The following is a 144,179-nucleotide window of genomic DNA, read 5'->3' as shown; positions in this document are numbered from 1 at the left end:
TACAACGCGCTCACAGTCTAGAGGGGAGACAGACATTCATATAAATGACTAGATAAATAAATGTGTATAAATAAATTAGATATGTGATGTGGGGATGGGAGGGAGGATGACTGAAGGAACAACAGCGGCACAGAAGGGAGTGAGAGAAAAGGAGAGGAGGGTTCAGTCAGGGAAGGCTTCTTGGAGGAGAAGCATTTAGTATGGTGTTTAGTACAGAGCCTGGCACACAGTTAAGTGCTTAATAAATACCACAATTATTATTATTGCCCTGGCGTTTGGCACAGTGTTTGGCACAATACCACAATAATAATAACACGTATCAACGTCATTTGTGAGGATGTATTCGACAGGGTGGGACGGATGCAAAAAGCGTGGGAAAGAATGAGCGAAGCTTGACAGGGGCGTCGAGGCCACTGCTATCTCGCAAGAATGGTGTGGGAGGAGAGCGAGAGGGCGGGGTGACCCCGAAAAGCGCGGGAAAGCAGGGCTGCTGTTCTGAGGCAAGGCCCCTGCGGGCAAGACCAAGACCAGAACGCAGATTTCCTGCTTCGAAGAACCGTGCTCTTGACACTGGGTCAATAGTTCCTTACCATAACCCGTTAGAAGTTACTTGGAAAGTTTACAAAGTTCAGAAAGAAGAGGTAATAGTCATTAAACCCAGTCCATGTTCTGTAACTGTGATCCTGTTTCTTTAATAAGCCTTTTCTCTGTGAGATTTTTCATATTAAAGCTGGAAAGAGGAAAAAGTGAAACTATGAAGGAAGCAGAATAAACAGTCTACAGAAATGTGCTTTCAAGTACTAAAATGAAAACTATCTATTTACACTTTGTATTTTGTCTCATTTTTAGGTGGTTTTATCACTTCAGAATAGTGGGACCGACTTTGCAGATCGTTTGAAAATGTGCATGAAAGGTACAAGACAGAACACATTACTTTTACGTCTAGTAGCATTCATCTTTTTTCCAGGAAGAATTTGCTTTGGAGTTTGTTTTCCTAGGGTCTTGGGAGCAAGAAGTCCATAACGGGTTATGATGAGAAACTACTGGCCCAGTGTCAAGAGCACAGTTCTTCGAAGCAGGAAATCTGCATTCTGGTCTTGGTTTTGCCTGCAGGGGCCTTGCCACCCGTGGAGAGAGGCTTTCCTACCAAAGAACCACTTAGGATGTTCCATGATATGGACAGACCCAATATGAAAAATAGCTTGTTAATGGTAGGCAGCCACGACAGCCACGGCAACTCTAACGGTAATCAATTCCTTTGCCCAGGCTTTCGATCCAGAAGCCTCGGGAGTGAGGCTTCTCTGTCATTTCAGCAGTAGATCCGTTCAGTATCGTCACTTTCGGAGAGAAAGGACTAAAGAGGAGTCCCTTCCTTGGGTGATAGTGAAGATGAGGGCAACTGCACTGATGTGTCTCCCTAAGTAAGGTTAATGCTACGGATTAATGGCAGGCAGGGCCAGGAAGCAAGGGATATTTTTTTTACTCCCCTTTTATCTGTAGTCCTACACTGCAGAGTGTGGCTAAACTTGCAAATCTATGACTGAGTGATTATGAGTACGCTCTCACCATATTACAAAATTTAGTGTGGTGATTTTTGTGCTAATCACGGACTTAAAAATGGCCTATGAAAACATTCTAATGGATAGCTATGACTTTATGAGGATAAGAAAATATCCTTTATTAAGAAGAATTGCATATTATTCTGTAGGGTTGGTTACCCCTAAAATGAATCCCCTTGGATTACAATTTCAGTTGCTTTCTTACTACTGCTTTTTTTCCCCTCCGCTCTTCAAACCGCAAAAGTGGTGGAGATGCAAAGCCAATGTCCCAACTTTTCAAGAAAAGTGGTAGTCGAAAGACTTGAGCGTCAGCTCATTTTTTTTCCTTCAGAGTTAGGGCTAATTAAGAAAACTGGGAAGCAACAGAATATTAATCCACAATTTTAAAATATAAGTATTTGTGCCCGGCAGATTTAAGAACTAAAGTATGTACTTGGAAGAAATGGAAAAAAGTGCGTATTATTCTTTGGTGAGTAATAAAGCATTGACATATGGTAACTATTTTATTTTTTTATGCTGGGTCTCTTAGGAGCTCTCTGCAAACGGATGATGTTTAATCATGAGTTGCCTTCACGCAGAATAGTATAGCGAGATGGCGTTGGGGATGGTCAGCTGAAAAGTGTGGTTGATTCTGAAGTTCCCCAGCTGCTTAACACTGAGATAATTCAGTAGCTCTTGCAGGTAACTGAACATAAAGTTGTCTCTTTGTGCGTTTAAATCCAAATTATAGCAAGTCCAACATAACTCTTAGAGATACACATTGAGTATACTTTTTCCACTGCTATAGGTGCATACCATTCCAGGATTAGAAATTTCCAAAGAGCCTGCAACTATTTAAGAATGATGTGTCCAAGAAGCGTTTATATAGCTGTGCATTGAACTTTTTGGTAGGTGGAGTGAATAAGAGCAGCTGTGAACCACCTAGCATAACACCCCGAGTTCATATTTCTGTCAGAATTTCAGGGCAGGTCTGAGCCAAACTTTTTGGCTAGCTCTTTGGTGTATCTTAAATGCTCTGAACTGGGGATCTTAATGGGAAAATGTCAGATTGTCATTCCTTTTTGTTCTCTCATTTTATCCTCCTTTTCAAGTTCCAAAGTGTTCAGTGATTATGGTCAGAAAGAAGACCATTCCCAAATTCTTCCCAGAAAGGAATGAATCCATCATTGGGCACTATGGTGGACTCAGAGGCTACCCACCCTGAATAATAATAATAATAATTTTGGTATTTGTTAAGCACTTACTATGTGCAAAGCACTGTTCTAAGCGCTGGGGAGGTTACAAGGTCATCAGGTTGTTCCATGGGGGGCTCACAGTCTTCATCCCCATTTTACAGGTGAGGGAACTGGGGCCCAGAGAAGTGAAGTGAGTTGCCCAAAGTCACACAGCTGACTGTTGGCGGCACCAGGATTTGAACCCATGACCTCTGACTCCAAAGCCCATACTCTTTCCACTGAGCTACGCTGCTTCTCTAATGGCAATGCAATTGGATATTAAAATAAAATAACATTGCTTATGGAGAACTTTCTCTTCAGAGTTGACGTATTTTGTGGCCACGATTTCCTTTGAGTTGAGTTTACCCTTTTTCTGTAGGTATGATTTTTATTTGATCAGTTGGGCAGTCCAACAAGGCACTGTGGATCCCACATAAGCGCTTAGTACAGTGCCCTGCACACCATAAGTGCTCAGTAAATATAATTGAATGATGAATGAATATGATGACAAGAGACTGAAGCCAGATCATATGCAAAGATTTACCTATAAGGTGTGACATCTGTACTACACCTGGCTGGTGGATGAGAGTGTTTGATTTTTAAAAACGGGTCTTTAAAATTTCCACTTCAGCTTACACAATCATCTTAGTAGTGGGATGTCTCCACTTTAGCCCCTGCCGGGTCTCTTGGAAGGAGTGTTGCCTAATAGAGCAAACGGGCTGAGAGTCAGGAAGACCTGGGTTCTAATTCCGACTCTGCCGCTTATCTGCTGTGAGACCTTGGCCACATCACTTCAATTCTCTGTGCGTCAGTTACCACATCTGTAAAATGAGAATTAAGACTGAGAACCCAAAGGGAAACAGGGACTGCGCCCGACCCAATTACATTGCATCTACCCCAGTGCTTAGTACAGTGCTTGGAACATAGTAAGCACTTAACAAATAGCACGATTATTATTAGTTATTGGTGCTCTAAGAATGGATGCTGACCTGCACAATCCTATCCTGACCTTTCCGGCTGCCATCATAACCCCAACTGCTCTGGCCTCTTCCTGCTTTCCAGGTTCCTGGACCAGCTGGGACTTTTCCCAGGGTAGCTGCTCCACGAACTTCCAGGGAATAGCCTAAGTGGCAGAAGCAGAAGTGACAGCCATGATGGCAAAGGGAAAGCAACATCTGTGCTCTCCTCTCCTTTCTTTAATAATAATTGCAGCATTTGTCAAGCGCTTACTATGCGTCAGGCACTGTTCTAAGTGCTGGGGTAGATACAAGATCATCGGGTTGGACACAGTTCCCGTCCCACAGTCTTAATCCCCATTTTACAGATGAGGGATTTTAGGCCCAGAGAAGTTGTGACTTCTCCAAAGTCACACAGCAAACAAGTGGTGGAGCCCGGACTAGAACCAAGGTCCTTCTAACTTCCAGGCTCATGCTCTATCTGCTGCTTCTCTATTTATGTGTTGCCCAATTGTTTGTGTGTGTGTGTTTACAAGCGACTTACTCTTTGTCTTCATCTTGGTGTTCCTATTTTTCTCGCTCTACGTTTTTCAGATCTGCCTGTCTGCTTCTTGCTTTACCTCTCCACTTCTGCCTCTGTTTGGTCTTCCTTTCGAGACTCTTGGAATAAAGCTCCACCTTTGTATCTCCCATCAATGCCCTCACTTTGAGATCCAGAAAATGTTGTCACCTTAAAAAAAGTAGTGTGACTGTGTCTGGGACGTATGGAAACGACCTTTTTTCTCCACTTCCTCCCTTGTAACCTAGGCTTCTGAGGTCCAGTTAAAAACTGGTTTCTAAAATCATTGCCTCTTATCTTCTTCAGATTGTGCTACAGCAATATAATACAAGGTGTTGGGTTTATTTTTTTTCAGTGTATGATACAGCCCTCTGTTGGTTGAGTTTATTAGAGCCAAAGTGCTCTGCTATATGCACTTGCGGAAAAGATATATTCCTAGAGGAAAATTGTGCATGGAACTGGATGCTGGAAAAATTTAGAAATCATCATTTTGAATTGGGTGAGGGCAAGAATTAAAGATCGTCTCTTAATTGCTGACAGTGATACTTTTCAGGGCGTAATTAGAGTGCCAGCTCCGAGTCACTATGCCCACAAACCGACCTTTTTGGTATCACAGAGCATTGGTTCAGCCAAGCTAGCTCTCTTCCTCCCTTCAAGGCCCTGCTGAGAGCTCACCTCCTCCAGGAGGCCTTCCCAGACTGAGCCCCTTCCTTCCTCTCCCCCTCGTCCCCCTCTCCATCCCCATCTTACCTCCTTCCCTTCCCCACAGCGCCTGTATATATGTATATATGTTTGTGCATATTTATTACTCTACTTATTTATTTATTTTACTTGTACATATCTATTCTATTTATTTTATTTTGTTAGTATGTTTGGTTTTGTTTTTTTTTTCTCTGTCTCCCCCTTTTAGACTGCGAGCCCAATGTTGAGTAGGGACTGTCTCTATATGTTGCCAATTTGTACTTCCCAAGCACTTAGTACAGTGCTCTGCACATAGTAGGCGCTCAATAAATATGATTGATTGATTCATTCATTCATAGAGAACCAAGGTTGGAACTGTCTGATTCTCTCTTTTACCTGTGATGGAAAAGAGCATTCAAGACCTCAAAAAGAATAATACAATGGCATTTATTAAGCCCTTACTATGTGCAAAGCACTGTACTAAGCGCTGGGGAGGTTACAAGGTGATCAGGTTGTCGCTCACAGTCTTAATCCCCATTTCACAGATGCGGTAACTGAGGTCCAGAGAAGTGAAGTGACTTGCCCAAAGTCACACAGCTGACAATTGGTGGAGCCGGGATATGAACCCATGACCTCTGACTCCAAAGCCCGAGCTCTTGCCACTGCGCCACGCTGCTTCTCTTAATTTTAATAATTTTAAAATTATTAAAATTTATTTATTTAAAATAAAAGAATAATTTTCAGTTTTAGAATTGTGAAGAAATGTGTTGCCATTTCAAGGCTTCAAACAGGATCAACTTTTGTTTAGTTTTAGAAGTAAACCTGTAAGTCTGAAAAGTCTCAAACTAGTTTTTGGGTTAAAAGAGTGATGTGAATGGAGGAAATAAATTCTTAATTTTGGCCTTAGTATCAAAGTGTGTGCCTTTGTTTTCAGGAGATTCCTTAAAACATTTGTGATTAAAATTTTAAAATGAAGCCATGTTTATGTAAGTATTGCCTTTACCAAATAATGTTGTAAAATAATTTTGGATAATGGTTGGAATACTTTTTAAAGAATAAACATTTTATTGAAAAGCAGCGTGGCTCAGTGGCAAGAGCCCGGGCTTGGGAGTCAGAGGTCCTGGGTTCTAATCCTGCCTCCGCCACTTGTCAGCTGTGTGACCTTGGGCAAGTCACTTCACTTCTCTGTGCCTCAGTTATCTGTAAAATGGGGATTAAGACTGTGAGCCCCACGTGGGACAACCTGATGACCTTGTATCTCCCCAGAGCTTAGAACAGTGCTTGGCACATAGTAAGCGCTTAACAAATACCATCATCATCATTATTATTATTGGAAAGAAAAGTACCTGATTTGTTTCTTAAATTCTGAAATCACCTTAAGGTACAGTCCTCTATTTTGGGCAAAGACAAAATTGTATTTTGCCATTTTAATCATTTTCATCACACGACCCAAACAGAGCTCTGAGGGTCAGGGCCCCAGGTTCTGATCCAAGCTGTGCCCCTGGCCTGCTGGGTGACTGTGGGCAAGTCACTTCAATCAATCGTATTTACTGAGCACTTACTGTGTGCAGAACACTGTACTGAGCGCTTGGGATAGTACAATATAACAATAAAACCGAGTTGGTGACACGTTCCCGGCTCACAACGAATTTACAATCAAGAGGGAGTTTACAGTCTAGAGGGCACTTCTCCTTCACCGCTTTGTGTTCTGTTTAGTTCATCTGTAAAACGGAGTTAAAGATATACTTTGAGCCTCAGATGGCACAATAATATTACCATTACTCTCTAAAGCATCCACGGTGTTTTGCACATAATAGGCCCTTAATAAATATCGACGTTGAACATGGTTCGGTACCCATCTGTGCTTCCCCTTGACACTGGACCATTTTAACTCAGAACATCAGCTGTGGAGGTGATAAGAGGAGAAGATTTGTGTCCTGCTAAGATGTCTCTATATGTTGCCAACTTGTACTTCCCAAGCGCTTAGTACAGTGCTCTGCACACAGTAAAGCACTCAATAAATATGATTGATTGATTGATTGCAGTGGATCCCACTGACAATCCTCAGAGGGGTTCCTTTAAAGGGGAGGTAGGCCTAGCCACGCACTGCTCCTGTCCAAACCTTAATACCTTTTTCCCACATTGCTGATCAATAAATATCATTGATTTGTTGGTTATCATCATTATTACTAATAATAATTGTGTATTTGTTAAGCACTTAGGCTCTGAGACAGATACAAGGTCCCACATGGGGCTCACAATCAAAGTAGGAGGGAGAATAATAATAATAGTGATGGCATTTATTAAGCGCTTACTATGTGCAAAGCACTGTTCTAAGTGCTGGGGAGGTCACAAGGTGATATGTTTGTCCCACGGGAGGGCTCACAGTCTTGATCCCCATTTTACAGATGAGGTAACTGAGGCACAGAGAAGTGAAGTGACTTGCCCAAAGCCACACAGCTGACAATTGCTGGAGCCGGGATTTGAACCCATGACCTCTGACTCCAAAGCCCGGGCTCTTTCCACTGAGCCACGCTTGAACCCCCGTTTTGGAGATGAGGGAACTGGGGCACAGAAAAGTCAGATGACTTGCCCAAGGTCACACAGCAGACAAGTGGCAGAGCCAGAATTAGAACCCAGGTCCTCTCTTTCCCATGTAAATCCACCTTCCTCCCAAAGCTTTTCTTAATTGAACAGTAATAAGGTGATTTCCCTCACCCTCCATGTCAACTTAACTGACTATGAGACACGGCTCTTAATCCTCGCTTTCAGCTCACCCAAATTTGTGATATTTTTACATAGGATAAATATTTCATTTATCTGTATGATGGACTAGAGCTGGGTGGGTGCGCTGCCTAGCTGACTTCTCTGAAAGAGGGTACTATTTCTGTATATTCTTATCACACAGTCAATCACATGAAGAAACTTAAATACTTTATAATAAAGATGATTCTTAAACTGGAATGCATAAGCGGTGCGCTTAGTGGATAGAGCATGGGCGTGGGATTCTAATCCCGGCTCCATTCCTTGCCTGCCGGGTGACCTTCACTTCTCTGTGCCTCAGTTACCTCATCTGTAAAATGAGGATTAAGACTGTGAGCCCTGTGTGGGACATGGACTGTGACCAACCTGATTAATATGTCTCTACCCCAGTGCTTAGAACAGTGCCTGGCACACAGTAAACGCTTAACAGATACCATAAAAATATTTAGTAAACCTTTAGAACGACAATAAAATCTTGAGTATTGTAGATGCAGCCCTTTATTTTACTGATGACAGTGAGCCCACCTCTAAAGCGGAATAAAGTGGAATATTGAGGGAAAAATAAATAGCCTCTCCCAGAAGTCAATTCAATCAATCAATCAGTTGTATTTCTTGAGCACAGAGCACTGTACTAAGTGCTTGGAAAGTACAAGTCGGCAACATATAGAGATGGTCCCTACCCAACAATGGGCTCACAGTCTAGAAGGGGGAGACAGACAACAAAACACATCATTCATACAATAAATAAAATAATAAGAACATTAAGTTCAGTATACCTACTTGTCAACACTCAAAAGTTCATCAAAACCAACCCTTTGCTTTCAAGCAGACTGGACCCAAACTCCCTCTGACAATGGCCCTATTCATACTTAAAAATCTCCAAACATCTCACAATCTTCTGAGTGCTAGGAAGTTTTCCTAAGAGCTTAGGAACAAAAGAATTGCCAGTTCTGAATCAAAGTCAAATGCTATGTCTTAAGCAAGGAATTGACTTCAGATATATTGGTACTTAAATATTTCTACCCAATCCACCTTTGGATTGACTGGCCTTTACAGTCACGACTGAATATAAGTAGAGCACGAATACAACTCTGAGCGGTTTGAAAGGTTTTTCAGGACTCCGGGGTTCTTCCGGGGTTCCTTGAAGAGGAATTCCTTGCCTGGAATTCGAGCATCCCGAAAGGTTTCCCAACCATCTAGTTTGCCTTGTTGGGAATACCTTACTCTTTGGTAGGATTTGGTTTCAGCGTGGCGTAGCGGAAAGAGCACAGACCTGGGAATCAAAGGATTTGGATTCTCATCCGGTCTCCACCCGCTGGGTGACTTTGGACAAGTAACTTTGCCGTGCATCAGTTTCCTCAACTGTAAAAGTGGGGATAAAATAACTGTTCCCCTTCCCCCTTAGACGTGAGTCCCATGTGGGACAGGAACTGTGGCTGATCTGCTTGTATTGTAAGGCCTGGCATTCAGTGCTTGGCATATGTAGGCATTTTCTAAATACTGCAATTGTTATCAGTACTATTAGACCACGGCAATTGGGTTGATAACACTATAACGTACCACACTTAAATAATTATTTAGAACACAGCCTTTTAAAAGCGGTTTGCTTCTCTAAACTACCAAATAGGCACTTTTGATTATTGAATTATCTGAAAACAACGAGAGCTCTTGAGGCCCTTGGAGGTGAATACAGAGCATTTGTTCCTTAAAATTTTACCCCACAAGAGGGAACACAAGAACTGTGGTATGTGTAGTCGGATTTTTTTGAAGTGTCAGTACTGCATGACACTGAAATGTAATTGATATTCAAATCAGGAAGATCAATCGTGATCAACAGGTTTGAATAATCCCTAAATTAAGTATTTTCCCAGGATAGTAAAGAATGGTGCTACTGATGAGAAGAAGAAATGATATTCTTAGCCACTTGTCTCAGTATTAAGTATTTTCCCAGGATAGTAAAAAGTGGTGCTACCTGATGAGAAGAAATGAAACTCTTAGCCACTTGTCTCAGTGAATGTTTTTTTGCAAACAACCTTTTCCATTGAACATTTAATTAGCTTTTATCCAACTGTAAAATATTTCTGCTTGTTATTTTGTTATTTCTAGCAAAGTCCTAGTGAGAAGCAGGTTTAAAACAGATTTCCTGCATTGTAAAAATATTTTAATTTCTTGAGACTATTCACTGATAGCCATAGAGAGGAATCGTAACACTTTTATCCTTAGAATGGTAAAAAAGAGTTGAGTATCTCAATTGGATCATTCATATTTATTGAGCATTTACTGTGTGCCGACCCCTGAAAATAGAGCTTGGGAGAATATCTGTTAAAAAAAATTGTAAACGATTCTCATCAGCTTTCCTTTTTTATCCCCCCTTTAACACATTGATTCAAAGATCAGAATTTGTGCAAATTTGACTTAACACAGTCCCATGGAAGTGTGGTGAAGATTCTGAACAAAAAGCAATTTGTCCAGTTTACAAGCTCAATTAAGAAAATGAGATCATAATTAACGCCATTACAGCATCTGGCCAATGGGTCCATCCAGCCCGAGAAAGCAGCATTAAAGTTTTGAGGGGAAAGGAGGGAGAGAGAGAGAATTCACAATAGCTGCTGCTGGAAAACTCACTGCCTTCGGAAGTGGATGTCATGATAATTTTCCTAACAAGTGCCCGGTTTTCTAGGAGATGATGGTGAGGGTGGGGTCATTTGATGCCCTGTAGCATTCCCTTTTCTGTTCTTTGAGGAAAATTTGGGCGGATGCCTTAAGTATCCTGTCCCCTCCCTATTTGAATATTTCAGCCTGAGTACGGAGCTTCCTGGCTCTGAGTTAAATAGTGATTTCCTTAGGGGGGGAAAGGAAGTAATAATTAATAATAAAGATGTTATTTGTTAGATACAGGATAATCAGGTCAGATTCAGGGCTCACATTTACATAGGAGTGAGAAGTGGTAGTTAATCCCCAATTTAAGGAAATAATAATAATAATAATGGCATTTATTAAGCGCTTACTATGTGCAAAGCACTGTTCTAAGCGCTGGGGAGGTGACAAGGTGATCAGGTTGTCCCACGTGGGGCTCACAGTCTTGATCCCCATTTTACTGATGAGGTAACTGAGGCACAGAGAAGTTAAGTGACTTGCCCAAAGTCACCCAGCTGACAATTGGCAGAGCCAGGATTCGAACCCATGACCTCTGACTCCAAAGCCCGTGCTTTTTCCACTGAGCCACGCTGCTTCTCTGAAATGTAAAAAAGAAATTAAGTGTCTTGCCCAGAATCACAAAGCAGGCAAGTGGGGTGAGCCAGGAATAGAATCCAGGTCTTCCTCACTTCTAGGCCCAAGATCTTTCTACTAGGCCACAGTGTCTTTTTTGTGGCAACAGGGCAGATTCTCAGCGGTGTGTCATCTTCGGCTTCACCTGCCATGGGTGAAGGTTAGTATTAAGTGCTGCCTCTAAATTGTTGGGTGGAATCAAACTCACTTTTCAAACACACCAGGGAAAAAGCAATTGTCCTATCCATGATCATCCGCATATACGTAAGCCTTTGAAAGCGATCATTAACCCATCACCCTCATTTTTATTAAAGATCCAAGTATTCCTGATACTAGTCCTTTGTCCTCGATATTTTTGGTTGTTTTTACGGTATAGGTGAAGTGTTTACTATGCACCAGGCACTGTGTTAAGCACTGGGGTAGATACAAACTAATCAGATTGGACACAGTCCATGGCCCACATGGAGCTCACGCTCTTCATCCCCATTTTGCAGATGAGGTAACTGAAGCCTAGAAAAGTGAAGTGACTTGACCAAGGTCCCACAGCAGACAAGTGGCAGAGCCCGGATTAGAACCCAGGTCCTTCTGCCTCTATACACTAGGCTATGCGGTTTTTCGATTAAAGTTTGATCCAAGCCTCCACACTTTAGCCCCCCGACCAGAAAACCTGTGTGCCCTTTGTGTTGTGCTGCAGCCCTGCCCACCTCTGCATGCTAATGGGAACACAATGGGCATCAGCGTGAGAGTGGCATCTATAAAACAATCCCTACATGCGGGTTCTTAGAAAGTCTCAGGACTGAGGCTTGCCCACTGTTCTCATACAGAAACTCTAACCCACTGAAAAGAAGAAACCAAACCAGCCCAGAATTTCTCTTTTCCCCACGACCAGCCATGCTTCGTCTTTCTTATGTATCTTAAAACCCTAGTCCTGTCAAGAAATGAATTATAAAGCATCAATCTATCTAGTACCTATTTTTACCCTTGAAGCTTATGAAGGGAGTGTCTTAAGCAAGCAGTTAAATTTCTGCAGATGATGGCATTTTTAGAAAGAAATCTGTCTCGGAACAGATTACTTAATCACCAGACCTGTCAATTAGGTGGAATTTTGTTGTATTAGTAGCTTAGAATTCTCAGTTTAGCTGCCTTCTTCATGGCAGTATTGAATCATGCAGTGAAACCAGCAGGCAAGACCAGTAAAATTTAAAAAGAGAACATTTTCTGTTCAGATATGAAGAGTTTGGGGTAAGGAACTGGACGACAGTGCTGTTTGGGATAGCTTTCAACTCTTGTATTTATTTAGAAAATGAACCCTTCGAATTAAGTATGGATTTAACATTTATTTTTCAGTGAATTCAAAGCGCTCCGAAAGGTCGTATTTCATTTTTCCTTAGAACCCACCAGGTTGGCTTTTGGCTTCTGGTTCTCTGTCATGGTCCTCATGTCAGGTCATTTTTCCTGTAATTACGAATAAAATGCCTGCTTGATCTTGTCTGTCTGTCTGGCTTTCTTCATAAAGCCAGGAATAAAGTCACCGCCTCCAGAGAAAAGGCTGGCCATCTCAAAGGACCTAGCTCTAATACGGGTTCCTCCACTTGCCTGTTGGGTTGCCTTGGGCAAGTCACTTTACTTCTCTGGGCCCCAGTTTCCTCATCTATAAAATGGGGATTAACTCTTTCTCTCTTCAATTTAGACTGGAAGCCCTCTGTGGGACAGAGATTAAGTCTGATCTGATTAACTTGTATCTACCCCAGCTCTTAGAACAGGGCTTGGTGCATAATAAATGCTTAACAAATGTAATAACAATGATAATAGTAATAATTATATTTGTTAAGCACTTACTATGTGCCAAGCACTGTTCTAAGCAGTAGGGTAGCTACAAGGTAATCTGGTTGGATTACCAGGGGGCTCACACTCGTAATTCCCATTTTACAGATGAGGTAACTGCTGCCCAGAGAAGGGAAGTGACTTGCCCGAGGCCACATAGCAGACATGTGGCGGAGTCGGAATTAGAACCCAGGTCCTTCTGATGCCCAGGCCTGTGCTCTAACCACTGAACCACGCAGCTTCTGGTAGAAATCAGGATCCCTGCCTTCATGGATCTTATGAAGTAATGGGAGAGGCAGGCACTGACTAGTTCCAAAGCCAACAGTCAGATATTTGTGCCTCTGCCAGTTTTGTTTAAAATGGCACCGCGGCTGGACATGTCCGCACAGATCACCCTGGTAACAACAGAGTCGGGATGAACCACAAAGTGGCGGGCGAAACACCTTCATACTTGCATCGCTAGGGAAACATCAAGTTGGATGAATGCAGATGAAAGGGGGAAGGAAAACACAAAGGATGGGTGAGAACAAAGGAGTGAATCACTATTATTAAATAGCATTTAAGGGCTGGCATGCCCAGATGTTGTTAAAAATAAAAAAAAATATATCAAAAAATCCAAGCTAAATGTTCTTTTGTGGATGAGGAAGTCCTGCCACAATCTGAGGTGGATAAAAAAAAAAGTTTCAGAATCCCAAAGAGCAAAATATTAAGGGGAAGAGAGAAGTGTAAACATTTGGAGATTTTAGGGTTGTTTGGTTCAAAACTCGGTTACAGAATTCTTACGTATCTTTAGGGTGTTTTAAAAAATCAATCTATCAGTGGTATTTATTCAGCCCATACTATATGCAGAGCACTGTACTAAGCGCTTGGAAAACTACAATACAACCAAATTAGCAGATTCATTTCCTGCCCGTAACAAGCTTACAGTCTAGAGGGGGAGACAGGTATTACTATGAATAAATGAGTAATTTATAATATATCATTTAATTTGTTAATTATATAAGTGGAGCCATTACTAAATCAGACCAGTAGCTTCTCCAGCCCAAGATTTTGACTCCGAGGGTGGCAACAAGATACTGGGAGGAATAGCATGATGGTCACCGTTCTTGATTTCCAGCCTCACATCCTTAAATTTATCTCCAGCCAACTATCACAGACCTCTCCTCCATGAAATGCATCCAAACCCTCCTTGAACCTATGGGTGTTTCCAGCCTGCACAACTCCCTGAGATAAAGGACGGCAACATTTGTGGGTTCAAGAAGGATTTAGGTGCATTTCATGGAGGAAAGGTAAAGGAAATGGGAAGCAGCATGGCCTAGTGGATAGAACATGGGCCTGGGAGCTGGAAGGACCTGGGTTCTAATCCCGGCTCCGCCACTTTTCTGCTGTGAGACCTCGGGCAAGTCACTCCACTTCTCTGTGCCTCAGTTACCTCATCGGTAAAATGGGGATTAAGTCTGTGAGCCACATGTGGGCCATGGAGTCCGTCCAGCCTGATCGATTGTATCTACCCCAGCACTTAGTTCAGTGCCTGGCACATAATAATAATAATAATAGTAATAATAATAATAATAATTCTGGCATTTGTTAAGTGCTTACTGTGTGCTTAGTGAGCACATGGTAAGTGCTTCACAGATACAATTTAAAAAAGAAAAGAAATCAGGAGACCAGTCATGAGTCCCAGCTCTGCCACCTGCCAGCTGGGTGACTTTGGGCAAGTCATTTAGCCTGTCAGGGCCTCAATTTTCTAATATGTAGAATGGGCATACGATAGATGGTGAGTCCCGTGCAGAACGGAAACTGTGTTCTATCACATAGCCTTGCCTCCTCCTAGTGAGTGCGTAATAAATGCTGTAATTATAGCAGAGTCCATATGCTTAATCATCCACTGTTGAAGAAATTTTTCCCTTTGCGGCGAACCTAACACCTTCATGCCTCACTGGATCCCCTCTCAACCAGATGATGTGGGATTTGGTGAACAGCAATTCTGGGTTGATCCTATCCACACCCTTCATGATTCTGTGTGCTTCAATCCCACTCTGTCTTCCTATTTCCAGATCCCAAATCCCGAGAGAGAGAGAGAGAGAGAGAGAGAGAGAGAGAGAGAGAGAGAGAGTGTTTTTCGTGGATTTCTTCTTTTACTTTTGGGAATTAGTGTTTCTCCGGGGCAGGGACTACGTCATTTATTCCCTCTGTCACTTCCCACAAGATCACTGCTTCTCTTGACTGGCTGACCAGCAAGACTGTCTACATGTTTTGTTTTGTTGTCTGTCTCCCCCTTCTAGACTGTGAGCCTGTTGCTGGGTAGGGACCGTCTCTATATGTTGCCGACTTGTACTTCCCAAGCGCTTAGTGCAGTGCTCTGCACACAGTAAATGCTCAATAAATACGATTGAATGAATGAATGAATGGTCTTGGGTTGCAGATCCAAGCCTCTAAAGGGGAAAACTTTTGTAAGCAACTTTTGCAACCTCTGATCTCTATGACAGCCAGAAACAAATTGTCTCCAAACCTGAAGGCTGTCACTAAAATTTCCTCAGCTTTTGTCAACAAAACAAATAGTAGAGGGAATGGAAGCCTTGGGAAGAATTGCTTAATTCCTTCGGGAAAGAACATGGGAAGGAGTTAGGAGACCCAAGGTTCTAGTTTTGGTTCAGCCTCTGGCTTCTTCCAATGATAACAGTAATGATAGTGATATTTATTAAGCATTTATTATGGACGAAGTGCTAGGGTAGATACAAGATAAGTGGGCTCCCACATGGGGTACGCAGTCCGAGTAGGAGGAAGAAGAGGATTGCAGTCCCGTTTTGCAGATGAGGGAACCAAGGCACAGAGAAAATAAATGACTTGTCCAAGGTCACACAGCAGGTAAGTGGTGGAGTCAGGACTGGAACCCAGGTCCTCGGACTTCCAAGCCCACTCTCTTTCCGCTGGGCTCCGCTGCTTCTCGTCTGTGATCTTGGACAAGTCACTTCTAGTCCTAGCTCCTCACGTGGCTTTGAAATCTGCTGATGTGACAGATGGGAGGTAATAATAATGATAATAGTAATAATAATAGTGTTGGTGATAATTATAATAATGGTATTTTTAAAGCACTGATTATAAGCCAAGCACTATGCTAAGCACTGGAGTAGATACAATAAATGTAATGTAGACACAAGTCCTTGTATCCTAATCCCTAATCCTGACTCATGGCTCGGTGGAAAGAGCCTGGGTTTTGGAGTCAGCCGTCATGGTTTCAAATCTCGGCTCTGCCAATTGTCAGCTGTGTGACTTTGGGCAAGTCACTTCACTTCTCTGAGCCTCAGTTCCCTCATCTTTAAAATGGGGATTAAGACTGTGAGCCCCACGTGGACAACCTGATCACCTTGTATCCCCCCAGCGCTTAGAACGGTGCTTTGCACATAGTAAGAGCTTAACAAATACCATCATTATTATTATTATCTTGCTTGCTGTGTGACCTTGGGTAAGCCGCTTAATCAATCAATCGCATTTATTGAGTGCTTACTGTGTGCAGAGCACTGTACTAAGCACTTGGGAAGTACAAGTTGGCAACATATAGAGACAGTCCCTACCCAACAGTGGGCTCACAGTCTAGAACTTCTCTGTACCTCAGTTTCCTCATCCGTAGAATGGGGATGAAGGACTTGGAGCCTCTATTCTTCCTCCCCTTTAAATTATGAGTGATAGGTGGGACAGGGACAGTGTCCAACATGTCTATCTTGTATGTACCCCAGTGCTCACTGCAGTGTTTGGCATAGAGTAAGCACTTCACATATACCAAAATTATTATGATGTTCTTCCTACTGCATAACTTAAAAAACCTGCACACAGTACTGCTTTCTTCATAGTTTCTTTTGTGGAAGCATTCTCCCAGAACATAAGCGATGATACCCAACTTCTGGGGGTTTAGGCGCTTTAAAAAATAAGAAAATGATTTATTCCACCACAGTCTTTGCCTGGGGACTAGAGGATTGACAAAGCCCTCCAGAAGCTCATTCCAGACCTCTGGTTCTGCATGTCCATGTTTGGGGAGGCATCTGGGCTCATAGGTGCAAAGATGATTCAGGAAAAAAAAAAGAACACGTTCCACTCAACGTGACTCTGTGCATCTCAAACAATGAAGCTCTCAGAGAAAGGGAATTTCCCAGCTAACAGCTATGGAGAACTTGCGCTTTTCCGTGCCTGAAGAATAGTTGCCTTTGACAGGGCTGAGTTAGCCTTCATAGAGGAGGTAAGTGAATAGAGTTCTTCCAGCAATGCTACCAGCTCTGACAATCAATCAATCAATGGCATTTATTGAGCGCTTTGTGCTGAGCACTGTACTAAGTGCTTGGGCGATGGGGACACTATTCAGGCCAGGGCTCACTGGGTAGACAAGAGTTACATCCCTGGGGTCTAGCAAAATAAACAAGACGAATCAGGCTTTGCAGCCAACCCAGAGGAGCCAAATATCTGCTCCAGCTATGGGTTAGACGCCCCATTGGTTAGGGATATTATCAGGGTATTATCGGGGAGGGAGGACTGCTTTTGAAAATTCAATTACAGCAGAGGCAATTAAAGGGAGAAAGCAGCCTTTTCTCTTTAAAGGACTAAGAAGAGATTTTAGAATGCAACCGCAAACCTTCCCCACATCCACAGCCCCCATTTATGCAAACACACACACACATACAAAAAACAACAAAAAACAAAACTGGGGCGGAGTCTGCTTGCTGCTAACAGAAAGACTACACTTTTCCAAAAAGGAGAGTGTGGAGGGGAGGGTCTCACCTGCCAGGAGCCCCCCAGGAGTCAGGGTCAGGGAGGTGACATCCTAAGAGGGATTTTGCTGACCCCTCTATTAGGACCAGCAGGTCAGTCCTCTGGGTTATTTGCCTGGTGTAGGAAAGAGGGGAGAGCCACAGAGCACTGCTCACTCCACAACATCTCATTATGCTAGGAATCAAGAGTGACTTTGAAAAAACCCAAATCTCTCATAATGCACCAGGACATTAGATGGAGCATTTGAATGCTAATATAGTTGCAGTCTCCTACAGGAGAGATCAGTGCTATCATTAAAATCCAGAGCAGTGAATGTGAGAATAACAGCAGATAATAATGATAATTATTGATAATAGTGATTAGAGCTTTTTTTTTCCCAAGATAAAAGGGTGCTGGTATTCTCAGTCAATGGTATTTATTGAACTCCTACTCTGAGCAGAGCACTGTACTAAATGCTTGGAAGAATTCAGTAGAGTTAATTTGATGTGATCGCTCTTCTTAAAGAGTTTACAGTTTTGCGGGGGAGACAGATATTAGAATAAATTATAGAAAGGAGGAATAAACAGGGCGTCAAGATATCAGTGCAATGGGGATATGGGATTGTCCCAGGGCAATCTATCAATCAATGGTATTTATCGAACACTGTACTAAGAGTTCAATAAAGCAGAATTAGCGGACACTTTCCCTGCCCCTGACGAGCTGATGCGGAATTGCCGAAATGGCAGTTGGGAGAAAGGTGGGGAGTTTAATCAGGGAAGGTCTCCTGGGGGAGGTGTTATTTCAGATGATCCTTGAAGATGGAGGAGGCCAATGATATGATGGATGTGAAGCAGGAGGGAGTTCCAGGTAAAAGGGAGGATGTTAGCAAGGTGGTGGTGGCCGGAGAGGTGAGATGGAGGCCCACTGAGAGGAACAAAGAGTGCGAGCTGGGGTGTAGTGGGATAAGAGGATAGATAACAAGATCCTTGAAGATTTAGACTGTGAGCCCACAGTTGGGTAGGGACTGTCTCTATGTGTTGCCAACTTGTACTTTCCAAGCGCTTAGTACAGTGCTCTGCACACAATAAGCGCTCAATAAATACGATTAATTGATTGATTGATTGAAGATGGGGAGAGTAGTGGTTTGCTGTGTGAAGTGGGAAGGATTTCCTAAAGAACAGAGAGTGTGAGCATCAGAGAGGTGAGAATGAGGCACAGTGAGCAGACTGGCTTAGTGGATAGAGTACGGGCTTAGTGGACGGACTCCAGGGTTTTAGTCTCCACTTGGCCAGTGATCTGCCGGGTGACCTCCAAAGTCACCTAATTGCTCTGTGCCTTAGTTTCCTCACCTGTTAAATGAGGATAAGGTACCTGCTCTCCCTTCCTCTTAGCTCATGAGCCTCTTGGGGTTGGCTGAGATGAAGTTGTCAGGTAAATTTCTGAGCTCTGTATCAATATAATTCACTGTCATAAATCATTAAGATGGAATGGATAATAATAATAATAATAAGGCTGGAATTTGTTAAGAGCTTATTATGTGCCAAGCACCATTCTAAGCGCTGGGGTAGATGCAAGGTAATCAGGTTGTCACAGTCTTCATCCCCATTTTACAAATGAGGTAACAGGCACAGAGAAGTTAAGTGACTTGCCCAAGGTCACACAGCTGACAAGTGGCAGAGCTGGGATTAAAACCCATGACCTCTGACTCCCAAGCCCGGACTTTTTCCACTAAGCCATGCTGCTTCTCAACAGATAGATTGCTATCCCTTTCTCCGGATGGGAAGAACAAAGTCCAGAAAAGTTAAGTGAGTTTCCAAAAGCCACTCAGGAATGAAACTGGACTGACAAGAATGGGAATTGTTGAACCTAATTCCAATCTATCAGTGGTACTTATTGACTGCTCACTGTGCGCAGAGCACTGTACTAAGTGCTTGGGAGAGTACAACATAGTTGGTAGACATCATCCATGCCCTCAAGGAGTTTTAGGTCATTGTCTTCCCCTTAGGAGTGGATGAAATGGGGGCAGGGGAGTCCGGTATTCTCCCTGCAAATTTCTATGGTGTTTGTGGATTGTATAATGTGAGCTGGCACCATATATCGAACCATTAAGGGAAAACCTAGTGTGCTCATTAGAAAATGTTAAAATTCAGACTTTGAAAATGGCACAGCACAGGACTCTGAAATGTCGCTTGTGAAATAGGACAAAGTTGAGAATGCTGGAAGGTGGGACGACGAATGTATTTTCAGTAAAGATCAAATCCGCATTTGCTTGTCTCAGGGAAAATAACTTCTTTGAAAAGGAAGGCAAGAGGAGAACATGCCAGGTTTTTCAAAACCTTTTAGCAGATTGGCTCAAGATAGTAACATTCTAATAGATATAGTCACTCAAGAGAGGGAGAAGAAGGTGCAATGCGATTTTCTGAAGAGAGAATTCAATTTAAAAATAGAGGACTACTGTTGCTGTTCGAATGATTGCTATTTCAACATTTTGGCTCCATTGGGAGATGTTGGCAATTTGTCTCGAGCTCCGAGAAAGGAACGGTATTGCCCAGCTGAGTGTGCTAGCTTGTGTGTGTGTGTTGGGCTGGGGGAGGGAGGAATGGGGATAGAGACATCACAGAACTGAAAAATGCTCCAATTGCTCCTCGTTGGTTGATTGCAAAAAAAGAATCAGGGCACACAGCAGGAAATAGTGGAAAAAACTAACAGAAACCCAGAGAAGAGGGGAGAAATCAGGGCTCATACTGAAAATACTTCAGTTCTGGGGAAAACACTAGATTATCTTTTTGTCCTTGCTCTTGGATTTGCTCCCTTTATTCACCCCCTCCCTCAGCTCCGCAGCAATTGTGTACATATCGGTAATTTATTTACTTATTTATGTGAGTAACGTTTGTCTCCCTCTCTAGACTGTCAGTTTGTTGTGGGCAGGGAACGTGTCTACCAACTCTGATCTATTGCACTCTCCCAAACGCTTCATACAGTGCTCTGCGTGCAGTAAGCGCTCAGCAAACACGACTGCTTAACAAATTGTATATTGCATAACAAATACCACAAATTATATGAAGGTCATCAGTCTTAAATAGGTTGATGTCATCTCTCAGACATGGGGCATACATCTCTCCGATCCTTAAAGGGCTTCAGAGAGGGAGTTTTCAGATATCTCAGTTTCACCAGGACATTTCAGGGTGTTGAAGGAATTTCTCAGGAAAGCAATCTCATTTTCTAGGTCGAACTTCCTTTGATCTTTGACCTGGCCGCCGGCACTTATTTTAGAATCACAGCCCTTGTAGTGGCTAGCTATAATTCCGGATCAGCCCAATCCTTTCTTCCTCTAGACTGTAAGTTCGTTGTGGGCAGGGACTATGTCTGTTTATTGTTGTATTCTCCCAAGCTTTTAGTACAGTGCCCTGCAGACAGTAAGTGCTCAATGAATTGATTGATTGACTGACTGAATGACTCTTGGGCTTCATTTGGGCTGCGACTCGACTCCTAATCAATAACCTTTATTCATTCCTTCATGTTTACTGAGTGCTTATTATGTGCGGAGTACTGTACTAAGTGCTTGGGAGAGTACAATACAACAATGAACAGATACATTCCCTGCCCACAATGAGCGTACAATCTAGAGGGGGGACAGCCATTGATATAAATAGATAAATATTTATTTATTAAGGTATTTAATAATAATAATGGTATTTGTTAAGCACTTACTATATGCCAGGCGCTGCACTAAGCGCTGGGGTGATTACAAGCAAAACGGTTTGGACACAATCCCTGTCCCATGTGAAGCTCACAGTCTCAATCCCCAGTTTACACATGAGGTATCTGAGGCACAGAGAAGCACAGTGACTCGCCCAAGGTCACACAGCAGACAGTAGTTGGAGCTGGGATTTGAACCCATGATGTTCTGACTCCCAAGCCCGTGCTTCTAATAATAATAATAATAATAATTGGCATTTGTTAAGCGCTTACTACATGCAAAGCACTGTTCTAAGCACTGGGGAGGATACAGGGTGATCAGGTTGTCCCACGCGGGGCTCACAGTCTTAATCCCCATTTTACAGATGAGGTAACTGAGGCCCAGAGAAGTGAAGTGACTTGCCCAAGATCACACAGCAGCCATGTGGCGGAGTTGGGATTCGAACCCACGACCTCTGACTCCAAAGCCCGTGCTCTTTCCACTGAGCCACGCTGCTTCTAGACTGTGAGCCCACTGTTGGGTAGGGACCGTCTCTATACGTTGCCAACTTGGACTTCCCAAGCGCTTAGTACAGGGCTCTGCGCACAGTAAGCGCTCAATAAATACGAGTGATTGATTGATTGATTGATCCACTTTGCCACGCTGCTTCTCTTACCTACTGTGTGTGGATCACTGTACTAGGCTCCTTAGTGAGGCAGGATCCCTGTCCCTAAGTGGGGAAGACAATCCTCGTCCAGGAGGGTGTGGTCACGGAGAGGCCAGTTCTGGGATCTTTCTCGTGGGGACCCATTCGAGGGCCGGGTCACGTCCACATTCAGGACGAGCTGCGTGGGAAATAGAAGAGCTTCCTCTCCGCCAGCCTCCTTTTTCCTGGCTGCTGGCCAGCGTTTGGGCCCAGAGGTCTTCCCTCCTTGTTCACTCTGGCTCCTCTCCCAGGTCCAGCCTCGGCACCTCACGTCTCCCTCCCCTACGGCTGGTCAGTGCTGCCCCGGGAAGCGTGGAAGTCAAAGCCGGGGTACCAGCGAAGAAGAAAGACAGGAGGGAGAGACCGGATCCCTGCCCGGGATCGGGTAGGGACTGTCTCTATGTGTTGCCAATTTGTACTTCCCAAGCGCTTAGTACAGTGCTCTGCACATAGTAAGCGCTCAATAAATACGATTGATGATGATGATGATGATGCCCGGGGGAAAATGCTGGGACGGGGATCTAGTTGCGCTACGCTTCTGGGAGTCCTCCCACCTGGGGTGGAATTGGGGGGCTCCAGAGCCCAGCCTGACTGCAGGGCTAGGGAGGGCGAGTACTAGCATTAGTGAGTACGACTGCGAGCCCACTGTTGGGTAGGGACTGTCCCTATATGTTGCCAACTTGTACTTCCCAAGCGCTTAGTACAGTGCTGTGCACACAGCAAGCGCTCAATAAATACGATTGATTGATTGATGATTGACTGAAGACATACGCGCTTCTTCTGAAGAAAAGTAAGAGGCTCGGACTCCCAAACCCCCTCGTTTTCTTCCCTCGATTCTGTGAGATGGGCTTAACCATCACAATCCAGGATTCCTGGGCTTGATTCTATTTATTGAGCGCTTACTGTGTGCAGAGCACTGGACTAAGCGCTTGGGAAGTACAAGCCGGCAACATATAGAGACGGTCCCTACCCGACAACGGGCTCACAGTCTAGAAGGGGGAGACGGACAACAAAACATGTAGACAGGTGTCAAGACGTTAGAACAAATAGAATTAAAGCTAAATGCAGATCATTAACAAAATAAATAGAATAGTAAATATGTACAAGTAAAATAAATAGAATGTAGTCTGTGGCTCAGCTCAGACTTTGGCATCTCTCCGGTCCTTAGAGAAGAGAGGAGAGGAGCTCCCTCTTTTTCATTCATTCATTCAATCGTATTTATTGAGCGCTTACTGAGTGCAGAGCACTGTACTAAGCGCTTGGGAAGTACAAATTGACAACATATAGAGACGGTCCCTACCCAACAGCGGGCTCACAGCCTAGAAGGGGGAGAGGGAGAGAGAGTGAGTAAGCAAGAGGTCAGCAGCAGGAGACGTGAGATTGAGGTGCAAGGGAATATGTTGGCAATAATAATAAATGTAATTATTATTATTACTATTATTGTTATGATTACCTTGGTTAAAGCAAGACTTTAAGCTCTTCGAGGGTGGGGAATGTGTCTGTTATATTGTTGTAGTATGCTCTCCCAAGCGCTTAGTACAGTGCTCTGCACACAGTAAGCACTCGATAAATACGACTACTGACTGACTGAGAATCGAGCCCAGGAATCCTGGATTGTGGTGGTCAGGCCCATCTCAGAGTCAAGGGAAGAAAATGAGCGTTTTTTGGAGTCCGAGCATCTTACTTTTCTTCAGAAGAAGTGCACATGCTTTCCTCATCTGAAGTACTCACTAATGCCAGAAACAGAAGGAGACGGACATTTCGTATGAAGTAAAGCAGCTCACCCCCAACGAATTTGTGTTTCCCAAATGGACCTTCTTCCCCCCATCGTTATTCTCCATATATAAAAAATACTGTAAGGTGCCGGGTGGCCTCTATCAACACCTCCATCCCTCTGCCAATTCCCAGTGCCACAGCCCCAAAGAAGAGTCTAGGACAGGTCCAATTAAAATGGAGAGCCCGTGAAAAGACTCGGCGTTTCATCTTGTCAGCTCTTCTCTAGTGTGTCAGGCTGGTAACCTGAAGCGGTTTTTTGTTTTTTTCTTTTCCAAACTGAAATTTGGGTCAGAAACTGCATAATACGCAAGATCAACCGTTGTCCCTTCTCCCCCACCTATCCCCACTGCAGCGGAGCCTTTTAAACCCATCATCGGAACTTTTTTTCCGCCCTCATTGAGTCAGTGGGACCACAGGGAGCATCCCGATTCCGGTCGTGACGGATGGTCAGTCGTCTGTCTGCACAACTCGGGAGGAGAGAAAAGAGAGCTCAGAAAAGGGGAGGGAAAACTGGAATGAGTCCAGGCCCCCCAACCTGTGGGCCGAACAAAACGAGAAGCAGCGTGACTTAGTGGAAAGAACAAGCCTGGGAGTCAAAGGTCCTGGGTTCTGCCAATTGTCTGCTGTGTGACCTTGGGCAAGTCACTTATCTTCTCTGGGCCTCATTACCTCATCCTTAAAATGGGGATTAAGACTGTGCGCCCTATGTGGGACACGGACTGTGTCCAACCTGATTAGCTTGTATCTACCCCAGCACTTAGTACAGTGCCTGGCATATATCACTGAAAAAAGATTTTGCCTTTTGTGGGGATTCCTGCGCCGTAGTCCCTAGTTATATTTGCTCTCTGGATCTCCTGGCCTCCTCCACTTTTCTGTTTTGTACTTCTCAAGCACTTAGTACAGTCCACGGCACCGTGTGGGTGCTCAATAAATACTTCTACTAGTACTACTCCTATTGTTACAACTAGCTCCTCTCCTTCTGTCAGCCATACGATTTGCAGGATGAGGGCAACGAGCAGTTGAGTCTGGCCCTGTAATTGTGATTTATTTCCTTTCTGAGGCTGCACTGAATCCGGTGGGTTTGGAAGTTGCAAAATCAATACAGTACTGATCTGCCTGGAGACCAACCTTATTTGTTTGTGAACGTTTCCCCAGTCCACCAGTTGATCTCTCCAGGACTAGTTTAAGTCCCTGATGGGGAAAAAGTTTCCTCCTCTCCTTCTGCACCCATCCCGGCGCCCAGTGTCGAAGCAAGTGTGAGAATGGAGGTAGGGGAGACTAGGTTCCCTCAAATACTCATGGGATTTCTTGCCCACATAGAGGATGGCCACTACATGCCAGCCTGGGCATGTAGCCTTGTTCCTCAGCAAAGCTGAGGGTCTCCCAAGAGGTCGTGGCTCAGCGGAAAGGGCCCGGCCTTGGGAGTCAGAGGTCATGGGTTCGAATGTCGACTCCGCCACATGTCTGCTGGGTGACCTTGGGCAAGTCACTTCACTTCTCTGAGCCTCAGTTCCCTCATCTGTAAAGTGGGGATTAAGACTGTGAGCCCCAAGTGGGACAACCTGATCACCTTGTATCCCCCAAGTGCTTAGAACAGTGCTTTGCACATAGTAAGCGCTTAACAAATACCACCATTATTATTATTATTATTATCCCCCCCAGTGCTTAGAATGGTGCTTTCAACATAGTAACTGCTTAACAAATGTCATCATTATTATTATTATGACCCCTCCCTGCCCCAAGGAATGCCAGTGTGCCCCCTCCACTGCTTCCACCCGCCTCAGATAGAGTGTGTTACCTGCTTGATTTGCCCCCTTTCATTCATTTAATCATTCATTCAATCGTATTTATTGAGCGCTTACTACTACTACTAATAATAATAATGGTACTTGTTAAGCATTTACTGTGTGCCAGGCACTGTACTAAATGTGGAGCACTGTACTAAGTGCTTGGGAGAGGAGAATGATTGTCCCTCCATGTCCAAGCCCAGAGAAAAATGGACTGAAGAGCCTAAGACCGGGGACTAATGGGTAGATGGATAAAATGATTCAGCAAACTCCAGGAGCTTCCAGGCCCTGAGTCCTGCTCTGTTCAGAAAGCTTCTTCCATATATCCTCCCGGACTCTGAGGGATATATCCTTGCTAACTTGCTCGAGTTAATGTTGGCACTGCTACAGTCAGCCAGGCGTATTTATTGAGTGCTTGTTTGTGCGGAGCACAACCCCAGGACTTGACCCAAAATCAGAGAACTGAGGTCATTTCTGAATCATACAAACACATAATCCGTTTTCACCTCATTATCTTGTCTCTACTCCCCACCAATCAATCAATTAATCAATCGTATTTGTTGCGTACTTACCGTATATGCAAAGCGCTGTATTTAAGTGCTTGGAAGTTACAGTATAACAGAGTTGGGAGGCACGTCTCCTGCCCACAGTGAGTTTACAGGCTACTGGGGGAAACAGGTGTTAATATTAAATAAATTATGGATAGATACGTAACTGCTGTGGGGTGGAGGAAGGTGAATAAAGGGTGGAAATCTTAGTGCAAAGGCGACGCAAAAGGGAGTGGGAGAAGTACAATGCAACAGAGTTAGTAGACATGTTCCCTGCCCACAAGGAGCTTACAGTCTAGCGTGGGAGACTGACAACTAAATAAATTACGGATATGGACGTTGGTGGTTGTGGGGTGTTGCCTGCAATGACTGGATACCTGGTTCAAACGTTATTTCCACCTGGGCCATCCCAGACCTCATCATCATCAATCATCATCAATCGTATTTATTGAGCGCTTACTGTGTGCAGAGCACTGTACTAAGCGCTTGGGAAGTACAAGTTGGCAACATATAGAGACAGTCCCTACCCAACAGTGGGCTCACAGTCTAAAAGGGGGACTCAGGACCTCAGGAAGAGGGGGAAGCCACCTGCCTGTTCCTCTAGAAACACGGCCGCGGGGATATAAAAAGAGCGGAGGTGTGTGCCACGCAGCCAATGCCAGGATGGCACCCAGCTTCCCAGCAGCCCACGTTGAGGTCTGCTCTAAATAGGTTCTTGCTCAGCTCTCCACAAATAACATTAAGGTGGGTGTGACGCTCCGGGCCTTATGCTGTCAGAGTTAGCCCTTCCCACTTCCCCCCCAAGCCCCCACACCTCCTCCACCATCTTAGAGTGTTTTCTCTCTCAGCCATCGTTTCCCTTCCCTAAGACTTTAGAGGAGGCAGAGGAGGCTGCAGAAGCCCGCACTCCACTCCCAGAAAGACGGAACGAGACTCTGAGGAATCTCCCAGGAACCAGGACACCTCCAGCCCAAGGCTGAGGCCTGGAGAATTCCCACAGCCGAAAACAGCCTGGAAAATAGTTGTGTTTGTCGAGTACTTCCCGGGTGCCGAGCACTCTACTAAGCGCTTGGGAGAGTACAGAATAACAATACAACAGACCCAGCAGCTTGAGAACCTGCTGTCTTGCTCTGGGTGGTTTTGCTCTTCCTGCTGAAAGAGACTTAGAGGGGTGCACCGGGAAGTTTTTTCGCGGGGGAGATGGTGGAGATAGGAATTGAAACATTGCAAGCTAGAGTTTTGTCAACAGGAATACTTTGAGCTTTCATTAAAAAAAAAAAAGACACAGGATTAAAGATTGCTTCTTTAAGGACAGTTAGATGCCCTAAAGGAGCAGTTGGCCAAATAGCATCAGGGCGTCTTTAAATAGTGGCTGCTTTAGAAAGTCCCTTGCCAAGTACCCAGCAAATTGCTAGGTGATAGCCTGGCATACTTAGATGTTCCATCCAACATGAAGAGAAAAAAACCATTTAAGGAGGTTTCCGGAGAACCCATCTTACCTGCCTGGATGGTTTCACTTTCTGCTGTCAGGGGAATGGGACGGATGATAGAAGTCCAATGGCCTCTGCTAGTCAATCAGTAGATCAGTGGTATTCACCGAGTGCTCACTATGTGCACAGCACTTGGGAGAGTACAATACAGCAAAATTAGCAGACACGTTCTCTGCTCATAATGAGCTTGAGGGTACCTTTTCAGTGGTTTTTGGCTTCTCTTCAAGTTTGCAAAGAAAGAATGTATGCCCAGCCCTGTCTTTGATGACAGAATTGGCCCTAGCTGAGCTCTGTATCATGGTGGAGAGTTGCTACATGCCTTGGGCGGATCAGGAGGGAGCACTGTAGGAATCTCCTTTTTTTTCAGGAATAACCTCCTACCCACGCTACTTTCCTGATGGGATTACTGAGAGCCCAAGGCCCGGAGAGCTCACCTCCTCCAGGAGGCCTTCCCAGATTGAGCCCCCTCCTTCCTCTCCCCCTCACCCCCCCAACCCCCCCGTCTTACCTCCTTCCCTTCCCCACAGCACCTGTATATATGTATATATGTTTGTACATTTGTTACTCTATTTATTTATTTATTTTACTTGTACATATCTATTCTATTTATTTTATTTTGTTAATATGTTTGGTTTTGTTCTCTGTCTCCCCCTTCTAGACTGTGAGCCCACTGTTGGCTAGGGACTGTCTCTATATGTTGCCAACTTGTACTTCCCAAGCACTTAGTACAGTGCTCTGCACACAGTAAGCGCTCAATAAATACGATTGATTGATTGATTGATTGATTGATTTTCCCTGCTCGAATGCCTCTCTCCACTCACTTAACTTCTCAGTTACCTCATCTGTAAAATGGGAGCAGCATGGTCTAGTGGATAGAGCATGGGCCTGGGAACCAGAGGACTTGCATTCTAAACTTGGCCCCCCAACTCGCCTGCTGTGTGACCTTGGGCCAGTCATTTTGCTTCAACTGCAAACTGGGGATTCAGTACCTGTTTTTCTAATTGGACTGTGTGCCCCATGTGGGACAGGGACCGTGTCTGACTGATTAATTTGAATCTACTCCAGCGTTTAGCACTTAACAAATACCATTTAAAAAAAAGGGTCAAATTCATTTAGGCCCGTTAAACTTGTGGATTCTGCTCACTTGGGGCAGCCTGATGCTAATCTTGCCTCAGTCAAATTGGCAAGGGTCTCGGTTTGTCAGGCTGCAACGTGGGCTGGGCGAGGAGAGGAAGGAGATGGTGGGTAGTGGAGGAAATGCATATCGGACTCTCCGGGGCCCAGTGAGCACGAATCTGTTTATCGCCCATAAAAGTGCTTGGAAATGCCAAGTACAAAATATAATGTGCCAAAAAGAAAACAGAACTGTGCCCTGAAGGATTAATAATCCAAAGATATGAGTAAGAACACACCTAGAATGTTTGGTAAATGGGACAGATTGAAGACAGAGAAGAGAAGAGAGAGAGAGAGACAGAGAGAGAGAGAGAGAGAGAGAGAGAGAGTGTATGTGTTTTTCTGGGGCTTTTCTGCTCTTACGGCAGAGATGGGGAACCAATTTTTGGTAACTGAACCTGCCCTTCTTCCTCTGAAAAGATGTTATCAGTAACCGATACCTCGGTTTCTGAAGCCATGCCCAGCCACAGGGGTGTGGGAGGAGATGAGGGGAAAGGGACTTTTTGGCGGGAGAAAACCACCAGGAAATGGAAGGTAGAGATTTAGGGGACGAGGGTAGGCAAACGAATTTTGGATTGGACCGGTGGGGAATACAAATCCATTTCCATACCTAAAGGTTAACTCTGATTTCCATGCCAACATGCCAGGAGGAGATGGAGTCTGATGGTGCCCACAAGCTCATGGACAGGGCAAGTTGACCCCAAGGGAACCCAAGAGGTGTTAGAAGCTATGACTGTCAGATCAGCTAGTCTTGTTGCCTGCACGCAAAGAAAACTGGGCTGTAAGGAACCTCACCCACCCCCTGGCTGCTGGGTCCCAGGGCGTGCAAGCTTTTCCAAGCCCTTAGCCCAGCTCTGGGTCTTCCATTTCGGGAGGTCACCAGGCTCAGCGTCAGGACTCACACTGAAATTCAGCTTGTTGCAATTTAAAGACCGTTTTCCATCTTGTTCTTCAGTGGAGATGACCTCCTGGGCATCCTCCTCTGGCCAATAACCTAACCAATGGCTCAAGTCAGACCGGCCCCAAGGAACACCGGAAGAATTCCACGTGTCCGGGGAAGGGAGGCCACACTTCCCAGCTCCACTCTCCGCCACCCCCACCCCACCATCTATAATCCCAGCCCCTTTGACATGACACGGAACATCCCCGACTCCAAATATCCTGTGCCTGAAAAGTCCCATTCCCAGAAGTCTTGCCCTGGTATGATAGGAATTAGAGCTAATCTGACCCTGAACTTCACTTGAAAAATAAACTTAGGATATTGTTCTGGCTCTTAACTCTTAAACACCCACAACAGCCTAAAACACCCTCCATTTTCTTTGCCAGCAACTGTGGTTGCATTTGCAAGGATATTCAGAGAAAACCTCGGATAAGTCACTTAACTTCTTTGTGGCTCAGTTTCCTCATAGGAAAAATGGGAATTGAGCACCTATTCTCCCTCCTACTTACACTGTGGTCCCAATATATCTTGAAATCTACTCTAGTGCTTGGCACGTTTTAAGTACTTAAACAACATTATTATCATTCTTGAATAAGACTGACTGAGAATGGACGCTAGCTTTAATATGGAGACCCACCTGTAGTATGTTCTCTAGCGCAGAGAGTAAACTCAGTTTTCTCCTTCTATTAAAGTTCACATCTTTTCTTGTTTCTGTTCATTCGTTCATTCATGCATTCATTTATTCAGTCGTATTTATTGAGCGCTTACTGTGTGCACAGCAATGTACTAAGCACTTGGAAGAGTACAGTAGAACAATAAACAGGCACATTCCCAGTCTTCAGTCTCTATGACTGCTAAATGCCATTCAAACTTTGCCTGAATTCTCTCCAGTTTTTGGCAAGATTGTCTGCCGATGGAGGCTCAATCCACAGTTACTGTTTTCCTTTTCTCTACTCGGCGCTCTTCTCTATAGGATGGCATTTCCTCATGCAGTAGAAATAGTAATAGCCATTTATTGAGCCAGTCATTTGGTGCAGTACATTATAGTAGAACTTGGGAAATACAGAATAAAAAAGTGATGTGTTCCCTGCCCACAAAGAGCTTAGGATCTCCAGAAGGAGACCACATAAAAATATTTACAACCACTTTGAATGCTTTCCACGTTCTTTGGCCCCACATAATGATCTTTGGATTCTGTAATGGTAGCCCATTCTGCATAAAAATACACACTAATGTTATCATAGAGACCTCCATGAAGTCGGCTACAGGACACCCCATCACTGGAAGTCAGACAGAGCCTCGAGCAGTTCTTGGGTGAAACCATTACCATCCAACTCTTCCCTGGCTGCCACTGAAAGGTGCAGGGAGCTCAATGAGACAACCAAGGTTGTCTCACTGCTTCCTTCTCACCGCTGGCAATGGTGAGAAAAGACCACGCAGCCGGTTATCATCTCTCTCTTCCTGATGGGATCAGCTTTTCCAGGCCAGATTTCTACTTCTCCGGATTCTAAAGAACTATTTTTGTCCTCTAAACTGTAAGCTCGTTGTGGGCGGGGAACGTGTCTATCATCTCTGCTACACTGTACTCAGTCAATCGATCGATGGTATTTATTGAGCACTTACCATACGCAGAGCATCGTTCTTAGCGCTTGGGAGAGTACAACTAGTAGACACATTCCCTGCCCGTAATAAGCTTACAGTCTCTCTGCCAAGTGCTTAGTACAGTGCTCCACCCACAGTAAGCCTTCATTAAATATGATTAATTGACTGACCGATTGTCCTCACCGCCTTTCAGATGCACTGATTCTTGGAAGGTGATTGTATGACTCGGGGAAGGGAATGCGGTCGGAGGGTTTCTGGCAGAAGGGAAGCTGATTGGTGAGTCGGGCCTTTTTGAAGCTCTTTGGAGTCACGGGGAATAAATTCCAGCGATTTACCTACCAAAGCTGGAGCGTGTCTAGGCAAAGGCCACATAGTTTGGATGGAGTCATCGCCGGAGGAAGCACAACCGACTCGGCCGCAGGACGCTCTCTGGTCTCTTAACTCTGCAGCCCCCGGGGGGAAGACACTCCACTCTTCCTGAAACCAGGTCCTGGGCTTGGGGGGCACTGATCATTTCTCAGCAGCTCGAACTCACAGATCTTCTCCAAGGTAAGGATGTTCTTGCCCGCTGCATGGATCTGTCTTTTAACACTATTGTACTCAGTATAGTACAATACTCCACACATAAAAGGTACTTAAATAGTGCTTAGTACAGTGCACTGCACACAGTAAGCGCTCAATAAATACGATTGAATGAAATAGTGTTAAGTGAAAATGCTCAGATGTCTCGCTGTAGGTGAAATGTTCACACTTACAAGGTTATGTCCTGCCAGCCAAAGGCCTGGTGAAGACTCATTAAGGGTTTCAATTCTGGCTGGCATGGTGGCAAGGAGGAAGAGGAGCCCAGTTTCCTCCTCTTTTTTTGTTTTTCAACAGTATTTGTTAAGCGCTTACTATAAGCCAGGCACTGTATTTAGCTCTGGGATTGATACGAGCTAATCAGATTGGACACAGTCCCTGTCCCACAAAGGGCAGCCCTGTTGCCGCGTGGCAGAGACGAGCGGCAGGTATCGGTACCAGGTACCTGGGAGCCAGTTGTCGGGCAGAGCGATGCGGTGGGGAGATCGCGGGGCCGGGGATTCGGGGGAGCGGAGCCTTAGGGTGGTCCCGTTAGTAAGGGGGCTGGGTGAAGGTGGTCTCCACCAGGCTGCCCGCAGAAAGGTTTGTGTCCTTTCCTATGGCCCAGATCTCTTCCATCCTGGGTTTATCTCACCCTGAGAGACGGGACGACACGCGGATAAGGGAGAGGCTCTCCAGATGTCAGGAGATCCTGCGTTTCCCGAGCCAGTTGGCTGACTCAAAGGCCGCTTTCTCTGTGGCACACTGAGACAAAGGAGCCCAAATCCGTCCCGACACGCACGGCTCTGTAAGATCATGTGCTCCCTGCCATTCAGGCCAGGGCTCTGAACCCCTCCGTTCTCCAGGTTGGAGTGGCCTCTAATCCTCTCCCGGGCCTTGGGTTTCCTTCAGCAGAGTGATAAAACACCGCTTGTTCGCATTAGCTGCCAGGAAATCGAGTCATTCATTCCAGGAGGGTTTCTCTGAAGCTTCTTTGGGTCTCTTGAAGACTTGCCTGTGTGGGACGCCGCTCCCAAACTCAATCACCAAAGGTCTCTGAACACTGTTGTTGTCCAATAAAAATATCGGGCTTACGGCGGTGGAAGAGAGTGCAGAGTGATATATGCATTTTTGAGGGAATCAAAGCCCCGGGGGAGTGGAGAATTTAGGAATTCCAGGGGTCTTTCATACCCCACGTACCCCTTTCCCACCGGTATTACTGCATCTCTAAGACCAGGCTACTAACACCCAGATGAAGAAGCACTGCGGCTTAGTGGAAAGAGCACGGGACTGGGAATCACAGAACTGGGGTTCAAATTCTGACTCCCTACTTGCCTGCTGTGTGACTTTGGGACAAGTCACTTAATTTCTCCTTTACAGTTACCTCATCTGCAAAATGAAGATTAAAACTCTGAGCCCCACATGGGACATGGACTGTGTCCAACCTGATTATCTTGTATCTGCCCCCCGTGCTTAGAACAGTGCTTGGCATATAATAAGCACTTAACAAATACCATTGAAATAACAAAATAAAAAAGATAAAGAGGATCAGACAAAGTCTGTTGGAAGGAGGAGATTTTGTGCTGCTGGTTTCCCAGGCTTACAAATTACATTATTTTAACAGCCCCTCTGTAGAACGTAAGTACTTTGTGGGCTTCTATTGTATTGAATGCTCCCAAACGTTCAGTACAGTGTTCTGCACTTGAGAAAGTGTGATACAATAGAGCTGGTAGATATGATCCCTGCCCACAAGGAGTTATTGCTTAACAAATACTGCTATTATTATTATTATTATCATCATCATTATTATTATTAATAATAAAATAGATGCTTAGTGAGGACCTCTGTTGAGGAAGAGGGAGGCGTGATCCAGAGAAGCAGTGTGGCCTAATGGGTAGAGGATGGGCCTGGGATTCAGAAGGACATGGGTTCTAATCCCGGCTCCTCTACTTGTCTGCTGTGTGACCTTGGGCAAATCACTTAACGTCTCTGTTCCTCAATATACTCATCTGCAAAATAGGGACTAAGGTGGGATGAGATTTCTGTCCCACCTGATTTGCTTGTATAAATCCCAGGGTCTGGCACATAGTAAACACTTAACAAATACCAAAATGATTATTATTATACTGGTCTCTGTCTCCTTCCTTCACGAATCCCTCCACCCAGAGTTTGGCTTGGAAGGGGGAAGAATCCTTATGGAAAGGAAAAGTGTCCGCTAATTCTGTTGTATTGTAATAATAATAACGGTGGTATTTGTTAAGCATTTACTATACGCCAGGCACTGTACTAAGCACTGGGGTGGATGCAAGCAAGTCGGGTTAGAAATAGGAGAAGCAGCATGGCTCAGTGAAAAGAGCCCGGGCTTTGGAGTCAGAGGTCATGGGTTCAAATTCTGACTCTACCAGTTGTCAGCTGTGACTTTGGGCAAGTCACTTAACTTCTCTGTGCCTTAGTTACCTCATCTGTAAAATGGGGGATTAAGACTGTGAGCCCCCTGTGGGACTACTTGATCACCTTGTAACCTCCCCAGCGCTTAGAACAGTGCTTTGCACATAGTAAGTGCTTAATAAATGCCATTATTATTATATAGTCTCTGTCCCATGTGGGGCTCACAGTCTCAATCCCCATTTTAGCGATGAGGTAACGGAAGCACAGAGAATAATAACAATAATGACGACATTTATTAAGCTCTTACTATGTGCAAAGCACTGTTCTAAGCACTGGGGAGGTAACAAGGTGATCAGGTTGTCCCACAGGTCACAGAGCAGACAGTTGGAGGATCAGAATTAGAACCCATGACCTTCTGACTACCAGAAGTCAGAAAAAAAAAATCAAGCCAAGGTGATCAGTTTGTCCCACGGGGGGCTCACAGTCTTAATCCCCATTTTACAGATGAGGTAACTGAGGCCCAGAGAAGTTAACTTACTGTGGAGAAGCAGCAGAGTGCTCTATCCACTACACCCTGCTGTTTTCTCCACAGTAGGCGCTCAATAAATACTATTCACTGATTGATTCTGGGCTGGCAGGCAGGAACAAGAGATGGGACATCAAGGACAGCAGTTTTTGGGGAGAAAAAGAAGAGTCCCAATGAAGAGTCCAAATAGAACAGCTTTTCGAGGGGAGCAATGTCTCGGCAGCTTCTGTCGTGTGCCCCCTGGCTCGGGTTATGCCGGCCTGAAAAACCTGCCTCATACACCAGAGAGAGGTGGACAGTCAATCAATCAATCGTATTTATTGAGCGCTTACCATGTGCAGAGCACTGTACTAAGAGCTTGGAAGAGTGCAATAGAATAAGCAGGTGGTCGGTGTCCCAGCTCAACAAACTGGCATGGGAGGAGCCTATATGATAGCCTACCCCTTGCCAATTTATTGGCTTCACAAGATCAGGGTGACCAGCAGAAAAAAAAATCAAGCCAAAGGTAAAAAGCAGAAAGTCAGAGAGAGAAAATCCCCCAACACGGTGCCTTGGGTATGGGGAAATCCCGTGCCTGGGAAAAGATTCGATCAACGAAAAACAGAAACTGCCGTGCTCATAGGAGTGGGATAAAATGGAAGCGGATTTACCGAGAAACTGTGTTGTAAGCTGGGTAGATCAGAAGGCGTGTCCCTGACTAACACGAGAAGCAGCGTGGCTCAGTGGAAACAGCACAGGCTTTGGAGTCAGAGATCATGAATTCAAATCCCGGCTCCGCCAACTGTCAGCTGTGTGACTTTGGGCAAGTCACTTAATTTCTCTGTGCCTCAGTTCCCTCATCTGTAAAATGGGGATTAAGACTGTGAGCCACACGTGGGACAAACCTGATCACCTTGTAACCTCCCCAGGGCTTAGAACGGTGCTTTGCACATAGTAAGTGCTTAATAAATGCCATCATCATTATTATTATTATTAACCTGGGATAACGTCACTGTAAAACGGTGGGAGTGTAAGTCAGGATGGGAAAGAGAAAACCATTTAGTTGGAACAAGGACGATGCTTGAAGTGAGCTTGTTGTGGGAAGGGAAAGAGCCTGTTTACTGACATCTTGCATTCTCCCAAACGCTTAGTACAGTGCTCTGCACACAGTAAGCGCTCAATAAATACAACTGAATAAATGAGGGAACTTAACATGCCTGCAACAGGTCTGATAAGCCATGGGAGTTGGAGAAAAATGGGAGCTGGGAAGATGGAAGTCAGTATCATTCCAAGGTGGCCATACTTACCACCATCTGCTGGGACAACGGGACCCCATTAAATCGATCCATCAGTGGTATTTATCGAGCGCTTACTGTGTGCAGAGCACTGTACTAAGCGCTCGGGCAAGTACCATACAAGACAGTTGGTAGACCGTGTCCCTGCCCACACGAAGCTTATAATAATAATAATGATGGCATTTATTAAGCGCTTACTATGTGCAAAGCACTGTTCTAAGCTTACGGTACTATTCTCCCCAAGAGATACTGTTGCCTGTGGCAAAGACCTTCTAAGCCCTATATTTGGGTCAAAAAGCCATAATTTGGCAGGGATAGTCCTTGAAATGACAAGACCTATTTACTGATTCATTCTTCCTAACAGCTTTTATGTACATGTCTTTGGATTATATATTATAAATAATTTAGATATATTAATGTTTGTCTCCCCCTCTCTAGACTGTTAGCGCCTTGTGGGCAGGGAACACGCCTGCTAATTATGTTCTACTGTAATAATAATAATAATAATAATGGCATTTATTAAGCGCTTACTATGTGCAAAGCACTGTTCTAAGCGCTGGGGAGGTTACAAGGTGATCAGGTTGTCCCGGGGGGGCTCACAGGCTTCATCCCCATTTTACAGATGAGGTAACTGAGGCCCAGAGAAGTGAAGTGACTTGCCCAAAGTCACCCGGCTGACAAGTGGCGGAGCCGGGATTTGAACCCATGACCTCTGACTCCAAAGCCCAGGCTCTTTCCACTGAGCCACGCTGCTTCTCTGTACTCTCCCAAGCACGTTGTAAGCGCTCAAAAAAATCCCACCGGTTGATGAACAGGGCCTTCTGACTCAATTTCCTAGGTTAGTAAAGCCGAGGAGAAAGAGCGGCTGGAATAGTGAATCTGTTTTTCTGTCCACTGACCTCCTGTTGGCGGGTCAGTCTCCCGGGGAGTGGGATAATCTAGTGATTATCCCTGAATGGCGGGAAACTGACCAGGTGGAATCACTTTACGATTCTTTCGATGTTTCTGACTGTGACGGTCCCGTCGGTCCTCTAAGCGGATCCTCAAGGTTAAGGAGGGAATCAAGGAGGGATTCATTGGAACAGGCCGGGGTGGGGGTGGGAGGGGATTTCCAGGTGGTGGGTACCTATGCCCTGCCTGCTTGCCCACGGTTGAGAGGGTCGATAAGAGTGGACGACAGGCGGTCTGTGAGAGAAGATCAACCGATGCTCACACTTTCTCCTTTCTCTGTTTCAGGAGGCTCGGTTTGGTGGAGCTCCCGGATCCGCGGCTCCTATGGACTGCCCAGCCAACATGGACTTGGGAGAACAATGGCCACTGAATGAAGGCAACTGGTGGACACCTAGTGGACTCCATCCTTTGGCCAGGGCCAGAGAAGGTACTGCGCTTTCCGGCAAGCTGATGCTGCCTCTAGATTGTGCCAACTTGTACTTCCCAAGCGCTTAGTACAGTGCTCTGCACACAGTAAGCGCTCAATAAATACGATTGATGATGATTGATGATGATTGTGACTTGTCCAAGGTCACACAGCAGACGTGTGGCGGAGCCAGGATTAAAACCCAGGTCCTTCTGACGCCCAGGCCCGTGCTCTATCCATTATGCCACGCTGCCTTAGAGCATTTCATCGACAATTGGAATTTAACGCCAGCTCAGACCGGCGGGTTTCTCGGCTGCTGCGTTGTGCGTGGTCGACTTTGGGCACCTTCCAGTAGCCCCCTACGCGAAACCACTGGCCCTCGGCCAGTCTGTCCCAAAGAAGGCTTGGGGAGTCTGATGGTCCGGTTGCCTGTGACTGCTTTTGCTTCTTGGTGGTGGCTTTGTGGGAAAGGGGAAAGATGGCACGGGGCAGAGGCGGGAAACCAACAGGGGTTCTTGCAATTGGGGAATTGTCATTCTTAGGGCCTCTTCCCCATAGCTAACCAGTCTGTCAGTCAGTCAATCGTATTTATTGAGCGCTAACTGCGGGCAGAGCACTGGACTAAGTGCTTGGGAGAGTACGATATAATAATATAACAGACACATCCCCGGCCCTCAACGAGCTTACAGTCTAGAGGAGGAGACAGACATTAATAGAAATAAATAAAATGACGGTTATGGACAAAAGTGCTGGGGGGCTGGGATGGGGGGATGAGTAAAGGGAGCAAATCAGGGTGATGCAGAATAATAATAATGATGATGATGGCATTTATTAAGCGCTTACTATGTGCAAAGCACTGTTCTAAGCGCTGGGGTAGATACAAGGGTAATCAAGTTGTCCCATGGGGGGCTCACACACTTAATCCCCATTTTCCAGATGAGGTAACTGAGGCACAGAGCAGTTAAGTGACTTGCCCAAAGTCACACAGCTGACAAGTGTTGGAATTTGCCAAGTTGCTGAACTAGAAATGTTTGATAAAAAGAATTTGCATGTTCTCCACAGCACATGGGTACTCTTCTTATTTTTATGGCTGCTGCTGTGGTGATGATGGACATCTATTAATTACTCTATTAATTATTATTAATAATAATTATTTTTATTCTGGTGACTTGACACCTGTCCACATGTTTTGTTTTATTGTCTGTCTCTCCCTTCTAAACTGTGAGCCCGCTATTGGGTATACGTTGCCAACTTGTACTTCCCAAGCACTTAATACAGTGCTCTGCACACAGTAAGCGCTCAATAAATACGATTGAGTGAATGAATGAGCCGGGATTTGAACCCATGACCTCTGACTCCAAAGCCTGGGCTCTTTCCACTGAGCCACTGAGTCACGCTCAGTGGAAGTGGAGAAGAGGAAAAGAGGGCTTAGCCTGGGAAGGCCTTTTTTGAGGAGATGTGCCTTCAATAAGGTTTGGAAAAGGGGGAGAGTGATTGTCTCTCGGACCTGAGGTGGGAGGGTGTTCCAGGCCCGAGGCAGGACGGGGGCAAGGGTTCGGCAGAGAGAGATGAGGAGGCACAGTGAGAAGGCTGGCATTGAGGAGCGAAGCGTGCGGGCTGGGTTGTAGTCGAAACCAACTCCTCAGGTTGCCCACCCACTGCCACCCCCAGCCGACGAGCCAAATGGCGCTGGGCCCCTGGTTTCCATGTCGGTTCTCACCGATACGGTCTCTCTTCCCGCCGAGCTCTCGGGGGAGTCCGGGAAGACTTGGGGTCCCCTGGCATTTCCTAAACACTAGGGTAGAAACCAGATAATCGGATCGGAGATAGTGCCAATGCCGGGCTCACAGTCTGACGCTTCACTGGCTCCTCCAACGCAAATCGACTCTGTGAATTCTCCATCTCATCTCTCACGCCCACCGCCTCTTGCCCACATCCTCCCTCTGGTTGGGAATTCCCTCCCACTTCATAATAATAATAATAATAATAAGGGCATTTATTAAGTGCTTAGTATGTGCAAAGCACTGTACTAAGCGCTGGGGAGGTAACAAGGTGATCAGGTTGTCCCATGGTGGGGGGCTCACAGTCTTAATCCCCATTTTACAGATGCGGTAACTGAGGCCCAGAGAAGTGAAGTGACTTGCCCAAAGTCACACAGCTGGGATTTGAACCCATGACCTCTGACTCCAAAGCCCGAGCTCTTTCCACTGCGCCACGCTGCTTCTCTTGACTTCATATTTGACAGAGCATCACCCTGCCCACCAAAAAGCCTTTTTTTCGTGGCATTTGTTAAGCGCTTCCTGGGAGTCAAAAACTGATCTAAGCACTGAGGTAGACACAGGTGCATTCGGTTGGACACCTGTCTCTGTCCCCCATGGGGTCCACGGTCTAAGTGGGAAGGAGAACACGAGAACCGAGGTACAGAGAAATGAAATGACTCACCCAAGGTCAGACGGCAAACACTGCGCTCTTTGCACTAGGCCACGGCACCTCTCAGCCCCTGACTTTGTTTTAGCTCCTGCTCAACGATGAACCTGTGGTCCTTCACTTTTGCTAGTTTGCTTACTCGCTGAGCAAGTTAAGGGGCTTAGTGAGAATCAGAGGGGCTCAGTGGCCAGAGCTCGGGCTTGGGAGTCAGAGGTTGTGGGTTCTAATCCCGGCTCTGCCACTTGGTAGCTGTGTGGCTTTGGGCAAGCCGCTTCACTTCTCTGTGCCTCAGTTATCTCTGCGTACCTGTTTCCTCTTCTGGGATTTACACGCTAAAACATGGTAACCTAAAATTAACCTCCTAACTTCTCTGTGCCTCAATCAATCAGTCAATCATATTTATTGAGCGCTTACTGTGTGCAGAGCACTGTACTAAGCACTTGGGAAGTACAAGCTGGCAACATATAGAGACGGTCCCTACCCAACAGTGGGCTCACAGTCTAAAAGGGGGAGACAGAGAACAAAACCAAACATACTAACAAAATAAAATAAATAGAATAGATATGTACAAGTAAAATAAATAAATAGAGTAATAAATATGTACAAACATATACATATATATGTATATATATAACTCAGTTACCTCTGTGTACCTGTTTCCTCTTCTGGGATTTACACGCTAAAACATGGTAACCTAAAATTAACCTCCTAACTTCTCTGTGCCTCAATCAATCAATCAATCAATCGTATTTATTGAGCGCTTACTATGTGCAGAGCACTGTACTAAGCGCTTGGGAAGTACAAATTGGCATCACATAGAGACAGTCCCTACCCAACAGTGGGCTCACAGTCTAAAAGGCTCACAGCCTCAGTAACCTCATCTGTAAAATGGGGATTGAGACTCGGCGTGTAACAACCTGATTGCCTTGAATCTACCCCAGTGCTTAGAACAGTGCTTGGCACATAGAAAGCACTTAACAAATACCATTATTATCATTATTATTGATTACAGTCTATCTATCCCAGTGCTTAGTACAGTCCTTGGAACATAGTAAGTGCCTTACAAATACCATCAAAAATATATTTACAGGACTAGACCTTTGGCTTGCTCAACAATAACAACGATAACGATGATGGTATTTGTTAAGCGCATAGTATAATAATAATAATGGCATTTATTAAGCGCTTACTATGTGCAAAGCACTGTTCTAAGCACTGGGGAGGTTACAATGTGATCAAGTTGTCCCACAGGGGGCTCACAGTCTTAATCCCCCATTTTACAGAGGAGGTAACTGAGGCACAGAGAAGTTAAGTAACTTGCCCAAAGTCACACAGTTGACAATTGGCAGAGCCGGGATTTGAACCCATGACCTCTGACTCCAAAGCCCGGGCTCTTTCCACTGAGCCATGCTATGTGCGAAGCAATGTTCTAAGCCCTGGGAGGATACAAGGTGATCAGGTTGTGCCACATGGGGCTCACAGTCTTAATCCCCGTTTTACAGATGAGGTAACTGAGGCACAGAGAAGTTAAGTGGCTTGCCCAAGGTCACACAGCTAACAAGTGGCAGAGCGGGGATTCAAACCCATGACCTCGGACTCCCAAGCCCGTGCTCTTTCCACTGAGCCACGCTGCTCACTGAGCTAGTGGCACGTTATCAGCGCTAGTTTCTAAGCTCCTCAAGGGCAGAGATCAGGTCTTCCTTCTCACTCTATTGTGCCCTCCCAGGTGCTTAATACAGTCCTTGGTCCAAGGAGGCATTTAATACATACGACCGACGGATTGACTTTTTCTAGACCTTGCTTTCTTTTTGGTGGTTTGAGATAATGATTTTCCAAGCCAGGCATGTTTTTCTCTTCTTCGCAGCAAAGCTCATATTTCTCCCCTTTGCAGAGTGCTTAAAGATGTTTTCTGAGTCTGAATTTCCATGGTGGAGAAAAGATCATGACTGTGTTCTACATGTGGTTTCTGTGATTTTTTTGAGGATAAATAACCCGAAGAACGGTAGTCTCTAGGACCCGTGATTCTGAGGCGAGGTAGAGCAGGGAACTGCAGATTGAGAGGACACCACACTTAGCCTGGGCTGCTTCAACTTAAGGTCTCCTTCATGAGGTCAGAGTCAGAGGTCATGGGTTCAAATTCCGGCTCCGCCGCTGGTCAGCTGGGTGACCCTGGGCAGGTCACTTAACTTCTCTGTGGCTCGGTTACCTCAGCTGGAAAATAGGGGTGAAGACTGTGAGCCCCATGTGGGACAACCTGATCACCTTGTAACCTCCCCAGTGCTTGCCCGTAGTAGGCACTTAATAAATGCCATCATTATTATTATTATTATTATCATCATCAATTGTATTTATTGAGCGCTTACTATGTGCAGAGCACTGTACTAAGCGCTATTATGAGGAGACAGTGTGGCCTAGTGAAAAAGCACGGGACTTGCGGGGCAGGGCACCTGGGTTTTATAGCAGCTCTGCCGCTGGCCTGCTCTGTGACCTTCCACTAGTCACTCAACTTCCCTGGGCCTCTCTTTCCTCGTCTGTAAAGTGGGGCTAAGAAAACTGCTCTCCTTCCTCCTTAGACTGTGAGCTGCCGTTGGGACAGAGACCATATCCGATTTTCTTGAGTCTACCTCAGGGCTCAACATGGAGCGCTGAATAAGTACCAAAGAGATTGTAATAAGGCTCCCAAAGGGGATGTCTAGTTTAACTCACGTCCTCACTAACGGAGCTCATCCCTCCTCCTCAATCAACCAATCAATGCTATTTATGGAGCGCTTACTACGTGCAGAGCACTGTACTGAGCTCTCGGGAGAGTACGATGCAACGGAGTTAGCGGGCACGATCCCCGTCCACATCGGGCTTCCAGTCCAGAGGGTCCGCTCTCAAAGGAAGCATAAAAATCGAGTTGTTCTTTTCTGAGCGCTGGGATGAAAAAAAAAACCCAATAATAATGAAGGCGGGATGTTTAAGGTTAGAACTGGCCTTATTCTCGTTTTATAAAAGATTAGGGAGAAAGAAGAAAACAATTCCTCCCAACCCCTGGAACCGACAACTCGAGTGAATGCCTAATTCGTTTGCGGAGCATGACTGCTGTGGTTGCCTAGCAACCGGAGGGAGGAGGAGCTGATGGCCAAGAGGGGCTCCGCTCACGCAGGGAAGAGTGTGTCAGTTCAGGTGGGCACATGAGTAGGAAGCAGGCGGCTGGCTTCCAGAGACAAAGATGAAACTTTGGGGATCTCTGCGCTAGGATGACGGCGGTCGGGCGGGGGGCCGAGGGGTGGGACGCTGGGGACCCCTCTCCCCTCTCCCACCCGCAGAGGTGGACCTCGAGGACAAGGTGCAGGTGAGTCTATCCAGAACCCGGCCCTTGGAAAGTTGATGGGGAACAGAAGGGCATCCCCTGTTCCGCAGCGGGACACGCGTGGCCTTACCCGAAAGTTTCTTTGGGAATTTCCTGGGAGATGCCAGCCACGTCCAAACGAGAGGAGCCTGGATTATGTTAACCTCAGGGCCCGAGGAAACCCGAACCAAGTCACTCCGGAGGGCTGACTCCATTGACGCCCGATGCGGCACAGAATCACCGTCTTTTGTCTTTCTCTCCCTCTCTCCCCCAGAGAATGAGTTTGTGGAAGCCACATCAGCTCAGTTCAGCCCGGAGGAGTTAGGTAAGTCCAGCCCGTCTGGGGATATTCTCTCCTTTCAAGTGACATTTGGCCTCCAGCTGCCTCAGGCCTCCTCCCTCGGCGACTCCCCTTTGGGTGGTTTGGGAACGAGGAGTCCCGCTGACGGGGCGGGCTGAGGGGGGGTACTTTTTGGGTGCAATTCAGATTGGTTTGGGATACTTTCCTCACAGCATCAGCTGGCAAAGCGCGTGCGTGCGTGTGGGTTTGTGTGTGGTACTAAAATGCCGCAGCTTCCAGAAGCACATTTTAAGTTTGGTGTAGGGCAGTCCTTGACGTTGCCTTGACCGGTGGTGGGGTGGGAGGTGGGCAGTGCCCGGGTCTTTAGACTGGTGTGTGAGAAGGTCGAAGGACACTGTGGGAGCCGGATATTCTCTTTAAATAGTCATTACACCACATCGGGGTGGCCGTTGTAGAGCACTGGGAGCCCGGACCCCTGGTTTCTATCCCCGGATTCAGCCGCCTCGTTAGGGGTCCTGAGAGGGGTAATTTCACCTCTATGAGCCTAGGTACTTGGGGATGATGAGGTAAATTTTGTCCATGGCTGAAGGATCCCCTGGGGAAAAGCTTGAGGGAGAAAACACAAGTGTTTTCACTCACTCACTCACTCAATCAATCATATTTATCGAGAGCTTAGGGTGGGCAGAACACTGTACTAAGCACTTGGAAGAATACAATATAACAGGGTTCGTAGACAAGTTCCCTGCCCGTAGCGCACTTCCAGTTTTTCTCACGACAGCCCTCGCTAAGAATTTCTGCCCAACTCCTCCATTCTGTCTGTGATTTCTCTCTTGGAATGCTTATTGGCTAACAAGTTAGGGAGTTAATAATAGTAATAATGATTATAGTATCTGTTAAGGGTTTACTCCGTGCCCGTGCCCAGCCCAGGATCGGGTCAGACCCAGTTCCTGTCTGACATGGGGGCTCACAGTCTAAGTGGGAGGAAAGCAGAGACCTTCTCCCCATTTCACAGATAAGAAAAAGGAGGCACAGAAAAATCGTGACTCCCCCGAAGTTACCCAGCAGGCCGGTGTCAGAGCAGGAATGAGAACCCAGCTAGGCAAATGTTTCTCAGTTTGGTCTGTTCACCCGGTTCCCTTGTCACAGGCAGGAAAAAAGTCATATTCCAACGAAGGTTATTTCAGCTAGAGGTTTTCAGGAGGGAGAGAAGGAACTATTGTAGGCAGGGGGCAGGAAAAAGCAGTTTATCCTTCATGGCATCATTCGACCTCACTGCACCCAAGTTTTCTCCTTTGGCCCCGAGGTCTGGCAGAATCCGAAGTGGCACTCCTGGTTTCTCCTGCAATCCTCCAGGAAAACCTCCTCAGTGTGAGAGAGCTGGTTCTCATGGTTCGGACCACCAGGCATTTTGAGAGCTCCCAGCTTAGATCTGGCTCACCCTGGCTCCGGAGAGCTTCTCACTCTCCTCCTGGGTATTCATCAACTGATCAATCATTAGCTCACCTCCTCCAGGAGGCCTTCCCAGACTGAGCCGCCTCCTTCCTCTCCCCCTCGTCCCCCTCTCCATCCCCCCGTCTTACCTCCTTCCCTTCCCCACAGCACCTGTATATATGTTTGTACATATTTATTACTCTATTTATTTTACTTGTACATATCTATTCTATTGATTTTATTTTGTTAATATGTTTGGTTTTGTTCTCTGTCTCCCCCTTCTAGACTGTGAGCCCACTGTTGGGTAGGGACTGTCTCTATATGTTGCCAACTTGTACTTCCCAAGCGCTTAGTACAGTGCTCTGCACACAGTAAGCGCTCAATAAATACGATTGATTGATTGATTAAGCAGGGGTCTTTATGAAGTGCTCACTGTTTGTTTTATGGTATTTGTTAAGCCTTTACTAGGTGATAGGTATTGTTCATTCATTCAATCATATTTATTGAGCGCTTACTGTGTGCAGAGCACTGTACTAAGCGCTTGGGAAGTACAATTTGGCAACATATATAGAGACGGTCCCTACCCAACAGTGGGTTCACAGTCTAGAAATTCTAAGGGCTGGGGTAGATGCAAGTTAATGGGATTGGGCACAGTCCCTGTCCCACGTGGGGCTCACACTCTTAATCCCCATTTTACAGATGAGGTAACTGAGGCTCTTGAGAAGTGACGCTACTTGCCCAAGGTCACACAGTAGAGAAGTGGCGGAGCTGGGATGAGAACCTGTGAGCTTCCGACACCCAGGCCCATGCTCTGTCCTCTAGGCCATGTTGCTTCTCAGTGCTTAGCGCCATATTAAGCTCTTGGGAGAGGACAACAGAGTTGGTAATAATAATAATAAAATAATAATAATAATAATAATAGTAATCATCATCATCAATTGTATTTATTGAGCGCTTACTATGTGCAGAGCACTGTACTAAGTGCTTGGGAAGTACAAATTGGCAACATATAGAGACAGTCCCTACCCAACAGTGGGCTCACAGTCTAAAAGGGGGAGACAGAGAACAAAACCAAACATACTAACAAAATAAAATAAATAGAATAGATATGTACAAATAAAATAAATAAATAAATAAATAGAGTAAAAAATATGTACAAACATATATACATATATACAGGTGCTGTGGGGAAGGGAAGGAGGTAAGATGAGGGGGAAGGAGAGGGGGACGAGGGGGAGAGGAAGGAAGGGGCTCAGTCTGGGAAGGCCTCCTGGAGGAGGTGAGCTCTCAGCAGGGCCTTGAAGGGAGGAAGAGAGCTAGCGCGGCGGATGGGCAGAGGGATTGGGGGCATTCCAGGCCCGGGGGATGACGTGGGCCGGGGGTCAATGGCGGGACAGGCGAGAGCGAGGTACGGTGAGGAGATTAGCGGCGGAGGAGCGGAGGGTGCGCTTACTATGTGCCAAGACTGTTCTAAGCGCCGGGGTAGATACAAAGTAATCAGGTTGTCCCACATGGGGCTCACAGTCCTAATCCTCATTTTACAGATGAGGTAACTGAGGTCCAGAGAAGTGAAGTGACTTACCCAAGGTCACACAGCAGACAAGCGGCGGAGCCAGAATTAGAACCCACGTCCTCTGACTTCCCCAGCCCACACTGCTTGCCACACTGCTTCATTCCCTGCCCCCAGAGAGCTGACAGTCTGCTGGCACAAACCAGACTTGTTCCTCTTTGTTAGCCTTGCTCTTTTTAGGGGAGAGGAAAGGTCTCACTGAGAAAATGCTTTGTATTCAACTCCTGTCTGCCTAAGCCTTTAATAACACCAGGCTGGTTGGCCACACTGCAACAGAAATTATTGGTCCTCTTAAATAATAGATAACCATCATCAGGGGGAGAAATGAAAGTTACTTACTCTGGATCAGCTGACTATATTATGTCTGATAGGTCATTTGCATCCTAAATCCCGTAGGAGAGGCAGACAAGAGAATGGAGTTGGATAAGAGCTTGTCTCTGGGAGATCTTGGACAAGTGACTCTATCTACCCCAGCACTTAGTACAGTGTCTGGCATATAGTAGGCACTTTTAACGAATGCCATTAAAAAAAATTGAGCACATCAACGTGACAAGCACTGTGTCCTGCACTGTGCCCAGCAGGGCCAGTCAAAGCACCTTGGGAAAAGGAATCCAAACTCCAGCCGGAGGCCGCTGGCCTCTGAGTTCTCCATCCCAACTCAGGAAAGAGATCTTGGCCTCAGCGTGAACTCTTCCTAAATTGTCGGTTTAGTTTGTGGCGGCAGGCAAAAAGGCCAGCAAAATGACGCTGGGCTTTATTGGGAAGGGAATCGAAAACAAAACAAAACAAAAAAACACCATTTTTCCTCTAAATAAAACCACGGGACATCTGCCCCTACAATCCTCCCTGCTGTTCTCCTTGGTGCATTTCTGGAAGAGCATGAGAGCTGGAAATGCGATAGAGAAGAATAACTAAATTGATCAGGGGTATGGAGAAATTCCCAACTGAGGAGAAACCAAAAAATATTAGGATTCTTCTGCAGTCTGGAGGGGGCACGAATGAAGTTGACAATATCGTGAAGGGTTTGGACAGGGCCAGCTCTGGATCAACAGATGTCACCAAATCAGAAATGAATCAAACCTTGAATGGGAAGACTTAATAATCAGCACAAGAAAAAAGTTTTTGACTCAGAAGAGGGCAAGTAGGAGGAATTCGTCATAGTAGGATATTGGAGAAGTCAGGAGACCTGTGTTCTAATTCCAGCTCTGCCACTTGCCTGCAGCGTAACTTACTTAACTTTTCTGTATTTCAGTTTCTTCATCTGTAAAATGGGGATAAAAATACTCATTTTCCCTCCTACTAAGATTGTGAGTCCTATGCGGGACAGAAACTGTGTCCCCTAGATACTGTATCTACCCTAGCGCTTAGAACTGTCTTTGGGACAGAGTAAGTGCCTAAAATACGATCGCTATTATTTTTATTTAGAGGGGTTAGGCAGAATGAGAGAGCTAAGAAGTTCAAGAAGGGATAGATTTAGGGACAGTGCCCACTAAGGATTCTTAGGTGGAAAAATTAGGAATCCACCACCCTCACCCTCAAGGCACTTATGTACATACCCATAATTTATATTTAATGTCTGTCCCCGTTCTAGACTGTAAGCTCCCTGTGGACAGAGAATGTGTCCACCGGTTCTGTTATTCAATTCAAATTATTCAATTCAAATTATTTTTATTTAGAGGGGTTAGACAGAATGGGAAAGCTAAGAGGTTCAAGAAGGGATAGATTTAGGGACAGTGCCCACTAAGGATTCTTAGGTGGAAAAATTAGGAATCCACCACCCTCACCCTCAAGGCACTTATGTACATATCCATAATTTATATTTAATGTCTGTCCCCGTTCTAGACTGTAAGCTCCCTGTGGACAGAGAATGTGTCCACTGGTTGTTATAGTATTCTCTCCCAAACACTTATTACAGTGTTCTGCGAACAGTAAGCACTCAATAAATACCACCGACTGACTGACTGGTTGATTGAAGATCACTGGACTGACCTAGGAAGACATTTCTTACATTATTTCTCAGAATCTTAGCCCTCGGTCCCATATGAATGTCTGAGCCTGAATTCTTTTCTTTTCTTCATTCCGCCTTGAGGATCGTCTCCCTAAACTCCGGCAAAAATCTCCCTGCATCGTTCTTTCCCTAGAAGTCCTCCAGTTTCTTTTCAGGGTCCTGTTCTCAGATTTTCCCAACCTCTGTATACTTTCCATCTGCCTCTTCAGCCTCTTCTGTACTCTCCTGAGCACTTTGTACAGTTCTCTGCACCCAGTAGGCGCTCAGTAAATGCAGTGGATCTATTCGCTCCTGCTGCCTCAGGGAGTTCTCTGCCTGTGAACCACACAGCGACTCAGTTCCACCCTGGAGTGAACTCAAACCCTGAAATAGTACGAATTAGGAGCCCCAATTTCTGGCGCCTGCCAATCTACCCCATCCCCACGTGATTGCCCATTTGTGGGAGTGGCGGGGAGGGATGGATGGAGAGCCAGGGGTGACTTGAGAGAACAGGGTTGCTTGGAAGGTTTCCATCCCCAGAGCTGGCTCCCAAACGTACTATGAGACCAGCTTGGCTCCTGCTGCTTCTGCAAGAGCTCCGGAAGAATGAAAACTAACATTTATTTGATTATGAAAAAGTTGCACAATTGTTTTTTGGCCTTAAAAAGGCCTTGGATTTCACTACTGCTCTGGGTGAGGGTTGGTGGGTCTGCTTGAGGGCTCTTTCTCACCAACTCTAGTATATCATGCTCTCCCAATTGTTTGGTACAGTGCTCTGCACACAATGAGCGCTCAGCATCCAGTCTGTCACAATCCAGGCCTTGGATCCTGGAATCTCCTACACCAAAGCCTTCTGTCTTTGGGGTGGGGGTGGGGGAATCCCGTAGCAGAAGCCTGGACTTTAGAACAGAATTGCCAAGTTCTCTCCAAACTGTTTATTTGTTTGTTTTACAGTACTGGTTAAGCGTGTCAAAGCGGTAGGGTGGGTACAAGCTAATTAGGTCGGACACAGTTCCCGTCCCTCATGGGGCTCACAGTCTTAAGTAGGAGGGAGAACAGGCAGTGAATCCCCATTTTACAGTTGAGGAACCTGAGGCACGGAGAAGTTAAGTGAATTACCCAAGGTCACACAGCAAGCCCTTGGCTGAGCAATTGGCAGAGGCAGGATGAGAACCGAGGTCCTCTGATTCCTAGGCCCGTGCTCTTTCCGCTAAGTCAAAACTCCAGCAGGAATCCAAATGTTGGCTCGCGTCATGACCGGGTCCTGGGGACTGGCTTCCTCTGGAGGAGCGCTTAGCCCAGTGCTCTGCGCACAGCAAGCGATCACTAAATACGACTGAAAGACTGATGGATCTCTAGAAGGGAATGAAATGACCGGCAGGAGAATTGTTCTCCATCTCTCCTCTTCATCCCCCATTCCTCCTTGCGCAGCTTCAGAATTCCTTCAATAGGTCTCAATAGGACCAACTTCCTTTGCCCTCTATCAGTTCTACTCGTCGGGTCTTATGGAAGTCTACACACCAGGGGATTTAACCTGTCTTGCAGCTGAGACTTGCTGAAACGGCCCTCAGCAATCTCAGAGAGAAGCCCAGGGAGGAACCCGGGATCGTGGAAAGAAGTGGCCTGAATACTGGAGAGGTTTTTTCTCCAGCCCATCACTGGAGTGATTCTTGTAGTTACCTAGGAAGGGAGGCCTAATGTCAGCTTTGGGCCCTAGTCTCCATAGGGAAAGGTATGGAGAGACAAATACAAAGAGGCAATAGGAAAATGGTTTCATCTTTGCCTAAACAGATTGAGGATGGAAAGAGAGAAAATTATTGGAATCTGATGAAAGGTGGAAAAAATAAATAAATGGAGAACATTTTCTTCCGGGGTCAGACCGGAGGATTTTTTTTTTTTTGCTCCAGACAGGCTCTGTCGGTGGAAATCTTTTGAGCCTGTACCCCCTATTTCCCGAATACTGAACATGTGTGCGACTATCTATGCAGAAACCGTATAACATTTCATCAATTGTACTGCACTATGCATATTTATGGTGCTGTATAAATAACCGGAGAACTTTGCTAAGGCAGCCAGCCCACCCTGATTTCACTGGAGTTTCTGGGTCAGTTTCTTCCTTGGAGTCCTAGAATAATCCTGTTTTATTTTTTTTTAACGGGGTGGGGGATAAGGGAAAGAAAACCACAGGAAGTTTGGCTGTTTAGATGGGCAAGTGGAAGCTTTCAGAAGTATTTTTTTTCTCTCTGTCTCTTGCCTTTCTCTCTTTTCTCTTTCTCCTTTCTCTCCTCTCCTCTCTCCTATCACTCTCCCTCTATCCTCTCTCCACTTCCCTCTCCTCTTTCCACTTCCCTCCTCTCTGCCCTCTCTTCTCTCTCCCTTTCTCTCTTCTTCTCCTCTTCCTCCTTTCAGTCTCCCTCCGTCCTTCCCCTTGCCTTTCCCGCCCTCCCTCCCCTGGCCTTATCTCTGCTGGAAACCAGCCGGAGAGTCAGTGCTCCGCTTCCCAGGGTTCCCTGCCAGAAAACGAAACAGGTCCGATTATTAGAGGGAAGAAAAACGAGCCCTTCTTGGCAAAATGGGGAAAACAGATGTGCGGAGATGGCGTCGCTGTCTCTCCCCGTCTGCCTTCTGCTGCGAAGCCTCCCCTCCCGGCAACCCTCCCAGCCCGGATGGGGCCGGATAAATATGTACATCGGTCACCATGGCAAACTCTGTCGGTTAATTTCACGTGGTCATAGTTTCTCCCTAATTCTCCTCCCCGTGTCCCTCTCCTCTGCCATTCCCCCGCTCCCAAACCCAGAATCGGGGAACTCATTGGCCGCCCCGCTGGCTGCCGGCTCAAGGCCCGACACCTTGGCCGTTGTCTTCTTCTGGGCTTCCTTGGAGGAGCGGTGGGCAGGGAGGCTGTAGCTTCCCAACGGGTGAAACGTTTCACGTCTTAAAAGGACGGAGTCACAGCTCTTTGTCTGAAGTAAACTCCGCGCCAGGACGGACAGCAGGGATGACTAAGAGCCGCCGCTTGGAATTTCTGGCCTCTGGTGGGGAGGCCCCGATAGAAAGAAGATCGCTCTCCCACCAGCGCTTGGCTCTTTATTCACCATGAGGCCTCCTCACCCTCTGTCCGGGCGTCTCTCCCGGGGACAGTGTCTATTTATTGTTGTATTGTACTCTTCCAAGCACTTAGTGCAATGCTCTGCACACAGTAAGCGCTCAATAAATACAATTGACTGGCATCGCTGGAAAGCCTGGACTTTGGAAAAAGGAATCTGAAGTACCTGGGCCTTAAAAAGGCCCTGGTGATGCTCCTTGTGCTATAATAATGATGGCATTTATTAAGCGCTTACTATGTGCCAAGCACTGTTCTCACCAGAAAGGGATGATGCCACCAAGTGAAACCTTCCCCCTTCACCACCTTTCTCCTTTCCCCAACTCTTTCCCGGAATTTGGGCCGCGTCCCTCCAGAGGCCTCAATAATAATACTGATTATGGTTTTTGTTGAGCGCTTACTATGTGCCAAGCACTGTTCTAAGCGCCAGGGTAGATACAAGGTAATCAGGTTGTCCCCCGTGGGGCTCACAGACTTAATCCCCATTTTACAGATGAGGTAACCGAGGCACAGAGATATTGATCAATTACTGCGTGCAGAGGACTTTAGTAAGCGCTTAATATAATAATAGTATTTGTTAAGCACTTACTATGTGCAAAGCACCGTTCTAAGTGCTGGGGGGGATACGAGGTGATCAGGTTGTCCCACGTGGGGCTCACAGTCTTAATCCCCATTTTACAGATGAGGTCACTGAGGCCCAGAGAAGTTAAGTGGTTAAGTGGCTTGCCTAAGGTCACCCAGCTGACAAGTGGCGGAGCCGGAATTCGAACCCATGACCTCAGACTCCCGGGCCCGGGCTCTTTCCACTGAGCCATGCTGCTTCTCTATATACAAAGTCAGTAGACAAATTCCCTGCTCACCAGGAGTTTACGGTCAATAACGACTCACTCCTGAATTCTCCAGAACTTTAACAAACTCCCACCGATATGCCTCTCCCACCCAGACCTCCCAATTTGTAAAATGCATATGGCGATGCAAAGCTGTGGTTTTTATTTTTACGTTTAAACACCTTTGCCCCTCGCAACCCCCAAGAGCAGCACTGAGGCTAATCAATCAGTCAGTCAATCAGTGGTATTTTCTGCGGGGGAAATCACTGCCTGCCTCTGAAGCTCATGACACCGTGAGACCCTTGAAAGAAGACGAAATGAAGCCCTAAAGATCTTTAAACGGACTTGCCCTCGGCGTCTCATTCATTCATTCATTCAGTCGTATTTATTGAGCGCTTACTGTGTGCAGAGCACTGTACTAAGCGCTTGGGAAGTACAACTTGGCAACATATAGAGATGGTCCCTACTGGGCTCACAGTCTAGAAGGGACAAAACAAAACATGTGGACAGATGTCAAGTCCTCAGAGCAAAGCTAAACGCACATCATTAACAAAGTAGAATAGTAAGTATGTACATGTAAAATAGAGTAATAAATCTGTACAAACACATATACAGGTGCTGTGGGGAGGGGAAGGAGTATGATTGTGGAGTCTCCCCACGTTAGGGTGCGAGTCATGTTCCACGCGCTGTTGGCAAAGAAAAAAACAAAACAAAACATGTGGACAGATGTCAAGTCCTCAGAGCAAAGCTAAACGCACATCATTAACAAAGTAGAATAGTAAGTTTGTACTTGTAAAATAGAGTAATAAATCTGTACAAACACATATACAGGTGCTGTGGGGAGGGGAAGGAGTATGATCGTGGAGTCTCCCCACGTTAGGGTGCGAGTCACGTTCCACGCGCTATTGGCGAAGAGAAAGTATCTGAAGAACCTCGGTCATCTGGGGCTAATTCCTGGAGGAACCACGCTCGGTTTTCGATGCGATTCCCAGTCTGGCAAAATGAGCTTGGGTGTTGCTGGGGCCTTGGACACAAGCCAAAGTGAAAGGATTCACACGGACATGTGGCTGTGGTCAGATAAGACGATCACACACTCGCACAAGAGCCGAGTATTTCCCGTTAGGCTGTAGATTCCTCAAAGCAGTTGGAAAAATAAAGCTCAGAAGCTCCACTCAAGCAGTGTGGCCTAGTGGGAGGAGCACGGGACTGGGGGGTCGGAGGACCTGGATTCTAATCCCGGCTCTACTGCTCACCTGCTGTGTGACCTGGGGAAAGCTTCTTAACTTCTCTGTGTCTCAGTCCCCTCATCTGCCAAATGAGACTTAATACCTTTTCTTCCTTCTACTTACGTGAGCCCCATGTGAGACCTGATTATCTTGTACCTACTCCCAGCGCTTAGTACAATGCTTGACACAGAGTAAGTGCTTAAGATTGACCACAGTTATTAATATTATTATTATAATCGTTAGTAATAATAATAATAATAATGATGATGGCATTTATTAAGCGCTTACTATGTGCAAAGCACTGTTCTAAGTGCTGGGGAGGTTACAAGGTGATCAGGTGTCCCACTCGGGGCTCACAAGCTTCATCCCCATTTTACAGATGAGGTCACTGAGGCACAGAGAAGTCAAGCGGCTTGCCCAAAGTCACACAGCTGACAAGTGGTGGAGCCGGGGTTTGAACCCAGGACCTCTGACTCCAAAGCCCGGGCTCTTTTCCACTGAGCCACGCTGCTTCTCTAGTATAGTGAATTACACCCAATAAGAGATAAATACTACTACTACAACTGCTACTACATCCACTGCAATTACCACAATTACTATTATTATTACTAATACAATAATAATAATAACATTACTACAAATACTACAACTATAACTACGGTTATTAACCCTTACGACTACCCTTACAACTACCACGACTATTACTACTACTCTTCATGAAGGCAGCTACAAAGACCCTCACTGGAGAAATTAAACCGGGAAAATTCCCCTTTCTTCAAGAACAAGCAGGCTGACACTGCAACACCAAGAAGGCAGCACGGCTCAGTGGAAAGAGCAGGGGCTTGGGAGTCAGAGGTCGTGGGTTCTAATCCCGGCTCTGTCACTTGTCGGCTGTGTGACTCTGGGCAAGTCACTTAACTTCTCTGTGCCTCAGTTACCTCATCTGTAAAATGGGGATTAAGCCTGTGAGCCCCACGGGGGACAACCTGATTACCTCGTATCTACCCCGGGGCTTAGTACAGTGCTTGGCACATAGTCAGCGCTTAAAAATTACTATTATTATAATCATTTTGATTCCAGTGGAGGGTCACAGGGCAATGCCCTCCCAGTACTAAGAATCCTGAACAGCGCAAGTGATAAGAAATGAATCTTACCCCAGTTCTGCGCTGGTTCAAGCTATAGCCCATTAATAAATAATAATAATAATAATGATGGCATTTGTTAAGCGCTTCCTATGCGCAAGGCACTGTTCTAAGCGCTGGGGAAGATACGAGGTAATCAGGTTGTCCCACGTGGGGCTCACAGTCTTAAACCCCATTTTCCAGATGAGGTCACTGAGGCACAGAGAAGTGAAGTGACTTGCCCAAAGTCACACAGGGGACAAGTGGCGGAGCCGGGATTAGAACCCATGACCTCTGACTCCCAAGCCCAGGCTCTTGCCACTGAGCCACGCTGCTTCCAGGTATTCATTCAATCGCATTTATTGAGCGCTTTCTGTGTGCTGAGCACTGTACTAAGCGCTTGGGAAGTACAAGTTGGCAACATACAGAGACGGTCCCTGCCCACAGTGGGCTCCCAGTCTAGAAAGTGGTTACAAGTGCAACGCCAGTCTTGAAAGAACTGCAAAATGGCAAGAACCAAGAGGACACACTAGAAAAAAAAAACAAACCCAACCCTCCCTCTCGCTCATCAAATTGGTTGTGACCAATTTACCCAGTGAATAATTCGACCTAGTTAATATCCCAGTTATTCTGACAGACTCATTTTTTAAAAAGCAGATTTTCGTCGCTTTCTTAAAACGAAAAGAATCGCTAGCGTTCCGGTTCTACCGACAAAACATCTGCTCGTCGCATCGGCGGGAAGAAAGGAAGTTGAGAAAGCGGCCCTAACAAATTTTTCCCTTAGTTTCCTGGAAAAAAAAAAATAAATTACCACCCAAAATGATGCAACGCACACTTCACCTCAGGCAGCGGTGCTGGACTGAACCGAAATCGGGGCGGTTTCTGTGGCTCCGCACTCTTAAACCCACACGGTCGGGTCAGGTCACGCTGGCTACCCCGGGCGGAGGGGGAGAAATTCCACATTTGGAGCTCGTGGGAAACAACGAAATCTCCTACATTTGAGACTCACGGCGCTGACTTCACCTCCTCCAGTTTCTCCGGCTACTGGGGAGGTCCATTCATTCATTCAATCCTATTTATTGGGCGCTTGCTGTGTGCAGAGCACTGTACTAAGCGCTTGGGAAGTCCAAGTTGGCAACACAGAGAGACGGTCCCCCCCCCCCAACACCGGGCATATGAGTGAAAACTTGCCTGCAGTCACGGCGTCGCTCAAGTTGAAGCAGGAGAAGCAGCGTGGCTCGGTGGAAAGCGCCCGGGCTTTGGAGTCAGAGGTGGTGGGTTCAAATCCCGGCTCCGCCAGTTGTCAGTCGTGTGACTTTGGGCAAGTCGCTTCACTTCTTTGTGCCTCAGTTACCTCACCTGCAAAACGGGGGATTAAGACTGTGAGCAACCCGTGGGACAACTTGATCGCCTTGGAGCCTCCCCAGAGCTTAGAACAGTGCTTTGCACATAGTAAGCGCTTAATAAATGCCATTATAAAAAATAAAAAAAAGTTGAGGAGCAGCGTGGCTCAGTGGAAAGAGCCCGGGCTTGGGAGTCAGAGGCCGTGGGTTCAAATCCCAGCTGCGCCACTTGTCTGCCGTGTGACTTGGGGCGAGTCGCTTTGCTTCTCTGGGCCTCAGTTACCTCATCTGTAACATGGGGATGAAGACTGTGAGCCCCATGGGGGACAACCCGATAATCTTGGATCTCCCATGGCTCTTAGAACAGTGCTTGGCACATAGTAAGCGCTTAATAAATGCCATCATCATCAAGTTGGGTTAAATCAGAAGGATAAATTTCCCATCAACACGAGGGATAGGACCAGATGAGCCCACTGTTGGGCAGGGACCATCTCTATATGTTGCCAACTTGGACTTTCCAAGCGCTTAGTACAGTGCTCTGCACATAGTAAGCGCTTAATAAATGACATTATGAAAAATAAAAAATAAAAAAAAGTTGAGGAGCAGCGTGGCTCAGTTGAAAGAGCCCGGGCTTGGGAGTCAGAGGCCGTGGGTTCAAATCCCACCTGCGCCACTTGTCTGCTGTGTGACTTGGGGCGAGTCGCTCTGCTTCTCTGGGCCTCAGTTACCTCATCTGTAACATGGGGATGAAGACTGTGAGCCCCATGGGGGACAACCCGATAATCTTGGATCTCCCATGGTGCTTAGAACAGTGCTTGGCACATAGTAAGCGCTTAACAAATGCCATCATCATCATCAAGTTGGGTTAAATTGGAAGGATAAATTTCCCATCAACACGAGGGATAGGACCAGATGAGCCCGCTGTTGGGCAGGGACTGTCTCTATATGTTGCCAACTTGGACTTCCCAAGCGCTTAGTACAGTGCTCTGCACACAGTAGGCGCTCAATCAATACGATTGAATGAATGAATATGCCGCCAACTTGGACTTCCCAGGCGCTTGGTACAGTGCTCTGCACACAGTAAGCGCTCAGCAAATACGATGGAATGGATGAATGAATGCACATAGTATGCACTCAATAAATACGATTGAGGATGATGAATGAATGAATGAATGAGAAGCAGCGTGGCTCAGTGGAAAGGGCCCGGGCTTGGGAGTCAGGGGTGGTGGGTTCGAATCCCGGCTCCGCCACTTGCCTGCTGTGTGACGTTGGGCAGGTCGCTTCACTTCTGCGGGCCTCAGTTTCCTCGTCTGTAAAATGGGGATGAAGGCCGCGAGCCCCCTCCCCCGTGGGACCGCCTGGTTACCTTGCATCCCCCCCCCCCCCGCCCCCGGCGCTTAGAACAGTGCTTTGCTTCGGGCAAGTCACTTCTTCCCTCCTCTGGGCCTCAGTCCCCTCATCTGTAAAATGGGGCCCGTCTCGGCCAGACGACGCCCCCTACAGCCCGGGACCCGCGCCGCGCCGCCCCGCCCCGCCCCTCCCGGCCCCGCCCCCTTCGCCCGGGCCGCGCCCCCATTGGCCCGGCCCGGCCCCGCCCCTGGCGGACGGGCCCCGCCCCCCATCGCCCGGGCCGCGCCCCCAGTGGCCCGGCCCGGCCCCGCCCCTCGCGGACGGGCCCCGCCCCCTATGCCCAGACCTCGCCCCGCCCCTGGCGGACATGCCCCGCCCACTTCTGGACAGGCCCCCGCCCCCTTCGCCCGGGCCGCGCCCCCATTGGCCCGGCCCCCGCCCCAGGCGGACAGGCCCCGCCCCCTTGTCCCAGGCCTCACCCCATTGGGCAGGCCCGACCACGCCCTTCGCGGACAGACCCCCGCCCCCTTCGGGACAGGGCCCCTCCCCTTCGCCCCGGCCCCGCCCCCTCCCCCGGTGGCCCCGCCCCCTCCCCCGGTAGCCCCGCCCGCCCCCTGTGTGCTTCCCCCGGGGGGTCGGGGGGGGTGTCCAGGGGGGGGGGGATCCCCGGGGGATCCGTCCCGGCCGCTCCCATTCCTGTCATTCCAGCCCCCGCGGGACCCCGGCCGGGACCAGCCCCCCCGCCCGGACCCCCCCGGGGCTCCTCCCTCCCTCCCTCCGTCCGGGGTCTCTCTCTCTCTCTGTCCGTCCGCCCCTCCGCCCCTCCCTCTCTCCGCCCGCCCGTCCCTCCGCTCCCCCCCCGCCCCCGGCCGTGTCCCCAAACGGGCCAACTAGTGCCGGGGCAGCGCGGAGGCCCAGGACGGAGGACGGAGGACGGAGGACGGAGGACCGAGAGGTAAAGAGCGGGGCCGGCCCGCCCGCCCGCCCACGGCGCCCTCGCCCCCTCCGCCCTGGCCCTGCTCCCCCCCGGCTAGCCCTTGCCCCTCGCCCCCTGCCCCGCTAGCCCCGGACTGCCCCCGTGCCGGGCTACCCCTCGCCCCTCGCCCCTCTCCCCGCCTTCCCCGCTCGCCGCGGGCTGCCCCCTTGCCCCTAGCTCCCGGTCCCGCCGCTAGCCCCGGATTACTCCTCCTTTCCCCCCCGCCCCTCTCCCCGCTGGCCCCGGGCTACCCCCTTCCCCCAGCCCCTCTCCCCGAGGTAGCCCCGGACCATAACTCCCCCTTCCCCCTCGCCCCTCTCCTCCCCGAGGTAGCCCCGGACTGCCCCCTTCCCCCCGGCCCCTCTCCCCCCTCGCTTAGCCTCGGATTATCCCTTGCCCCCCGTCCCTGCCGGCCCCTGGCCACCCCCTTTCCCCTTGCCCCGCTTCTCGCTAGCCCCAGACTACTACCCCCCTTCCCCCTTGCCCCTCTCCTCGCTAGCCCCGGACTACCCCCTTTCCCCCCGGCCCCTCTCCCCGCCTCGCTAGCCCCGGGCTACCCCTTCCTCCTCGCCCCTCCGCCCGCCTCGCTAGCCCCGGATTACTCCCTTTCTCCCCGGCCCCCTTCCCCGCTAGCCCCGAGCCCCTCTGCCCCAACTAGCCCCGGCCCACACACCCCTTGCCCCTCTCCTCGCCAGCCCCAGACTGCCCCCTTCCCCCTAGCCCCTCTCCCCCCTCGCTAGCCTCGGATGATTCCTTGCCCCCTTCCCCCCGGCCCCTCTCCCCCCTTGCTTGCCTCGGATCATCCCTTGCCCCCCCTCCCTGCTAGCCCCTGGCTACCCCCTTGCCCGGCTTCTCTTCCCGCTAGCCCCAGACTATCTATCCCCTTTCCCCTCGCCCCTCCGCCCGCCTCGCTAGCCCCGGATTACTCCTCCTTTCCCCCTCGCCCCCTTCCCCGCTAGCCCCTCTCCCCTCTCCCCGAGGTAGCCCCGGCCCACACACCCCTTGCCCCTCTCCTCGCTAGCCCCGGCCTCCCCCCTTCCCCCCGGCCCCTCTCCCCCCTTGCTAGCCTCGGATTATTCCTAGCCCCCCTCCCTGCTAGCCCCTGGCTACCCCCTTTCCCCTTGCCCGGCTTCTCTTCCCGCTAGCCCAGACTATCCCCTTTCCCCTCGCCCCTCTCCCCGCCTTGCTAGCCCCGGATTACTTCTTAGCCCCTCTCCCTTCTCCCCGAGGTAGCCCCGGACCACACCCCCCCTTCCCCCTCCCCCCTCTCCTCGCTAGCCCCTGGCTACCCCCTTCCCCCTCTCCCCTCTCCTCGCTAGCCCCAGACTACCCCCTTCCCCCTTCCCCCTCTCCTCGCTAGCCCCGGCCTCCCCCCTTCCCCCTGGCCCCTCTCCCCCCTCGCTAGCCTCGGATTATCCCTTGCCCCCCGTCCCTGCCAGCCCCTGGCTACCCCCTTTCCCCTTGGCCCGCTTCTCGCTAGCCCCAGACTATCACCCCCTTTCCCCTCGCCCCTCTCCCCGCTTGCTAGCCCTGGATTCATCCTTTCCCCTTGCCCCCCTCCCTGCTAGCCCCTGGCTACCCCCTTCCCCCGCTTCTCTTCCCGCTAGCCTCAGACTATCCCCTTTCCCCTCGCCCCTCTCCCCGCCTCGCTAGCCCCGGATTACTTCTTAGCCCCTCTCCCTTCTCCCCCAGCTAGCCCCGGACCACACCCCCCCTTCCCCCTCGCCCCTCTCCTCGCTAGCCCCTGGCTACCCCCTTTCCCCTTGCCCCGCTTCCCGCTAGCCCCAGACTATCCCCTTTCCCCTCGCCCCTCTCCCCGCTTGCTAGCCCTGGATGCATCCCTTCCCCTCGCCCCTCTCCCCGCTTGCTAGCCCCTGGCTACCCCCTTTCCCCTTGGCCCGCTTCTCGCTAGCCCCAGACTATCCTCCCCTTTCCCCTCGCCCCTCTCCCCGCTCGCTAGCCCTGGATGCATCCTTTCCCCCAGACTATCCTGCCCTTTCCCCTCGCCCCTCTCCCCGCTCGCTAGCCCTGGATTCATCCTTCTTTCCCCCTGGCCCCCCTCCCGGGTAGCCCCGGCCTACCCCCTTCCCTCTTGCCCGGCTCCCCACTCGCCCCGGGCTACCCCTTCTCCCTTCACCCCCCTCCCCCTCGCCCCCAGCTAGTCCCAGGCTATTCGTTCAACTCATTCAGCGGCACTTACTGAGCGCTGACTGACCGTGCGCAGAGCGCTGTGCTGAGCGCATGATGCCCCCCGGTAACTGTCGTGGAGGTGGGGGCAGATCTGGGGGGGCGTGGGAGGGAAGGGGACCCTTCGGCTCTTCTAGACTGTGAGCCCGCTGTTGGGTAGGGACCGTCTCTCTATGTTGCCAACTTGGCCTTCCCAAGTGCTCTGCACACAGTAAGCGCTCAATAAATCATCATCATCATCATCATCAATCGTATTTATTGAGCGCTTACTACGTGCAGAGCACTGGACTAAGCGCTTGGGAAGTACAAATTGGCAACATGTAGAGACAGTCCCTACCCAACAGTGGGCTCACAGTCTAAAAGGGGGAGACAGAGAACAAGACCAGACATACTAACAGAATAAAATAAATAGAATAGATATGTACAAATAAAATAGAGTAATAAATATGTACAAACACATATACATATATACAGGTGCTGTGGGGAAGGGAAGAAGGTAAGATGGGGGGATGGAGAGGGGGACGAGGGGGAGAGGAAGGAATTCAATAAATTCAATAAATACGATTGAATATATATATAAATTTATATTTATTGAATATATATATTCAATAAATACGATTGAATGAATGAACGAATGGCAGCTGGCTGGGCGAATGGGGGTGGGCACGGTGCCCCGTCAGCAATGGGCTTTGAACTTTTCTCTGGGTCTACGCTCTAGGCCTTTAGCGGTCAAACGGCGGCAGCAACAACGACGACGACGACGACCCCACAAAGTGCTTTGCACATAGTAAGCGCTTAATAAATGCCATTATTATTAATAATAGAGTTTTTTCTCTCCCAACTGCTCCGAGTCAGTCAGGGGCAGAAAGCCTTTCTCAGAGAGCTTCCAAAGACCCGGTGGGAGACTTTGCTCTCCACTAACCCCACGGCCTCCCAACATACCCCTGGCACCCCCTGCCCCTCTGTCTTCCTACCCCCTTGCCATCCCCCCCTCAGTCCCCTGAATGCCCACCCCCAGTCCTCGGTCCAGTGCTCTGCACACAGTAAGCGCTCAATAAATACGATTGACTGACTGTCCTGGCCCCCCGACGGCCCACCCCATGCTCGCCTGGGCCCGGAAGGGGTGGCCTGGAGCGGCCTTGCCATGTGGTTGTCGTTTCTGGTCTAACTGCCCCGAGAGATGCCCGGCCGGGCCCGAGTCGGCGTCGTGGGCAGCGGGCAGCGGTGGGCACCGTCCCGCCTCCAAACAGGAATGGGCATGGCAGGAGAGAGGGTGGGCCGGGATGGGAATGAACTACCGGCTTCTCTCTCCCTGCTTTAGACCGTGGGCCCCAAGTGGGACAGGGACTGTGTAGGTGATGCCCATGTCATGGACCTACCCCACTGCTTAGCACGGTGCTTGGCTGTATCATTATTGTTATTATTAATAATAATAGCATTTGCTAGGTGTTTACTCTGTGTCAAGCACTTTTCTAAATGCTGGGCTAGTCAGTCAATCATATTTATTGAGCACTTACTTTGTGCAGAGCACTGTACTAAGCGCTTGGGAGAGTAGCGCTTAGAACAGTGCTTGGCACATAGTAAGCGCTGAACAAATACCATCGTTATTATTATGGCAATATAACAGATACATTCACCATCCACTACAGGGTAGATATGCACAGTGCTTGGCAGTATCATTATTGCTATTATTAATAATAATAGCATTTGTTAGGTGCTTACTCTGTGTCAAGCACTGTTCTAAATGCTGGGCTAGTCAGTCAAGCATATTTATTGAGCACTTTGTGCAGAGCACTGTACTAAGCACTTGGGAGAGTAGAGCTTAGAACAGTACTTGGCACATAGTATGCGCTGAACAAATACCATCGTTATTATTATAGCAATATAACAGATACATTCACCATCCACTACGGGGTAGATACGCACGGTGCTTGGCAGTATCGTTATTGCTATTATTAATAATAATAGCATTTGTTAGGTGCTTACTATGAGTCAAGCACTGTTCTAAATGCTGGGCTAGTCAGTCAAGCATATTTATTGAGCACTTAGTGCAGAGCGCTGTACTAAGCGCTTGGGAGAGTAGCGCTTAGAACAGTGCTTGGCACATAGTAAGCGCTGAACAAATGCCATAGTTATTATTATGGCAATATAACAGATACATTCACCATCCACTACGGGGTAGATATGCACGGTGCTTGGCAGTATCATTATTGTTATTATTAATAATAACAGCATTTGTTAGGTGCTTACTATGTATCAAGCACTGTTCTAAATGCTGGGCTAATCAGTCAGTCAATCATATTTATTGAGCACTTTGTGCAGAGCGCTGTACTAAGCGCTTGGGAGAGTAGCGCCTAGAACAGTACTTGGCACATAATAAGCGTTGAACAAATACCATCGTTATTATTACAGCAATATAACAGATACATTCACCATCCACTACGGGGTAGATACGCATGGTGTTTGGCAGTATCATTATTGCTATTATTAATAATAATAGCATTTGTTAGGTGCTTACTATGAGTCAAGCACTGTTCTAAATGCTGGTCTAGTCAGTCAATCATATTTATTGAGCACTTTGTGCAGAGCGCTGTAGTAAGCGCTTGGGAGAGTAGCGCTTAGAACAGTGCTTGGCACATAGTAAGCGCTGAACAAATACCATCGTTATTATTATAGCAATATAACAGATACATTCCCCATCCACTTCGGGGTAGATACAAGCTAATCAGGTTGGATCCAGTCGCTGTCCCACGTGGGACTCACAGTCTTAATCCCCGCTTTACAGATGAGGCAACTGAGGCACAGAAAAGTGAAGTGACTTGCCTAAGGCCACACAGAAGACAATAATAATAATAATAATAATAATAATAATAATAATAATGACATTTGTTAAGCGCTTACTATGTGCAGAGCACTGTTCTAAGCGCTGGGTGGCAGAGGGTAATTAGGGTTCTCCCCCGTGAAAGGACACAGACACACAGACACACACAGATACACATGCAGACACACACACACACACACACACACACACAGAGAGGCAGAGGGCTCCTGAGCTGTTAGGAGTGGGTGTGAGGAGGAGGAGGAAGAGGAGGAGGAGGAGGAAGAGGGAGGTCGATAGCCTGAGGCAGAGGACACTCCCTCCCACTGTTCCCCATCCAACCTGTTCTCCAGAAGTGAAATAGTTAAATAATAATAATAATAATGTTGCTATTTGTTAAGCGCTTACTATGTGCAAAGCAGTGTTTTAAGCGCTGGGGGGGGGGATTCAAGGTGATCAGGTGGTCCCACGTGGGGCTCACAGTCTTAATCCCCATTTTACAGATGAGGGAACTGAGGCCCAGAGAAGTGAAATGGCATAAGCCCTCCGCATTAGCATGTTGGCAGCGCTTCCTTTGCGACAAATCCGGATTAAGGGGAGGAAAGAAAAGTTCTGCTTTCCAAGTGGAACTGGTTTTTCCTGGAATGTGACATTTGTGGCAGAGGGGAGAGTCGCATCCGCCGATGACAGCCGGAGCCGACATCCCAGGCTTTCTCCGTGGGAGATCTGCTGGGGCCCGAGTTGCCGGCAACTCCGTCGTGTTGTGTTTTCCCCAGCGCTTAGTACAGTGCTCTGCGCCCAGTAAGTGCTCGATGAAAACCATTGATTGATTGATTCCCAGGCTAGAGGTAGTGGCGGGTGAGTACCACCAAGCCCCTGGCCCCCTTCTCCCTACACTCAGCCCTGAGTGGAGGCAAGGATGATGCGGCCAAGTCCAGGAGTCAGGGGAGCATTCATTCATTCATTCAGTCATTCATTCAATCGCATTTATTGAGCGCTTACTTTGTGCGGAGCACTGTACTAAGCGCTTGGGAAGTACAAGTTGGCAACATACAGAGGCGGTCCCTACCCAACAGCGGGTTCACAGTCTCGAAGGGGGAGACAGACGACAAAACAAAACATATTAACAAAATAAAATAAATAGAATAAATATGTACAAATAAAATAGAGTAATAAATATGTACAATCAGACCCACAGGATATTTTTTAAAGCCATGTTCCTGCTTAGACTACCAGCAAATTCCGTTCCAAGTCTCCAGCCCCGATACTGATGAGGAATACCATCATCAATCATCATCAATCGTATTTATTGAGCGCTTACTATGTGCAGAGCACTGTACTAAGCGCTTGGGAAGTACAAATTGGCAACATCATGGCAATACCATACCCCAGGTTCATGGCCTACGGCCCATAATCATAATCATAATAATAATAATAATAATAATGGCATTTATTAAGCACTTACTATGTGCAAAGCAACGTTCCTGGTCCCTCCACTTGTCTGCTGTGCAAGCAACTCAACTGCTCTGGTGTCTCGGTGACCTCATCTGGAAAATGGGGATAACACACCTGCTCTCCCTCCTTCTCCTACCGTGAAGTCACACGTGGGACAGGGGACTGTGTCCAACCTGATTATCTTGTATCTACCCCAGTGCTTAGAACAGTGTTTGGCACGTGGTGCTTACCAAATTCCTTAAAAAAATGTAATAGGAATGCTTCCGGAAAATGCCCTGCTGTTTTGGGAAATGACAAACACCTAACCGATAGTATCCTAATCCCTACCGAGTCCAGGATTCTCCAACTGAGACCTGGAAGTTTACCGGAGACCTGCCAAAGATTTCTGGCGACTTTCCATCAATCCGTGGTGATCAATCAATCAATCCATGGTATTTATAGGGCGCTTACCGTGGGCAGAGCACTGCAAGCGGTGCGGCTCAGTGGAAAGAGCAGGGGCTTTGGAGTCAGGGGTCATGGGTTCGAATCCCTGCTCTGCCAATTGTCAGCTGTGTGACTTTGGGCAAGTCACTTCACTTTTCTGGGCCTCAGTTCCCTCCTCTGCAAAATGGGGATTAAGACTGTGAGCCCCCCGTGGGACAACCTGATCTCCTTGTAACCTCCCCAGTGCTTCAAACAGTGCTTTGCACGTAGTAAGCGCTTAATAAATGCCATTATTATTATTACTAAGCACTTGGCAGAGTACAGTGCAACAGAGCTGATAGACGCGTCCCCTGCCCACCATGAGCTTCCAGTCTAGAGCCTGGGATCGCCCATCATTGAGACGGATGGCTGGCGAGGAAGAGAGAAGAGCAAAATCTAGATGAAATAATGCTAGGACAGCAATAAATGCCATTTTATTTGAAAATGGCCACAGGACAGACCCAACAGTCTCTTTCTGTAGGCAAACTGCTCGCAAATCTCGTGCCGATTAGCCCTGGAGATGGCTCTCAGGAGAATCGGGGTAGAGCTTTGGCCCTAAGGGACCCCAGTGAGGTACTGGATAGACATGTGTGTACTTGGCAACCTTAGTAAGGAATCTTTGTTCAGGCAGAGTGAGCACTATGAAAAGCATGTAAGGGATGCAGGAAAAGGGAGATAAGTAGACTTTTCTTCCTTTTTTTAAAAAAAAAAAATTGGAACTGAAGCTTCTATGTTGCAAGGGTAAGAAGCAGAACGCTAAAAGAGCACAGGATATGTGAAGATCAAACGGCATTTTCCAGCGTGCCTTCTGCCCAGAAGTGAATGGGGGAATTTTAGTTTAAAAGAACGAATCATTTCTCAGGAAATTAAGGAAGGGAACCACGAACGCAAACGCAAACACACGAGCCGCCCGGTCGGGAAGACACTTTTCTAAGTAGAGAACGTCTAAATAAAGGATTCAGCCAGCTTGAATTTCATTTTGGCAGTGTCTACGGCAGTTCTATAGGCAGAAGGAGCTTCTGCCGATTTGGGGCCTGAAAGGAATTAGGCAGGCGGAGAAGAAATTAGAAATGTGGACCGACAAAGAAAGTCCTGTAAGGCATATGAAAAACACGACCAAATTCCGGGTTTCTGAACTCTCGAGGCTTCACATATCCTATGGGCAGAGAATGTGGCTGCTAAATTCTGTAGCACTGTACTCTCCCAGGCGCCTGGTAGAGTGCTCCGCACATCAGAAGCGCTCAATAAATACCATGAATGGAATCTGTCCTCTAGTCTGTGAGCTCGTTGTGGGCAGGGAACGTGTCTGCTAATTCTGTCGTCCCGTGAGGTTGCTGGGGATCGTGGCCGAAAGATGTAAAAATGTGGCAGGTAACTGAAGAAGTTAATTCTGCAGTTAAACGCTCCGAGGAGCCGGACCCATAGTTGATGCTCTTTTTCCACGTAGGTTGAGTTCCCTTTGTATGGAATCGAGCCTCAAATTTTGTATTTCCTTAAATTGTTTAAACAACTAATGGAAAGAGCACAAACCTGGAAGTCGCAGGGCGTGGATTCTAATCCCGGCTCCGCTACCTGTCTACCGTGGGACCTTGGACAAGTCACTTAACTTCTGGGCCTCAGTTTCCTCATCTGTAAAATGGGGAATGAGGCTGTGAGCGCCACGTGGGACGGGGACTGGGTCCGACCCGATTTGCTTGAATCCACCCCAGCGCTTAGTAGAGTACCCCGAACATAATAAATGCTTAATCAATACCATAATTATTATTTAAATCCTACTCCCTTCTGCTTAGACTTGAGCCCCCATGTGGGACAAGGGAATGTGTCCAACGGGGGTATCTTGTATCCACCCAGCTCTTACTACAGTGAGGGCTTGGTAAATGATCAGCTATTAACAAGTATCATGATTATTATTAGTAACGATAGCAACCCAAGGAAGGTTTCCCACCAGAGGTGAAATACGCTTCGAAACCAATTGATCTTCCCAACACGTTCCTTTCTCTGAAGTAAACCGTACTTCTTTTGAGAGGCAGGCCATATCTTGCACTGCTTGAATCAAATTATGAGGCCCTGTGGATAATGTTACGGTTTCAATAAAATATAATATGAAGAGATCCATCATCTACTACTAATAAGCTCAGTCATTTTGCTTCCCAAGTTCCACGGTGACCTCTGGTGTGTTGTGATAGATAACTCAAATTAACTCAGCCACTTCTCGGCGTTCGCTTTTTGGGCTAGTTCTGCAAACCAGACATGTTATTGTTTTTGTCTGGGTGAGTGTAAAGTCGCGTACGTTAGTCATAATGCCTGCTGATGCTTGTCAATATCAGTACAGCATTTTGTTGTTTTTGTTTGGGTCAGTGTAAAGTTGCATATATTAGTCATACTGCCCGCTGATTTTTATCGGTAAACGTTGCCCTTTGGGAGACGTTCTCGGGGTGAGGTTTACGCTCCTTTCCAACCATTTGTTGAGAGGCGTAAACCTTGCCAACTCCCCTGGGCCGTCAGGTCGTTTAGTGAGTGACCGGGAACCAGCTTCAGACAGTGGTGTCCCTCGCTTCACTGGAACTTGGGAAGAAGTGGTTTTCTGGAGCCAACTCAGCCCTCCCCGGATGTCTTTCAAAATATAGGAAGATGAGTCCAATACAAGTGGAAAGGATGCCCAGTGATTGATTTTTCCCATCTGCCAGGGATCTATCCCCCCCACAAACAGTTGTAAGCTATATTTCAGCGGGTCATCATGCTCCCGTTGAAAGGTGGTGGAATTCGCGTAGCCATGTTGGAAGGCTGTTTCTGGCAATCAATTAAAGCTCATAGTCTAGAGGACAGATATCATTAATCAATCAAACAGTGCTATTTATTGGGTGCTTACTAGGTGCAGAGGATGGTACTAAGCACTTGGGATGGTAATAATAGCAATGGTATTTGTTAAGCACTTACTATGTGCCAAGCATCGCTGAATACAAGCGAATCAGGTAGGACACAGTCCCTGTCCCCCAATGGGCCTCACAGTCTTAATCCCCATTTCACAAATGAGGCAACTGAGGTTCAGAGAAGTGAAGTCACTTGACCAAAGTCCCACAGCGGTTAAGTGGCGATTATTTGTTGATTGACCTGTCTGGCTGACTTTTGGAAAAAGGAACTGGGCGGATGTCATGGGTAGAGGTGGGAGCCTTGGCCTTTCCCAACCAACTCCTGGTGTTCGAAGTGGAGGGGAGGACAGGACAGGCTGTTCTGAACAGGAAAAAGCCTGAAGTTATCTTCCTTTTTTTTAAAAAAAGGTATTTGTTAAGCACTTACTATGTGCCAGGCACCGTACTAGAGGCTGGGGTAGATGCAAACTAACCAGGTTGGACACAGTCCCTGTCCCAAACAGGGCTCACAGCTTTAATCTCCGTTTTACAGATGAGGTAACTGAGACACAGAGGAGTGAAATGACTGGCCCAAGTTCACACAGCAAACAAGTGGCCGAGTCAGGATTCGAACCCAGATCCTCCTACTTCCAGGCCCATGCTCTTTTCACTAGGCCAAGCTGCTTCTAGTCTCCCGCAAAAGGTCCCTAACCCTCCCCCGGGTCAGTTTCCTAGCTTGGAAAGGGGAGATATTTGGAGGGAGTGGGATGCTTTGGGAAAGATGCAGGGAGAGGCTGGGAAGTTTGGGTGGGAACTGATGCTTCTAGAATCAATCAATCAATCAGTCGTATTTATTGAGTGCTTACTGGTTGCAGAGCACTGTACTAAGCGCTTGGGAAGTCCAAGTTGGCAACATATGGAGACAGTCCCTACCCAACAGTGGGCTCCCAGTCTAAAAGGGGGAGACAGAGAACAAAACCAAACATACTAACAAAATAAAATAAATAGAATAGATATGTACAGGTAAAATATATTTCACCTCTGGTGGGAAGCCTTCCTTGGGTTGCTATCACTACTAATAATAATCATGATACTTGTTAATAGCTTATCATTCTGGAAGAGCGTTCTAGAACCAATCTGGCCTCTTCCAGGTGCCCTATGGATTGTGGTTTTAGACTTTTAGACTGTGAGCCCACTGTTGGGTAGGGACTGTTTCTATATCTTGCCAACTTGTACAGTGCTCTGCACACAGTAAGCGCTCAATAAATACGATTGATGATGATGATGATGGTTGACACTGGCCTTGCCCCGAAGCTCCAGACCCTCCCAGGACAGGAGGAGAAGGAGGCTGTTTTTCCAGAGGCTTTTGCAAATAGACTTGCACCGTGGTGAGCTGTTACCTTCCGCCGTAGGCTCTGTGGGATTTCTGGCCTTGCAGTTGAGTGCGGAATGGGTTTGCACGAGGTTGTGGGACATTAGGGGAACAACATTAATAATAATGATGATAATCGTGGTATTTGTTAAGCGCTTACTAGTTGTCAAACACTGTACTAAGCCCTGGGGTAGATCACAGATAATCAAGTTAGGCACACATGGGGCTCAGGGTCTAGGATTCCCATTGTATAGATGAGCAAAACGAGGTATAGAGAAGTTGGGTGCCTTGCCCAAGGTCACACAACAAGCATAGACACACTTAGAGGAGGAAACTCAGAGCCTCTTGGGAGGAAAAAGATTGGGAAATGGAACACTGGGACCGCGATCTCTGGAATTACAGTTAACTCTTATTTGGGCAAAATCTCTGCAGCCCATTTCCCATTTCTTCTCTCCGCCCCAAGACCAAGTCAAGATATTTTTTTCATGGCCCATCCCTGGGATATTGCCAACGGGCTGCTGGGATAATCTAGGTTCTTTTTGCTGAAGCTCACAGTCAGAGTGGTTTATATTTGATCTCCACCTATTATTTTTATCCCCTATATAGACTATAAACTCCCCCTTTAAACTGTAAACCCCTTTTGGGCAGGCAACCTGTCTACCATCACCGATATATTGTTATCTCCCAAGAACTCAGTCCAGTGCTCTGCCCACAGTAAGCACCCAATAAATACGATGGATTGAAAATTCAGCCCGACCCAAGGTAACTTTTGCCAAACTGACTTTTTGCTCTCTGCGAAACTCAAGCCAGGAGCGCTTTATTTACGAAGCACCTGTCACCACAGCTGTGTCTGAGCACTTTGCAAAAATGAGACTCTAAACCTGAAAACTCGTTAAGATAAACAGCCTGATCGGAGTCTAAATGGAGTCCAAGTGTGGCGGGGGAGGATTTATACTTTCGTACTCTGAAAGTAATAACAATTGTTAAGCGCTCACCGTGTAGAGAGACCTGTGCCGAATGCTGGGAAAGAATACCCTACCCGGGAGGGAATTAGACATGGTTCCTATCCCTCTAGACCGTAAGCTCATTTGGGTAGGGAATGTGCTTACCAACCGTGTTGTCCTCTGCCAAGCGCTTAGTTCAGTGCTCCGCACGCAGAGCTTGGAAAATCCGATCGATCGATTGATTATGCATTCGCCCGCTAGAACGGCAGAGACGTTGCAACTGCTTCCATACTTACGACGTGAATATGGCTTACCTGCGGAGAGCGTTTCTCTGAAACTCAGAACGCTTCTTCCTTCCTCCTCCCTCCCCTGTTTTAGAGATGGGGTCAATCAGACCCAGAAGGAGTGCAGTCCACACGGGTGATAAAAATCGTACTCGGTAAGCACTTACTCTGTGTCAAGCCCCGTGTCAAATACAGTCAGATCAGACAGACGTGGGGCTCCTAATCTAAGGGGAAGGGAGAATGGGCATTTAATCCCCATTTGACAGATGAGGAAACTGAGCCACAGAGGGGTTAAAAGTGACTCTCTCAAGATCACGCAGCGGGAAAGTGGTGGAGTCAGGATTAGAACCCAGATCTCCTGACTTCTCAGGCCTGGGCTCTTGCCCCTATGCCCTGAAGACCGTCCCTCTGTTTTGCTCCTTCGTTCATTCGTTCAGTTGTATTTATTGAGCACTTACTGTGTGCAGAGCACCGTACTTAGCGCTTGGTTTCTGGCTGGAGTCTGTGGATCTGGGCCTTGCCTGGGTCCCTCTTCCTGACCCCTGGTCTGCCCTGCTCTTGGTCGCTTTTTTTACTTTTCTTTTTCTTTTTATTGCATTTGTTAAGCGCTTACTTAACAAGGGAGAGAGAGAGAGAAAGAGGAGGAGAGAGAGGAGGGAGAGAGAGAGCTAGAGAGAGAGAGAGGAGGGAGAGATAAAGATGGGGAGAGAGAAGAAGGAGAGATACAGAGAGGGGGAGAGAGAAGAGGGAGAGATAAAGATGGGGAGAGAGGGAGAGAAAGGGAGACAGAGGAAAAGAGGGAGAGATGGAAAGGAAGAGAGAGGGAGAGAGAATAGAGGAGACAGAAATAAAGGAAGAGAGGGAGGGAGTGGGAGAGAAAGAGGAAGAAGGAGAGGGTGGGAGAAAGGAAGAGAGGGCAAGAGAAAAAAGAGGGATAGAAAGGAGAGAGGGAGACAGAGAAAGAGAGGGAGAAAAAGAAGAAAGAAAGTCCCTCAAGACATTTAATTTCCATGGAGTCTTTTTTTTTTTTTGGATTCCTTTTAGCAGCTTGGGAAGATGTGATCTGGCTTTCATCTGTTTCCCACAGTTCAGAGGGCAATCTGCCTCTTTTTTCTCAGAGGCATGCAGAGGTGCTTCAGATGACAAGAGTCATCTGTTAGATGACTTTTCAGCAGTCCAGATCTATTAGACGGTAAGCTCCTTCAGGGCAGGGAACGTTTCTGCACATTCTTTTCTATCGTACTCTCCCAAGTTTTTAGTTCAGTGCTCCGCACACAGTAAGCGCTCAATAAATACCACTGATGGATTGATCGGTAGAGTCTGAGTACAGTGCTCTGCACACAGTAAGCGTTCAATAAATACGATTGATGATGATCGATACCAGGGGTGGAAGCCTTGTCCTCTCGCCACCAACTCCTGGTTCTGACCCCACCTGGAGGGGAAGGCTACATCTGGAAAGGAAGAAGCAGGGGCTTTTTAGGGTCCAGAAAGGGTCTTGGGGCTCCTGGGGTCAGTTTTCTAGCTTGAAGGGGTCCCGGGAGAGCGGGATGGATTGGGGGAGAGGCAGAGAATTTGGTTTGGTTCGGGCCCACCCTGGAACTGACAATAGTCGCAGCAGCTTCCAGATCATCCTGGCCTTTCATATGAGGCCTCAGGATGGTAAATAACCCCAGGTCCCATTATATGCCCCAGACCCGCCCTGGACAGAGGGAGAGAGACCCTCTGTCATTCTCTAAATCCCCTCAGTTTAGGACTAGATCTCGCCAAGCAGGAGGAGCAGGCCAAGGAACTCATCTTCTTCCCTGGGTACAGAGTTTGAGACCACCCAGGCGACGAAAAGGACATTCTTCTCCTTCCAGGGGGTCGGGAGGCTACTATGCTCTCTCTGCTTGGCCCCGCGTGCCGGAGAGGAAAAGCACGATGGGCATGCTCCCATCTCAGCTGCCGTGACCCGGGCACGTCACAGCTGAAAAGCAGCTGTGGGACATGCCTTCCTTTTTTTATGGTATTTGTTAAGCACTGACTATGTTCAGGCTCTATACTAAGTGTCAGGGTTGGTAATAATAATAATAATGATGGCATTTGTTAAGCGTTTACTATGTGCAAAGCACTGTTCTAAGTGCTGGGAGGGTTAAGAGGTGATCAGGTTGCCCCACTTGGGGCTCACAGTCTTAATCCCCATTTTACAGATGAGGTAACTGAGGCACAGAGAAGTTAAGTGACTTGCCCACAGTCACACAGCTGACAAGCGGCGGAGCTGGGATTAGAACCCACGACCTCTGACTCCCAAGCCCGGGCTCTTTCCACTGAGCCATGCTGTTGGACGCAGTCCCCACCCCGCGTGGGACTCACAGCCTTAATCCCCAATTATCAGATGAGGTAACTGAGGCACAGAGAAGTGAAGTGACTTACCCAAGGTCACATTGCCAAGTGACTTGTCATTTCTGACATGAATCAATCAATCAATCATACTTATTGAGAGCTTACTGAGTGCAGAGCACTGTTCTAAGCACTTAGCTTGCGGTTCATTTACTTGGCGGGAGATGTGGCTGTTGATTGTTATACTGTACTGCCCCAAGCGCTTAGTACAGTATTCTGCACGTAGTAAATGGTCGATCAATTCGATTGAATAAATGAATGAACGGTGGAGATGGGCCTCATTTTACAACCCGGCAGGCTGGAGCAGAGACCGCCTACATTTTCTTAAGCTTTTGACAGAACTGCATTTCTCAGCTATCCCCTAGTCTTCCTTGTTCATTCATTCATTCATTCATTCATTCAATCGTATTTATTGAGCACTTACTGTGCGCAGAGCACTGTACTAAGCGCTTGGGAAGTACAAGTTGGCAACATAGAGAGACGGTCCCTACCCAACAGTGGGCTCACAGTGTAGAAGACTTGTCTTGTTCACAGTCTTGTTCCATCCCACTTGCGATCGTTCATTCAATCACTCATTCATTCACTCATTCATGAATCATTCATTCATTCAATCAGTGAATCAATCAATCAGTCATATTTATTGAGCACCAACTGCGTGCAGAACACTGTACCGAGCACTTGGGAGAATTCCGTATAACAGAGTTGCTAGACGAATTCCCTGCCCACAAGGAGCTTACAGTCCTGAGCACAGCACTTATGTCCAAAACCATAATCCATATTTTTAATTTACACTAATGTCCACATCCTCCTCTAGCCTATATGCTCGTTGTGGGCAGGGACCGTGCCTACCAACTCTGTTGCACTGTACTCTCCCAAGCGCTTTTTACAGTACTCTGCACACAGTAAGTGCTCAATAAAGAGAAGCAGCATGGCCTAATGGAAAGACCATGGGCCTGGGGGTCAGAGGACCTGGATTCTAATCCTGACTCTGCCAAATGCTTGTCATATGACCTCGGGCAAGTCGCAAAATTCTCTGCGCCTCAGATCTCCCGTTTTCCCTCCTACATCAACTGTGAGCCCCATACAGGACAGGGATCTGTGTCCAATGTAGTTCATTTGTTTCCACCCTAGCAGTTAGAACAGTGTTTGACACATAGTAAGCGCTTAACAAATACTATAAAACAATCTACACCATTGATCGATCGATCGATTCCCAGGTATTTTAGAGAGGCTGCGTCTAACCCCACCAAGCGGGATGCGAAGCCATCTGTTTTGGGAATGTTTTCTGGGGAAGGAAAACCCATTCCTGTGTTAAATACTTTGCTCTTATTCTCTCATCCGCTCTCTGAAATGGTGTTTGACATTCTCGGAAAATCTGTGGGGTTACCCACAGTATTTGAGGGCAACGCAGAACTTCAGCTCTGGCATCTTTTGTTTAGATTGAGATGGGGAGGAGGGGTTGGGAAAGCCAGCCTGGAAGCAGGGAGGCCCAGTCAGTTTTTTTTTTATACCACTGGAGTCACGGCAGGGTCACTGGATTCTATTTTTGAGAATACGAGGAGGCAGGATGGAGGTCGGAGAGGGGCCCGGTGTTTAAAAGAGAGAAAATAGGAGCCTATAGGTGGCACTTTTATACCTGGTAAAGTAATGGAAAATATCACAAAATCAATTCATTTTTTTTAAATGATATTTGTCCAGCATTTACTATGTGCCAGGCACTGTTCTAAGCACTGGGGTAGATACAAGGTAATCAGGTTGGATACAGTCCCCGTCCCACAGACCTCACTGTCTTAATCCCCAGTTTACCGATGAAGTAACTGAGGCCCAGAGAAGTCAACTGACTTGCCCAAGATCACATAGCAGACAACCACCAGAACCAAGATTCGAACCCGGGTCCTCCTGACTCCCAAACCTGTGCTCTATCCACTAGGCCACGCTGCTTCTCAACACTTACGGCTTCCATTAGAATGGAAGCTCCTTGAGGACAGGGACCGCCCGTGCAGTTCTATGAAAGGTTCCCAATCGATCAGTCAGTCATCGATATTGACTGAACACTTGCTGTGTGCAGAGCACTGTAGTAAACGCTTGGGAAAGTACAAAACAACAGATTTGGTAGACGTGATCCTTGTCTTCGAGGATCTTCCGGTCTACAGGAAGCATCTGGTACAGTGCCTTCCCCTCGGTGGGTGTCCAAAGTTACTTCTGGGGAGAGTGGAGAACATCAGGGCATTGGACAATCAATCTACCATGGCTTTAGCTTCAGACTCTGCCTCTCTACGATCCAGAATCGGGATTCCTTCCCTTGTGTTTTAAAAGTTCGCCAGTCAGGGATCTCAGAATGGAGATTTCAAAGATAAATTTCCAGAACTGTATGACTTAACCAGATCTCTTTTTTGCCTCTCCATTCTCTCGCTGTTGTTTTCGAGAGGAATTTGATTGACTTTTTTCCCCCAAACATTTACCTCTGCCAAAATTCTCCCAAGGTACTAAGGGGACTAACACATGGCTTCCCCTGCAAGTCTTTTCTTTTCTAATGGGATTTGCCAAACGCTTACTATGTGCCAGACATTCATTCATTCATTCAATCGTATTTATTGAGCGCTTACTGTGTGCAGAACACTCTACTAAGCGCTTGGGAAGTACAAGTCGGCAACATATAGAGACGGTCCCTACCCAACACCGGGCTCACCGTCTAGAAGGGGGAGACGGACGACAAAACAAAACATGCGGACGGGTGTCAAGTCGTCAGAACAAATAGAATTAAAGCTAAATGCGCATCATTTACAAAATAAATAGAATAGTAAATATGTACAAGGAAAATAGAGTAATAAATCTGTGCAAACGTATATACAGGTGCTGTGGGGAGGGGAAGGATTTAGGGTGGCGGGGATGGGGAGGAGGAGAGGAAAAAGGGGGCTCAGTCTGGGACATTTTACTAAGCACTGGAGAAGAAACAAAATAATCAGGTTGGACACAGTCCCTGTCCCACGCAGGGCCCGCAGTCTTCATCCCCATTTTGCAGAGGAGGAAACTAAGGCAAAATAAAGTTGAGTGATTTGCCCAAGGTCACAAGGCAGACAAGTGGCAGTGCAAGGATTAGAAGCCAAGTCCTCTGACTCCCCAGCCCAAGCTCTTTCCACTGGGCCACAGTGCCTCTCGTTACATTTTTTATTTTATTTTTATAATGGCATTTATTAAGCGCTGTTCTAAGCGCTGGGGAGCTTACAAGGTGATCAGGTTGTCCCACGGGGGGCTCACAGTCTAAATCCCCATTTTACAGATGAGGGAACTGAGGCACAGAGAAGTTATTTGCCCAAAGTCACACAGGTGACAAGTGGCAGAGCCGGGATTTGAATCCATGACCTCTGACTCCCAAACCTGGGCTCTTTCCACTGAGCCACGCTGCTTCCATTGAGAAGTCAGAGTTTCCGAGACCACTCCTCTACAGAAGAGGGATGCCAGGGTTTTCCCAGAGCTTTAATTTCTACATTGTGACTCAAAGCAAGTCAGCAGCAATTTATTGTGTGACTTGGGAGAACACACCCCTCTTGCTCTTTTGTTCTCCTCAGTATTAATTGTGGTCTTTTGGGAAGCATCTACTCTGTGCCAACCACTGTGCTAAAATAGACACTATCAGTTCCTGTCTCACATGGGGCTCCCAATCCATAGGGGAAAGAGAAGAAATATCTCAGCCCATTTTTACAGATGAGGAAAGACTCCTTGAATGTCACTTAATCTCTCTGGGCCTCAGTCTCCTCCTCTGTGAAATGGGGATAAAATACCTGCTCTCGCTCCCTCTCAGTATGGGACAGAGAAAGAGAAGCAGCGTGGCTTAGTGGAAAGAGCCCGGGCTTGGGAGTCAGAGGTCGCGGATTCTGCTGTGTGACTTTGGGCAAGTCACTTCACTTCTCTGTACCTCAGTTTACCTCATCTGTAAAATGGGGTGAGCCCCACGTGGGACAACCTGATTACCTTGTATCTACTCCGGTGCTTAGAACAGTGCCTGGGCACACAGTAAATGCTTAACAAATACCATAATTAATTATTCTTATTATTTATCTGATCTGATTATCTTGTAGCTACCTCAGTGTGTAGCGCAATTCTGGGCACAGAGTGCTTAATACGGACCATCATGATTACGACCTGCTGGGACATAAACTGGTCCTCTGGTCTGCGAAATGATGTCTTAGTCCAGGAGATAGTCAAGGGAATCCTTATCCTCCTTTTGAGTAAAAGGACGAAGTCTAAAAACTCCTCAATGCTAGTGGCTTGAGGATTTCCCAAAGCAGCCAAAAAGTTAAGAAAGATTTGCAAAGGCCAAGTGGCGAGACCCACTCCTTGCTCCAAAATTTCATTTTTTCCAGATGGAACTGTTAGTTATTGTGAATTGAGCCCTCATTAGAGCCAACACCTTGTTCTCACAGAGAACTGGCCTTTCAAGGAGTTCTAAGTGATCTACAGATACTGTCTCATGACTTTTTACTATATATATATATTTTTAATGGTATTTCTTAAGCTCATATTATGTCCCACACTGAAAGGGGAAGGAGGGAGAACAGGTATTTTACCCCCATTTTATACTCTATTGTATTCTCCCAAGTGCTTAGTACAGTGCTCTGCACATAGCCATTAGATAATTACTCTCCCCCTTTAAAGCCTTATTGAAGGCACACCTCCTCCAAGAGGCCCTCCAGGACTGAGCTGTCCTTTCCTCTTCGCCCACTCCCTTCTTTGTCGCCCTGACACAGAATATTTATTCTTCCCCTGCTCCCAGCCCCAGAGCACTTATGTACAAATCTGTAATTCATTTATTTATTTATATTCCTGCCTGTCTCCCCCTCTGGAGTACAATAATCATGGTATTTATTAAGCACTTACTATGTGCCAAGCACTGTTCTCAGCGCTGGGGTAGGTGCAGGGTAATCAGGTTGTCCCACGTGGGGCTCACAGTTTTGATCCCCAGTTTACAGATGAGGTAACTGAGGCCCAGAGAAGTTAAGTGACTCGCCCAAAGTCACACAGCTGATAAGTGGCGGAGCCGGGATTAGAACCCATGACCTCTGACTCCCAAGCCTGGGCTCTTTCCACTAAGCCACAAGTTGTGGGCAGGGAATTTGTCTGTTTATTGCTATATTGTACTCTTCCAAGCAGTTAGCCTCATTTATTGATTTATATTAGTGTCTGTCTCCCCCTCTGGACTATAAGCTCATTGTGGGCAGGGAATATGTCTGTTTATTGCTGTATTGTACTCTCCCAAGCGCTTAGTACAGTGCTTTGCTCAATAAATACTAACTGACTGACTCCTCACATTTTCTCTTCCGGCTTCAGTCTCGAGCAACGGTTTATTACTAAACTCTCAGAACTCGGGTACAAAGATGAGGCCACCGTATTGCTAATGGGACCAATCATCATCAATCGTACTTATTGAGCGCTTACTATGTGCAGGGCACTGTACTAAGCGCTTGGGAAGTACAAACTGGCAACATATAGAGACAGTCCCTACCCAACAGTGGGCTCACAGTCTAAAATCAATCAATCAATCAATCGTATTTATTGAGCGCTTACTATGTGCAGAGCACTGTACTAAGCGCTTGGGAATACAAATTGGCAACATATAGAGACAGTCCCTACCCAACAGTGGGCTCACAGTCTAAAATCAATCAATCAATCAATCGTATTTATTGAGCGCTTACTATGTGCAGAGCACTGTACTAAGTGCCTGGGAAGTACAAATTGGCAACATATAGAGACAGTCCTTACCCAACAGTGGGCTCACAGTCTAAAAGGGGGAGACAGAGAACAAAACCAAACATACTAACAAAATAAAATAAATAGAATAGATATGTACAAATAAAATAAATAAATAAAAGAGTCTAGACCAATGAGTCTAGAGAGATTTCAGCCGAGCGGTCTTTAGGAGGGCGACCAAACAAAAGCCCAAGTGTGAAGCCGACACCGAGGACGTAATGAGGCTTGGTGGGGATGGTGGGTCGGAGCCTGCTTTGTTTTCCTGGAAGACTTTTTTTTTTCCAGGTTCGAGATGCGTTTGGAGGGCTTTTCCTCTTTTCTGGATGCTCCAGAAGAGTTTGTAGGGGAAAAAATAACTTGCTAGAGATTTCCCTTCGGTTGACTTCAACTCTTAGAACGGCGTTTGACACTCAGTAAGCACTCGACGAATACCGTAAAAAGAATTAAACATCCTTTTGAAAACCCTCTTCTGTTAGATTTGTGACAAAGAGTGTCCCCAGACGGGGCCAGGGTCTCTGCCTGCTTACAAATACGCTTCGTGCCTCGAACTGATCCTCTTTTTAGTTCTCCATTTGCTATGTTAGAAGAGCAATTAGGAAGAAGAGATGAATGGCTAGGACATTACTGTCTTTAGACGCCTCCAGAATATCCAGAGAAATGATCGGAATAGTAGTAGATTAGACTCAGTGAGTCGGGGGACCTGGGTTCTCCTCCTGGCTCTGCCCCTTACCTGCTGTGTGACACTGGGTAAGTCACTTAACTTCTCTCTGCCCCGGTTTCCCCATCTGCGAAATGGGGATTCAATGCCTGTTCTCCCCCCTGCTTTGGCTATGAGCCCCAGATGGGACCTGATGATCTTGTATCTACCCCAGCGCTTAGTACAGTGCTTGATACATAGTAAGCATTTAACAAATACCACAATTATTAGTGGTGGTGGTAGTAGTAGCAGAAGAAGTAGGAGTAGGAGGAGAAGCAGCGTGGCTCAGTGGAAAGAGCCCGGGCTTTGGAGTCAGAGGTCATGGGTTCAAATCCTGGCTCTGCCAACTGTCGGCTGTGTAACTTTGGGCAGGTCACTTCACTTCTCTGGGCCTCAGTTACCTCATCTGTAAAATGGGGATGAAGACTGTGAGCCCCCCGGGGGACAACCTGATCACCTTGTAACCTCCCCAGCGCTTAGAACAGTGCTTTGCACACAGTAAGTGCTTAATAAATGCCATCACTATTATTATTATTAGTAGTAATAGTAATACCATCTGTAAGCTTGCTGTGGGCAGGGAACGTGTCTACCAACTCTGTTAGAGTGTACTCTACCACGTGTTAATACCGTACTCTGCACACAATAAGCACTTAATAAATACCATTGATTGATGGTAATAGCAGTAGTATTTATTACTCTATTTATTTATTTATTTTACTTGTACATATCTATTCTATTTATTTTATTTTGTTATTATGTTTGGTTTTGTTCTCGGTCTCCCCCTTTTAGACTGTGAGCCCACTGTTGGGTAGGGACTGTCTCCTCTATATGTTGCCAACTTGTGCTTCCCAAGCGCTTAGTACAGTGCTTTGCACACAGTAAGTGCTCAATAAATATGATTTATTGATTGATTGATAGTATTTATTGAGCATCCACTTGGTGTGGCACACTGTACTAGGTGCTTGGGAAGCCTAGAATAAGGAAGAGACTCATTTCCTGCTCAGAAGGAGCTTACACTTTAATGGGGAAGACAAACATAAAAATAGTTATCGTGTATCTTCTCCAACACTTAGCACAATGCTTGGCCCACCGTGAGCACTTACTAAATACAATTACAACTAGAGTGGTGACAAAGTAAATAATTGAAACTGACACGTACCCATGAGTGCCAAGGATGGCTATCAACAGAAAAACCCTCTCTGAGGCCCCTAGAAAAGAGTCCACGCTCTATTCTGTTCTGGCCGTATAGTCTAAAATCCCACTGATGCCAAATTACTGGAAAATCAGTACCAAAATTTCAGATGAGATCTATTCATTCATTCATTCAATCGTATTTATGGAGCGCTTACACTGTACTAAGCGCTTGGGAAGTACAAGCTGGCAACATATAGAGACAGTCTTTTAGACTGTGAGCCCACTGTTGGGTAGGGACTGTCTCTACATGTTGCCAATTTGTACTTTCCAAGCGCTTAGTACAGTGCTCTGCACACAGTAAGCGCTCAATACGCCTTCCCAGACTGAGCCCCTTCCTTCCTCTCCCCCTCATCCCCCTCTCCATCCCCCCATCTTACCTCCTTCCCTTCCCCACAGCACCTGTATATATGTATATATGTTTGTACAGATTTATTACTCTATTTATTTATTTATTTATTTTACTTGCACATATCTATTCTATTTATTTTATTTTGTTAGTATGTTTGGTTTTGTTCTCTGTCTCCCCCTTTAAGACTGTGAGCCCACTGTTGGGTAGGGACTGTCTCTATATGTTGCCAATTTGTACTTCCCAAGCACTTAGTACAGTGCTCTGCACATAGTAAGCTCTCAATAAATACGATTGATTGATTGATCGATTGATTGAATAAATACGATTGATGATATAGGGACGGTACCTACCCAACAACAGGCTCACAGTGGGCAGACTAAAGAAGAGGATGATGATAAGAATAATAATAACTGTGGTATTTATTAAGCACTTAACTCTGTGCCAAGCACTGTACGAAGTAAGGACTGGGGTAGAAACTAGATAATCAGGTCAGACGCAGTCCCTGTCCCCATGTGGAGCATGTAGTCAAAGCGGCAGAGTCGGGATTAGAACCCACGTCCTTCTGATTCTCAGGCCCCTGCCTTATCCGCTAGGCCAGGCTGCTTCTCTAGGCCTGATATTCAGGCCGACGACTCAATCAATCAATCAATCAATCAATCAGTCGTATTTATCGAGCGCTTACTATGTGCAGAGCACTGTACTAAGCGCTTGGGAAGTACAAATTGGCATCACATAGAGACAGTCCCTACCCAACAGTGGGCTCACAGTCTAAAAGGGGGAGACAGAGAACAGAACCAAACATACCAACAAAATAGAAATGTACATGTAAAATAAATAAATAAATAAATGAATAGAGTAATAAATATGTACAACCATATATACATATATACAGGTGCTGTGGGGAAGGGAAGAAGGACTCGGTGTCTCACAGCTTGGCAAAGTAGTTCTTCCTCTCCAAGGAAGAAAAGGCAGGAAGCGAGGCGCGAGCGTTGGGGATGGAGCCCTCCGACCCCCGTTGACGGGACGTTATTCTGAAAGCGGAGCCCAGAAGACCCTGATTGAGAACACATGTCCGTGTCCTGCACTCATCATATGACGCACCCGCGCCAGGGGAGAGCTCAGCTGGCTTAGAGGACAGGCCGAGCAGTGTGGCCTAGTGGAGAGAGCACAGTCCCGAGAGTCAGAAGAAACTGGGTTCCAGTCCCGTCTCCGCCACTCGTCTGCTGCGTGACCTGGGGCAAGCCGCTTCACATCTCCGGGACTCAGTTACTGTGAGCCCACTGTTGGGTAGGGACTGTCTCTCTATGTTGCCAACTTGGACTTCCCAAGCGCTTAGTACAGTGCTCTGCACACAGTAAGCGCTCAATAAATACGATTGATGATGATGATGATGATCCGTAAAATGGGGATTAAGACGGTGAGCCCCAGATGGGACAAGGACTGTGTCCAACCTGAATATCTTATATCTACCCCAGCGCTTAGTACAGTGCCTGGCAGATCGTAAGGGCTTTATTAATTGATTAATGATGGCATTTGTTAAGCGCTTACTATGTGCAAAGCACTGTTCTAAGCGCTGGGGGATACAAAATGATCAGGTTGTCCCACGTGGGGCTCACAGTCTTCATCCCCATTTTACAGATGAGGGAACTGAGGCTCAGAGAAGTGAAGCGACTTGCCCAAGGTCACACAGCAGACATGTGGCGGAGCTGGGATTCGAACCCATGACCTCTGACTCCAAAGCCCGGGCTCTTTCCACTGAGCCACGCTGCTTCCCTTGTTAAATGGCTTAACAAATGCCATTTAAAAAAACAACAAAAAACTGAGCCGCGCGGATCGGAGGGTGACCTCTGCAAGGAACGTTTCGAAAATGGGTCAGTAGCAAACCCAGCAATAGCCATCAAATGGACAGAATTAATTTCACAACGTTTTACGTTGATGCTAATGGGGAAAACAGTTTTCCTTTAACAAGACTATTCTTTTTGCCAGGAATCTTACTTTTCAAAACCCTTACGGGACTGGGTTTTCCCACTGTGGTCTAGATTAACTGGGCGAAAATGTTCCCCGTATTTCGCACCCCGCCACAGCAATCAGTACAGTTCCTGGATAAAAAGAAAACAAAACAGAACAAAAAACCCTGGCCCTTCCTGTGGGGAACTCCCACAGATTCTGGGGGCTTTATCAGTATTATGGAAGTAGTGCTTCAAGCCCCTGGCCTGAAGACTTTGAATAAAATGTCAGGTTTAATTGGAACAGGAAACATACGCCAGGTTGTGCCTGAAACTGATAAACTGGATTTGAAAGGCCAAGGTTTGGCAGAGGCCCAAACCCCAGTGACATACAGCAACATGAAACTTGAGACTCTCCCTACGTGCCCGATGCAGTAGCGGTGGGCATTCACTGAGCGTCTATTTACTGAGCGTCTTCAGGGTGCCAAGCACTGTACTAAATGCTTGGGAAATGAAGAAGCACAAACAGAGTGAGTAAAGTAATAATAATAATAATGTTGGTATTTGTTAAGCGCTTACTACGTGCAAAGCACTGTTCTAAGCGCTGGGGAGGTTACAAGGTGATCAGGTTGTTCCACGGGGGGCTCACAGTCTTAATCCCCATTTTACAGATGAAGGTAACTGAGGCACAGAGAAGTGAAGTGACTTGCCCAAAGTCACACAGCTGACAGTTGGCGGAGCCGGGATTTGAACCCATGACCTCTGACTCCGAAGCCCGGGCTCTTTCCACTGAGCCACGCCGCTTCTCTCAGCTCGCTGCTGGCTCACACGTGGCCCGGAGAAATGCACGTCTTTTTTTATGGTATTTGTTAATCAATCAATCTAATCAATCGTATTTATTGAGCACTTACTGTGTGCAGAGCACCGCACTAAGCTCTTGGGAAGTACAAGTTGGCAACATATAGAGACAGTCCCTACCCAACAGCGGGCTCGCAGTCTAGAAGGGGGAGGCAGAGAACAAAACCAAACATATTAACAAAATAAAATAAATACAATAGATATGTACAAGTAAAATAAATAAAGAGTAATAAATATGTACAAACATATATACATATATACAGTTAAGCACTTAGCATGTGCCACACGCTCTGCTAAGAGCCGGGGCAAGTACAAGCTAATCAGGTGGGGCGCATCGGTCCGTGTCCTTTGTGGAGTTCACAGTGTTAGCCCTCATTTTACAGATGAGGCAACTGAGGCCCAGAGAAGTGAAATGACTTGCCCAAGGTTACACAGCAGAGAAATCATCATCATCATCAATCGCATTTATTGAGCGCTTACTATGTGCAGAGCACTGTACTAAGCGCTTGGGAAGTACAAATTGGCAACATATAGAGACGGTCCCTACCCAACAGTGGGCTCACAGTCTAAAAGGGGGAGACAGAAAACAAAACCAAACGTACTAACAAAATAAAATAAATAGAATAGATATGTACAAGTAAAATAAATAGAGTAATAAATATGTACAAACATATATACATATATACAGGTGCTGTGGGGAAGGGAAGGAGGTAAGATGGGGGGATGGAGAGGGGGATGAGGGGGAGAGGAAGGAAGGGGCTCAGAAATGGTGGAACCGGGATCAGAATCCAGGTCCTTTTGATTCCCAGGCCTTTGCTGTAGCCACCAGAATGAGCTGCTTCTCTTTTTCCTGCCCTTGGCTTTGGCTGAGACACTCACCATTTTCCTCTCAGGCTTCTCTCTCCCTGTCCCCTTTCTCGGAACCTGACTTAAGGCCGCTGACGATTTACTTTCTTTACGTGGTTCTCTGTGGTGCACGGTGGGAAAGTTCTTGTGCATATCTATTCTATTTATTTTATTCTGTTAGTATGTTTGGTTTTGTTCTCTGTCTCCCCCTTTTAGACTGTGAGCCCACTGTTGGGTAGGGATCGTCTCTATATATTGCCATCTTGCACTTCCCAAGCGCTTAGTACAGTGCTTTGCACCCAGTAAGCGCTCAATAAATACGATTGATTGATTAATCTAAGGTCCGGGAGGCTTGCGATTGTAACTGCGTCCCTGGTCATCCCAAACTGGGTGGCCGAAGAGAGAGCGCAGCACGGTAACCTCAGAAATTTGTGAATCAAAAGAACAGTCGCACGACCTCCTACTGAACGACTCGAACCGTGTCGGAAAAATGATTCACCAGCTGCCATTGTGAGTCAGAACCGGAAGATCGGTGGAGTTTATTGGCATTAACGTCCCAATTCTCTTCATTCCAGATCTCTCGCCCGCGTGTTATAGCCCCGGTAGCCCTGCCCAGGTCCTGGAAGACACCAGTTATCTCCTGTCGGACCTTCAGCTCTTTGCTGGCAGGTATGAGACTTCGCCACTGACAACAGAGGGAAGCTGTGGCACGAGGGACAAAGTTGGTAAGTCCTTTTTCTTTTCATTCATGTCTCAGAGACCGAGGCTGCTTCCCCTTCCCCGTTCTTGGCTCCTCTGAGTCTTTCGGATTTCTACACTTAGAAGAAATGTTAACAATTTGGGCCATTGTTTTCTCAGCCCTGATGCTTCCTTTTGCTCGCCATTCAGCCTGATTATTTGGCTTTCACAGACTGTTCTCTGCTTTGCATTTGGTATTAATAATAATAATAATAATAATAATGATGGCATTTACTAAGCGCTTACTATGTGCAAAGCACTGTTCTAAGCGCTGGGGAGGTTACAAGGTGATCAGGTTGCCCCACGGTGGGGGGCTCACAGTCTTCATCCCCATTTTCCACAGGAGGGAACTGAGGCAAAGAGAAGTGAAGTGACTGGCCCAAAGTCACCCAGCGGACCCATTTTCCACAGGAGGGAACTGAGGCAAAGAGAAGTGAAGTGACTTGCCCAAAGTCACCCAGCGGACAAGTGGCGGAGCTGGGATTTGAACCCGTGACCTCTGACTCCAAAGCCCTGGCTCTTTCCACTGAGCCACGCTGCTTCTCTTATTGTAGGATTTTCAGGCCAAAACTCGGCTCAGTTCCATGAGAATTCTTTCCTGCTTTCCTCCACTACCTTTTTTTCCTTCCTTCCCTCTTTAGTCTTTCTCTCCTCCTCTGTCCCTCCTCCCTCCTCTTCTCCTCCCTTCTTTCTTTCCCTCCATGTATGTACAGTCAAGTCTGCCTCAGTCGGTCAATCAGTCAATCATATTTGTGAACACTTTCTGTGTGCCGAGCACTGTACTGAGTGCTTGGGAGAGTACAACATCATAGAATTGGAGGCACACCCGCCGCTGCCCACACTACAGGGGAAGACAACAGTCTACAGGGGTATGGACTCCTCCCTCTCTCCACTTCCCCTCCCAAGGTCCAGCCTTTCGTCCGTGCCATTTCTTCTGCCGTCACGCCATGCAGTACCCGGGCAGACGTGCCCGGTTAGAAGCAGCAGCGTGGCTCGGTGGAAAGAGCCCGGGCTTTGGAGTCAGAGGTCGCGGGTTCAAATCCCGGCTCCACCACTCGTCAGCTGGGTGACTTTGGGCAAGTCACTTAACGTCTCTGGGACTCAGTGACCTCCTCTGTAAAATGGGGATTAAGACTGTGAGCCCCACGTGGGACAACCTCATCACCTTGTAAGTTCCCCAGCGCTTAGAACAGTGCTCTGCACATAGTAAGCGCTTAATAAATGCCATTAAAAAAATTTTTTCTAATTCCACACCAGCGTTCATCCAAAGCGCATCACGAATGTGTGCATTCTGGTAGATAGGTAGACTGTATGTTCCTTGTGGGCAGGGAACGTGTCTACCAACTCTGTGGTATTATACTTTGGACACAGTAAGTGCTCAATTAATACCGTTGATCGACCGACTGATTGGTAGAACTGACTCCCGGAAACTCTAACAAGCTCCAAGCAATTCAGAAGGAGAATAATCCTTCCCACTTCCCACTCCTTTTCCTTAAACCATTCTAGACCACTCCAGAACTGCCTTTCGAGATAGTCTTCCGATTTCCTTGAGTCCTTTCGGAAACGCAAGTCTCCTACCGAATCAGTCAAACTGTTGATTCATCAGTACTTATCGAATGCTTATTCTGTGCACAGCACTGTGCTGAGGTTTGGGAGAGTACAATAGAGTTGGTGGGCGTGACCCCCGCTCTCCAAACAATAATAATAATAATAATAATAATGGTGGTATTTGTTAAGCACTTACTATGTGCAATGCACTGTTCTAAGCGCTGGGGTAGATACAAGGTAATCAGGTTGTCCCACGTGGGGCTCACAGTCTTCAACCCCATTTTCCAGATGAGGGAACTGAGGCCCAGAGAAGTGAAGTGACTTGCCCAAAGTCACACAGCTGACAAGTGGCGGAGCCGGGATTTGAACCCACGACCTCTGACTCCAAAGCCCGTCCTCTTTCCACTGAGCCACGCTGCTGCTAGGGAGTTTGGGAATCACTTTGTGGGGAGAATCTAGTTCCTTTTCTACCAACTCCACTCTGTTATAGAGAATCAATCAATCAATCGTATTTATTGAGCGCTTGCTGTGTGCACAGCACTGTACTAAGCGCTTGGGAAGCACAAGTTGGCAACCCACAGAGACGGTCCCTACCCAACAGTGGGCTCACAGTCTAGAAGCAGCATGGCTCAGTGGAAAGAGCCCGGGCTTTGGAGTCAGAGGTCATGGGTTCAAATCCTGGCTCCGCCAATTGTCAGCTGTGTGACTTTGGGCAAGTCACTTAACTTCTCTGGGCCTCAGTTACCTCATCTGTAAAATGGGGATTAAGACTGTGAGCCCCCTGTGGGACAACCTGATTGCCTTGTAAGCTCCCCAGAGCTTAGAACAGTGCTCTGCACATAATAGGAGCTTAATAAATGCCATTATTATTATTATTATTATAGTCTCCCAAGTGCTTAGAACAGTGCTCCGCACATAATAGGAGCTTAATAAATGTCATTATTATTATTATTATTATTATTATAGTCTCCCAAGCGCTTAGTACAGTGCTCTGCGCACAGTAGATGCTCAATAAACAAACAGCATCGACTGATTTTCTGACCTCCTGAGCGTGCCAGCCTATTGAGGAACCAGGCTTAAGAGAAATTTCCTCTTGGGAAATGAGAACGTGTTTTCCTTGGCTGAGTGCATGCGCACGCATATCTGTGTGTGTGTGTGTGTGTGTGACCACGTGTGCATGTAGAAGCTGTTTAATAATTAGCAATTTATGTAATAGCAATTTCCTCGCTTCTTTTTTGGAATACACCAAGAGAGGTCCTCAAGACATTCCCATTGGTGATAAACAGCTTAGAGTAACTGGCAGAAAATCCAACCTTCTCTTGAACAGAGAAAGGACAGGAGGGTGACCAAATGTATTTACCCTCGATTTACCCTCTGGGCTAAATTTCTCTCCCCTACCCCCGCTCTGGGCCCAGAGCACCCTTTTGGGGCCATAAAGGGCAACCCTGGGGGCCTCCGGAAGCGGGCAGGGAGCAGGAGCCTGGTGTGTGTTGGCAGCGAGCAACCAAACCACTTCCCTCGTGTAGCTGCCCCAAGTAATAGTAATAATTATGGTACTTCTTAAGTGCTTACTATGTGCCAAGCACTGTTCTAAGCCCCGGGGTAGATATCAGGTGATCGGTTTGTCCCACGTGGGGCTCACGGTTTTAATCCCCATTTCACAGATGAGGTAACTGAGGCATAAAGAAGTGAAGTGGCTTCCCAAGGTGTCACAGCAGTCAATACCCAGAGAGTCCTTTGCCTCCTAAGCCCATGCCCTTTCCATTTAGCCACGCTAAGTCCAGGCCCTGGGCCGGCCTGGCAGCCAAGCTGAGGAGCGGAGCGGTCTCCCTGTTGAGGACAACAGTCCTCTGAGGGAACCAGAAGAAGTTTCCGAACTTCTCTCCCACCTCCTCACGGCACCTCAGTCGTGTCTCCCTCGCCGTCGACCCCTTGCCCACATCCTCCTTTTAGCCTGGAACTCCCCCCTCCCTTCATATCTGACACATCACCAACTCTCCCCATCATCAAAGTCCTTCAAAAATCACTTGTCCTCCAGGAATTCTTCCCTGACTAACCGCTCATTTCCCCATCGTCAAAGTCCTTCGAAAATCACTTGTCCTCCAGGAAGTCTTTCCTGACTAACCTCTCATTTCCCCATCGCCAAAGACCTTCGAAAATCACTTGTCCTCCAGGCAGTCTTCCCTGACTAACCTCTCATTTCCCCATCGTCAAAGTCCTTTGAAAATCACTTGTCCTCCAGGCAGTCTTCCCTGACTAACCCCTCATTTCCCCATCATCAAAGACCTTCGAAAATCACTTGTCCTCCAGGAAGTCTTCCCTGACTAACCTCTCATTTCCCCATCATCAAAGACCTTCGAAAATCACTTGTCCTCCAGGCAGTCTTCCCTGACTAACCTCTCATTTCCCCATCGCCAAAGTCCTTCGAAAATCACTTGTCCTCCAGGAAGTCTTCCCTGACTAACCTCTCATTTCCCCATCGCCAAAGTCCATCGAAAATCACTTGTCCTCCAGGAAGTCTTCCCCGTCTAACCTCTCATTTCCCCATCTTATGCCCCCTGAGAACTTTCATACTAACCCTATCTCCATAGCACTTACTTACACAGAGCGCTTAGAACAGTGCTTTGCACATAGTAAGCGCTTAATAAATGCCATTATTATTATTATTAGCCTATTTTTTCCCGTATATATATAACATATATATATATATATGGGAATATGCATATATATGTATATATATGGGAATATATATATATATATATATATAAATGGCATTTGTTAAGGGCTTAATATGGGCCAGACACTATCCTAAGCCCTGGGGTAGATACAAGATAATCAGGCCACACCCGGTTCCTGTCCCACATGGGGCTCACAATCTTAATCCCCATTTTACAGGTGAGATTACTGAGGCCCAGAGAAGTGAAGTGACTTGCCCAAGGTCACTCCGCAGAAAAGTAGCATAACTAGGGTTAGAGCCCAAGTCCTTCTGGCATCCAGGCTCAAGCTCTATCCAGCAGGCCACACAGGCTCTCTACTGTTTTAAACACTGCAGAAAACCACTTTTCTTCCCCCAACTCCAACCCCCAACCCCAAGACAAGGGATAATGATCTCAGCCATTGTAGAAATTTGCCAATTCAGTAGAGTTTTTTTTCTCTAATTGAAAATTTATAATATAGGGGTTTTTTTTTTTTAAAAAAAAGGCTCCTGGAGAAGTCGAAACTTTAGGATCTAATTTTTAAAAAAGCATTTTGCCTCCAGAGTGAAGATTAAGATTGGATTCGAGAGTGCCCTGGAGTGTGTGATTATCCGAAATACCCAGAGAGTTGGGTGGGATGGGATTGTTTTGCTCCATGCAATTCAGTGGCGCCTCCAGCTCCACAATGTACTTTTCACATTTCATTAGCTTCAAATTATTACCGAGCTGGCAAAATAAATTCTCAGGGTCTACTGAGAGGGAGTTGGGGGCTGCAATCAATTTCAGATGGGAAATTTCAGATAGCCTCGGGGATAGAGCACGGGACTGGGAGTCAATAAGACCCGGGTTCTAATCCTGCCTTTGCCACATGTCCACTGAGTGACCTTGGGCTAGTCACTTAATTTCTCTGTGCCTCAGTTACCTCATCTGTAAAATGGAGATTAAGACTGGGAGCCCTTTGTGGGACGGGGACTGGGCCCAACCTGATTATTTTATAGCCACCCCAGCACTTAGTACAGTACCCGGCACATAACACTTAGGGTTTATAGTCTTAATCCTTCATCATCATCATCATCATCAATCGTATTTATTGAGCGCTTACTATGTGCAGAGCACTGTACTAAGCGCTTGGGAAGTACAAACTGGCAACATATAGAGACAGTCCCTACCCAACAGTGGGCTCACAGTCTAAAAGGGGGAGACAGAGAACAAAACCAAACATACTAACACAATAAAATAAATAGAATAGATATGTACAAGTAAAATAAATAGAGTAATAAATATGTACAAACATATATACAGGTGCTGTGGGGAAGGGAAGGAGGTAAGATGGGGGGATGGAGAGGGGGACGAGGGGGAGAGGAAGGAAGGGGCTCAGTCTGGGAAGGCCTCCTGGAGGAGGTGAGCTCTCAGCAGGGCCTTGAAGGGACAAATCCTTGTTTTACAGGTGAGCTAACTGAGGCATAGAGAAGTGAAGTGACTTGCCCAAAGTCACCAAGCAGGAAAGTGGTGGAGCTGGGATTAGAACCTTGGACGTTCCAACTCTCAGGCCCTTGCTCTACCCGTGGGACAACCCGTATTCCCCAAGGGGATTATTTCCGATCTACTTATTTTGTGTGGGGGAAAACCCTTGGCCCATAGTATGCACTTAACAAATACCAAATTAAAGATGCCACTTCTTCTCTTGCCAACCCTGCAAGGATTCATTCATTCATTCATTCAATCGTATTTCTTGAGCGCTTACTGTGTGCAAAGCACTGTACTAAGCGCTTGGGAAGTACAAATCGGCGACATATACAGTCCCTACCAACAGCGGGCACCCAGTCTAGAAGGGGGAGACAGACAACAAAACAAATGAATATCTTCATTCATTCATTCAATCGTATTTATTGAGCGCTCACTGTGTGCACAGCACTGTACTAAGCACTTGGGAAGAACAAATCGGCGACATATAGATATAGTCCCTACCCAACAGCGGGCCCACAGTATGGAAGCAGGAGACAAACAAAACAAATGAATATCTTCATTCATTCATTCACGGGTAATAGCTGGACTCTCCCCTTTTAGACGTAAGCTCCTCATGGGCAGGAAACATGTTTACCAAGTCTGTTATACTGTACTTTCCTCAGCACTTAGTACAGTTCTCTGAACACAGTAAGAAGAGCACAATAATAATAATAATAATAATGATGGTATTTGGTAAGTGCTTACTCTGTGCAAAGCACTGCTCTAAGCGCTGGGGAGGTTACAAGGTGATCAGGTTGCCCCATGGGGTGCTCACAGTGTTAATCCCCACTTTACAGATGAGGGAACTGAGGCACAGAGAAGTTAAGTGACTTGCCCCAAGTCACACAGCTGACAGTTGGCAGAGCTGGCATTTGAACCCATGACCTCTGACTCCAAAGTCCGTGCTCTTTCCACTGAGCCACACAGCTTCCACAATACAGAAGGAGCGTGGCCTAGTGAAAAGAGCACAGGCCTTGGAGTCGGAGGACCTGGGTTCTAATCCCGGCTCTGCCAATTGCTTTGCTGGGTGACCTAGGTCAAGTCGCTTGCCTCCTCTGTGCCTAAGTTTCCTTGTCTATTAAATGGGCATTAAATCTCATAGTACACAGTACTTAGACTGTGAGTCCCATGCAGGACAGAGACTGTGTCTGACCTAATCTACTTATACCCATCCCAGCTCTTAGAACAGTGTTTGACGCAGGTTGAGCACTTAACAAATACCATAAAAAAAACAAAAAAGCGCTTAATGAATACCACTGATCAATCGATCCGACTACTTATAGACTTATAAAAGCAGCGTGGCTTAGTGGATAGCACAGTCCTGGGAGTCAGGAGGACCTGGGTTCTAATCGTGGCACCGCCACATGTCTGCCATGTGGCCATGGGCAAGTGACTTCACTTCTCTATGCCTCAGTTACCTCATCTGTAAAATGGGGATAAGAGTGTAAGCCTAATGTGGGACAGGGACTGTGTCCAATCCATTAACTTGTATCTACCTCAGAGCTTAGACCGGGACTTGACCGACAGTAAGCACTGAACAAGTACCATTATTATAATAATAATGATGGCATTTATTAAGCGCTTACTATGTGCAAAGCACTGTTCTAAGCGCTGGGGAGGTTACAAGGGGATCAGGTTGTCCCCCGGGGAGGCTCACAGTCTTAATCCCCATTTTACAGATGAGGTCGCTGAGGCCCAGAGAAGCGAAGTGACTTGACCAAGGTCACACAGCGGACTTGTGGTGGAGCCGGGATTCGAACCCATGACCTCTGACTCCAAAGCCCGGGCTCTTTCCACTGAGCCACGCTGCTTCTCTCAACCTGCGTCAAACACTGTTCTAAGAGCTGGGATGGGTACAAGCAGATTAGGTCAGATACAGTCTCTGTCCTGCATGGGGCTTCCAGTCTAAGTACTGTGTACTATGAGCCCAAAGTCACACAGCTGACAATTGGCAGAGCCGGGATTTGAACCCATGACCTCCGACTCCAGCGCCCGGGCTCTTTCCACTGAGCCCCGCTGCTTCTCACTGTTATTATTTACTTATTTCTGGTTTTTACGCTATTACTGTTACTATGACCAGCGTCCCTCTCTTTCAGCCGAGGATCCCCTTCGGAACCTCCCCCCCGCGACCTTCCCGAGGATCCCAGAGGTGGAGATGAGAGGTTCCGAGGACGTGGCGGCCGGGACAGTGCTACAGCGGCTGATCCAGGAGCAGCTGAGGTATGGCACCCCAACGGAGAACATGAACCTGCTGGCCATCCAGCACCAGGCCACGGGCAGCGCAGGACCCTCCCACAGCACCGCCAGCACCCTTTCTTCCACGGAGAACCTGACTCAAGAGGACTCACAAATGGTCCACCAGTCGGCCCGCCAGGAACCGCAGGGGCAGGAACACCAGGCGGACAACTCGGCGATGGAGAAGCAGGCCCGGGCCGCCGCCCAGCCGCAGCAGAACAACGAGGAGCTGCCCACCTACGAGGAGGCCAAGGCCCAGTCCCAGTTCTTCCGGGGGCAGCAGGCGGGGCCGGCCGCCCCCGGTTACTACCCGGCCGGGGGGACGGCTCACAAGTCCAGGACCGAAGGGAGGCCCGCGGTGAACCGGGCCAGCGGCGGCCAGGCCCACAAGGACGACGCCCTCAAGGAACTCAAGCAGGGCCACGTCCGCTCCCTCAGCGAGCGGATCATGCAGCTCTCGCTGGAGAGGAACGGTGCTAAACAACACCTCCCTACCTCGGGGAACGGCAAGGCGTTCAAGACGGGAGCGGGGCCGGCCCAGCCCGCGGGCAAGGCGATGGACCCCCGGGGGCCGCCCCCCGAGTACCCCTTCAAAGGCAAGCAGGGGATCGCCCCGCTCAGCAAGACTCAGGAACACGGGCTCTTTTACAACGACCAGCATCCCGGGACGATGCACGACCTCGTCAAGCCCTACCCCGCTCCCCAGCCCGCCCGGACGGAAGTCGCCGTTCTGAGGTACCAGCCGCCCCCCGAGTATGGGGTCACCAGGTGAGCGCGGGGAGCCCGGCTGGCTGTGGGTCTTTCCATTCAATCACTCAGTCGTATTTATTGAGCGCTCACCGTGTGCGGAGCACCGGACTGAGCGCTTGGGAGACCACGGTGGAACGAGAAACGGACGCATTCCCTGCCCACAACAAGCTTACGGTCAAGAGGCTCTTGCCGATTCTCTTTGGGTTTTAGGGCTCGGAGGGAGGTTGGGAGACGGAGGGGATGGGTTTCCAGGGGAACCTGAAGAATCTCCTTCTCTAGAGAGCTCTACCATTGGGATCGATTCCCTCGTCCAGGTTCCCGGGTCCGAGCGTCACCGTTATTCCGGTCGCGTGCTCTGTCGATCGGGTGCTCGGGGAACGGCAGAGACGCTCTGCCCTACCTCTCCCATCCTAAAGCAGGCCAGTAAGTGCCTTCTGCCAGCTACACGTCTTTCACATTTTCAGGAGAATAGAATTTCCTCCCATCCTCGGGCATTAGGTTTCTGGGTGCAGTGATTTGGGGGTCATTGCCTCCTCAGCACTTCCTGGGAGCCCGTGGAAGTTAAATATCAAGGAAGGGAACATTCTTTCCTCCCCGTCACCGAATGTCCACTTGCAGAGCCAAGCTCCCAAAGGGCTTGCGCTTTTGCTTTCTAAAATGGGCCTGACAGACCGCGCGGCGTTTTTAAAAACCTGCAGGGAGTAGTCAAATCTCGGGTATTAATCCCTTCATTTTCTGGAAGAGATGACAAGAAAACACTCAGCTTTCACGCCTGACTAACGCCGTTTGGTGGTCAGGGAGGGGGCAGTGATTGGGGCTGAACTTTGACCTTCCCTCACGATAGGAGAAAACCGAGAATACGGAGTAGTCGTGGCTGAGAGTAGGTCAGGGAATTGATGGTTCGAGTGACTGAACTAAATTGAGTTTGGCGACCCCAATCTGACACCCGCCCGGTCTGATTCATTAGTCTACAATGCTGGGCACACGGTACAGTAAGCGCTCAATAAATATAGCTGGTACATTGAGGGAACTTTTGAGGGGGTCGTCTGAACTAAATGCGGATCGCTTGGTTCGGATAGCCAATTTGGGAATGATCATCCCTCCCCCGTCTTCTAATCCGGCCTCGTTTCCGGAGATAGGCGGCGTGCCTGCAAATTGGCTCAATAAAATCTTTTCATCTGAGCTGGACTGAAAAATTTCTCTCTCTAAACGGTCTTGCTATTTTGAACTCCAGCGGAGGGTAGGAGAGAGGAGACTGTTTGTCCATCAGCAATAGAAGAGGGCTTTTGCTGTCAGTTGTGAGGTAGGTGTTCAAATTAATGGATGGAGAAGAGGGGCTGAGGTGAAGTTGCCACTTTAAGAAATAAAGGCAACTAAAAAAAATACATATATAAATATAAAGGCTTGGCCCGTGACTGGGTTGCCGAGTTTGGCAGCTGTGAGGACAGGACGGATCGAAACGTCTCAGAAGATGTTACAGATGAGCCATTGAGGACCAGAGTCCGGGAGCTAAAAGGCTTCTTTGTCAACCTTTTCCCGGCATGTTATAATGGCCCCCTGCCCAGCTGCCCTTACGGACTGGATCAACAAAGTGACATCCGCGCTGACCCAATTTCAGGCGGACGGAGCTTGGCACATCCTGAAGAGAAAGAGAGGGTATCTGAGGCCCCTCTGTCGCTGCCTTGGACCCAGAGTGGCTCTCGCTTCCCTTTGATCCCTGACTTCCTTTGGGCTCAGGCCGCCGAAGCAGATCCTGAGGTCTAGTCTGCTTTTCAGGAGGTCCCACGTTGTTTGTTTATTACTCTGTCGCCCACTGGGATGGTTTCAAAGCTTCCCCAGGGGCCACTGGATAAATAGTGGGCCTGGATTCCAGGGGGCCCAGACAGAGAAACTTTGGAATGAGATCACTTGATCCCCAAAGAGGCGTTCCCCGGGCTCCTAAAATCTTTAAATGGTTCCCTTCAGCCTTATTTTGAACGAATCAGGCCCGCTCGGCTTTCCCCGCTTTCTCCCCGTAGAGCGCTTTTGCCAACTAGTGATCCGGAAAGGCCGAGCTCCTTGGCCTGGAGATGGGAGGACTAAGTCCGACTTAGCAGTCATTTGCAGATCCCTCTAGGATCTCTTCTGCTTCCCGTTTCCTGGCTCCTTTCAGATTGGAGAGGTGTTAGGAAAGATCTCCTCAGATGGGAAAAGCAAAGTCTGCCGGCGTCGGGTTTGACCGCCGGGGAATTTCGAGAATCAGCGGACCGCATTGACATCCTGCGCGTCTACAGTGGGGAAAGGGAGGCCGGTGCCACAGACCCCCACCAGCCCGGAGGCAGGGGTGAATCCGGCAGCAAGGAACACCCAAGGCCGGGGAAGAGGAGGGGGTGCGAAGGGAGAAGGGGAAGCACCTCTGTTCTAGAGCCCAGGGCTGACGTGAGGCCCAAAGGACACCGACAAGGACCCTGTGTCTGTTGGCTTTGTTTCCGAAGCCCCCTAGTCCATTGCATCCCCTTGACGTCTCCTTCCCCTTGGACTTCCTGATGGTTGTCAGCAGAATCATTCATAACCAATCAATTGATGGTTTTTTAATCAATCAATCAAAGCAGCGTGGCGAAGCAGCGTGGCTCACTAGAAAGAGCCCGGGCTTTGGAGTCAGAAGTCATGGGTTTCAAATCCCGGCTCCTCCAATTGTCAGCTGTGTGACTTTGGGCACGTCACAACTTCTCTGTGCCTCAGTTACCTCATCTGTAAAACAGGGATTGTGACTGTGAGCCCAAGTGGGACAACCTGATCCCCTTGTAACCTCCCCAGCGCTTAGAACAGCGCTTTGCACATAGTAAACGCTTAATCCATGCCATCATTATTAATCAAGGTTACATAGCAGACTACTGTTTGTTTATGGCATTTGTTAAGCCCTTACTATGTGCCAGGCATTGTTTTAAGTGCTGAGGTAGATTCAAGTTGATCAGGTTGGACTCAGTCCCTGTCCCACATGGGGTTCAGAGTCTTGATCCCCATTTTACAGAAGAGGCCCAGAGAAGTGAAGTGACTTTCCGAAGGTCACACGGCAGACAAGTGGCGGCGCCGGGATTAGAGCCCAAGTCCTTCTGATTCCCGAGCCCGTGCTCTACCCAGTAGGGCATGTTGCTTAGAACCCAGTTCCTTCTGACTCTCAGGTATTTCTTTTTGTCCCACACATTAGGCACGCTATTGCTCAGGAGCTTTGAGAATCCAATTATCGGGAATTGTTTAATTAAATAAACCACAGGGGAAAACCCCTCAGTTCAGTTCCTGGCATTAGCTTACTTATCTTTCAAGCTCCTTTGGACTGAACCCTTGCCCTCATGCCAGGTTTTCCCTGATCTGAAAAAGGAGCAGGGCCCAGAGAAGTAGCCCGCATCCCCCAGCTTGGCTCGAAACTCTCTGCGGACCGGTGGTTTAATTTTGCGCCACCATCACAGAATATCCATCAAGTGCTCAGCCGCCATTAGGCTGTGCTAAGAACTTCCTAGGCCGCTTTCTACCTTCTTAGAGTCCCCCGGGGGTAAACCAGTGAGGAGAGGCAGCACATCTCTGACTGACCTCAGAGATCCTAGCGGGTCACAATTGAGGAGCGGCGTGGTCTGGTGGGAAGAGAACGGGCCTTGGACTCAAAGGACCTGGGTTCTAATCCCAGCTCTAGCACTTACCGGCTGTGTGGCCGTCACTTTGCTTCTCTGGGCCTCAGTTTCCTCACCTGTGAAATGGCGATTCAACCCTTGTTCTCCCTCTTAGACTGAGAGAGAGCCCCATGCAGGGGAGGGATGGTGTCTGAGAAGATTATCTCGTATCTGCCCCGGTTAGCCTTCCTGGACTAAACCCTCATTTCCTTTTCTCCCACTCCCTTCTGCGTCACCCTTGCACTTGAATTTCCTCCCTTTTTTCACACCCCCTTCAGCCCCACAGCCCTTATGATGATGATGATGGTGGCATTTATTAAGCGCTTACTATGTGCAAAGCACCGTTCTAAGCGCTGGAGAGTTTACAATATGATCAGGCTGTTGTCCCACGGGGGGCTCACAGTCAAGCCCCATTTTCCAGATGAGGGAACTGAGGCCCAGAGAAGTGAAGTGACTTGCCCAAAGTCACCCAGCTGACAAGTGGCAGAGCCGGAATTCGAACCCATGACCTCTGACTCCAAAGCCCGGGCTCTTTCCACTGAGCCACGCTGCTTCTCCTTATGTACATATTTGTAATATATTCATTTCTACTAATGTCTCCCTCCCCCCACTAGACTGTAATCTCACTGTGGGCAGGGAACGTATCTACCAACTCAGACTGTAGTCTTTCAAGTGCTTAGTACACTGCTCTGCACAGACTAAGCACTCAATAAATACTATCAATTTTTTTTAATGATGGTATTTGTTAAGCACTTACTACGTGCCAAGCACTGTTCTAAGCACTGGATTGTGATTAACAGTGCTGGACACATAGTACGTATTTAACAAAACCCAGTTATGGAGTTATGGGGAAGCAGCATGGCTCAGTGGAAAGAGCCCGGGCTTTGGAGTCAGAAGACACGGGTTCAAATCCTGGCTCTGCCAACTGTCAGCTGTGTGACTTCGGGCAAGTCACTTAACTTATCTGTGCCTCAGTGACCTCATCTGTAAAATGGGGATTAAAACTGTAAGCCCCCCGTGGGATAAGCTGATCACCTTGTTACCTCCCCAGCGCTTAGAACAGTGCTCTGCACCTAGCAAGCGCTTAACAAATGCCATCATTATTATTATTGTTATTATTTCCCTGGGTTCTCTGAGGCATTCTCACCAATAGTAGGAGTAAGGGCATTTATTGAAAATTCTCAGGGTGCAATAAACTGTTCTAGACACTTGGGAAGTAAAAACAAGCTAATGACGCAGTCCCTGCCCACTAGACCCTTACATTCTAATGGGGGAGACAGATATAAAAGTGTGTACCAAGTTCTCAAAATAAATAATCACATGTACAGTAGAACAGGCAGAACCCAGATCCTCTGACTCCCACTTTCCCCCCCAGGCCACGCTGCACCTCCGTTGGCTGTTTGGAAGCCAGATTGAGGCTGGGGAACAGAATCTGAATTCTTCCAGAGAAACATGTGTTTCGAATACCACCGGCATTAGCTATCAAGAGCTACTTTGCCATTTTCAGCAGAAAGTGTCTTCAGGAGCCAAGTGAAACCGCCGGCTAGTGCTAAGAAACAACTCGGCCGAATGGAAGTTCAAGAGGCCGAGGTCAAGTTTGGGTTATTGCTCAGGAAATCTAGCCCGATTCCAGCTGTGAGACATTAAATGAGGAACAGCTCCGACTGTCAATACCCAGAAAGCGCACTTGCCGGTGCATTTGAACCTTCTCGAGTGCTGGGAAACAAATGGTTACCTTACAGTATAACCACTCTTACAATGCTGAGACTCTCAGCATTGCTATACCATAAAATACCATTAAAAAAAATGCTGGCCCAAGTTCACCCAGCCGGCAAGTGGTAGAACCGGGATTAGAACCCAAGTCTCCTGACTTGAAATCCTGGGCTCTTTCTACCCTCCTGGACCTGGCCGTATTTGAGAGGACCAATAAACTTTGGAAGTTCTTGGAATCCTGGAAACGATAGTTGGCCTCGCTTAGCGGTTTTTAGAATACAGTGAGACTGTAAGTTTCTCAAGGGCAGACACAATCCCTGTTGAACTCTCCCAAGTGCTTAGTACAGTGCTCTGCACATGGGAAGCACCCAACGAACACCACTGATTGATTGCTTGATTGACTGAGTTAGAAAAGAGGACAGGGCAGCAGTCCTAAGTCTCCAGGATTTTCCCTAAGCCTGAAGATCACTTAATTGGGAGGTTCCCAGCTGTTATCTCTTTTTATGCTGCAGTTTTTCTCTCCCATCATCCAAAAAATTCCCCGAATTCAGAGCTCTTCATTGGAGTTCTCTATTCTTGCTCTCTTTGTGCACCATCTCCCTATTTATCTCCTCACGATCCTGGCAGATACCCTGCAGACCGGAAACTTATTTACTTGACAAGCCAGGGAGTGACCCAGAGAGACTTTGGCTTTGGAACTGCTCCAGGGAGGATTGTGAAAATTCCAATTCTGCCCCCACTTTCCTTTAGCAGAAATCCCTTTTTTCCCCTCCAGCCCCTAATATTAAGAATTGGTGTGGAACATTATATACTGAGCAACCCCCGGGGGTTCAGTGCACTGTATTAAGCATTTAAAAGAGTACAACAGAACAGATATTTGTTAATCAATCCATCAGTGGTATTTTTGAGCTCTTGCTGTGTGCAAAGAGCTTGGGAGAGTACAACACAACCGAGTTGGTAGACACATTCCCTGCCCACAACAGGCTTACATATGACAAGCACTGTACTAAGCACTGGGTAGGTAAAAGATAATTCGATCCAACACAGTTCCTGTTTCCCATGGAGTTCACAGTTAAAAGGGTAGGTGGGACAACTATTGAATTTCCATTTGAGGAAACTGAGAGCCAGAGAAGTGATGTGACTTGCCCAAAGTCACACAGCAGGCAAGTTTCAGAGCCAGGATTAGAACCCAGGTCCTCTGACTCCAGGCCACTAGGCCATGCTGCTTCTCTCTCAGGGTTTCGGGGGAGAAAACTGAGGTGAAGTGTTGTCTGGGGTAGTGAATTCGGGCTGAAATATAACTCCAAAATGCCATCTCTGGCAGGCCATTTTCAGTCGGGGCTCAGCCCTCAGCCCTCCGCCAACCCTCAGGGTCTAATTCTTGGTGGGATCCGGAGTGAATCAGGCTATCTCTAGAGAGGCCGCATTAATTAGCTGTTCACAACTACTCTGAGACCCTCGGTGGAGCCTCCAACCGAGTGCCAATTAAAGCTGCCCTAATTATCTTTCGGTGTCTCCTCTAAAGACCAGCCCTGCAGAGCTTTGTGTTTTCTGCACTGGATGCCTTCAGCCCCAATATTCTCTCCATTCCCCGGAGTAGGCTCTTCCACCGTCTAATTAATTTCACCTTTAGGAAGTTTTGCCTGTTGGGAACCTGCTTTTTTCCTGTTCATTCCCTACCTCGCCTGATTTATTAAACCCAAACAGCCTCTCTCCCCTCCTTCAGTGTCTACAGCCCAGCAATAAACCATCAGCCCCTCTAGACCGTAAGCTCATTATGGGCAGGGAACCTGTTAGTTCTGTTGTACTGTACTCTCCCAAGCACTTAGTACAGTGCTCAGCATGTAGTAAGTGCTCAATAAATACCATGGATTGAGTGATTGATCCCCAGGCACGGACTGAGATTTTACTAAGAACCATTTAGTTTGGTCTGCTTTAACCGCCCCCCTCCTCCTCTTTGGAGGTATCGGTCATTTTCTGCCACCTTTATATCCAGCATTTTTATTTTAACGTCCTCTCTTCCTCTGCCTCAGTGCCTTTCATAAAGTTTCCTTACCTTTCGTGACTCTCTAGAAAGCTCCTCAAGGACATATTTGTCCTAGAACATATTTACCCTTCTATTTATTTTATTTTGTTAATATGTTTCGTTTTGTTTCTGTCTCCCCCTTCTAGACTGTGAGCCCGTTGTTGGGAAGGGACCGTCTCTGTATGTTGCCGACTTGTACTTCCCAAGCGCTTAGTCCAGTGCTCTGCACACAGTAAGCGCTCAATAAATACGATCGAATGAATGAAGGACAGAGATTGTGCCTATTGACACCTGAGTATGATGGACTGACTGATCGCATGGCCTAGTGGAGAGAGCACAGGGCTGGGAGTCAGAAGGACCTGGGTTCTAATCCTAGCTCTGCCGATTGCTTACTGTATGACCTTGGGCCTGTCACTTAACTTCTCTGTGCCTCAGTTTCCTCGACCAGAAAATGGGGAAACCCGTTCTCCCTCCTCAATAGACTGTAAGCCCTTTGCGGGGCAGGGACTGTGTCTGACCTAATCGACTTACACCTACCCCAGCGCTTAGAACGGTGTTTGACACTTAACAAATACTATAAAAAAAGGCTAATACTCCTGCTGAGTGCCTTCCCCCACCAAGTACCTGGTACAATCCCCTGAACACAGACAGTACAGTGCGCACGATACATTTTGTTAATGAAGGTATTGATGATTTGGCTCCAGGAAGCCTTCCCAGACTGAGCCCCTTCCTTCCTCTCCCCCTCGTCCCCCTCTCCATGCCCCCCATCTTACCTCCTTCCCTTCCCCACAGCACCTGTATATATGGATATATGTTTGTACATATTTATTACTCTATTTATTTATTTATTTTACTTGTACATATCTATTCTATTTATTTTATTTTGTTAGTATGTTTGGTTTTGTTCTCTGTCTCCCCCTTTTAGACTGTGAGCCCACCGTTGGGTAGGGACCGTCTCTATATGTTGCCAATTTGTACTTCCCAAGCGCTTAGTACAGTGCTCTGCACACAGTAGGCGCTCAATAAATACGATTGATGATGATGATGATGGTTTCAGCTGTGAAAGCAACAGCGTTCACCAAGTTTGGGAGAAATTTCAGCTCTCCAAATGCCAACCTGTTAATCAATCAATCATTCAATCATCTTTATTGAGCGCTTACTATGTGCAGAGCACTGTACTAAGCACTTGGGAAGTACAAATTGGCAACATATAGAGACAGTCCCTACCCAACATTGGGCTCACAGTCTAAAAGGGGGTTGTTAACATCAACACCAGTCTACTCTCTGCGTCGGTCTCACCGAAGACCCCTTCCTTGCCCATGTCCTTCCTCTGGCTGGAATCAATCAACCAACCAACCAGTGGTATTTATTGAGCGCTTGCTACCTACAGAGCACTGTACTAAGCACTTGGGAGAGTACAACACAACAGAATTAGCAGACACGGTTCCTTGCCCATAATGGGTTTACAGTCTAGAGGACTCCTTCCTCCTTCAAATGCAAAACACCACCGCTCTCCCCACCTTCAAAGCCTTATAAAAATTACATCTCCTCCAAGAGATTCTGCCCAATTATGCCCTCATTTTTCCTAATCTGTCTCCCTTCTGCGTTCCCCTTGGCTCTGTATTCTTTAAGCACTTGATATTCACCCCACTATCAGCCCCCTAAGCGCTTACCATACATATCTGGAATTCATTTTAATGTCTGTCTCCCCTTCTAAACCGTAAGCTCGTTGTGGGCAGGGAAGATGTCTACCAGTTCTGTTGTACTGTACTCTTCCAAACACTTAGTACAGTGCTCTGTTCCTCCCCTCCTCTTCCCGACTCCTCTTCGATTCAGAAACTGAGGGTGGTCAGCAAGAGCCCAGAGCTAATAATAATAATAATTATGGTATCTTTTAAGTGCTTACTATGTGCCACGCACTGTACTAAGCGCTGGGGTGGATACAACCACAAGCAGCGTGGCTCAGTGGAAAGAGCGTGGGCTTTGGAGTCAGAGGTCGTGGGTTCGAATCCCGGCTCCGCCACATGTCTGCTGTGTGACCTCGGGCAAGTCACTTAACTTCTCGGAACCTCAGTTCCCTCATCTGTAAAATGGGGGTGATGACTGTGAGCCGCACGCGGGACAACCTGATCACCTTGTATTCCCCCAGCGCTTAGAACAGTGCTTTGCACATAGTAAGCGCCATTAAAAAAAAACAAAAAACAAGTCGGTTTGGACACCAGTCCCCGTCCCACGTGGGGCTCACGGTCTCAATCCCCATTTTATAGATGTGGTAACTGAGGCCCAGAGGATAATAATAATGATGGCATTTACGAAGCGCTATGTGCAAAGCACTGTTCTAAGCGCTGGGGAGGTCACAAGGTGATCAGGTTGTCCTTAGTGGGACTCCCAGTCTTAATCCCCATTTTACAGATGAGGCATGGAGAATCAATCAATCAATCATATTTATTAAGTGCTTACTGTGTGCAGAGCACTGTACTAAGCGCTTGGGAAGTACAAGTTGGCAACATACAGAGACAGTCCCTACCCAACAGTGGGCTCCCAGTCTAGAAGTGGGCTCCCAGTGTAGAAGTGAAGTGACTTGGCCAAAGTCGCGCAGCAGACAAGTGGCGGGGCCGGGATTAGAACCCATGACCCTTTGGGCCTGAGCTCTGTCCACCGCACCATGTTGCTTCTCTAAATATGACTGACGGAGTGGGTTCCAGTTCCTGGGGCCTAACCCCGGCAAACGCACACAGTGAGCGCTCAATAAATACGATTGATTGATTGATTGATTCAATGCTCTGCAGGCCTTCCTAGAAGGAGCCCCAGAGAAGCCTCCCGTTCCCCGCCTATCAATCAATCAATCAATCAATCGTATTTATTGAGCGCTTACTATGTGCAGAGCACTGTACTAAGCGCTTGGGAAGTACAAATTGGCAACACATAGAGACAGTCCCTACCCAACAGTGGGCTCACAGTCTAAAAGGGGGAGACAGAGAACAGAACCAAACATACCAACAAAATTAAATAAATAGGATAGAAATGTACAAGTAAAATAAATAAATAAATAAATAAATAAATAGATAGAGTAATAAATATGTACAATAAATATGTACAACCGCCTCCCTCCAGGCCTCGATTAATGGCGTCTTCTGGGTTCTGCCGCAGCCGGCAGTGCCAGCTTCCCTTCCAGGCCGGGCAGCCTCCGCCTCCTCCGCCCCAGCCTCCGCCGGCTCCCAGCCCCATGCCGTCCCAGGCTTCGGCGGGCCCCGGGCCCCCGCCCCCGGCCTCCCTGCCGCCCCTGTCGCTGGCCCCGGCGGCCCAGCTGCTCCCGCCCGCCTCACCCCCGGCCCCGCCGCCGGCCCCGGACGCCTACGCCATCGTGGAGCGGGCCCAGCAGATGGTGGAGATGCTGTCGGAGGAGAACCGGGCCCTGCATCAAGAGCTCGAGGCATACTACGACAAAGCCGACAAGCTCCAGAAGGTACCGGCCGGTCAGAGTCGGGGGAAGGAGTCCCGGGAGACCGGGCGCTCCCGGAGGGATCGCGGGCCTAGCGGCAAAAGCGCGGCCTTGGGACTCAGAGGACCGTGATTCTAACCATTCATTCATTCAATCGCATTTATTGAGCACTTACTGTGTGCGGAGCACTGTGCTAAGGTCACGGGTTCAAATCCCATCTCCGCCAATTGTCAGCTGTGTGACTTTGGGCAAGTCGCTTAACTTCTCTGGGCTTCAGTTCCCTTATCTGGAAAATGGACATTAAGACTGTGAGCCCCCAGTGGGACAACCTGATCACCCTGTGACCTCCCCAGTGCTTAGAACAGTGCTTTGGTACATAATGAGCACTTAATAAATGCCATCATCATTATTATTATTACTGAGCACTTGAGAAGTACAAGTCGGCAACATAGAGAGACGGTCCCTACCCAACGACGGGCTCACGGTCTGGAAGGGGGAGACAGACAAGAGAACAAAACACGTAGACGGTTGTCAAAATCATTAGAATAAGTAGAATTATAGCTATATGCATGTCATTAACAAAATAAATAGAATAGTAAATATGTTCAGGTAAAATAAATAGAGTAATAAATCTGTACGAATATATCCCGGCTCCACCACTTGTCTGCTGTGTGACCTTGGGCAAGGCACTTAACTTCTCTATGCCTCAGTTACCTCATCTGGAAAATGGGGATTAAGACTGTGAGCCCCACGTGGGACAGTCTGATTACCTTGTATCTACCCCAGCAGTTAGAACAGTGCTTGGCATGTAGTCAGTGCTTAACAAATACCATTATTATTATTATTATTATTATTATTACCCACACCATCGTATGGCATGCTTCCAAGCGCTCAGTACAGGACCCATCAGAAGCGCTCGGTAAACACCGCTGATGGATGGATTGAGCGAATCAGGGGCAGGAGGACCAGTGGTTACGTCTCCAACGCCCTGAGAGCAATAAAGAGAGGCAATCCCTGCCCACAACAGGTTCACAGTCTGGCGGGGCGGGGAGCAGTAGCAGACTGCAACTTTGAGAAAAAGTATAGACGCAGAGAGAGAGCCAAACTTGGATTGTGCGTTGAAGGAAGATCTGAACATTGTGTGATCAGCAAGGGTGATGGGAGGAAGGGAAGCAACACGGCCTAATGGCTAGAGCACGGGCCTGAGAGTCAGAGGACCTGGGTTCTAATCCCAGCTCTGTCACTTGTCTGCTGTGTGACTTGGGGCATTACACTTGACTTCTCTGTGCTTCGGTCACCTCAACTGTAAAATGGGGATTTAGACGGTGAGCCCCATGTGGGCCAATGGACTGTGTCCAACCTGATTATGTTGGATCTCCCCCAGTGCAGTGTCTGGCACATAGTAAGCGCTGAACAACTACCAATTAAACACAAAGAAGGCAACTATGATAATAGAATGAAAGATCTGGGTTGGCGAGCAAGGCTTGAAAACCAGGAGGGAGGAGACAGGCAGCCATGCTCAGTCAATCAATCAATCAATCAGTCAATCAAAGGTATTTATGGAGTGCCTGCTGTACCAGGTACTTGGGGGAGAACAGTACAGAGTTGACAAGACATATTCCCTGCCCACAAGGAGCTTACAGTCTACAGGGGGAGGCAGACATTAAAAGAAATTACAGATAGGGGTTTGGGACAGTACAAGGATATGGAAATAAGTGCTCTGGAGTAAAAACTTACTTGAAATAATCATCACGAAACTGGACGAGACCCACCGTCTGCCTGGCCTTGATTTAGAGAATTAACAGTGAGACCCAAATTACAGTGCTTCCTGCTGTGGGCAGGGAACGCGTCTCTCAACTCTGTTGCATTGTGCTCTCCCCAGGGCTTAGTACAGTGCTCTGCACACGGTAAGTGCTGAATAAACACCACGGTTGGTAGAAGGGTCTCGGGTTGTGGGTGCTCCTGCGTCAGGGATGTGCATGTGAGTTTCCAAGTCAGAACACACCTGCTCCGGGATCGGGTCTCCCGGTGAGTCCACCAGGGCCGATGACTTCTATTAAATTCAGAAGGAGAAGATGGCAATGTCCAAATATCATTCAGGCGTATTTATTGAGCCCCCCCGGGTACGGAGGACTGCACTGATCGCTTGCGAGAGCAAAACAAAGTTAGAAGACACAACCTCGCCCTCAGGAGTGCACAGCTAACCGGAGCTAACAGACCCGAACTGTTCTCTTTAGCCATTGCGGGGAGGCCTAATAATAAAAATAACGATAATAATTACGGTATTTGTTACGCGCTTACTCTGTGCCAGGCTCTGTACTAAGCGCTGGAGTAGATACAAGCAAAATGAGTTGGACACAGTCCCTGTCCTACAAGGGGCTCACAGTCTTCGTCCCCATTTTACAAATTAGGCGACTGAGGCCCAGGGAAGTGAAGTGATTTGCCCAAGCTCCCACAACGGACAAGTGGCAGAGCTGGAATTAGAACCCGTGACCTTCTGCTTCCCAGGTCCGTGCTTTTTCCACTGCATCATGCTGCTTCTGCCGGCTCGCAACTCCTGGCCCGTCCTGGTTTGGGCCTTGCCTCGAATCTGCCAGCTCTGGGGGTCATCTTCTTCATTCCATGGTGCGAGAGGGAAGGAAGGGCTGGCTCAGCGCTTTCTGGGAAACAAACATTTCTTTCTTTCCCTAATGAAGACCGATGGGGGATCGGGCCTGGGAGCCGTGTGAACCCATCTGAGGGCAGAATTTGGCTCTGACTCCTTTGAACACGGAATGTGGTTTGAGCGACTGCAGGGAGGAATCGGCAGTTGGGAGGCCTTTAATGTTGTTTCTTCTCAGCCCGCGACTCACAGCGCGAGCCTGAGCAAGTCTCTTAACCTCTTAGTGACTCGGTTTCCCCTCCGGGAGAGGCCGGTTTGGAAAAGGGGCTGGAGGGGATTGTAGGAAAGCAAAACAGACTTCTTTTTAAAGCCGCTCTCTTCTGCTCTTCCAGACTTTAAGCTTCTCTCCAATCGTTCTTTCTTCTCCCCCAAGAACGGTATTTATTGAGCATCCAACATTTCTGTGAAATGTTGGCTCAGGGTGTCTAGAAGGGGAAATGGATTTTGAAGGTTGATGCGGTCCATTTCTCTCTTCTATAGCGTCTGGTTCTCTTAATCAGCGGGCTGATGGGACCATTCTGGTCTCAGCCCTTAGGCTTAGGAGGGCGGCAGCATCAGAAAACAATGGAGGACAAGATGGGAGTTGGCAAGAAAATACCAAGTTTTTTACTATGGTATTTGTTAAGCACGTACTACGTGCTAGGCACTGTGCTAAAAACTGGGATAGATTCAAGCTAATCACGTTAGATACGGTCCCTGTCCCACATAGGGCTCACAGTCTTAATTCCCATTTTACAGATGAGGTAACTGAGACACAGAGAAGTTAAGTGACTTGCCCAAGGGCTCACAGCAGACAAGTAGCGGAGTTGGGATTATTATTATATTTGCTAAGTGCTTACTATGTTCCAGGGTAGATACAAGCTAATCAGAATGGACACAGTCCCCGTGCCCATGAGGCTCACGGTCTTATTCTCCATTTTACAGATGAGGGAACTGAGGCACAGAGGAGTGAAGTGGCTTGCCCAAGGTCACACAGCAGACAAGTGGCAGAGCCGGGATTGGAATCCAGCTTCTTCTGAATCCCAGGCCCGGGCTCTATCCACTAGACCACACTGCTTCTCATTAGAACCTAGGTCCTCTAACTCCCAGGGCCATGCTCTTTCCACTAGACCACCCTGCTTCCCAACGGGCCAAGAAATTTGTGTTTGAGTGATAATAATAATAATAATGATGATGATGATGATGGTAGTGATGACTTCCCATGTCGCTGATACAAAAGAGACATGGAGCTGGACAGCAGGTCCGTCTCTGGAGTGAAGGGCACCCTGAGAAATGGTCTCCCCAGCACCCTAGCGGGTTGGGAACGCTTTTGACTGTGTTGCTCTAAGCAGTAACTGTAGTAATGGCCTCAACAGTTGTCATCATCCCTGCAATCCGAACAGCAGCCACAGTGTTGTTATTTTATTGATTTGGCACGCGTCTTCTATGAACGGTAGGGCAGAGGGGCTTGTTGTTCCTCCCTGAGCTTCCCCTTCTTGAAGTTTGAATAACTTTCTGTCAAAGGAACCCCGAAGGCCCCAGATTGGGGATGGATGTAAGCTTCTGGGAGAAGGCTTTTGGGGGAAGAGAGTGTGAGGGAGAGGGGCAGAGGAAAGAGTGGGGGAGAAGGGCAGGGGAGAGACAGGCAGAGGGATGACTGTGGGGTGAGAAAGAGGAGAGAGTCGGGCAGAAGGGAAGAGGAGAGAGTTGGGAGAAAAGCAGTGAAGTCAAGGAGAGAGCGGAGGAGAAAGCCGGGACGCTGACTTCAGGGGAACCTTTGAAAACCGCCATGTTCTTATCTCCCAGGGCCAGACAAAGTTCATTCATTCATTCAATCGTATTTATTGAGCGCTTACTGTGGGCAGAGCACTGTACTAAGCGCTTGGGAAGTACAAGATGGGCCAAGGAGAGAGTGGGTAGATGGCTGAGGGGAGGGAGAGAGTTGGGGAGAGGACTGAGAGAGTGGGGAGACAGCTGAGGAGAGGGTAGGGGAGATGGCTGGAGAGAGAGGAGGAGAGGGCCGAGGGGAGGGAGAGAGTTGGGAAGAGGATTGAGGAGAGACTGGGGAGACAGCTGAGGAGATAGGAGGGGAAACGGCTGAAGAGAGACGGGGAGAGCACTGAGGAGAAAGTTGGGGAGAGGGCCGAGGAGGGAGTGGAGAAGAGGCCTGAGGAGAAAGTTGGGGAGAGAGCTGGGGAGAGGAGCTAGATGAGTCATCTCTCTTCACGTTCAGGCAAGTCTGTTCCCTAGCCTGGTGGGGAGAATTGATCCGACCCTAATGCGATAGGTTTGCCCATCCCGAGGGGAAATTGGTTTGCGGTTCCTGCCCCTGCTCTATTCCGAGCGGCTGGCAGAGATCCCAAAATCGTTCCACAGGCCTGAGTTTTGTCTCATGACTGAAATGCTTTTAGCTTTCTGCCGATCATGGTCATGCTCTCGCTACTACATGCCAGCGTGTTTTATAGTTGGTATTAGCCGAGGCACGCGCACGCGCACACAGACACAGAGCTAGGGAAGCTGGGGTGGGGATGAAGAGGGAGAGAAGATGATGGGGCTTGAAGTTATCTCTTTTGAAAACAAAATAGAAAGGAAGGATGACAATTTGTGGGCCGACGAGGAGACAGTTCAGGACATGCCGTACACCCTGGCACCACATAACAAACATTCCACGATCTCCTCAGAGTAGACGGGGAGGCCTGTCAGCTTTCTGAGCTGAGATGCTCTCAGAGAGGCTGACTTCAGGGAAACCTCTGAAAACCACCATGTTCTTATCTCCCAAGGACAGACAAAGTTCACTCAGTCATTCAATCGTATTTATTGAGCGCTTACTGTGTGCAGAGCACTGTACTAAGCGCTTGGGAAGTACAAGTTGGCAACATATAGAGACGGTCCCTACCCAACAGCGGGCTCACAGTGTTGCTGAGATCAGAGGCGTGTCCCTGAAGTGCCTATGGTGCAGTTTGGAACTGTGACCTGACGATCACCTAATTTTCGCGGAGAAGCTTGAAGAAGCTTAAATAATAATAATAATAATTGCGGTATTTGTCAGGCGCTGACTTTGTGCCAGGCGCTTTACTGAGCACTGGGGTGGATACAAGCAAATCAAGTTGGACACAGTGCCTGTTCCCTTTGGGGCTCACAGTCTCAACCCCATTTTACAGACAAAGTAACTGAGGCATAGAGAGGTGAAGTGACTTGCCCAACATCACACGGCAGACAAGGGGCAGAAAGGGATTAGGGTTCTGGTTCTTCTGACTGGCAGGCCCATGCTCTAACCATTAGGCAAGGCTGCTTTAGGCCCCAGCTGTGGCATTCAGCCTCCCCACAGCCTGTCTCTGCCAGTACCTGAGCGGGGGGCCAGGGCAGACCCCTTTATTTGCCACAAGACCCCCGTTCTTTTCCTCAGCCCACCTCCGCAAACTGCGTCAACAGCACAGGAACCCGCAAAGCGTTATATCCGTCAAAACTGAAACAAGTACAGGGATGCCACGGTTTTTCATTCCCAGTTTCTGGATGGAGAAACCAAGTCATAGATTGTTTGGGTGACATGCCTGTGAGACCTTCCTCCAGTATAGGGGCTGTAGAAAATTCTGTCTTTGTCACAGACATTAAACAGGCTCTTTAACAACATTTAAACGGCAACAGCAATATTCCTTCCAATCCTCAGGAAATACTGAAGCTTCCTAATGTTCACTGCAAAATATATTTCCTCACCTTGACACAGACGGTCCCTAGCACCTCATGTGGACAACTTTAAGGATGAGCCAAAACCCCCCAAAAATAAGAATCAAGAATCGTGCCGTGATAAAGACCAATGCCATTTTGTGTTCATTCCCTCTTAGATCTGTAAGACTAGAATGGAGACCTTCCATTTTAGGGGGCTTAGGTCAATCAATCATATTTATTGAGCGCTTACTGTGTGCAGAGCACTGTACTAAGTGCTTGGGAAGTACAAGTTGGTGACATATAGAGACAGTCCCTACCCAACAGAGGGCTCACAGTCGAAAAGGGGGAGGCAGGGAACAAAACCAAACATACTAACAAAATAAAATAAATAGAATAGATATGTACAAGTAAAATAAATAGAGTAATAAATATGTACAAACATATATACATATATACAGGTGCTGTGGGGAAGGGAAGGAGGTAAGATGGGGGGGATGGAGAGGTCCAGTTCTTCCTGGAGACGGGACAGGAGCAGATCATCATCATCATCAATCGCATTTATTGAGCGCTTACTATGTGCAGAGCACTGTACTAAGCGCTTGGGAAGTACAAGTTGGCGACATATAGAGACAGTCCCTACCCAACAGAGGGCTCACAGTCGAAAAGGGGGAGGCAGGGAACAAAACCAAACATACTAACAAAATAAAATAAATAGAATAGATATGTACAAGTAAAATAAATAAATAAATAAACAGAGTAGTAAGTATGTACAAACATATATACATATATACAGGTGCTGTGGGGAAGGGAAGGAGGTAGTAATAATAATAATAATGGCATTTATCAAGTGCTTACTGTGTGCAAAGCTCTGGTCTAAGCACTGTGGGGGGATACAAGATTGTCCCACGTGGGGCTCACAGTCTTCATCCCCATTTTCCAGATGAGGGAACTGAGGCTCAGAAAAGTTAAGTGACTTGCCCAAGGTCACACAGCAGACATGTGGTGGAGCTGGGATGAGCTCCATGTGGTGGGTAAGATGGGGGGGATGGAGAGGTCCAGTTATTCTTGGAGACAGGGGACAGGAGTAGATGCCTTTTTGTCCTTCCTCCTGACCCTGTGATCCTATACCATAGGGAAGCAACGTGAGGCTCAAAGAGAGCAGAATAAGAGACGGGAAAATATGGACCAGTTCAAGGAGTAAGAGGTGGCCATTTGGCTGGCTTTATACCACAGGTCTTATCTCTGGCTGGTCTGTAGGCTGAGGGGATAAGGTGGCACGCTATCGCCGTTGAATGGCGGCATGACCCGCTTTCCCACCCCACTTCTAACGTCAACCCTCTCTTTGCAGTTTGAGGTCGAGATTCAGAGGATTTCGGAAGCCTACGAGAGTCTCGTCAGGTCCACCACGAAGCGAGAGTCTCTGGACAAGGCAATGAGAAACAAGCTGGAAGGAGAAATCCGAAGACTGCATGACTTCAACCGAGACCTCCGAGGCACGTTAGACACCGCGGGCACCCGATGAACGCGTTTTGGGGGGAGTTGGCATGGTGCAAGCGCTTGCATCCCAGCTCCGAGAAAACCGGAGAAACTAAATGGCTCTTTTCTTGTTGCGGTCCATCCTGCCGAACGCAGGAGGCAGTTTTCAATTTTAGAAGAGAAACTGAGGCACGGATACCAGCCTTGGTACTCTCCCAACTGCTCTGCCCACAGCGAGTGATTGATCAGAATGCTTCATACAGTGCTAAGTGCTTAGTACGGTGGTCAGCACACAGTAAATGGTTGGCCTAGTGGATAAAGCACAAGCTTGGGAGTCGGAAGGAAGTGGGTTCTAATCCCGCTCCGCCACTTGTCTGCTGCATGAAGTCGCTTCACTTCTCTGGGCCTCAGTGACCTCATCTGTGAGCCTGCTGTTGGGTAGGGACCGTCTCTATATGTTGCCAACTTGTACTTCCCAAGCGCTTAGTACAGTGCTCTGCACACAGTAAGCGCTCAATAAATACGATTGAATGAATGAATGAATGAATGAAGACTGTGAGCCCCATGTGGGACATGGACTGTATCCATTCTGATTATCCTGTATCTACCCCAGCGCTTAGCACAGTGCCTGGCACACAGTAAGTGCTTAACAAATACCATAAGAAAATACCATTGACTGGCTGATTGGTTAGAAGAGTCCCAATTTAATTAGACAAAATGCCCGCACCCACGTGGACAGAATGGGATGATATTAGGAGAAGGCAAAATGCTATAGGTTTCAGAGGGTGAAATCAACACAAGCACCAGTAAATATTACTGAAAGGCCATTTGGCGACTCTGTAATTACTAGTTTGTAATAACTTGCAACTTATAACTTGAAATTCCTGGAAATTCCATCCTGTCCTCCGATTCCTATTTTACAAGAATTTATGAACTTTGTAAACCTTGTATGAGTCATAGCACATCTCGTCCCAGGGTCTGCTCTTCGGAGTACTAGTAATTAAAGGTGTGTGGAGGGGGTTCAGTGATCATTGGAGCCCCTTCTGACCTGAACCTTCCACTATTTTTCAAACTGACCGCACCACCTCATTTCGGAAGTTCTTTTAAGATGAGCCCGGGCCAAAATCAAAGCGAGAGGGTCTGTACGGTGTAGCGGACACTGATTCTGAGCTTGGAAAAGGATGCAGACACTGTTCTTGGGAGATTCGCTGCCTCAAAGTGCAGCCTGGGGGTGAGGGAAAATTGGGATGAAATTCCCAGTACCTTCTTCTCTGCACCTGCCCCAAATTCCCTGTTTTTTGTACCATCAATAGTTGACCAGCATCATACGGGATTGCTTCCTGTTACCCCCGTACTCAGCATCCTTCCTTTGTAACTTCCCCAGACAGTACAGTTCCCATGGTAATCAATCAATCAACCAATGGTATTTATTGAGCGCTCACTGTGGGCAGAGCACTGTGTTAACTGCTTGAGAGAATACAATACAATAAAGTTGGTAGGCGCGAACCCTGCGCACAAGGAGGTCATGGGTTCAAATCCCGGCTCCCCCATTTGTCAGCTGTGTGACTTTGGGCAAGTCACTTCACTTCTCCGGGCCTCAGTTACCTCATCTGTAAAATGGGGATTAAGACTGTGAGCCCCACGTGGGACAACCTGATCACCTTGTAACCTCCCCAGCGCTTAGAACAGTGCTTTGCACATAGTAAGCGCTTAATAAATGCCATCATCATTATTAAGGAGCTGACAGCCTAGAGGGGAGACAGACGTTAAAATAAATTATAGACGGAGGAATTAATAGAGTGTAAGGATGTGGATATAAGTGCTGGAGGGGTGGGATAAGTAGAGAGTCGATGTAGAGGAGTCAGTCGATCAGTCAATCGTATTTATGTGGTGCTTACTGTGTGCCGAACAGTGTACAAAGAGCTTGGGAGAGTACAACAATAGAACAATAGACCTGTTCCTTGCCCACAATAAGTTTAAAGTCTAGAGGCGGGGACAGACATTAATATAAATAAATAAATTACAGACATGTACATAAGTGCTGTGGGGCTGGGAGGAAATGAATAAGAAAGGGAGCAAGTGAGGGCGATGCAAAAGAGAGTGGGAGAAGAGGAAAGGAGGGCTTAGTCAAGGAAGGCCTCTGGGTGGGTGGGGGGAACGAGGGTGTTTAGTACAGTGCTCTGCCTTCAGTAGCCTCCCAGCACAGTGACAAACAGGCAAGTCCTCTCTTCCACAAGTGCGGCTGCATGAAGGAGGCTTCAGACCACTCAGCAGTTGCTGTCTAGTCCAGCCCTCTCCCTTTTCCCGCTCTCGTGTGGGCATCGCCCACTTGCCCCCATCTATTCTGTGGGTTTGGCGGCTGAGTTTAGATACCTAGAGGTCTCCGCTGAAAGCATTTCCTGTTTCTGCTTAGACCGACTGGAGACTGCCAACAGGCAACTAGCCAACAGGGAGTACGACGGGCACGAAGAGAAAGCGGCAGAGGATCATTTTGTCTCCAAGAGTGAGTACTCGGGTTTACGTTCGCTCTCCGACTGGGGCAGCGGGGCATGGGGGAATTTACCGGCACTTGGAGAAGCTCCTCTGTCGGCCTAGGCTTCAACTCCACTGACTGGGCACAGAGCCGAGGAGAAGCAGCGTGGCCCGGTGGGTAGACCCCGGGCTTCGGAGTCAGAAGGGACTGGGTTTGAATCCCGACTCTGCCACTTGCCTGCTGGGTAACCTCGAGCAAGTCACATCACCCCTCTGGGCCTGAGTTCCCTCCACTGTAAAATGAAGGTTCAATCCCCGTTCAATCAATCAATCAATCAATCAATCAATCGTATTTATTGAGCACTTACTGTGTGCAGAGCACTGTACTAAGCGCTTGGGAAGTCCAAGTTGGCAACGTATAGAGACAGTCCCTACCCAACAGTGGGCTCACAGTCTAAAAGGGGGAGACAGAGAACAAGACCGAACATACTAACAAAATAAAATAAATAGAATAGATATGTACAAGTAAAATAAATAAATAGAGTAATAAATATGTACAAACATATATACATATATACAGGTGCTGTGGGGAAGGGAAGGAGGTAAGATGGGGGGGATGGAGAGGGGGATGAGGGGGAGAGGAAGGAAGGGGACTGCCTCGTTCTGCCTCGTACTTTGACTGTGAGCCCCGTGTGGGACCTGGTGATTTTGTGACTACCCCAGTGCTTGGTAAACTTAACAAATTTACCAAATTTACACTTAACTTACATTTAATTTACACAACAAATTCCATAAAAAAAATAATCTAGTCAATGATGAAAAGCTTGCCTGAGGTTGATCAGACGAGAGGCGAGTTCACCAAGGTTTCCAAAGGCGTCCAGCCCCATAACCACGTGCTTGGAGTCCAGAGCAAGGAAGTGGGATGGTCACTTCTATGGACCTTTCCATCCCGAGCCCAAGATTGCTTTCCTCAGCCACCAACAGTCTCTAAGCATGAAGGAGCGTGGCTCAGTGGAAATAGCGTGAGCTTTGGAGTCAGAAGTCATGGGTTCAAATCCCGGCTCTGCCACTTAGCAGCTGCGTGACTTTGGGCAAATCACTTCACGTCTCTGTGCCTCAGTTACCTCAGCTGTAAAAGGGGGATTAAGACTGTGAGCCCCACGTGGAACACCTTGTATCCTCCCCAGCGCTTAGAACAGTGCTTTGCACATAGTAAGCACTTAATAAATGCCATTATTATTATTATGAAGGATGGAGAGGCAGAACTGACATTCAGCTCCTCTCCCAACGTCACCTGGGGCTGAGGCCTTCTTTGTCCGTTCCACTTAAGTGCTTTATTTTTTTTTCCAGCTCATTTACCTCTATGTCAGTGTCAATAGTATTTACTGAGCACCTACTGTGTGCAGGGCTCTGGAAAGGAGATGTTGTCTTTGTTTGGGTCACAAAGACAACAGTCCCCGCCTTTGGCAGGGAGAGCAGCCCCAAGCTGGGAAGACTAGGACCCAGGAGGGAAAGGCTTCCCAGCCATAGCAGGGACAAGGGAAAGGAAGAGGGGATGGGAGCAGGGAGAGAGGAGGGAGCCAGGAGAGCTGAAACTTGAAAGCCTGAAGCCATCGGCAAAGCTAGCCGAGGGAAAAGAGGGGCAGAGTGAAATTAAATTAATTCGATCACATTTATTGAGGGTTCACTGTGTGCAGAGCACTGTACTAAGTGGTTGGGAGCGTACAATACAACAATAAGCCTTGGTTACCTCGTTATGGGCAGGGAAAGTGTCCTCTAATTATATTGCATTCTCCTAAGCGCTTAGTAATAAAATAATAATGGCATTTGTTAAGCGCTTACTATGTTCCAGGCACTGTACTAAGTGCTGGAATTCTCTGCACATAGTAAGCGCTCAGTAAATAGCATTGATTGGGGAGGGAGCCAAGTTGAGGCGGGGATTGTAAAGTGCTCAGTAAAGTGCTCTGCACAGAGTAAGTACTTGATAAATACTGACTGACTGAATGAAAAGGCCGAAAAGCACTGGGGTAGATAGAAGATAATCAGATCAGACCCAATCCATCTACCAAGGGAGGTTCACAGTCTAAGGGGGAGGGAGAAGAAATATCATCCCCATTTTTACAGAGACACCGAGGCCCAGAGAAGTGAAATGCCTTGCCTAAGGTCACACAGCAGACAAGTGGCAGAGCCGGGATTAGAACCCATGACCTTCGCGTGGCCATGCTGTTTTTACTCTATTTTTTAATTTGCAACAGAGGTTTGGCCCCAAAGACAAGGGGTTCATTTTCAAATAGCCTCCTAAATTTCCAGATTTATTAGAGGACAGGTAGTCTTCCTCGTCATATTTCCCTAGGGACGGACCTTCCTGTGGGGAGAAAGAGCAATGATGAAGGAAGCAACCCTGCAGGTGACGTAGCTTTCAGCCAGGAATTTGAAAAATAAAACATGTTGCAGGGCGGGGGGACTAGATTTGAAGATGTGAAATTTCAACATATTGGGGAAAAGCCAAACCACTTCTTTCCCACAAAGAAAAGGTGCTGGACAAGTTTGAATTTGGAGAGGTTCTAACGGCTCCTGCCATGTTGGCACTATCCAGCTGGGACTGGCCTTGGCATTTGGGTAGGTAATAATAATAACTGTGGTATTTGCTAGGCACTTAATATATGCCAAGCACTTTACTAAGTGCTGGGGTAGATGCAAGGTAATCAGGTCCCACATAATAGGAGAGAGACTTTGTCCAAGGTCACTTCGATCAGGGACAGCGGGGACAGAAATTGCCACCTTTGAAATACCCCAGATCCCGTCCTCAACCACAACGAAGCTTATTTGAGTCCGTTTCCAGCTATCAAATACGACGCTCTCTTTCCAAGAAAAAAAAACCATAGGGGAAAAAAAAAAAAGAAATAAGACCCTGAAGGCTTTTTGGACATCCAGGGATTTCGAAAACAACATTTTGATGAGTTATGGGTTGGTGAGTCAGAAACACATGGATTTGATTTCCTTTAGAATCCTCCCGGGTTTCAGACTTAGAAAAGAAGCAGTTGGGGCCAAGTTCATTTGGGGTTTTGTTAAACCCAGAGAATTTTACTAGAAACAAACTAGTAACGTTTCAATGACTCCTGGTGTCTTTGTGCTTTTTCTTCTCCTCTCTGCTCTCAGGCCCTCTGAGGCGGCCCAGGCTTTTTAGGTCCCAGAAAGGACTAAAATAACACCTTGAGAGAGGCTTCTGATTGTATTTTTTTTCCCACAGATCCAGATGCAGGGATTTTAGCAGGAATGACAGAGACATCTACATTAATTCCACTGACTCAGCTTAGCGGGGAGGGAGATCAAGGGAATTGGGTATTTTTTTTTTTTGATTCTTCATTGGATTTCATTATATCGAGTTATGTTGCCTCCCACCTGTCTTCATTACGGAGGAGAGATCAGATGTCACCCGGAGACACGGGGCGTTCGTTTGCTTCTCGGCAGTCCGGCTATTTCTTAGCGGTGACTTTAGGGAGAACGGACTGAAAAGGTGCCTTGTTAAACTCTGCTTCGATCAAATCAAATTGTTCTCTTTTATCACATCCCCTCCTAGCCCCAGCCCCACAGCACTTTTGTCCATATCTCTGTACTCTGCTGTTTCCCCTACCTCTGACTGATATTATGTTTGTCTCCTCAGCTAGAATTTTACGCCCTTTGAGGGCAGGGATCATGGATTTCAACTCTGTTCTATTGTTCTCCCTTCTTCTTGTACAGTGAGCTTCATGGGGGACAGGGACTGTGTCCCGCTTGATTGACTTGTATCTACCGCAGCGCTTTTAACAGCGCTTGACACAGAGTGTGCACGGAAGAGAAGCAGCGTGGCTTAGTGGAAAGAGCCCGGGCTTGAGAGTCAGAGGTCATGGGTTGTAATCCCGGCTCTGCCACTTGTCGGCTCTGTGACTTTGGGCAAGTCACTTCACTTCTTAGTGCCTCAGTGACCTCATCTGTAAAATGGGGATTAAGACTGTGAGCCCCATGTGGGACAACCTGATTACCTTGTGTCTATCCCAGTGCTTAGAACAGTTCTTGGCACATAGTAAGCGCTTAACAAATACCATTATTATTATTATTATTACTAATAAGAGAAGGAGGGTGGCCTAATGGATAGAGCAATATCCTGTGTCTCACTGTCTTAATCCCCATTTTACAGATGAGGGAACTGAGGCACAGAGAAGCGAAGTGACTTGCCCAGAGTCACACAGCAGGAAAGTGGCAGAGGTGGGGTTGGACTATTCTACTTTTACACTTTTTAATACTTTTACTATTCTACTTTTAGACTATTCTACTATTTTACTTTTACTTCCATCCTCCCCTTAAATCCCTGCCTCCTATTAATCTCCCACACTCAAAATGAAAAAAAACTAGCACCTCTGATGACCACGGCTGTAGCCGCACATAGTTCCCACTTCATTTCCTGGCTTTTTTCCCCCCAGCTCCCTCTCCTTTCTCTGGATCTGTACTCTCAAGGCTGTAAACTCCTTATGGGCAGGGAACGTACCTACTCATTCTGCTGTATTGTACTCTCCCAAGCACTTAGTACATAGCTCTGCACGTAGTTAGTGCTCAATAAATACTATTAACTGATTGATTTGGGCACTTGGTATTCACCCCCACCTCAGTCCCACAGCACTTACGTACATAGCCGTCATTTATTTATTTATAGTAATTATTGTCCGGGAGACTGATTTCCCCCGATTGCCTCTCCGTTCTGCATCGCGTATGCACTTGACTGTAGACTCTAGACTGTAAGCTCACCGTGGGTATCATCATCATCATCGTCAATCGTATTTATTGAGCGCTTACTGTGTGCAGAGCACTGTACTAAGCGCTTGGGAAGTACAAATTGGCGACATGTAGAGACAGTCCCTGCCCAACAGTGGGCTCACAGTCTAAAAGGGGGAGACAGAGAACAACACCAAACATACTAACAAAATAAAATAAATAGAATAGATATGTACAAGTAAAATAAATAAATAAATAAATAAATAGAGTAATAAATATGTACAAACATATATACATATATACAGGTGCTGTGGGGAAGGGAAGGAGGTAAGATGGGGGGATGGAGAGGGGGCGAGGGGGAGAGGAGGGAAGGGGCTCAGTCTGGGAAGGCCTCTTGGGAACGTGTCTACCAACTCCATTGTAATGTACTCTCTCAAGAGCTTAGTACAGTGCTCTGCCCACAGTAAGCACTCAATAAATCCCCCGGATTGACTGATCTGTCCACAGTAAGCACTCAGTAAAACCCCCGGATTGATTGACCTGACCTGTGACTACTCAGCCTCTGGAAGGAGGGACGAGGGTACAGGACGTTGAGGGTGAGAGCGTTGAGTACAGACCTGAAAATTCAGGCATTAGGAGTCGTAATCTCTTCTTTAAACTAAACGGCTTTGGGACCTTGGTCCAGACCTCAGTTTCCTAATCAGCTAAATGGGAATAAAGCTATTAATCCATCTTCCAGGGTCGGGAGCTCCAACTGGCCATAGCGCGAATCCACGTTGTGCAGCTGACTACACGCTCATCACACAGTGCGAAGCCTCCGTGAGGGGTCTGGCCTCCATCTTTTTGAGAGGAGTATCAACTTAGGGGGAAATGGTCTGCTGTGTGACCTTGGACAAGTCACTTAACTTCTCGGAGCCTCAGTTACCTCATCTGTGAAATGGGGATGATGACTGTGAGCCCCACGCGGGACAACCTGATCACCTTGTATCCCCCCCAGCGCTTAGAACAGTGCTTTGCACATAGTAAGCGCTTAACAAATGCCATTTAAAAACAAATGGGCTCCTCAAGTGAGCCCAGGATAGCTTTGCTGGGTGAGGATGAAGCAGGGGAGCTTGAGAGGTGTAGGAGCGTGGGAGCCATTGTGTAAGCGTGTCATTGTGTGAGTGAGCACATGAATGAGTGAACACGTGTGCTCGTGTGAGCGGGGGAACCTGTGAGTGTGTGACCATATAAGCGTGTGAATGTAGGAACATTCAAGCCTCCAGGATAATCTGTGAGGGTGATATTGGTACCTGTTCAGCGCTTACTGTGTGTCGAGCACTGTTCTGGTAGGGACCGTCTCTATATGTTGCCAACTTGTACTTCCCAAGCGCTTAGTACAGTGCTCTGCACACAGTAAGCGCTCAATAAATACGATTGAATGAATGAATGAATGTTTTAAGAGCTGAGGTAAATACAAGCTTATCAGGTTGGACACAGTCCCTGTCCCACGTGGGGCTCCCAGTCTTAATCCCCATTTTACAGACGAGGTAACTGAGGCACAGAGAAGCGCTTATCTACCCCAGCGCTTAGTTAGGTGTCTGGCACATAGTAAGAGCTTAACAAATACCATAGGAAAAAAAAAGTGACTTGCCCACAGTCCCACATCAGCCAAGAGGAAGGGCAGGGATCAGACTCCAGGTCCTCTGATTCCCAGGCCCAGGCTCTTTCCATTTATGAAGTTCTGCTGCAGAGAATAGGGAAAGAAGTGTAAGACTGCCTGAGGAGCAGAAATAGCAGCTAGTCCCCACCTCGGGGAGAAGATCCAACCCAGTCTCCAAACAAAAATAAGAGAAAAGTGAATAAATCTGCCCCATAAGCCACAAGGAAGTTCCTGGAGCTCCCAGGAATTCCTCAGATAGAGGAAGAACACACCCCTATAGCTTTAAGGAATGAAATGACTTAGCTAGGGGAAAAAAAAAAGTTTTAAAATTCAACAGCAGTTTGGTCCCAACCCGTTGAAAATAAGATCTTGTCTGCTCCAAATTCTCTCCCTCTGTAGCTGTGGTTTGGTGGAATGTAAGAGAAAAAGGAGCTGTTTGAATCAGCTGTGGGCGGGACTGTGGGCCCAAAGCTTGACCCTGACTGCTCTGCAAATGCCAATCCAGTCCAGGATTGGCCACTGGGGACTGGGCCCCGCACCAAACCCTCTGCCTGATGGAAGTCACTAAATTAAAGCCCTGAAGCACATCTAAGTGGTGAAAAGCCGCTGCTGTTGGCATCATCTCTTCCCCAAACGAAGAAACCTTCCCGATACAAGGGTGTGCTTTTCTGCGATTGAACCTCGACGCTGACTAAAAGCAGTGCTGGATTTTCTGGGATATTTCACTCCCTTCCTCACCCAACTGCTCTCTCTCTTTTCCCACTGCTCTCTTCATTCCTCCCAAGGTCCCCTTCTAATCCTCTCTTGTTCTCACTCTGAATCAATCAGCGGTATTTACTGAGCACCTACTGGGAGCAGAGCATTGTACTAAGCACTTGGGAGAGCACAATACGACAGAGTTGGCAGACAAGTTCCCTGCCCACAGTGATTTACAATCTACTTCAATCCTCTCATTCACACTGTTCCCCCTTAGCTCAGAACTCCCTCCCCTCTCCTCCACAAAAAAAATGACAGACTCCCACCCCTTTCCTTATTCAAACCCCTGTGAAAACCCAGCTCCTCCAAACCTTTCATAATTCTCACTGTCCCAAGTTGTAAAAAACAGTCAGCTATATCTAGTACCAAAGTACTTACGCGTATTCACCCTCTTGCTGAGGTATGTATTTGTATTCAATTGGAAATTCAATTATTTATTTTCATTACTCTGTGACTAGTTTTCTGTCTGCCTCTTCCCATAGACTATAAACTCCTTGTAGACAGGGAATGTGTTACTTGCTCTCATTTTATACTGCTCAGTTGTTTAGTGAGTAGACTAGATTATAGGCTCCATGATGGATTAAATTTAATGGGTGCTCAGAAAATATCACTACTACTTCAGGAATCTTAGAGGATTTATTAGTAGTAGTATTAAAATATTAATCATAATTCATATTGATAATAGTAATAGTTTTGGTTGTTAAGCTCTTATTTTATGCCAGGCACTGTCCTAAGTGCTGGGGTAGATACAAGATAATCAGGTCAGAAACAGTCCCTGTCGCACATGGGGCTCACAGTCTAAATAGGAAGGAAAACAGGGATTGAATCCCCATTTTACAGAGGAGGCAACTGAGGCACAGAGAAGGAAGTGACTTGGCCAAAGTCACCTAGCAGACAAGTGGTGGGATGGAGATTAGAACCCAGGTCCTCTGTCTCCTAGGCTCACGCTCTTTCCACTAGACCACATAATAATAATAATAATAATGGTATTTGTTAAGCACTTACTATATGCCAAGCACTGCGCTTTCCAACTTCACCCTCAGTTCAGTCTCACTGTGTGTTCGGGTTTACGTTTGGTTATGGATAGTTGGCTATGGCTGGTTATTTTTCATTTGCTTATGGAAGGAGTTACTACCTTCTGCTTGAAAATGCTGTACTCCTGTTGCAATAAGGGTTTAATGTCTAATTTCTAATCCCACAGTTGTCACAGCCTGAAAAAAAACTCCAAAGCAGGAATTCCTGCTGACAGGATAGATGGCAAAACACAGTTGGGTTGGAAATATATTATGGGAGAAGAGGTGTTTGAATACATAGATGTTGCATTTTCCGAACCTGAACACTGCACCCAAACTCACACGTATGCAGAAATCCTGAGGTTTGAAAGACATGGACATGAGCGTATCTATAATTCCTCTGAAGTGAAAACGGCGAAAAAAAGTCTGTGAGAATGAGTGTCCTTTTCGGTGGCTTTGAAATGAACTGTTTTCAGTTTCCGGGATGAAATGAGATTTTTAATTACTGGCACAGACGCGACTGCCTCGTGATCTGAAAATAACCCGACCAATACATAATGGGGATATAAAAATCATCGAGACGAGACCACGCTGCCTTTTTTTTTCGCAGTGCCCTTTGTTTCCAGCACCAAAGATTTTGCGTTTGATACTTAGCTTACATCTAAGTCAGTGATGCGTGACCCAGAAGTCACCCTCCCCAGCATTTTCGGTTCTGACAGGATCAGGAAACAGAGGAAGGGGATGTTTTCAATACCAGCCACTTTTCTAACTCCAACTGCCTCTAGAGCCAACATACAACTGGCAAAGCCACAGAAGAACCGATCGCCGGGGCAGGCCGGCTGGTGAACGGATATAGCCCTCTGAAATGGTAGCTCATGGAATGACATGTATGTTTAGACGGCGTAGGCTGGTCCGGGCGAGGAATGCTAAATGTTGCCGATGCAATGTGAAACCTGGGTTTGGCCTATTTATGGCTCCTCAGGGGCGATGGGATGCTCTCTCGAAGTGGAAAAGGTGGGATAGTTTAAACATGAGCAGCAGTGTGGCCTAGTGGAGAGAGCGTGGGCCTGGGAGCTGGAAAGGCCTGGGTTCTAATCCCGGGAAAGAGCCCGGGCTTTGGAGCCGGGGGTAATGGGTTCGAATCCCAGCTCTGCCAATTGTCAGCTGTGTGACTTTCGGCACGTCACTTCACTTCTCCGGGCCTCATTTCCCTCATCTGTAAAATGGGGATTAAGACTGTGAGCCCCCCGTGGGACAACCTGATCTCCTCGTAACCTCCCCAACGCTTAGAACAGCGCTTTGCACCTAGTAAGCGCTTAATAAATGCCATTAAGTCTGACTTAATTAATAATTAATTATTAAGTTGAGATTGCCCTAGGTTACACAAAAAGCAATTAATTATTAATTATTAATTGCTTTTTGTGTAACCTAGGGCAATCTCTTAACTTCTCTGTGACTCAGTTTCTTCCAGTGTAAAATGGGAATACCTGTTCTCCCTCCTACTTAGTGAACCCCCATGTGGAAAAGGAACCGTATCCAAGCTAATGAAACTGTATCCACCCCAGCGCTTAGAACAGTGTTTGACACACAGTAAGCGCTAAACAAACACCATAAGAAAAAATACCAAATTGAAAGGAAAAGGGTTTGGTAGAGCATTTCAGTTCCTCAAAAACATTAAGTCCAAAGCATTTGGGCTTATATTAGGTCTACTCAGTTATGCTTTAATGTGTTTTCGCTCTGCATTTTGGCTAGATAGTCTCCAGGGAATTAAATTGTGAGTTCCTTGCCTGCAGGATCGTGGACAGAGAAAGAGAGAGCAACAGGACCTAGTGGATAGGGCTGCTGAAGTCAGAAGGACCGGGGTTCTAATCCTAGCTCTCCCACTTGCCTGTTGTGTGACCTTGGGCAAGTCACTTAACTTCTCGGTGCCTCAGTTACCTCATCTGTATAATTATAATAATTTATTAAGCGCTTACTATGGGCAAAGCACTGTTCTAAGCGCTGGGGAGGTTACAAGGTGATCAGGTTGTCCCACGGGGGGCTCACAGTCTTCATCCCCATTTTACAGATGAGGTCACTGAGGCACAGTATGGGGATTAAGACTGTGAGCCCCACGTGGGAGATAGAGTGTGTCCAACCTGATTAGCTTGTTTTGACCCCAGGGGTTAATACATTGCCTGGGACAGAGCTTAACCAATACCATAAAAGAGAGAGATAGAGAGAGAGGAGAGAAAGTCAGTCAATCGTATTTATTGAGCACTTACTGTGTGCAGAGCACTGTACTACGTGTTTGGGCAACAGAGAGAGAGAGACTTGTGATAGATCTTAGTTAACATCTTGTTGCAAATGCCATGCATATAAAATTTCTTGTAAAAGTGGGGAGCAGAAGTCTGGAGTTCCTGTGGCTGTGTTTCATCTAGGAACCCCTTTTTCCAGACACAGTCCATTCCAGAGAAAAGCTCCATGTAATTTCTCCCACTGAAAAAGAGATCCGGGACTGCGTCCCAGCTCCCAGCTCTGCCATTTATCAGCCGCATGACCTTGGGCAAGTCACTTCACTCTTCTGTGCCTCAGTTACCTCGTCTGTAAAATGGTGATTAAGACTGTGAGCCCCATGTGGGACATGGACTGTATCCAACCTGCTGCATCTACCCCAGTGCCTGGCAAATAGTAAGCACTGAAAAAATACTATTTAAAAAAAATTCTAAAAGAGGGCTTTGCCACTGTTTTTCAGAATGGGAAACTGCCCAAAGTTAGGTGACTTGCTCAAGATCACAAGGAAAATCAGTGAAGACAGAATCCGGCTCTAACAACCCTCTCCCCATCTTTAAATGCATCCTGATAGCCTTCCTATCCCTGGGGAATGGGAATTGGAGAGTCTGCAAAACCTAGACCTGATTCTAGGTTTGCAAGCAGCTGCTGAAGCTCCTGGCCACCCCACAGCACGTTTAAGACCAATCAATCAGTCAATCAATCGATCAGTGGTATTTATCGAGCACTTACTGTGTGTAGAGTCCGGTTGAGGCCCACGAGAGCAGTGCTGATCTTCTGCTTCCGAACAACGTGGCCGTCCAGCCCCGAGCTGAGTGTCCGCCATGTTCACGTCTCCCTTCCAGACAAGGAGCACTTGAAGGAGAAGGAGAAGCTGGAAACGGAGCTAGCGGCCGTGCGCACGTCCAATGAGGACCAGCGACGGCACATCGAGATCCTGGACCAGGCTTTGAACAACGCCCAGGCCAAGGTCATCAAACTGGAAGAAGAGGTGAGCCCGGACTCCCGGTTCATTCTTCGGCCTCGTCTCGGCCTTGATCTGCACCTGAGAGGGAGGGCGGGTCGCGGAAGGAATGGAGAAGGCTCTCCGAGTTAAAGAATGTACTCTAGCTCCGTAGTAAGCGCTCAGGAAAGCCTGACGGAAGCTCGGGACACGTCCCCTGCCCTCAAGGAGCTTCTCCTCATAGGTCAGATGGTCCGGTACATAGGTAGGAATCGGTCCCCCCTCCGCGGCCTCCGGGTTCGTGGCCTGTTTGGAAGGGAAGGTCCCCTCGCCTTTCCCCTGGTCCTCACGTCCATATGACCGGCCTTGCCGCCCGCTCAGCTACGGAAGAAGCAGGCGTACGTGGAGAAGGTGGAGAAGCTGCAGCAGGCCCTGACCCAGCTCCAGGCCGCGTGTGAGAAGCGGGAGCAAATGGAGCGCCGGCTCCGGACGCGCCTGGAGAGGGAACTGGATGCTCTGAGGATGCAGCAGGTAAGCGGGGCGGGCAGGAGCTGGGAGGTCCCTGGGCCTCGCTACCGGTGGCCCCTTCCCCGCCGGGTCGCTGGAGGGTCTGTTGAGGCGGCGAGCCCCCCGGGTCACGGCCCAGCTCAGCCGGTGTCTGTCGATGCCTTTTGGCTCCCTGAGGTGCTGGGAGAGTCCCCCTCCCATTGGCCTATTTAATAAAAATAATGATGATGGTATTTGTTAAGCACTTACTATGTGCCAAGCACTGTTCTAAGCTCTGGGGGGATACAAGGTAATAATGTAATGATGTAATGATGGCATTTATTAAGCGCTTACTATGTGCAAAGCACTGTTCTAAGCGCTGGGGAGGTTACAAGGTGATCGGGTTGTCCCACGGGGGGCTCACAGTCTTCATCCCCATTTTACAGTCGAGGTAACTGAGGCCCAGAGAAGTGAAGTGACGTGCCCAACGTCACACAGCTGACAGGTGGCGGAGCCGGGATTTGAACCCATGACCTCTGACTCCAAAGCCCGGGCTCTTACCACTGGGCCATGCTGCTTCTCACATGTTCCACATGTGGCTCACAGCCTTCATCCCCGTTTTCCAAATGAGGGAACTGAGGCCCAGAGAAGTTGAGTCACACAGCTGACAATTGGCAGAGCCGGTATTTGAACCCACGACCTCTGACTCCAAAGCCCGGGTTGTATCCACTGAGCCACGCAGAGCTTACAGTGTGACAAACACTGTTCTAAGCATGGGGGTAATAATAACAATAATAATAATGATGGCATTTATTAAGCGCTTACTATGTGCAAAGCACCGTTCTAAGCGCTGGGGAGGTTACAAGGTGATCAGGTTGTCCCACGGGGGGCTCACTGTCTTAATCCCCAGTTTACAGATGAGGTGACTGAGGCACAGAGAAGTTAAGTGACCTGTCCAAAGTCACACAGCTAGTGCCAGTTGATGAGGGCGGCCACAGTCCCTCTCCCACATGGGGCAACGTGGCTTAGTGGAAAGAGCCCGGGCTTGGGAGTCAGAGGCCGTGGATTCTAATCCCGGCTCCGCCACTTGTCAGCTGTGTGACTTTGGGCAAATCACTTAACTTCCCTGTGCCTCAGTAACCTCATCTGGAAAATGGGGATGAAGACTGTGAGCCCCATGTGGGACAACCTGATTACCTTGTATCTAACTCAGCACTTAGAACAGTGCTTGGCACATAGTAAGCTCTTAACAAATGCCATCATTATTATTATTATAATGATGATGATGATGATGTTGAGGCTCTGTCAGGGCAGAAGTGATAATAATGATAATGATGATGAGGAAGAGGCGCTGTCCGGACAGAAATGATAATAATGGTAATAATGATGATAATGATCATGATGAAGATGTTGAGGCACTGCCAGGCCAGAAGTGATGATAACGAGGATGACGATGCTGCCGATAATGAATCTCTCGGGGCAGAAATGATAATAATGAGAATGACGATGATGATGGAGGTCCCTGTCGTCCCCAATCCAGACTGTCGTTTCCCTCTCCTCCAGAGGCAAGGAAACTGCCAGCACCCGAGCCTGCCCGAGCACAACGCCCCGGCTCTGATGGAGCTCGTGCGGGAGAAGGAAGAGCGAATCCTGGCCCTGGAGGCCGACATGACCAAGTGGGAACAGAAGTATCTGGAGGAGAGCACCATCCGACACTTTGCCATGAACGCTGCGGCCACCGCCGCCGCTGAGAGGTGAGACTCCCATCCCCTCCCGCCTCCCCCATCCTCACCCTGGCCGCGGCCAGGAGGGCACGGGTGGGAAGCCGAGTCGCCGAGAAGTTAAGCGACTCGCCCAAGGTCACGCTGCTGTATTTAGCGACGTCGCCATCCGGCTGACCACAGCCCCGACGGTTTTCCCCCGGGCTTTATTTAGAGATGATTGACACGCAAGTTCGGGAGCGATGTTGCGTAAATCGATCCCGTCGGATCGATCCCTGACCAAGCTAGTCAATCAGTCAATCAGTTGTATTTACTGAGTGCTTACCATAGGCAGAGTGCTGTACTAAGCACTTGGGAGAGTACAGTACAACAGAATTAGACCCCTTGCTTCTTCATGAGTCCCTAAGATGCTTCTTCTTAATTCCCAAGTCCCTCGCCCAGAGCAGCAAAACGACAATCCCCTACAAGTGAGTTCGGAAACTGTCTCCTCTAGTGATTTCTTCCTGTCTCTTCCACCTAGCTAGCTCCGCTCCAATTTTTGGAGGAAATATTGAAACATCGAGAAGGCAGCAAATGTTCCCTAGGGATGTCAGTCAATCAATCAATGGTATTTACTGAGCGCTTACCATGGGCGGAGCACCGTACCAAGCATCAAAAGTGGGCCGTACAGAAATAGACTTGGGTAGACTTGATCCCTGTCCTCGAGGACTTGCAAGCTAGTGATCCTGGGTGTTTAATATTCAGATTTCCCCCCTCTGGCCTTTGATTTCTGCATTTGCCATTGCAAGTGCTCTATGTGGGGAACTCCAGGCTGGCCACACAAACCTTAGACGGTTCCTACACTTATCCATCCATCAGTCAATCGATGGTATTTATCGAGCACTTACTCGAGCACTGTACTAAGCACGTGGGAGAGGACAGTACAACAGCATTAGCAGACACAGTCCCTGCCCACGACCAACTTCCTGACTAGAGGGGGGAGACTGACATTAATATAAGTAAATTGTCTCCGATAATTTATCATTTATAATGATCATCATTATAGGGTTTGTGCATAGTGTTTGTGCACAATAAAAGCAAGTCTGGGAATGCACCCAAGTTTAGAGTCCAGAAATAGAAGCCCCTTCGCCAAATACACTTGGGATGGAAATTGAGGTTGGTTAAACCTATCCCAAACCTTCTCCAATACGAATTAGATCTAGGAACACAAAAGCGGCAAGTAGAAAGGACAAAACCACATGACTTCAGCCCTCCTGGGGAAATCGAATGACTTTCTCTAGTACTTCTAACAAGCACAAAATGGAAAGCGCTTTTAACGGGGATTGTGTGGGTCTTTAAGGGAGGGTGAATTCCTGATAAAATCCTTAGCGATGAGATAGAAGCTGTTAAATAGCAAAAGCAGCCTCAAACCCTCTAGGGACAACTCCCCATTAGACCCTGTGGCAATTTTTGGAATCTGAAGTCGCCCAGTCCCAGATTCGCCTGGGAAAATGGCAGCCGCGGGTATCCACCCTGGCATCATTTTATGATTTCTCAGTGATGTGCTGCACAGATGTTCGGGAAAACAAAAGCCAAACTCTCCATTCAGGAAGGAATTTAGGAGTCTGAATAGACATTCTGGCTTATGCTGCACGTGGACATACACACTGTTCTTTTCCAAGAAATCACACTCGTTGTCATTTTCCGAGAAATCGATGTGCGCTCCTCGGAAGGGAACCGGGGCTGTTCATTGCCACGGGTACTTCTGTGCTCCAGGAATACAGCCGGGGATGAGCTTATTGGAATCCTTATGTAACTCTAAGGATCACCTTCAAGCTGGAGGGATCCCTAATGATAACTCTGATCCCCACTCTCAGCCTGTTCAGCTTCAGACTGACAGAAACTATCCACTCAAATTTGAGCACGTAGAGGCAGAATAATCTGGCTCCACTGAAAATAAAAAGTCAAAGGGATCCTACTTGGCTACAGATTGAGTTGCTTGAGTCGGGTGGAGATGGGGAATGAGAGAGGGAGAGAGGGGGAAAAAGGCCTCGGGCTGGGAGCACGCTATAAACCCAAACAGCTTTGGGCTGGGACTCAGAGTATCAGTAGTAGTCTAAGTGGCACAGCCAGGATTAGAACCCAGGTCCTCGGACTCCCAAGCCCGTGCTCCTTCCACTAGACCAGGCTGCTTCTCGTGTACATGAGAGAGTTATAGATGGATTTATACATTTGGCTATAGCCCATCTATCTAGATAGCTATATAGTCAGTCATATTTACTGAGCACTTACGGTGTGCAGAGCATTGGGAGAGTGCTTGGGAGAGGGCAATAGAAGAATATAACAGATAGATAGATGTCATCAGTGGTATTCATTGAGTACTTACTGGATGCAGAGCACTAATAATAAAAAAACCCAGTGCTTAGAACAGTGCTTCGCACATAGTAAGCGCTTAATAAATGCCATTAAAAATAATAATAATAATGATAATAATGATGGCATTTATTAAGCACTTACTATGTGCCAAGCACTGTTCTAAGCGCTGGGGAGGTTACAAGGTGATCAGGTTGTCCCCCGGGGGGGCTCACAGTCTTAATCATCATCATCATCATCATCAATTGTATTTATTGAGCGCTATGTGCAGAGCACTGTACTAAGTGCTTGGGAAGTACAAATTGGCAACATATAGAGACAGTCCCTACCCAACAGTGGGCTCACAGTCTAATCCCCATTTTACAGATGAGGTCGCTGAGGCCCGGAGAACTGAAGTGACTTGCCCAAAGTCACACAGCTGACAATTGGCAGAGCTGGAATTCGAACCCATGACCTCTCACTCCAAAGCCCTATTGAGAGCTCACCTCCTCCAGGAGGCCTTCCCAGAACGAGCCCCCCGCTTTTTCCTCTCCTCCTTCTCCTCCCCATCGCCCCCCTCCCTCCCTCTGCCCCCTTCCCCTCCCCACAGCGCTTGTGTATGTTTGTACAGATTTATTACTCTATTTAAGCGTTGGGGGAAGTACAATACGAAAGATTGGGCAGACACGATGCCTGTCCACAAGGAGGGAACAGTCTCTAGAGGAGCTTTGCTGTCCTTTCTGTTTAAAGAAGACACCCCTGATGGTGAAATTCCCCTTTGGCTGCGTGTGTGTCTGAAAAGACCAGTGTGGGATTCCCATTCCCAGTCCCAGCCCCGCTGGCCATACAAAAAAGGCTGTTCCTTGTTGTAATTACTGGTTGCAATGCCTGCCACCACTTTCTCTTTTGCCTCTTTGTGTCTCTTTCCGTGAGCAGCTTTTGCTTAACTGATTGACTGATTGGGTTTTGCTCTTTAATCAATCAATCAGTGGTGTTTATTGAGAGCTTCCTGTGTGCAGAGCCCCGGACTAAGCGTTTGGGAGAGCACAGTATAATGGAAGCAATAATAATAATGATGATGGCATTTGTGAAGCGCTTACTGTGTGCCAAGCGCCGTCCTAAGTGCCGGGGTAGATACGGGGAAACCGGGTTGTCCCACATGAGGGCTCACAGTCTCAATCCCCATTTTACAGATGAGGTAACAGGCACAGAGAAGTTAAGTGACTCGCCCATCGTCACACAGCTGACAAGGGAGCCCGCTGTTGGGTAGGGACCGTCTCTATATGTTGCCAACTTGTACTTCCCAAGTGCTCAGTACAGTGCTCTGCACACAGTAAGCGCTCAATAAATACGATTGAATGAATGAAGGGGCAGAGCCGGGATTAGAACCCACAACCTCTGACTCCCAAGCCCGGGCCCTTTCCACTAATCCACGCAAGGTCAGACTGAGCCCCTTCCTTCCTCTCCCCCTCACCCCCCTCCATCCCCCGCTTCTTACCTCCTTCCCTTCCCCACAGCACCTGTATATATGTTTGTACATATTTATTACTCTATTTATTTATTTTACTTGTCCATATCTATTCTATTTATTTTATTTTGTTAGTATGTTTGGTTTTGTTCTCTGTCTTCCCCTTCTAGACTGTGAGCCCACTGTTGGGTAGGGACTGTCTCTATATGTTGCCAATTTGTACTTCCCAAGAGCTTAGTACAGTGCTCTGCACATAGTAAGCGCTCAATAAATACGATTGATGATGATGATGATGATAACGAAGGCAACCGTCATTTTTCCATCCAACGCTCCGGGGCCGCTCTTGGGGAGCGAGCACCGGGCTGGCCTCATCGTCGGTCGGCCGTGGCGTTCACAGGGGCCCAGTCTATGGGGCGGGAGGAGAGGGAAAGGGGGTACGATGGCCCCCAAAGCCTTGTGACTGGACTCCCGGCTTTACTCAGCCTAGCTCTCTGCCCAGACGGGAGGATGTGCTGCCCAAATGGCAGCCTTCACCTCTAGATAGCCTGTCTCCCACTCCTCATCCCGCCCAAAATCCCCGAAGCCTTCGCGCTCTGGATTCAAAATATAAAGTCGGCACCTTGGATGACTTCGTTGGCTTTTTTTTGCGGTTTTACTAGGAGCCGAAGCAAGGAATTTGGGGTTTATCATCATCATCAATCGTATTTGTTGAGCGCTTACTGTGTGCAGAGCGCTTGGGAAGTACAAATTGGCAACATATAGAGACAGTCCCTACCCAACGGTGGGCTCACAGTCTAAAAGGGGGAGACAGAGAACAAAACCAAACATACTAACAAAATAAAATAAATAGAATAGATATGTACAAGTAAAATAATAAATAAATAAATAGAGTAATAAATATGTACAAACATATCTACATATATACAGGTGCAGTGGGGAATCATTATACAAATCATCATCATCATCATCAATCATATTTGTTGAGCGCTTACTGTGTGCAGAGCACTGTACTAAGCGCTTGGGAAGTACAAATTGGCAACACACAGAGACAGTCCCTACCCAACAGTGGGCTCACAGTCTAAAAGGGGGAGACAGAGAACAAAACCAAACATACTAACAAAATAAAATAAATAGAATAGATATGTACAAGTAAAATAAATAAATAAATAAATAGAGTAATAAATATGTACAAACATATGTACATATATACAGGTGCTGTGGGGAATCATTATACAAATCATCATCATCAATCGTATTTGTTGAGCGCTTACTGTGTGCAGAGCACTGTACTAAGTGCTTGGGACGTACAAATTGGCAACATATAGAGACAGTCCCTACCCAACAGTGGGCTCACAGTCTAAAAGGGGGAGACAGAGAACAAAACCAAACATACTAACAAAATAAAATAAATAGAATAGATATGTACAAGTAAAATAAATAGAGTAATAAATATGTACAAACATATATACAGGTGCTGTGGGGAATCATTATACAAATGATTTTCTTCCTTTAGTAATCTGCGTTATCCGAAGAAGTCTCCTGTCAGTTTAGGAAACAGGGAAGGGCAAACTAGACTGGTTTCAGTGGGATTTTTTTTTTTTTTAATAACTGTGGGGAAAATCAGATATCCTCCAAGGATTTCCCCCTCTTGGGAGCAGCCGGTGGGCAGCTCCGAAGAGAAGTCCGTTGGCGGAGAGAGCCAGGGAGGTTTAGGAGAAAACGGAGCGCGGACCGCCCATCTGGTTGTATCACGTGAACGGCCACGGATCCGTTTCCTCTCAGTACCGAGAAACAATGAGCCTCGTCTCTTGCCAAGTGACCCTGAGGGGTGCGGGCCTGTTGGGTGTCCTGTGTTGTCAGGGACACCACAATCATCAACCACTCGCACAACGGCAGCTACGGCGAGAGTCCCCTGGAGGTCTGCGTCTGGCAGGAAGAGGAGGAGGTCCTTCAGGCCCACCGGAGGTGCCAGGACATGGAGTACACGTAAGGGACAGCTGTTTGAGCCCGCCCGCAGGCTGGGACTGCTGTCGATCAACAATTCTTTTTCTGAATGGTATTCGTTAAGTGCTCACTATAAGCCAGGCGCCGATCTAAGGGGCAGATGCAACGTAGTTAGGTTGGACGCCAATCCAGGCCCCGTGTGGGGCTCACGGTCTTAATCCCCATTTTACAGATGAGGCCCAGAGAATAATAATGTTGGTATTTCTTAAGTTCTTACTAGGTGCCAAGCACTGTTCTAAGAGCTGGGGAGGATACAAGGTAATCAGGTTGTCCCACGGGGGGCTCACAGTCTTCATCCCCATTTTACAGATGAGGTCACTGAGGCACAGAGAAGCGAAGTGACTTGCCCAAAGTCACACAGCTGACAATTGGCGGAGCCGGGATTTGAACCCATGACCTCTGACTCCGGGGCCCGCACTCTAGCAAATAGGCCATGCTGCTGAGTGTCCCCCTCCCTACCTTCAGAGCCTCACTGAAAGCCCATCTTCCTGCCCAAGAGCTGCCCGAACTAAGCTCTTATTTCCCCTACTCCCTCCCTCTTCTCCATCTCCCATTCAGTTGGATCTGTACCCTTTGAGCACTCGATATTTCCCCCGAAGTCACTTCCACAGCATTCATGTACATATCTAGAATTGATTTTATTATCTGATTCCCTCTCTAGGCTATAAGCTCCCTGTGGGCAGGGAACGCGTCTACCAACTCTGCTGTATCGCACTCTCCCGGGCGCTCAGTAAATACCACTGATGGGTAGAGTGATTACTAGGTGCGGGGCACTGTACTAAGCGAATGGCAGAGTACAGTTGAGTTGGTAGGCTGGATCCCAGACCTCAAGGAAGTTACCATCTAGTGGGGGGGAAAGAATTATTTTGGTAGTGGTATTCGTTAAGCGCTTAGTACGTATCAGTAAGCGTCGGGGTAAAATAAAATTACAGACTGGGAAGCAAAAGAGTTAAAAGAAATATACCCAAGTGCTCTGACGGTGGAGGTGGGCGAGCATGAAAATAATAACATTTGTTAAGCGTGTACCATGGGCCAAGCACTGCGCTAAGCGCTGAGGGTAGATACCCGACAATCAGATCAGACACGGTCCCCTGTCCCACGTGGGCTCACAGTCCAAGGGGAAGGGAGAAAGGACGTCGGTTCCTCGTTTTCCAGATGGAAAGCCGAGGCCCAGAGAGGTTAAGTGGCTTGCCCGAAGTCACAGATCAGGCCACTACTGCCAGAACCGGAACTAGAACCCCTCTCTCCCGACTCCTGGTCCCGGACTCTTTCCACTAGGCCTCACTGCTTCTCCAAAATAATTTGGGTTTGTTTTTTTTTTGCCTTTTTCTTTTTTTAAAAAAACCGTTCTCACTGTCACCTGTGACTTCACGCGTGAGATGAGGCAAGGAAAGCATCTGCAGAAGGGGACACTCAGGGAAACCCCCCAAATCGAGGCACGTCCATCTTATTTTGGCCCCGGAGTTGATGACTGCTAGAGATGAGGTTCACTGGGGCAGCTGAAAAGCCGGTCTGTGCCAGGATGTGGGGAGCGGCCATGAAACAGGTGCCCTAGTGACCCTAAACTGAGAAGACCAACCCTCCCCTCATCCACCGAGCCTCCCCTTGAAAGCCAGAAGAAGCCAGACTCCCCCGGGTCTGCCCCCGGAGCACTCGGATAGGAGGGCACGGCGGGGAGAAATAGACTCTTTTCTCTCTCTCCCTTTTTTTAATGTTATTTGTTAAGCGCTTACTATGTGCCAGGCACTGTACTGAGTGCTATGGTAGCTACAGGCTAATCAGGTTGGACGGCGGGAGAAGCAGCGTGGCGCAGAGGAAAGGGCCCGGGTTTGGGAGGCAGACGTCATGGGTTCTAATCCCGGCTCTGCCACTTGTCAGCTGCGTGACTTTGGGCAAGTCACTTCACTTCTCTGGGCCTCAGTTACGGGGATGAAGACTGTGAGTCCCATGTGGGACAACCTGATTAACCTTGCATCCCCCCCGCAGCGCTTAGAACAGTGCTTTGCACATAGTAAGCACTTAACAAATACCATCATTATTATTTATTATGGCAGTTTTCATCCCCATTTTCAGATGACGTAACTGAGGCCCAGAGGAGCGAAGCGACTGGTCCAAGGTCACAAAGCAGACAAGTGACAGAGCCGGGATTAGAACCCAGGTCCTTCTGACTCCCGGGCCCGGGCTCTACCCATTAAGCCACGCTGCCTTTCGATGCAGCTCTGTCGATGCAGTGCTTCCCTGGGGACAAAACGGATTGGCCCAACTAGTTCCCTACTGACCTTGGCGTCGGCGCTCCTGCCCGGCGTCTGGGTGGGGCCCGGGAGCCCGTGACGATCGTTTTCGTTTCTGGCAGGATAAAGAATCTCCACGCCAAGATCATCGAGAAGGACGCCATGATTAAGGTCCTGCAGCAGCGTTCCCGAAGGGATCCCGGAAAGACCGACGCCTCGGGCTTGCGCCCCGCTCGCTCGGTCCCCTCCATCGCCGCGGTCACGGGGACCCACTCCCGCCAGACGTCCCTCGGTGGCGGCGGCCAGCTGGCGGAGGAGAAGAAGGAAGAGCGCACCTGTTGGCAAGGGAGCACAGGTGAGGCCTTGCCTGCGGTGGGCCCGGACCCCGGCCAACAAGGATCATCATCAATCGCATTTATTGAGCGCTTACTGTGTGCAGAGCACTGTACTAAGCGCTTGGGAAGTACAAATTGGCAACATATAGAGACAGTCTCTACCCAACAGTGGGCTCACAGTCTAAGCGGGAGATGCAGGAAGCTTAGACAGGGGGCCCGGGACCCTGGCCCAGCCATTCCAGGACAGTCCCCTTGGATCAGTCCGGCCTTCTGGGACCCTCGTCCTCGGGAACGTGACCCGTGCCCCGGTGGGAGTTCAGAGCCTGACTGTCCTCTGCAGATGATTCTGGGAAAGTCGGCCCGCTCTGGTCAAAGGGGTGGGAGGGTTCAGAGGTGCCAAGGGTCTCAGTTCGAAATCCCTCCAGTCGGGTCAACCCGGCAGCTTCCTTCCCTCAAAGGGAATGGGCGTCCAGCAGAGCATGTGGACAACAGCTGTCTTCATCAAAGCCGGCCCAGGCAGACAGACTTCACACCATGGTGAAAATATGGAGAAAGGCATCCCCACCCCATGGAAACTGGCCCCATCTTGGGGGTCCTCTGCGCCTACCACCCTCCCATCAACCGAGGGCACCGGTGTCCGCCTTTCCTAGGGAAGAATGCCTTCTGCCGATTGGAAGGCTGGAAGGAGGAGGAGGGAGTTTCCCAGAGCTTAACTCTGAGGGCGAGCTGAACTGTGGGGCCCGGTGAGCCTAGACCACCACCTCACCCTGCTTACACCCTGCAGTGACCGTCCCCCCATCCCCAGCAGCACTGCCCTGCAAGATAGTTGCCCATCTGTCCAAGTTTCCTTGTCCCACTCCCCCCACCATGGCTCCCCTGGATAGAAAGCAGCGTGGCCCAGTGGAAAGAGCCCGGGCTTTGGAGTCAGAGGTCATGGGTTCAAATCCTGGCTCCGCCAATTGTCAGCTGTGTGACTTTGGGCAAGTCACTTCACTTTCCTGGGCATCAGTTCCCTCATCTGTAAACTGGGGATGAAGACTGTGAGCCCCCCGTGGGACAACCTGATCACCTTGTAACCACCCCAGTGCTTAGAACAGTGCTTTGCACAGAGTAAGTGCTTAATAAATGCCACCATTATTATTATTATTATTATTATTAGAAAGCTACTGAGCAGCACAGAGGCTGGGGAATTGAAGCAGGGTCAGAAGGCACTGGTGCACCAGTAAGAGGCTGGTCTCCAAATCCCAACTTTGGTTTCCTGCGACTGTGGCTTACCTGTGCCTCCTCTGTGCCGGAGCCGTGGAGGGGCCGCTGACTCCTGGGGCCAAGAGCTGGCCTAAGCGGTTGTGACAGTTCAATACTGCAGAGTCGGTAGACACGTTCCTTGCCCCCGAGCAGCTTCCAGTCTTAGACGGCGGTTGTGGTCTCTGGTTCAGCCAGGAAGCAGCGCGGCCTAATGAAGAGAGCCCAAGCCTGGGGGTCAGAGGATCTGGGTTCTGATCCCGGCTCCGCCGCTGATCTGCCGTGTGACCTGGGCAAGCCGCTTAACCTCTCTGGGCCTCGGTTTCATTCGTTCATTCATTCAATTGTATTTAGTGAGCGCTTACTGTGTGCAGAGCACTGTACTAAGCGCTTGGGAAGTCCAAGTTGGCCACATATAGAGATGGTCCTTATCCAACAGTGGGCTCACAGTCTAAAAGGGGGAGACAGAGAACAAAACATATTAACAAAATAAAATAAATAGAATAAATATGTATAAATAAAATACAGTAATAAGTACGTACAAACATATATACATATATACAGGTACTGTGGGGAGGGGAAGGAGATAAGGCGGGGGGATGAGGAGGGGGAGGAGGAGGATAGGAAGGAGGGGGCTCAGTCTGGGAAGGCCTCCCAGGCTCCTCCTCTGGAAACCTCCCAGAGGTTTCCTCATCTGAAAAGTGGGGAATAAATCCCCGTCTCCCTTTCGATTTGACCGTGAGACCCATGAGGGACAGGGACCGTGTCTGATCAATAAATACGACTGATTGATTGATCTGATTCTCTTGTGTCTACCCATAATAATAAAAATGATTGTATTTGTTAAGCGCTTACTATGTGCAAAGCACTGTTCTAAGTGCTAGGGGATACAAGGTGATCAGGTTGTCCTACGTGGGGCTCACAGTCTTAATCCCCATTTTACAGATGAGGGAACTGAGGCACAGATAAGTTAAATGACTTGCCCAAAGTCACACAGCCGATAAGTGGCAGAGCCGGGATTAGAACGCATGACCTCTGACTCCCAAGCCCGGGCTCTTTCCACTGAGCCGCGCTGCTTCTAGTAGCGTTTAGTAATAATAATGATGGCCTTTATTAAGCGCTTACTATGTGCCAAGCACTGTTCTAAGCGCTGGGGAGGTTACAAGGTGATCAGGTTGTCCCACGGGGGGCTCACAGTCTTAACTGAGGCCCAGAGAAGTCAAGTGACTTGCCCAAAGTCACACAGCTGACAATTGGCAGAGCCGGAATTTGAACCGATGAGCTCTGACTCCAAAGTCCGTGCTCTTTCATACTGAGCCACGCTGCTTCTCTAATGTGCTTGGCACAGAGTAAGCACTTAATAAAAATCATAATGACTGTTATTTTTATGATTGGAGGAAAGCCCTCCCAAAGACCAAGCAATTTGACCGGCCTCTCTCTCTTCTTGCCCTTAGGTCTTCTTCTGGGGAAGGAGCACCCGGATCTCACCCCGGCTCCCTTGCTGCCGCTCCCGGCCCCCACACCCTCGTCCTTGTTCCCGGTTCCTTCCCCGGGGCCGGCAGGCTCCTCTCACTGTAAGACCGGCAGCAGAGACAGCAGCACGCAGACGGACAAAAGCTCCGACCTCTTCTGGCCCAACACGGCTTCCTTCCCCGGCCGAGGACGACTGAGCCACACGCCCTCAAACAGTCCAGTCCTGAATCACTCCGCGGCCAAAGGCCCCGGGGACAAGACAGGTCAGTCCTTGACGTCCGTGGTCACCTGAAAGCCTTCTCTTCACTTTGGGAGGGAGGTGGGGGTGGGCGTGGAGGAAGGAGGAGCAGGGCAATGGAGGGAGTGAGACATGTCCCAGGGATAGAGAGCATCACCACAAAATGGCAGAAGGAGCACGGGAAAGAGGGAAGGCCGGAGTGGAGCGGTCGGAAGGAAACCCTGTGTCGTTTGCGGATCCAGTGAGGGCGATGAGGGAGGGGAGAGGCCCCAAGCAGATACTGAAGGGCCCGTTGAAAAGCGGGACAGGAGAAACCAACAGAGACTAGGTGGAGCAGAAGATGCTGTAGATGTCGTTCATCGCTACAGAGCGAGGCTGAGTGAAGTAGAATCGTTCTTTTTTTCTTTCCTTTTTTCAAACAGTATTTGTTAAACATTTACTATGTTCCAGGCCCTGTACTAAGCGCTGGGGTAGATACAAGCTAATCTGGTTGGACACAGTGTCTCACATGGGGCTCGCAGTCTTAATCCCCATTTTACAGATGAGGGAACTGAGGCCCAGAGAAGTGAGCGACTTGCCCGAGGTCACACAGCAGATAAGTGGCGGAGCCAGGATTGGAATCCAGATCCTTCTGACGCCCAGGTCCACGCTCTTTTCACTGGGCCACACTGCTTCTCTTAGCACCTTAGGCTTTTCACAGGTTCTTTGGAGAATGGTATTGCCTGATGGAAAGAGGCAGATTGAAGCCCAAACGACCACTGTGGCTGGGGCGAGGGATGGGGACCAGGATCCTTGGATTTACAGCTCTACTGGGGTCAGCGCTATTCGGGAGGAAAGCTAGGGGGTTGTCAGGGGGGTAGGGAGTGAGCTGAGGGGAGACAGGAGAGGGAAAGGTCCCGTCTGGTCCGAAGCCTGAAAGATGACCAATGCTGAGCTGCCGGTGGGTTTCTCCGGCTGGTTCAGCTACGGGGCAGGTCTCTAATGTCGCGCTGTCCCCTGACATCTCTCCTGTTTCGGCAGAGAACGTCACCGGCCCCGGAAAACTGCCCGAAAACAAAGGCCGAGTCAGTAGCCTGCTCCCCAAGCCCCCGTTCCCCGACGGAGACGTGATGGAAGTCCTCATCTAGGAGCGGCACCCCCTCCCCTCCGGGCGGCTTCCGTGGAACGTGGAATCCCAGGAAGGCCTCGCGGGGCGGAGAGGGCGGGGCGGGAAGAAAAGGATCGAGGAGGTCGGCGGGTTTGGGGCGCTCCGGGCCGCCGGTGCCCAGATTGATTAGCAGGTGGGTGGATAGGCGAGAAGGAATCCAAAGAGGAGGAGGGGACGGGAAGCCTACCAGGCGGGAGATGGAAGGGGAAGGAGTGCTTTCCCCAGATAGGGAATGCGGGCTCAGAAATGGACGATCAGAGAAAGGAAACGGAATTTCCCACTGTACAGAAATGGTATCTCTTTCCGAGAGGCTTTTTAGCTCACAGCCATCCTCCGGCTAAGGGTTTGCCGAGGATGCAGAGGGGAATCTTTATCCTTTGGTCTTTGAGTTTGAGGAGAAAAAAGTCAAAAGGCCTACGAGACCCGCGGATGGGTTTGGGTTTCCCTCGAGCCTCCAGCCCGGCTGCCCGCGAACCGTTGTGGGGTTGGAGCCGTGCGATGGGCTATGCACCCGAGCAGAGGGGTGATTGGGAAGGAGGAAGTGTCGGGGCCCTGGAAGGGAGCATCTAGTCCAGTCCTCTGCCTCCAGGCAAGGCAACAGCACCCCAGGACTTGCATACAACAGTCAGACCTGGCCCTGTTAGGATCTGAGTTCCGGTTACTCTCAAAAACCTCAGTGGCCACCACATCTCTTCCCACTTCACCTTTGCTTCTCCTCCTCGAAGAAGCAAAGGAGACAGAGTCCCATTCTATCATGGAGGCCCCCTACACGCAGTACACATTCTCAAGCACTTAGTCCAGTGCTCGGCCTACAGCAGGCTTTCGGTAAATGCTACTGATTTTGAGAACTCTTAAAATGAGATTCCCAAGGACCTTTCCGAGACTCCCTCTTCTCACGAGAGCACGAAGCAAGTCAGGAGGATACAGTTCTAGTCTGATAGACCGTCCTCTCCACAAACAGGTATTTCCAAACCCAACTGAGACCTCCCCCTGGCCCTGCCTCAGAGGTCATTCTTTGCTGAAATTACAGAGGTTATTTTTTTCTGGTGGGTGTTCATTCTTCCACATATTAGACTACAGGGGTCCCTTCCCCGCTGGTTAATAATGCCAGTGAGCTATAACAGCTTTTGGGATGGTAAGCAGGCGGTCAGTCAACCAAGAAGTATTTATTGAATGGTCATGGGGGGCAGAGCACTGGAGGATTGCTAGGATAGCTTGCAAAACAGATCTGTTTCCCTAGTAAAATTTCAAGGACTAAGAACAACTTTGCTCCCTCTGTGGCTGCTGTTGAGTCTTTGGATCCCAGAGACTCAGCCGTAGTTTTTCCATCTACTAAAATATGGGGAGAAACAGGCCAGTGGGCCAATAGTACCGAACGCCAGGTTCTTGCACTTTGGGCTGAAGGAGGCCGATGGGGGACTCTCGCCTCTGATTTAGATGCCCCAGGGTCTCTTGGAAGAACTCCCAGGATTGAGGAGAGTTTCAGCCCAATCTAAGAGTTACCTGAGCCTATGATAATAAAAATAATAATAATAATAATGATAATTGCGGTATTTAAGTGCTTCCTATGTGTCAGGCAGTGTACTGAGCGCTGGGGTGGTTACAAGCAAAGTGGGTTGGACACAGTCCAATAATGAGGGAGCAATAGGATGGGAGAGAGTGAGGCAGTGAGCAGAGAAGGGTCTAGGGGAAGACTGACTCGGGCAGAAAAGCTCTACACTGGCTTCAGTGTAAGGGCAATTTGGAGGGATGTAAGACTCTGTAATCCAGGAAATCCCTCACTGGGATCTCCTGCCGTGTGCTTTGTTAGCCAACCGAGGGACATAGGCCTGTGGGTGTGGGCTGGGAGGGCGATTAGCAGCCCCTTAACATGGTATCGGGTCTCCCTGAACCGGCAGATCCAGACCATAGGGAACCCCAGGACCGACAGATTTGGAGCTGTTCTGAAAGAACTTTAGAGTTGATGATAATAATAATAATAATGATGATGATGATAAGTCTGGCACTTGTTAAACGCTTTTTATGTTGCCAAGCAGTGTACTACGTGTTGGGATAGGTACACGATAGTCTGGTTGGGCACGGCCCCTATCCCACATAGGGTTCACAGTTTAAACTGAAGGGAGACTAGATATTGAATCCTTATTTTACAGATGAGACAACTGAAGCGCAGAAAAGTTAGGTGATTTGCCCAAGGTCACATCACAGGAAACGGCGGAGCCGAGAGAAGCTGTGTGACTTAGTGGAAAGAGCACGGGTTTGGAAGTCAGAAGGACCTGAGTTTTAATCCCGGCTCAGCCACTTGTCTGTTACGTGACCTTGGACAAATCACTTCATTCCTCTGTGCCTCGGTAACCTCATCTGTAAAATGGAGATTAATACCGTGAGCCCCATGTGGGACACGGTCTGTGTCGAAACTAAATTGTCTCTACCCCAGCGCTCAGTACAGTGCCTGATGCATAGTAAGTGCTTATGAAATACCCTAAAAAAAGGCCTTTGACTTCCAGGTTCATGCTCTTTCAACTAGACCACGCTGTTTTTCATGATTGAGGATCCCCCCCGGCCCCTGAGATTCTGCCAGAGTGACTCTGAACTCCTGAGGGGAGAACCAGGAAGCACCTTTCTGACCAGGAGTCCCTCAAACTGGGGACCCGCCTGGGCCAGGCAGAGTTCCTGGGGGCTGGAGGGGTCCCCTATGCTCACGCCATGACTTCAGAGACTCCACTGGGGTAGCATGCAAAGGGTCAGACATGATGTAGTTTCCTCTCCCCCCGCAGTTAACTCATTCCAGAAGCCCCTCTGAGCATCAATCAATCAACCGTATT

The 144,179-nt window shown here is 47.9% G+C and overlaps 1 protein-coding gene across 2 annotated transcripts; it reads left to right on the top strand.

The window, feature by feature from the left end:
* The first annotated feature begins 31,769 nt into the window (after window positions 1–31,769).
* AMOTL1 (angiomotin like 1) lies at window positions 31,770–143,514 on the top strand. 2 transcript variants are annotated; one of them, XM_038761935.1, is made up of 15 exons: window positions 31,770–31,816; window positions 37,250–37,391; window positions 43,406–43,456; window positions 85,330–85,479; window positions 93,339–94,245; window positions 104,761–105,076; window positions 112,708–112,852; window positions 115,249–115,338; window positions 126,584–126,729; window positions 127,063–127,212; window positions 128,731–128,921; window positions 134,548–134,673; window positions 137,045–137,277; window positions 139,954–140,235; window positions 141,231–143,514. In XM_038761935.1, the coding sequence occupies exons 2-15, from the start codon at window positions 37,289–37,291 to the stop codon at window positions 141,335–141,337; spliced, it is 2,997 nt and encodes a 998-aa protein (XP_038617863.1). In that variant the 5' UTR covers window positions 31,770–31,816; window positions 37,250–37,288; the 3' UTR covers window positions 141,338–143,514. The 2 variants fall into 2 exon arrangements, with proteins under 2 accessions (XP_038617863.1, XP_038617864.1); XM_038761936.1 differs by lacking the exons at window positions 31,770–31,816; window positions 37,250–37,391 and adding an exon at window positions 43,054–43,134.
* The last annotated feature ends 665 nt before the right edge of the window (window positions 143,515–144,179 follow it).

This window comes from Tachyglossus aculeatus, chromosome 20, assembly GCF_015852505.1.
Source record: "Tachyglossus aculeatus isolate mTacAcu1 chromosome 20, mTacAcu1.pri, whole genome shotgun sequence".
Taxonomy (NCBI): Eukaryota; Metazoa; Chordata; class Mammalia; order Monotremata; family Tachyglossidae; genus Tachyglossus; species Tachyglossus aculeatus.
The sequence above is the reverse complement of the archived record's forward strand: the minus strand, read 5'-3'. Positions and strand labels throughout refer to the sequence as shown.

What these genes read in the sequence shown, in the direction of transcription:
- AMOTL1 (XM_038761935.1), top strand. Translation starts at nt 37,289, where the DNA reads ATGGACTGCCCAGCCAACATGGACTTGGGAGAACAATGGCCACTGAAT. An exon ending in TGGCACGAGGGACAAAGTTG is followed by an intron (nt 85,480 to 93,338) that starts GTAAGTCCTTTT and finishes CCTCTCTTTCAG; the next exon opens with CCGAGGATCCCCTTCGGAAC. An exon ending in AAGCCGACAAGCTCCAGAAG is followed by an intron (nt 105,077 to 112,707) that starts GTACCGGCCGGT and finishes CTCTCTTTGCAG; the next exon opens with TTTGAGGTCGAGATTCAGAG.